The sequence below is a fragment of the Notamacropus eugenii genome, chromosome 3 (assembly GCF_028372415.1).
Source record: "Notamacropus eugenii isolate mMacEug1 chromosome 3, mMacEug1.pri_v2, whole genome shotgun sequence".
NCBI lineage: Eukaryota > Metazoa > Chordata > Mammalia > Diprotodontia > Macropodidae > Notamacropus > Notamacropus eugenii.
The window spans coordinates 228,265,320-228,387,377 of NC_092874.1; the positions used below are offsets into that span (position 1 = coordinate 228,265,320).

Here is a 122,058-nt window from a genome sequence, read left to right on the forward strand (position 1 = left end):
GAAAATGCAGAGGGCAGTCTGAGAAAATAAAAGGGGGATAGTCTTGGGAAAATATAGGGAGTAGTCTGGGGAAGTACAGAATATGTTGAAACATTTCTTCTACAAGGTCAACCTGCTGCAAATGTTTCAACCAGAGAAGAAACAATTAACCCCTTGAAGAGGCTTCACTGCTGAGAGAGATCCTCTCTCACTAAAGGATAACATTAGCCTTTTTGGTTGCCGTGTCATATTACTGACTTTTATTGCTTTTTTTGGTTCACTGAAACCATCACATTTCCCCAAGAACAGATGATGAACTATTTCTCATTCCATCCTGAAATAATGAAGATGATTTCTAGAATCTCCATGTAGAATTATTAAATGTCATTATTTTCAGTTCGGACCATTGTTCAAGCTTGTCAAGATAATTTAATATCTGGACTCTCAACCCACCTTTTAGCTATCTCTCCAAGCTTCAAGACATCTGACAATTTGCTAAACATGCCATCTCTATCTTTATTTAAGTCACTAATAAAAAAATATTGAGTAGAGTTAAGGAGAGATACCTGAGTCTCTCTACTATAAAGATCCCTTCAAGTTGATATAGATCTATTAATGAGTACTGTTTGAATCTCAACATTCAACTAATTCTAAATCTCCCTAACTATACTGTCATAGGTCAGCTAGGTGACACAGTGGATAGAGTGCTAGGCCCTAAGTCAGGAAGACTCATCTTGCATTCAAATCTGGCCCCAGACCCTTACTAGATACGTGACCCTGGGCAAGTCACCTAACCCTGTTTGTCTCAGTTCTTCATCTATAAAATGAGCTGGATAAGGAAATGGAAAACCATTCCAGTATTTCTGCCAAGAAAACCCCCAATGGGGTCATAAGGAGTCTAATACAACTAAACAATAACAACAATGCTGCATAAAGGGTTTCCACAACAACATCCTATCATCAAACACAAGTTTCTCCATACAACTACAAGGGTAACATCAAAGAGCTGGTCAAATACAATGCTGAAATGAAAGATGCTATTTTTACAAAAACTCATTCGTTCACTTATTTTTAATGGACTAACTTGAATTTATAACTGAGAAAGAAGAATGATTCAACATTCACAGTTTGTAAGCTACCTCAGCCCTTAGCACAGTACCTGACACATAAGTACTATGTATTACACTATGTGATAGTTAGTGACTGAATTTTTAAAGTAATTAATGTAACTAATCATGTTAAAAACAAAAGTATCTCATGACTTATGGTTATGTCAATAGTTACCAAAAAAACCCCAAAACAAACCTTTTGGCAAATCTAGCACTCAATCATGCTAAAAACCTTACAAAGAAGCTTGAAATTGCACTAAAACTTTTTGGATACTTGGTTTAGGCATAGAAGAATATTTTTAATATAATCAAAATATCTATTGAAAACCAAAAGCTAGCATTATATTAAATGGGAGAAAAGAGAAGTTCCACAACAAATATAATTATAAAACGAAGATGCCTCATTTCCTCCACTATATTTGACACAAATTTAGATGTGCTAGCCATGGTAATATGATAAAAAAAAGAAATTATCATCATAAAGATTGGTTAAAAGAAAATAAAATTATCTGTATTTGCTGATGACATACTGCTTTACTTAGAAAATCCTGGGGAATCAGCAAACAGATTACATGAGATAATTAATAGCTCTCCTTAAGTTGTAGGCTACAAAATAAAAAAAATTCTATATAGTAAAACAAAATTAAGAAGATAGTAATAGAAAGGAAAGTGCCATTCAAAACTATTGCTGTTCCACAGTGTATAAATTACCTGAGAGTCTGTCTGCCAAAATACATGAAATTCCTGTAGAGATACAATAACAAAACTGGTCTTTAGAGATATAAAGAATAACAAATAATTCATAGGATATCCAGTGCTCATGACTTGCCTATGGAGTGCGATAAAAATGACAACCCCACTGACATTAATTCACAAATTTAGTGCTGTACCAAGACAAAAAAAATAAAATTCATTTGGAGAAAAAAAGATCTAGAATATCAAGGGAAATAATGGGAAAGGTAGTAAAGAAAAGGGAATAGCACTTCCAGATGTCAAACTGTATTATAAATTCATAATCATCAAAAATAATATTGAGTAAAAATAAAAAATAGATCAATGGAACATATCAGACAAGGAGTCATAAGAAATAATTCAATTCAATAACCCAATATTCAACAAAATTGAAGACCTGTTACCTAGGAAAGAAATTCTTTATTTGACAAGAGTTATTGGGGAAACTGGATAGTAGTACTGAAGAAATTAAGTTTAGACCAATAGCTTTCATCATATACTACAATAAATTTAAAATGGATACATGACCTGAATATTTAAGATAATACCATAAAAAATTAGAAGAGAGGCACATCATATAACTTTCACAGTTACAGTTGGAGAAGAATTCTTACCTAAATGAAGGAAAGAGGAAATTACATTAGGAAAAACTCATCATTTTCATTTTGTGAAATTAATATCATTTTATATAAGCAAAGTGAATTCAGCATAAGAAGAGAAGCAGGATATTGAGAATATTTTAACATCAAACATTTCTTATATGAAGTTACTGCCTTAGATATATAGACAACTAACAAATGTATAAGACCAAATGCCATTCTGAGGTCGATAAGAGTGCAAAGGCTATGAAGAAATTATCCTAAAAAGAAGAATTATAAATTATTGACAGGAATATGAAAAAAACCATTCCAAATTACTCATAGTAAGAGAAAATAGAAACATATCTAGAAATTCAGCAAAAATGAGAAAAATTGAGATAGTTAATGTTGGAAGGGTCATAGAAAATCATGACTACATTATGGCCAGAGCTGTGAACTGGTCCAACCATTCTGGAAACCATTTGGAATTGTGCAAAGAGACTAAAATGTCTATACTCTTCGACCCAGAGATTCGATAACTAGAAATATAGCCCAAGAAGTTTAATAATAAGAGGAAAGTCCAGATGACACCAAAATATTTACAACAATACTTTCTGTAGTAGCAAAGAATTGGTAATATAGTAAATGCCCATAGATGAAGGAATGACTAAACAAATTGTGGTACATAAATGTAATAGTATAGTATTCTACTGTAAGACAAGATGGATATTAATGAATATAAAAAGCTAAAGGAAGACACATAAACTCATACAAAGTGAAGTAAGCAAAACCAGGTAAACAACGTATACAATGACTACAGGAACGTAAATTGAAGCAATAACAAAAACAAAAAGAACAAGAATACCAGTGACACAGTTGAAATTAAACACTGCAAAACTGTATTCATTAAAGAAGAGATATCAGAAGACACTTCCCCCAATTTCTGTACCTAGGTGGGGGATCACAGGTATGGAATATTGCATGTAACATGAAAGTTTTTCAATATTTTCTTTACTTTTCCTGGACATTTTTCTTCTCCCTTTAAAAATTTTTTGTTATAAACGATGACTCTTTGGGAGAGGATTAAAGGAGGGAATCCAGTGGGAAATTTTGGTGATGTAAAAAATGAATAAAATTTATTTTAAATGAAATATTAAAACAGTTGAGAATCTTCCCCAAAGCATTAATGAGCTCATTGACTTTTCAAAGGGGGCACAGATCACTGTGAAATGAAGACGCATGATAAAAGATGGCAGAATAAGAAAGTTCTAAATACTTACAGATTTCATAATTTGAATCGAGTATGTCAGACATTTAGTATTAAAATTGCAGCAAGAGTAAAAAAGAAGATGAGAAATATTTTATATCTGAGAAGGCTATAGGGTATGAGGTAATAGCAGAGACCTCCGAGATGAACTCATACCCCCTGACATATCCAAGTACACCCTCCTCTCTGAGTGTCTGAGAGCAGAAGTCTTTTTTTTAAACTATACCTGAGTTGGCTTTTATTATTCTCTTTTCAGCGGTGATGAACTCTCCACTCCCAACATTTTAAAGGAAGAGAGTAGAATGTTACACTCACCAAATTACTATTTCCTTTCTTCCTTTCTCTTTGTCTCTCCTACAGAAAGATCCTGAAAGGATCCTTTTTTCTTCCAAACATACTCTTTCAGGTGTCTCTTCCATCTGATCAACTTCTGGCCAAATTAGGAATTCAGAAACTCCTAATCTATGTGTGGTAAAGGTCAGAAAAATCCATTTCTTAGAATTGTTATTTGCTAGCTTGTGCTTAGATTAAAAATAAACCCAAAAAGGAAGAAGCAATACTCAGACTTGAAGTCCTGTCTCCAGCTTGCCAAGGCATGTGAAGGCCATATGCATCTCAACCAAGTTGCCATTGCCTAGGGCAGGGAGGAGAGAGATGCTCTACCTTCCCTTGCTATAAGTCCAAGAGAGAGAAAGTACACACAAAGGAAGAGGGATCCAAAATATAAATTGGGTAGCCATTTCCACAGATGTTCTTATAAATTAAAGAGGAGGAAGATTCTTTGACAATAGACAGTTCCTCCTAATTCTCAGCTTAATGTACCCCTCCTCCCCAGTCACAGGGGGCCAATCAGAGACTTACTGTGCCCTACCATCAAGATGTATCTTCCATCCTATAAGGGACTATGGTCCATATTTAGCTCCATGGGAAGTGGAAGTTCCACAAATCAGACTTTCCCACTCTTGCTGCAGTAGAAATGGGGGCTGGTGGGGTGTGGGTGGGGGAGATAGAGGTTGAGAATAATTTATGTATATCCATGATGAGCAGGATTGTTCACCAACTCCTATTTGCCCCTTCTCATAATAACATTTAATTTTTCTGCTTTGAGAAATTATATAAGACCTTTAATTCTTATTATCTATCTCTTATTGTCTCTCTCTGCCTCTTTCAATCTCTCTGTCTCTCTCTGTCTCCATCTCTCTGTCTCTTTCTGTCTCTCTGTCTCTGTCTCTGTCTCTCTCTCTCTTTTTCTCTCCAAGACACAAAGCATTAGAAAAAACACCTTAGTGTTAAATCTAACATTCTTTTCAAATGATGTTCTTCCCTCAGTTGCCTCTTCCCAAATGAATTTTCAAGTACACAGACTAGCTTGTGGTGAACACAAACAAAATGTTTTAAAACAGAAACGTAAGCAGAGTTTCCCAGAAGGAAAGATTTTGGAGCCCTAAAGGTAGAAAGGAGACAGAGAATAACTGCTTTGGCGTCTGTAGAGCAAAGGGGTTTCAGCAACACACCTTCTGACTCAACCAGGCCTTGAGGCCTGGTCTAACCAAGCACATTTGCAGCCAGAGTCCTAGACATCTTTTTTTCCCTAACAGTTGCCTCTGCCTGGGCTTCTGTTCAGGAACCAGCCTCACTTGGCTGCTAATGGCCTCCTCTTCCCAATTCCAAGCAATTTTTTCCTAAATTTTCTGGTAATGGGGTTTTACTTCAAGACTCTCTCCTCGATTTCCTGAACTAGTAAAGGTAATCAGGAATCAGGACCCAACTTTTACTACGTTATGTTGCTTCCTTTATCTCAAGAGATTTATTCACACTTCATAAGGGGACCACCTAGCATGGTTGCAATTTTTCCAGATGTTGAACATCACCCAATATAGCCACTGTTATTGTTTAGGTCTTTTAATGACAATTCACCTGCATGAATAAACTTAAGGGTCTTAGAATAACCCAAAGAAACAGAAGAGAGGGAAGGAGGGTCTGTAGGAGTAGAGATCTGATCAAAGTAGGTTAGGCAAAGCCAATCACACTGACCAAGTGATGAATTAGAGAAGTTTGGGGTTTGGGGAGGGGTGGCAGGGATGGAAGCCAGTATAAAGATTTAAATGTAGGAAAGCACAGACCTAACAACTATAACCTTAAAAAGTGAGTGTATTGTACTCCTCCTTAAGGGGGAATGGAATCATGGAATCGATAAAACAATCCAAATACCAACAACTTGCTGCATATCAAAACATAAAGATACATAAAGAATGAGTATGAGGCAGTAGAACAAAATTTATTTTTGAATTAGGCTATTTCAAAAGGACAGGAATCATGTTCACTATTTTATGCCAGACAACAATAAAAATTTATTTACACTGTCAAGGAAGATAAATAGAAAATTTATCCTAGACTATGTCCTCTATTATCCTACATTATACTTAAAGGCACCACAATAAAACAATATCAATATTAGATTTATATGCATTAAAAGGCATAGCCTCTAAATTAACAAAAAAAAAAACCCAAGTGCGTGAAGACACAAGGAGAAAACAGTATTGAGATATTGTAAGTTCTTCTTTGAGATCCTGACAAATCCATCAAGAAAATAAACAAAAAGGAAATTGTGGAACTGAATAGATACTTGAAAAAATAGATCTGAAAAATGTATGGAAGTTTATGGATGGGAATATTTTAAAATGCCCATATATCTCAGGATCAAGGGTACCTTTATAAAAATGCATCATGTGCCAGGGCAAAAATATAAAAAATAAATGTAAAAGGTAGAAATATTAAAGACATCCTTTTTGGGTCATCCTGCAATAAAAACAGGAACTAATATAGGGAACACAAACATAAGATATAGCTCCAAAGGAAAATGAAGTGATGACATTTTGAAGGAGAGAAAACAAGATGCACAACTAGACATTTTCTTTAATATTTACAAGTTCTCAGAACTCTCCAAAATAAGAATTATGTGCAAAAGGTAAAAAAGAATTACAAATCTTTGGTAGCACATTTGCTGCTCTGTGTCTGGGCTCAGCCAGAGAACAAAAGTATATATATATATATATATATATATATATATATATGTAAAATAGGTACAGTATAACAGCACGTGTGTGGAGCTCTACCAGGCCTATATATATATATATATATATATATATATATATATATATATATATATATATATATATATATATATATATATATATATATATATATATATACATCCAACAGGAACCAGTTCAGTCTGTCCAGAAATCACTTAGGTCAAGGACTGAGGATAGTGAAAACAGAGAGGAGGCTGAAATCACTTTGAGGTCCAGTCTTCAGGGGATCTTCCAGCAAAGGTGGAATCAGAAAGTTAGAGATAAGGCAATACAATGAAAAAAGACTGCAATTACCAAAGACGTCAGGAGAGAGAAAACTTAATTTAAAACCTTGAGCACAAGCAGATGGGAAAATGGATAATAAAAGGACCTTTTATGTCCCTTTAGGACATTGGTTCAAACATCTCTGATAAATATTTCTAGTCAAAGGAAAATGAATCAACACCTGATGAGGCTCTTCTAAGAGAGCATGGAACCATAATGGATATTCTCAAATGGGTGAAGAAACAAGAATCATGAAAACAGAAATTTTCACCTGCACAATCAAAACTATCAAATTAAAAAAAAACAAACCTTAAATCCATTGTTGGCAAGACTGTCCAAAGAAAGCCAAAGTAGAACAACTGATTGGGAATATAAGTACATAGAAGTGAAGGATAATCCAGAAAAAGACAAAGAAAAAATGATAACATTAGAAGAACACCTTATATCTATATCTATATCTTGTATATATCTATACAAGCAAAACATTGCTTGAAGACAAAATTCATAAATTAAAGACCATAGGTCTTTCAGAAGAACATGCTGTCAAGAACCAGAACACCACAACGAAAAAAAAATGAAAAATATATAATAAAATAATAGAAGAAAATTGCCCAGAACTTCTAGTCACAGAAAACAAAGTACTAATTCAAAGAATACACAGAACATCTTCAGGAAAAAAAGAAACAAGAAAAAAAATTTATACTACAAACCCCAAGACAATGACCTGAAAACATTTCTCAAGTAAAGCCTGAAAAAAAATGAAATTAGTCACAAGTCCAATAAGAATTCCTAGAAGAGTGAAGAGTTTATTTCTACATAGTTTAAGTTCTGATATTTTTGATTTATCAAACAGAACTGTATTTTATTTTTCAGTTAAATAAGAATGTATTTTCTCTGTTTTCTATTCCTTGTCTCAATTTAAAAGAAACAAAACAAAAATCCTTTTAACTAACATGCACAGCAAAGCAAACCAGATTCTACACTATGTCTGTACAAAAATGTGTTTCTCATTTTGCATCTTATCCATCATCTGTCTACCAGCTGGATAGCATAGTCACCAGTCCTCCAAAATCATAGTTGGCCATTGGATTAATCAGAGTTCTGGAGTCTTTTTCTGTATGATTTACTTATTTTTCAGTTTTCAACAGTCACTTACACAAGAATTTGAATTCCAAATTTTTTTCCCCATCTCTCCCAACCTCCCGCCCAAGGAAAGCATGCATCCCACTCACTCTTTCCCCCAGTCAATCCTCCCTTCTATCACACTCCCCCTTCTTACATTCCCTTCCCCTCTATTATCCTGTAGGGCAAAATAGATTTCTATACACCACTGCCTATACATTTTATTTCCCAGTTGCATCTGAAAACAATTTTTAACATTCATTTCTAAAGCTTTGAGTTCCATATTCTCTCCCTTCCTCCCTCCCCACCCAACCTCATTGAGTAAGCAAGGAATTCAATATAGGTCATACATGTGTAGCCAAACAAAACGCTTCCATAACAGTCATGTTGGGAAAGACTACCCACATTTCCCTCTTTCCTGTCCTGCCCTCCATTTATTCCATTCTCTCCCTTGACCTGTCCCCCCACAATAGTGTTTTCTTCTGATTATCCCTTTCTCTAATTTGTTGCACTTTCTATTATCTTCCCTCTCCTGTCCCTCTCCCCACTGCCTTCCTGCAGGGTAAAATAAATTTTCATATCCAAGCAACTGTGTGTTATGCCCTCCTTAAGCCAAATCCCATGAGGGTAAGGCTCACTTATTCCCTTTCATCTCCTCCTCTTTCTCTCCATTGTAAAAGCTTTTTCTTGCCTCTTTTATGTGATATGATTTGCTACATTCTACCTCTCCCTTTCTCTTTTTTGTAGTTCATTTCACTCAATAGTAAATTTTATTTTTTATGTATTCTCCCTTCATATTCAGCTCTCCCTGGGCCTTCTGCCTATGTGTACACACACACACACACACATGCACACACACACACACACTCACATACATACAGACCCATGTACATACATACATACATACACATATATAATATACATGCATGTACACACATATATTTATATATACCCTGCAAATATATATATAGATATATACATATATGTGTATGTGTGTGTGTGTGTGTAAGTATGTATGTATTCCCTCTAACTATCCTAAAGTTGAAAAAGTTATCATAAGTTACAAATACCATCTTCGCTTGTAGGAATGTAAATAGTTCAACTATAATGAGTTCCTTAGGGCTTCTCTTTCTTGTTTATATTTTCATGTTTCCCTTGACTCTTGCATTTGAAAGTCAAATTTTGTATTCAGCTCTGGTTTTTTCAACAAGAATCCTTAGAAGTCCTCTATTTCATTGAAATTCCACTTTTTCCCCTGAAGTATTATACTCAGTTTTGTTGGGCAGGTGATTCTTGGTTTTAATCCTACCTCCTTTGACCTCTGGAATATCATATTCCAAGCCCTTCAGTCCTTCAGTGTAGAAGCTGCTAAAACCATGTTATCCTGATTGTATTTCCACAATACTTGAATTGTTTCATTGTGGCTGCTTGTAATATTTTCTCCTTGACCTAGGAACTCTGAAATTTGGCTGTGATATACCTATGAGTTTTCCTTTTGGGTTTTTTTTTCAGGAAGTGATCAATAAATTCTTGCCATTTCTATTTTACCCTCTGGTTCTACAATATCAGGGCAGTTTTCTTTTACAATTTCTTGGAAGATGATGGCTAGGCCCTCTTTTTTATCATGATTTTCAGGTAGACCAATAATTTTTAAATTATCTCTCGTAGATTTATTTTCCAGGTCAGTGGTTTTTCCAATGAGATCTTTCACGTTGTCTTCTATTTTTTCATTCTTTTGGTTTTGTTTTATAATTTCTTGATTTCTCATAAAATCATTAGCTTCCATCTGCTCCATTCTAATTTTTAAAGAACTATTTTATTCGATGAGCTTTTGGACCTCCTTTTCAACTTGGCCAGTTCTTTTTAAGACATTCGTCTCCTCACTGACTTTTTGAACTTCTTTTGCCATTTGGGTTAGTCTATTTTTAAAAGTGTTCTTTTCTTCAGCATTTTTTGGTTCTCCTTTAGCAGGCTATTGACTCATTTTTCATGATGTTTTTGCATTGCTCTCATTTATCTTCCCAATTTTTCCTTCACCTTTCTTACTTGATTTTCAAAATCCTTTTTGAGTTCTTCCATGGCCTGAGACCATTTCATATATTTTGGAGGATTTGTATGTAAGAACCTTGACCTTGCTGTCTTTCTCTCATTGTATGCTTTGGTCTTCCTATCTGAAAAGATTGAAGAAAACACCTTTTTGCCAAGAAAGTAATCTTTTATAGTCTTATTTTCCCCCTTTCTGGACATTTTCCCAGCCAATTACTTGATTTTTGAGTCCTTTGTCAAGTGAAGGGTATACTACCCCAGGCTTCAGAGGTTTTGTGCAGCTCTTCTCTGAGTTATCTCAAGGGAAAGTGGAATAATCAAGGGAGAGGTGTTTATTCCTCTCCTGACCTGCACTCTTGTATGTGAGCAACTACATGCACTCTTTTCTGCATTGGAACTGCAAATAGGATTCCCTCTCAACAGCCTCCACCAGCTCCAACTCATTAGCACTCCTCCTCATCCCAGGACCACTACTGAGAATCAAGACTCAGACCAGCTGCTTGATTCTGTCTGAGGGCAAGAGCTTCAGAAGCAGCCACTGCTGTGTCAATGGCTGCTGCTGTCCTGGGTCTGGGGCCAGACCACGTTCCTCTCTTACTCAGGTAAGAGAGCATTCTTACTGACCTTTGAAGCTGTCTTTGGTATTTGTGAGTTGAGAAATCTGGAAACCACAGCAGCTGCCTGTGATTTAGAGCTCTGAAGCCTGCTCCAGTTCTCTCTGTGCCAGCACAACCCATGCTGGACTGTACTTCGCTCCCAGCCCAGTGCAATATACCCTTCCTGTCAGCCTTCCAGATTTTCTTGGGCTAGAAATCTGTTTCTTGCTGTCATTTTGAAGCTTGTGCTGCTCTAGAATTTGTTTAGAGTCATTTTTACAGGTATTTTAACACCTTTGGGGGGAAAGTTCAAGCTGGTCCATACTTCTACTCTGCCATCTTGGCTCTGCCAAAGAAAGATATTTTTAAAAGAGTCAAAAAATGATTTTAAAAATTAAATAAGAGTGGTGGAAGGAAAATTGGAAAATTAAATGAGAGCAATGCAAGAAGATTATAAAAAGAGAATTAACACCATGGTAAAAGAAGTTAAAAATGAAGAAAAGTAGCTTCTTAAAAATTAGAATTGATTAAGTGAAAGCTAATGACTTCATGAGACAGAAAGAAACAATAAAACAGAATAAAAAATTTTAAAAAGTAGAAGAAAATGGGAATTATCTTATAGGAAAAGCAACTGACATAGAAAATATATCAAGGAAAGATAATTTAAGAATTATTAGAGTACCTTAAAATTATTTTTAAAATTTATTTATTTATATTTCATTTTCAACATTCATTTCCACATTATTTGAGTTCCAAATTTTCTCCCCATCTCTCCCTTCCCCATACCTCAAGACACTGTGCATTCTGATTACCCCTTCCCCCAATCTGCCTTCCCTTCTGTCACACCCCTCCATTCCCTTATCCCCATCTTCTCTCTTTTCTTGTAGGGTGAGATAGATTTCTAGACTCCATTACCTGTATTTCTTATTTCCCAGTTGCAACAAAAAGCATTCTAAACATTCATTCCCAAAACTTTGAATTCCAACTTCTCTCCCTTCCTCCCTTCCCACTCATCCCTACTGAGAAGGCAAGCAGTTCAGTGTAGACTATACATGTGTAGTTATGCAAAAGACTTCCATAATAGTCATGTTGTGAAAGACTATATTTCTCTTCATGCTATCCTGTCCCCCCATTTATTCTGTTCTCTTTTTTGACCTTGTCCCTCTTCAAAAATGTTTACTTCTAATAACTCTCTCCTCCCATTTGCCCTCTCTTCTATCATCTCCCCACACCCAACTTATCCCCTTCTTCCCCACTTTCCTGTAGCGTAAGATAGATTTTCGTACCAAATTGAGTGTGCATGTTATTCCCTCCTTAAGCCAAATGTGATAAGAGTAAGATTCACTTTTTCCCTCTCACTTCAACCCTTTTCCCCTTCATTGGAAAAGTTTTTTCTTGCCTCTTTGATGAGAGACAATTTGCCCCATTCCATTTCTCCCTTTCTCCTCCCAATACATTCCTCTCTCATCCCTTAATTTTATTTTTTTAGATATCATCCCTTCCTATTTACCTCACCCTGTGCCCTCTGTATATATATGTATGTATGTATATGTATATGTATATAATTCCTCCAACTGCCCAAATACTGAGAAAAGTATCAACAGTTACAAATATTATTTTTCCATGCAAGAATGTAAACAGTTCAACTTTAGTAAGTCTCTTATAATTTCTTTTTTCTGTTTACTTCTTCATATTTCTCTTGATTCTTGTGTTTGAAAGTCAGATTTTCTATTCAGCTCTGGTCTTTTCATCAAGAATGCTTGAAAGTCTTCTATTTCATTGAATAATCATTTCCCCCTGAAATACTATACTCAGTTTTGCTGGGTAGGTGATTCTTGGTTTCAGTCCTAGTTTCTTTGACTTTTGGAATATCATACTCCAAGTCCTTCAATCCCTTTTGAGTAGGGGGCAGGGTAAAAAAGGAAAAAGGATACAGTTAGCAATCAAAACTGTGAATATGAACAGGTTGAACTCCCCCGCAGTATGGAAGAGGATAGCATAATGGATTAGAAAATGGATCTAACCATGTTATTTACAATACACAAACTTGAAACAGAAAGGTAAACACAAAGTTAAAATAAGGAAATGCAACAGAATCTCTTATGCTTTAGCTGAAGTAAAAAAGAAAAGAGTAATAATCACTATCTCAGATAAAGCAAAGACAAAATGGATTTAATTAAAAGAGATGAGGGAAACTAGAAAAGAAATCATAAATAATGAATTAATATCAATATTAAACATACATGAACCAAATGACAGTATCTAAATTCTTGAAAAAAAGTTAAATGAATTATAGGAGAAAATAGAAAATAAAACTGTTTAAGTGGGGAATGTTAATTTACCTTTCTCAGACATAAAGTCTAACCATTAAGCAAATAAGAAAGAATATAAGGAGATGAGTAGAATTTTAGAAAAGTTGGATATGGCTGACCTCTGAGGACTATTAAATAGGAATAGAAAGGAGTATACTTTTTTCTCAGTGCACTTTCACAAAAATTGACTATATATCAGGGCATAAAACCTCACAAACAGATACAGAGGTGTTAAATTCACCCTTTTGGGATCATAATTCAATAAAAAATTTCAATGTGTTCATTGATTAAAAATTAATCCTAAACAATATGTTGGTTAAAGAACAAATCAAAGAAACATATTTCATTAAAGAGAATAAAAATAATGAGACAAAATACCAAAATTTGTGAGATGCAGTCAGAGCAGTTCTTAAGGGAAATTTCTGTCTCTAAATACTTAAATTAATAAAAACCTAAAGAGAAAATTAGAACTTCCAAATTGAGTATCAAAATGGAAATCTTGAAAATCAAAGGAATGATTTATAAAAATGAACTAATAAAACTGGGAGCTGTTTTTGGGGGGTTGCTGATTAAATAGGTAAATGATTGATTAATTTGATTTAAAAATTTGATTTAAAAAAAAGAAAGAAAAAAACTCAATTACCAGTAAGATGAAAATGGTATATATGCAACCATTGAAGGTGAAATTAATTATTAGGAGATATTTTTCTCACTTATACTCCAATAAAACTAGCATTCTAAATGAAACGAATAAATACTTCAGAGATATAAATTGCCCAGATTAACAGAAGAGGAAATAGATTACTTAAAAAAACTCTATCTTAGAAAATGAATTTGAACAAGTCATAAATGAATTCCCTAAAAAACAAACAAAAATCCAGCATCAGATGGATTCACAAGTGAATTCTACCAGTTAAAGAGCAATTAATTCTAATACTATAGAAACTATTTGAAAAAAATAACTAAAGAAGTTCTGTCAAATTTCTTCAATGATGCAAATATAATTTTGATACCTAAGGCCAGGATGAGCAAAAATGGAGAAAGAAAACTATAGACCAATTTTCCTAATGAACATTGATGCAAAAAATTAAATAAATAGTAGTGATGAGATTTCTATAATATATCACAAAAATCATGCACTATTACTAGGTGGGATTTATACCAATGATTTAGGGTGTATCAGCAAGCACCCTGACACATCCAGGATGATCTGCTAGCACAGGTTCTTTGATCTGCTTTTCTAAGAGGAAAGCAACTTTTTAGGGGTCAACAATCTACTTTAATCACATATACCAAAAGAGAAAATACAAGCAGAGAAATAAAGACCAACATACAGGGTGTCTAACTCTCTAACCATAAGCAATATATACATCACAGATCAACAGACAGATCCAACTGTCTTATCATTACATACATACATAGTTAACACAGAGAGAAGCACCAACATCTGGGTTTTCAAAGCCCAGGAGGCTCCTTAAGGGCTACCCAGAGTCTCATCTGGTGCATAAACATTCTTTCAGAGACCAAGCACCAAAGCAAAAACCTCACCTCAGGGTATATTTACACTTTTCAGAGCCAGAGGGCATCATGACCCTGGTGACCCAGTGCTTCATTAGAAATTAACAAAAAGTATAGGCCTTCCTACAAAACAAGCCTTTCCTAACCAAGCTTCCCTTATTGGGCTCCACCTGAAGCCTATTAATGGGTGGGGAAGATGTTTAAGTCTCATTAACATTACATAGGGCTGGTTCAATACTAGGAAACCTACTAGCATAATTGATCATATCAACAGAAACAACAAAAATCGTATGATTGTAACAATGGATACAAGAAAACCTTGACAAAATTCAGTACCTATGCTTATTATAAACACTAGGCAGCACAGGAATAAATGGAAGCTTTCTAAAAATGATTAGTAGTATCTGTCTAAAATCAAGAATATGCATTTTCTGTAATAAGGATAACCTAGAAACCTTTCCAATATGATGAAAAATCATGCAAGCATATCCATTATCACCATCACTATTCAATATCGTACTAGAAATACAAGTTATAGTAATGAAAAGAAAAGAAAAAGAAATGGAAAGCATAAGAATAGGCAACAAGGAAACAAACCTTTTTTGTGGATGACATGATGTTATACTTAGAGAATATACTAGAGAATACATGTATATATAGAGAATATATGTGTATATGTTTATAGAGAATATATGTAAAGAATGAACTAAGAAAACTAGTTGAAATAATTTAACAGCTCTAGCAATGTAGCAGGGTATAAAATAACTATAGACTATATGAGATACTTAGGAGTCTATCTATCAAGACACACAAAGGAATTATATGAACACAATTAAAAATACTTTTGCCAAAAATGATGACAGATCTAAATCATTAGAGTATTATTAATTGTTCATCAGTAGGCTGAGCCAATAAAAAATTGATAATACTATCTACATGATTTTATTTATTCAATGTCATACCAACAAAACTTCCACAGAATTATTTTATAGAGCAAATTTAATAACCTAAATACATAAAATCCATCTGGAGGGACAAAAGGACAAGAATATAAGGAGAATCAAAAAAAAAAAAAACAAACAAACAACAGTAAAAGAAGGCAGCCCAGCAGTACCAGATCTTAAACTGTATTGCAAAACAGTAATCATCAAAACAATCTGGTACTGTATAAGAAATAGAATGGTTAATTAATGGAATAGATTAGGTGCACAGTGTATAGAAGCAAATGAATATAGTAAGCTAGGGTTTGAAAAACTCAAAGATTCAGGCTTTTAGGGCAAAAACTCACTATTCAAAATAACTGCTGGAAAAATGGGAAAGCAGTATTACAGAAATTAGGAATAGATCAACATCTCACACTATATAAGAGATAAGCTCAAAGTGAGTATGCAATTTAGATATAAGGGGTGATATCTTAAACAAATTAGGGAAGTACAGAAAAAATTGCCTGTTATTTCCATGGATAAGAGAAGAACTCATGAGGAAACAAAAGATAGAGAAGATCATGGAAAGTATAATGAATAATTTTGATTGCATAAATTCAAAAATATTTTGCACAAACAAAACCAACTCAGTCAAAATCAGAAGGAAAGTGAGAAACTGAAAAAAAATATACAGCAAGTTTCTCTGAGAGAGGTCCTATTTCTCAAATATATAGGGAACTGAGCCAAATTTATAAAATAATAGCCAATCCCCAATTGATAAATGGTTAAGGTACACAAGCAGGAAGTTTTCAGAAGTCAAAGCTATCAATAGCTAAATCACTACTATTTAAAAAAATGCAAACCAAAACAGCTCTGAGGTACCACCTCACATTTATAAGACTGACTAACATAACAGAAAAAGATAATGACAAATGCTGGAGAGCACGCAGAAAAATTGGCATACTAATGCATTGTTTGTGGACATGTGAAAAGGTCCAACCATAACAATTTGGAACTATGTTCAAAGGGCTATAAAATTGTGTACACCTTTGACCTAGCAATACTGCTAATGATCTGTACCTCAAAGAGATCAGTGAAAAAGATCAAGGACCCATATGTGCAAAAACATTTATAGCAGCTCTTTTTAAGGACGGCAAAGAACTGGAAACTGACAGGAAGTCCATCAATTGGGGAATGCTGGACAAGTTGTGATATATGATCATGATGGAATATTATCATGATATATAAAATGATAAATAGGATGGTTTCAGTAAAACCTGGAAAGAACTATATGTATTCATGTAGAGTGAAGTGAGCAGAACTAGGAGAACATTGTACACTGCAAAAGCAAAATTGTAACGATAATCAATTGTGAAAAACTTAGCTACTCTTACCAGTACAATGATCCATGATGATTCTAAAGGACTCATGCTGAAAAATGCTATCCATCTCCAGAGAGAAAACTGATAAACTCTGAATTGAAGCATTCTTCCCACTTTCTTCAATTTTCTTTTTTTTAAAAATTTGCAATATAGTTAATGTGGAAATAGGTTTTGCATGACTTCATATTTATAATGGGTATTATATTCCTTCCTTCTCAATAGGTGGGGGAGGGGTGAAGGAAGGGAGAGAAATAATGAAAAGAAATGCTACAGAAGGTGGCCTAGCTCTACCAGATCTCAAATTATATTATAAAGCAGCAATTATCAAAACCACTTGGTACTGGTTAAGAAAGAGAAGGGTAGATCAGTGGAATAGGTTTATTACTCAAGACACAGTAGTCAATGAACATAGCAATCTACTGTTTGATAAACCCAAGGATCCCAGGTTCTGGGATAAGAACTCACTGTTTGACAAAAATTGCTGGAAAAACTGGATAACAGGCATAAACCAATGCCTGACACTGTACACAAGAATAAAGTCCAAAAGAGTACATGATCTAGGTATAAAGACTGATACTATAAAAAAATTAGGGGAGCAAGGAATAGTGTATTTATCAGATTTATGGAGAAGGGAAGAATTTTTGAGTAAACAAGAGATAGAAAATATTATGAAGTGCAAAATGGATAATTTTGATTACATTAAATTGAAAAGTTTTTGCACAAACAAACCCAATGCAATTAAAATTAGGAGGGAAACAGAAAACTGAGAAAGAATTTTTGCAACTAGTATCTGTGATAAAGGCCTCATTTCTAAAATAAATAGAGAACTGAGTCAAATGTACAAGAATACAAGTCATTCCCTAATTGATAAATGGTCAAAAGATATGAACAGGCAGTTTTCAGAGGAAGAAATCAAAGCTCCTATAGTCATATGAAAAAATGCTCTAAATCGCTATTGATTAGAGAGATGCAAATCAAAACAACTCTGAGATACCACATAACACCTATCAGATAAACTAATATGGAAAAACAGGAAGATGATAAATGTTGGAGAAGATGTGGGAGAGTTGGAACACTAATTCATTGTTGGTGAACAAATTGCTCTCATTCTGGAGAGCAATTTGGAACTATTCGCAAAGGGCTACAAAAATGTGCATACTCTTTGACTCAACAATACTGCTTCTAGGACTATCCCCAAAACATCATTAAAATGGGAAAGGGTCCCACATGTACAAAAATATTTATAGCAGCTCTCCTTGTGGTGGCCCAAAACTGGAAATCAAGGGGATACCCATCAATTCAGGAATGGCTGAATAAATTGTAGTATATGAATGTAATGGAATACTATTGTGCCATAAGAAATGATGAACAAGAAGACTTCAGAGAGGCTTGGAAAGACTTATATGATCTGATGCTGAGTTAAAGGAGCAGAACCAGGAGAACTTTGTATGCAGCAATAATCACAGTATGCAAGGATTTTTTGTTGGTAGACTTAGAACTTCACTGCAAGGACTTAAAAAATTCACAATGATCTCTTAAGGCAAAATGCCTTCCACATCCAGAGAAAGAACTATAGAATTCAATAGCACAATGTAATAGATCATTTTCTTTTCTACTATGTTTTGGTTTGTTTTACGATTTCTCTCATTCATTTTAATTCTTCTATACAACATGACTAAGGTGAAAATGTATTTAATAAGAATGTATGTGTAGAACCTATATAAAACTGTATGCCATCTCAGGGAGAGAGGGGGGAGGAAGGGGGGAAAGAGGCGGTGGTATGGGAAAAATCTGTGTTATATGGAAGTGACTGTAGAACACTGAAAACACATAAAATAAATTTAAAAAAAGAAAAAAATTTGCAATATAGCTAATGTGGAAATAGGTTTTGCATGACTTCATATTTATAATGGATATTATAGTCTTTCCTTCTCAATAGGTGGGGAGGAAGAGAGAGAATTTGGAACCAAAAATAAAAAAAAACTAAAAACATGAAGCATGGGATAGTATGGAATTGAGGAAGCTATTTCATGGTAAAAGGGGAAAAGGAGGACAAGGAGTAAAGACAAACTATGCAATCAGGGACACAGGAAAATTTCTACCATGAGGAAATACTTGTATCCTCTCTATTTCCTGTAGGAATGGATACTTTTGAGCTTGAATCATAATAGAAAAGGTGGATAGAGTTCCTATAAGACAATCACATGGAAATTTTTTAGAACAGGGAACTCAAAATAGGGACTCTGGACAACACATAGCCCATGGCCCATATGCAGTTCACAGTACTAAATGTAATTGGGAAATTTTAATGATAAACAAAAATACAATGGCATCTTGATAACATAACTTAGGTCAGTATCAGCATGTGACCCAGAGGGATTCTTATATATAGTTAGTGTCTTCTATTCCTGTTTGAGTTTGACAGCACTACTTTAGACTATTTCCATGAGGAATACAGAAATTAAATAGGGAATAAATAGTATAATGGTTGTGAATCAAAGAATAAAAGCCTAAAACAGAGGAAAAGGCAAAAGAATTAATGAAGAAGGGATAAAAAGAAATCCCTTTTAGAAAAAAGTGAAGAAAAATACTAACAAAGGAAATTGAAGGGAAGAGGAGAAAGGCAGGGGGGAGAATTAAGTAGCTAGATAAAAGGAAGAAAAAAATAATGTTAAGGAAAACTACAAAACCAGGGAAAGAGGGTAGCAAATACAGGAAGGCTTGAATGTGAAGCAAAGAGAGCTAGTGGGAATAAGATTGCCTTAAAGTAGCTTAAGTAAAAAGAAATAAACAAAGTATTATATTTAAAGAGAAGAGAAACCAAAAAATATCCTAATTCAGAAAAAAAATAGTTACTAGAGACAAATGGAGGGAAAAATATCTTCAAATATAGATGTATTAGACATACAATAAAATGAAAAAGAGGGATAGATTAGATTAGAAAAGAAAACCCAATACCATATTTCACTAAATAATCATCACAAATTCTATGCCAACTATTTTTGCAAAAAAAATGCGGGGGTGCAACCATTATGTAAAGTTTTTAAAAAATTTGTGCCAGTATCCTTAAAAATCATTAATTTCTGAGCTGTCTTTAGTGCAAAATTAGGATGCATGAAATATATGTTAAAATTGGGTAGATGCAAATATTACCATATCACATGACTTACTCATGGCAGCATTCCTTGCCCACCTGTTCCCTGTGCACCTATAGATTTTCATTGGTTTAAATGACAATACACTTAGTACTGCAGGGTTCTACACAAACCACACAAGTCCGCTTTCGGAAATACACTGACAACGTATGTTTGCTGAGAATTCTAGGATCATGGCTCAAAATGTGCAAGAGATAAATGTGTATCCACATGCCACTGGTGAATACATTGCTGCTCTATTTAGTGGAGTGATAAACTGAATTATACCATGCAACAATCACGTGATAAAAGGTCACAAACCAATTTTTGAACTGAAAAAACAGGGTGTGATGATTATGTGGCGGCAACAATTATGTAGTGATTTCAAGAAATACACCTAACCTTAACCTTAGAGGTTACAGTTTCCAAAAGCTTTGTGCTCCTTCTCTAGGTTCTTCAACTAAAATACATTTTGCTCTCTCTTCTACAAAACCTTGGTCTTCCTCTCCTTTTCTATCTGCTTGAAAATTCACCTGGGCTAGGCAATTTGCCTTGATTAAGCCCCTGTGGATGTTCACTCTGTTACTCTTAGAATTCCAGCTTTGATTGATTTGTTTAAATACTATCCTGTAAGTAGCTGATGCTTCCCCCCCCCCCCCCCCCCGACCAGGTGACCTGGGTGTTCTGGGAGAGAAGTAGTCATGACTTCATGGCCTCTGGGTCTTCCATCTCAGATCTCTATAATGGTGCTGAATGACTCCCAGTGCATATAGAGAAGGGATAGTCTTGGGCCTGGGTTTAGTGAGATTGGAGTCAGTAAAGGAGGCCTGAGTATCCAACTCAGGGGATTGTTGTGGAAAGGAGGCAGGGCCTGAATTTTGTACTTGACATTCAGGTCCTATAAAGCTAAAGGGCTTTGGAAATGTGTGTTGAATATTTAAAAATTGTTTTTATTATAAACTTGAGTGTTTGAATAGATATCTTTAAGAATATAATATATATGCATTATGTATCTATATGTCTATTGAAGAGAGGGAAAAAAGAAAACAAAAAGAGACACAGTGAAAGGCAGAGGCCAAGTTATGCCACCGTCAATCTTTTCCACCTCTACTAAAATGAAAGAAATGAACACAGAAAATGACTTTATCCAAATTTTCTTCTTTGGGAAATCAAAGTGTCTAGGACCTGTGAGGTCTTAAACCTTGAGTAAACCATGGGAAGTAAGGACAAGAGTGGATCAGTGGACACAGAACATGTCCACTTTCTCACTCTGAGCATGCCTAAATGGCACCTCATATGGAACCAGGACCAGGGTGGATGGTAACCACAATCTCAATGTAGAAGATATTTCCCAGTGGTTCCTTTTATCTCATCAGTCCTTCCTCTTGACCTGAGGTTAAAAAATCTTATTCCTTCCTGTTTAAAATGGGGCAAGAGGAGGGGAAGGGGCAGGCTAGGTATTCTTTAAAGTCCCTTCCATTGGTGGGACATCTCCCACTCTCAGATAAATCTCTTCCTGATTTTTGAAACTTCTTTTAGGAGGGGGCCCCTGGGGTTAGATGAGTCCCTGGAAATTCTACCCTCAGGTTTGTCATCATCGGAATGCACCCAATTGTCTTTGGGCAGGCCCATTTCTTACCCAATTACAACCTTAAATGGACAGAGACACCATTGTTCTCTTCCTCAAGTCTCTTGGCCTCCCAGAACAGGGCCTGAAGACACATCTGTCTTTGTTCCTGAACAGGAACAAAGTGTCTAGGTTGCTAAGCCCCATTCTTGGAATCCATGCCCCTCTCTCCTTCCCATTACTTCCCACTGGATATAGCCATATTTAAAAGGACCTGCCTTCTCCTCAAGTTGGGCATTACCTGCATTTCTTAGGCTGTCATCCACGACACTAAGACCATGAAGTTCTTCACCATCCTGTTCTTGGTCGGTGTGGCCTGTGCTGTGGGCTCCAGCTGTAAGTCCCCTTACTTCTTCACTCTTATCCACCCCTACTTTCCCATCCAGGACAGGATATAGGTAAGAGAGAATCACCCCTTCCCAATTCAGACAGGCTGCATCCAGAGGCTTCCGTAATAAAAAAGAGATTGCAGTGACCTTTATGGGGTGGCTGGATGGGAGGACTGGCCAGAGACAGGCAGCTGGACAAGATGACCCTTCCAAGTCCCTACCAAACTTTGGAAGCTAGAAATCAATCTTGGTTTTGTCCCTAAGGGGTTGGAGTTGGGGCCAGGAATATTAGAGTACCAAACCCAATTATTGAACCAGTCTACACTCATGGAGCCTTCAGGAGGATCAAATAAGACTATATAGCAACTCTTATTTTTTTTTCTAGTGAATAACTGGTAAAAAGGAAATTCTTGTTGATGGGAGAATGACTAAGTGAGTTGTGATTCATAAATGGAATATCACTGTGCTCCCAAAAGCTAATATAATGAATTCAGAGAAGGATGTGAAGACACATATGAAAGGAGTGAAATAGGCAGGACCAAAGTTCAGAAGGGAGGTCAAAGCTACCAATGATTTATAAATCACTTCAAATAAGCTCCAGTGGAAGTTTTGAGAATGATTAAGATTGCCAAGGGATAGAGCATAGAGAGGGAAGAGAAGAGGTCAAGGCCATACTCTTGGAGCACACTGATGTAAATGGTTCAAGGCGAGATGACAGAATCAGCAAAGGATAAGAATTTGACTTTAAGAGGTAGGAGGAAAGCCAGAAGAGTATTGTGTTTCTGAAGTTGAGGGAAAAAGAGTGAGAAAGAATAGTGGTCAGGGATATTAAAAGACTCACAGATGTCTTAGAAGCTGAGAACCAACATTAAATGATTGCATTTAGCAATAGAAGGTATACAAATTCATATGTCTTCCTGTGCTTTCCTGAATTCCTCATATTCCTCATTTCTTACAAAACAGCAACATTCCATAACATTCCATGACATTCCTATGCCACAATTTGTTCAGCTTTTTTCTAATCATAGAGCACTGACTTTTCCAGTTTTGTTCTTCTGTTTGTTACTCATAGTGCTATGGATATGTGGGTGTCTCTAGGATCTTTTTATGGGAAAGGGTAGCATAGGCAGACAATATGGGGCTCCAGAGAGAAAAGATTACTGTGAAATGATGACAGATGGATAGAGTGCCACCCAAAGTCAAGCTTCCACAAAGTCTCACTCTGAAGACATCCTCTGTGTATCTGTGCTGGAAATGGGGGTTTTTAGATCCAAGAGAGAAGAGTCACAATGGGCAGCCAATTCTACGTAAAGCCTCCAGAAAGTTTCATTTGTGCCCTTGCAAACTGTTTAAATGTGGCATTTGTGATTATTTCTATAAAAATTTGGGCATCATGTCTTTGGTTAGAAATGTAACTCCCTCTTGGACTATTTATTGTCCCTGTGGGAAAGTCATATATACCTTAAGACATTTTTAAAACTATTGAGGGTAGCTAGGTGATGCAGTAGATAGAGCACCAGTGCAGGAGTCAGGAGGACCTGCATTCAAATCTCACCTCAAACACTTGACACTCACTGGCTGTGTGACTGGGCAAGTCAATTAACCCCAATTGCCTCATCCTGGGTCATCTCCAGTCATCGTGATGAATTTCTGGTCACTGGATTCAGATGGCTCTGGAGGAGAAGTGAAGCTGGTGACCTGCACAGCCCTCCTTCACTAAAAACAAAGTCAAGTGCAAGTCATGTCATTATTTCTTTGATGGCATGGTCTTCTTTGTCAGTGAAGGACAAATACACACACACACACACACACACACACACACACACACGAGATAAGGAACTGAAGAGAAGTTGAGTGACTTGCCCAGGGTCACAAAATGGTAGCAAGCATTTGAGGTGGGATTTGAACCCAGCTCTTCTGGACTCCAAGTCCACCATTCTATCTACTAGGTAAAGGGCCACTAATCCAAGTGTCAGGAAACATAGTTCTGGTTCTGGCTCTGCTATTTATTTATTGTATATCCATGAGCAAGTCACTAGGCCCAATTTGAATTCAATAAGTTGAGTTTTGCAGTATAGGAGTTCACATAAGATAGGGAGAGATTTCTTCTGATTGTAAGTCATTGGTTCACCAGGCTTGGAGTCAGGAGAAGCCGAGTTCAAATCTGACCTCAAGTACTTACTAGCTGTGTTATCCTGTTTGACTTAGTTTTCTCATCTGTAAAATGATCTGGAGAAGGAAATGGCGAACTACTCCAGTATCTTTGCCAAGAAAACCCCATATGGGGTCACAGAGAGTCAGACATGTCTGAAATGACCGAACAACAACAACAAAAATGGGGAAGGTGAGGTCAGAAAAGTCTAAGAGCAGTGTGGTGTGGTGGACAGCCATGCTGGGTCAATGGGTATGAATCTTGGCTTAGAGTCAATTTTATCATCTCTAAAATGTTACTAAAATGCTTTTTGTTATCTGCTTCATGGAGTTGTAAGGAAACCTTAAATTGCTAGGTAAGTCTGAATTGCTATTATTGTAGCTATTAAAAGTGAAAGATTTAAAAGGTAGGTTAGACCTAGATGAAGGTGGGCTTGAATGCCAGGCTAAGGAGTTTGAACTTTAGACACCAGGGAGCCACTGGAAAGTATTGAGTAGGAGAATGGTGTGATTAGAGATGTCCAGTGGAGAGAAGAATATGGCAGTAGTATGAAAGTGATACTGTAGAGGAGAAGAGAAGTGGTCAGTCTCAAGTTCATTGCAATAACTCAGGGGAAAGATTGCTATTTGTCCTTTGTTCTTGAAGAGGGCCATGGCATCATCATGAGATGTCACTGTGACATGCATGTGTATTGGGTTTAAGCGAGGGAGGGTTGTGCAAAGCCACTAGCCTCACTTTCTCCTCTGGAACCATCTTGGGGAAAGATGATAAGAGCTAGAAGCGTGACTGTGTTTTAATGACAGCAACCACAATAATTCATATTTATATGGCATTTTAAGATTTGAGAGCTCTTTCCTCACAAGAACTCTGAAAAGAGGGCTCAAATATGACCAATGTTATGGGGAATCAACAAAAGTTAGTCATCGATGGCTTTAGAAAGTGAGGGAAGAGGAAGTTAGATGATTCATATTTAATGCCTAAACTCTGTCAAGAGAGTGCTATGAACAGAAAGAGGGAAGTCAGGAGAAGAGAAGGTTTGGGGAGAATATTTTGAATACGTTCAATTCAAGGTGTTGGCTTTCAGGTGGAGACATTCTTGGAAATGACATTCCAGATATTGGAAAAAGTATCAGAGCTGGGGTTAGATTTGGGAGTCACCCGGAGAGATGATGTTTGAATCTGTGGGAGGGGCCCAGACTGCCAAGGGAGATATTATATGGAGAGATGGATATAGAGCTAAGGATGGAACTTTGTGAATGTTCACATTAAGGGGAGAGGAAGTGAAGGAAACATAAAAGAAGCAGTTAGAAAGGTAGGAGAACCAAATAGGTTTAATGTGACAGAAGTCAAGGGATTAAAAAAAAATAACAAGAAAAAGAGGGGTATGGGGCAGTTAGGTGGTGCTGTGGATAGAGCACCAGCCCTGGAATTAGGAGGACTTGAATTCAAATTCTGCCTCAGATACTTGACACTTACTAGCTCTGTGACCTTGGGCAAGTCATTTAACTACAATTGCCTCGCAAAAAAAGAGAAAAAGAAAAAGAGGGTGGCCAATAATGTCTTCTCAGCTGGGTTATTGTAACAGTCTCCTAACTGGTCCTCTAGTTTCGAAGCTCATCCTCTACACTGTTATACTTCCTAAAGAACTACTCTAATTGCTTCATTCCTGTGCTGAAAACTCTTAGGTAGCTCTGCCCTACTCATGTCTAATTCATCTATGTGGTATCATTGGTCTTCTTCAAGAAGGAGCATCAGTAGCAACAAGTAGATCTCCATTGCCTAATGAAGTATAAACTCAGTACTCCAATGTACTTCTCATGAGCCTTATCTCATACTAATCCCCTTTGGTTACTACTCTACAGTCAAGTCAAAATGTCTGACTCACCTTTCCCATCTTGCCATGCCTATCTCCGGCTGATGAATCATGCCTGGAATCCCTAATCCTTCCCCTTACTAAAAATTTATATCTATTAAAAATCCTTCTCTTTCCTCAAGGCCCAGTTCAGGTACCATTTCCTCCATGAAGCATCCTTAATTCCCCCAGCTAAAAGATCTGTCCTTCCTTGAGTCTCTCGCCACATCTTATGTAGATTTCTTCTTTGTGTGTTCAATTCTTTTCTCCCCCAGTATATCCTAAACTCTTAAGGTAAGGAATTATATCTGCAGAGATCAGATTTAGAGTAGTGGGAATAGAAGCCATATTGTGAGGGATAAAAGAAAAAATGAAGGGTGAGGAAAGTGAGTGATGATTACTATTCTTTCGAGAATTTTTTCCATGAAAGGAAAGAGAAATAGAAGTTCACAAGATCAGGTGATTTGCTAGGTTATCATGGCAATGGATAGAATTCTGAGACTGGAATCCAGAAGTTCTGAGTTAAAATCCTTTCTCAGACATATATTAGCTGTGTGACCCCCAGCTAAAAACCTCAGTTTCTTTAACTGTAAAATTGGCATAATAATAGCACCTACCTCACATGGTTGTTGTGAGGATCAACTGAGATGATATTTGCAAATCATTTGGCACAGTGTCTAGCATATAGTACTTGCTTTAAAAAAAATACTTATCTTCCCTTTCCTTTTATACATCTTGGTTTTCTCATGTGTAAAATGAGGAGGTTGGACTAGATCAGGAATTTAAAAATTTCTGTGTTATAGATCCCTTTGGAAGTCTGGTGAAGCCTATGGACCCTTTCTCAAAAGAATATTTTTAGATGTATAAAATAAAATACATGGAACTACAAAGGAAAACAATTATATTGAATATAATTATCAAAATATTAAAAAAAAAAAGTTTGAGGACCCTGGGCTAGAAACTCCTGGATCTGATCTCTAATGTCTTTTGGAGCAGAGTTTGTACATTTTTGGGGGAAGGTTATTAGATAGAAGGTATTGACAAGATATTCTCCATGGTTATTGACAAGGAGTCGAAATGGATTGCAGTTGCAAAGGTTTAGTTTTTCTGATAGTGGGGATAATTAAAGACTGAACAAGCTGTCAAGGGTTTCTCATTCCTGGACATTGATCTTTAGGAAAAGATAAAGTCTTCTATTAATTGCATTGAGCATCATTTATGAAAGCTTAACAAATGTTTACTGAATTGACTTAAATTTGCTTTGCATACATGGTTAGGATTATAAGACCTAAAGCTAGAAATGACCTTAGAATAATTGAATCTGACCCTTTCATTTTGCAGACAGGAACTGAGGCCTAGAGATGAAATCACATAAGAGTACACAGATAACAAGTATAAGAGCCAGTTTTTAAAGCCAGATCTGTTGGCCCCAAATTTAAGGATCTTTTCATTACGTCTCTCGGCTCAGAGTAATACTAAATACTGAAATTCATAGTAAGCACAGAAAAAAAAGCTGCTAGTTCTGGGTAGGTGTGTGTTTGTGTGTGTGTGTGTGTGTGTGTGTGTGTGTGTGTGGTGGAGGGGAGGTTGGTGGGGGGAAGGGATAGAAGAAAGATTGAGGACAAAAGATGAGTACATCTAATTACAATCCAGGACATCCACTCTAATAGAATGAACCTCCAAAAGCTTCTGTCTTCAGGAAGGAAAGGGATGTGGGGTTCTGATCCTCGTTTTGGACCCAGATTAAGCACTGGAATAATTTTTATATTCTAGAGTGTTTTATGCAAAGGTTATTGTGTGTCAATACTAAACAGTCTGACAATGGCATAAGAAATGAGATAAGGTCAATTTCAGAATAAAGGACAAGGCAGGGCAAGGAAGAGAGAAGACAAATTTTTTTTGGAGGTGAGAAAAGGCAAAGGTATGATTCCCCTCTCAGTAGACTCAACTGAAGAGTGCCTCATTGCCTTTCTGAATCTTTCATTTCTTCAAGACAAGGTTGCTGCATGTCACTAATGGGTCTGTATCTCAAAGAGATTTAAAAAAAAGGAAAAAGACTCACATGTACAAAAATATTTGTAGCAGCTCTTTTTGTGGTGGCAAGGAATTGAAAATTGAGGTGATTCCCATCATGTGGGGAATGGCTAAACAAATTGTGGTATGTGATTATGATGGAATACTGTTGTGCTATAAGAAATGATGATCACGATGCTCTCAGAAAAACCTGGAAAGACTTACATGAATTACTGCAAAGTGAAGTGAGCAGAACTAGGAGAACATTGCACACAGCAACAGCGGTATTGTACAATGATCAACTATGAATGACTTGCTATTCTCAGCAATAGAGTGATCTAAGACGAATCTGAAGGGCTTATGATTAAAAATGCTATCCACCTCCAGAGAAAGAACTGATGAAGTCTGAATGCAGACAGACACATCTATAACTATATATTCTACTTTTCTTCATATTTTTAATTGGGAGGGGGATCTCTATTTTCTTTCATAAGAAAACCAATATGGAAATATGTTTTGCAAGACTATGCGTGTATAATCTATATCAAATTCTCAAAGAGCGCGGAATGGAGGGAAGGGGGAAAATATTTGGAACTCCAAATTTAAAAAAAACAATGTTAAAAATGTTTTTATATGTGATTGTAAAAAAAAAAAAAAAGAATTTAAAAAGCAAGACTACGCTGCTGCCTTTGGGCGATGGGTTGATCCAGAGCTCTTTTGTCTCATGTGCAGTCCCTGCAGAGACAACAGTGGACAGCAGTCTCAGGGAGGAAGAGACCATAGTCAGAGACTCTGCCAGGATCAGTATCACAGCCAGTGACGCCACCATTGCTCCTGACACCACGCGAAAGACTTCATCGTACAGTATGTTTTTATCTGTCTACTCCTACTTAATGGACTTACTATATTAATTCCTCAGTTTCTCAGAGTTCAGCACTGGTTCCTACTAAAGTAAGGTATACTAAACCTCCCAGGGAACTCAGCTTGGAACTGTCTATACTTCCTTCTTCCTCTGCTTCTCCTTGTTCTGAGACCTAGCTTAGGACAGTGAGTCCCAAGGCTCCCTACTTGTGACTGATCTAAGAAAAATGTGACATGGATGAGTGTTTAAGGGAGTGACTAAAGGATCCCTTCTTCCTCAGTTCAGGACTCCCTCAGGATGGGGAAGGGAAGCACTGCAGAAGCCTATCTAATTTTACCCTCCTCACTTTGAAGAAGGGAGGGAGAGAAAGGCTGGTTGATCCATCCTTTATCTCCACCTCCTACCCACCAAAGTATTGACAAGAGTCAAGCGCTTCTTCTCTATCTCCAGGCATCTGTTCTCCTGCTATCTAGTGATATCTTGTTCTGGAGGGGGGTGGAGCATCCTGGCCCTTTTGTGGGAAGGAATTTCACAATAAAGAAGGTGATAATGGTGGTAAAGATTCAGGTTTCTACTCATGTTTTCTTTCCAGACTTTGTGAAGATACTAAAAAAGTATATTGAAGAAGCCATTCGCTATCTGGATGATTTAATGAAGTTTAATTGGAGGAAAACCCAGGAGAGACAGCAGAGACCATAGGCATGATGTCCCATTCTTGCCTCCTTCGTCTGCCTCCTTTTTACCCCTCCCATCACTCTCTGATCATCTATGGAGCTGGGGACAGAGTCTACAACATTTAATAAAACTTATCTGGTGATGGAAAGGAAAAAAGTCTCAGTCTGTTTGTAATATCCCTTAGATACCCGTATCTTCATTAGGAGTCACCCTCTAAGGTGCTCTAGCATAGAGATGGGACTGGAAATACTGGGGTTGTGCCCACACAGGGAAGAAAGGAAAAGGGCAGAGAGAAAGAAGGACTGTGGATGGACATTGAGACCTGGGCCTCTATGTTACTCCTCTAGAGTCAGATTTCCAAATACTTGGAAGAATTTTGTCAGCTGAGCAGATCATAGTTCCACACAGGTTTTATGAGATGTAAGGTCTTTCATATGTATTCAAGGCAATTCCTTCCAATTCGTTGGGGTCTCTAGTCAGGGTTGGATCTAGGGGTTTGAAACTTACTATTCCTAACCCTCTTTCTCTCTGTTTCCACTTAAGCAAATCACATGAAACTCCTTTCCTCTTCCTACCTCCCCCTCCCGCCCATACGTACCTCATGTACAGTTTAGTCTAATGGAGACGTATCACCTCAACATCATGATATCCTACCAGTAGCCACTTGGCAACCATTATTTTGGGGCCCTCCAGGCCTCCCAACCACTCCCCTCCACCATCTGGGAAATAGAATCTGAGAATCTAGAACTGGGTCTTCAGAGACCATTTAGTCCCAAAAGACTTGGAGAACAAATGTCCTCTTCACATTAGTCTCAGAAGTGGCCATCTAGCTTTGACTCATAGACCTCGGGTGAGGGGAAACTTTTCCTTCCCAGGATGCCCCATTTTGCTTTTGTCTAATAAGAAGTTGTTCCGTCCTAAATCTGATAATTACTCGGCAGCTTCCATGCCTTGCTCCTACCCTGTGAAGTCAAACAGAAAATTCTAGTCTATATTCCACATGACATTCCTTCAAATACTTAAAGACAGTTATTATATCTACCTTGTGTTAAAGCTTCTTCAGGGTAGACATCTCCATTTCTTCAACTGGTCCTCATATGATGTGAACTTAAGGCTCTTCCATAGGTTAGCATTAGGTACTCTCCAGCTTATCAGTATCTTTCTAAACTTACAAAGATTCCCTTCGAGTCCCACTGATATATAGTAAGAGCACTGGTTCTAGACTCAAAGGTGTTGGGTTCAAATTTTACCTATGGCCCTTACTACCTTAAACAAGTCACATAATCTCTCTGGGCTTCAGTCTCCTTCTCTATAAAGTGAAGGGGTCTGACTGGATATCCTCTGAGTTTTCTTCCAACTCTAAGTCTATGATCCCATGATCATTCAGCATTCATGTTCAGTATGAAATGATTTGGATGGCCATTTCTGGAAGTCACAGCTTGAGTGCCCACTAGTACAGAGTGTCCCAAAAAGTCCTAATGTAGTTATAAGCTTTGATAGTTTAAAACTGGTCAGCAGCTAAGTAGTGTAGTAGATAGAATGCTGGACATGACGTCAGGAAGACTCATCTTCTTGAGTTCAAATCTGGCCTCAGATACTAACTGTGTGATTCTGGGCAAGTCACTTAACCATGTTTGCCTAAATTTCCTCATCTGACAAATGAGTTGGAGAAGAAAATGGAAAACCAATCCAGTATCTTTGCCAACAAAACCCAAAATGTTGTCATGAAGAATCAGACATGACTGAAATGACTGAAAGCTTAAAACTGTACTGAGACTTCCCTGCTATACAGGGAACCCTTTTGTAACACTCCATCCACGGATCATCCTAGAGACATAAGTCAAATGGTAAAGAATTTAAATAATATAGTTAAGCTCAAACAGGAAAATAAATGGGCAACAAAGTTTAACTGCCTTGCTGGGACAACTCATGTGATTAGCATTTGAAACCAGCATTTCAGTATCCGTGTGTAGGCCTCTGTTGCCTTTTCTAGCCATACTTACCTCTGTCTATGGGCTGCCATCTCCTTGCATATGGAGTTGACCTTATAAAGTTCCACCATCTATGGTTTAAGAATCACAGACACAATAAATGCAAGAGGAAAGCTTGCCATCTCATATTTTTCAGTTTCTTTTAAATTAGAGTGTGAAATATACTTCTTCCAAGAAGTTCTTCATGATTAGTGACAGCATAATGAATGAAATAAAAAGCATTTATTAAGCATGTATTACGTGTCAGGCACTGTACTAAGCAGTGAGAATACAGAAAACAAGCTAGTAAGATTGCTTTCTGAACTCAGAGAAGTTACTCTTTTAATAGGACAAGGCAATATGTAAAGGGGAGTTGAAATTGGAGATGAAGGAGGAGGGAGGTTTGTTGATGGTCAGGAAGTGGAATGGTGGTTTGGTTCTGGGCCAGAGAAGAAGAGTCCATGGTCCCAGGAATGCAGTTCTAGTTCCATTGTACACAGCAGGAGAAATGGCATGAATTGAACATTATTTCAAAGTACCTTAGTGCCCTGGCTTTGGGCAAGATAAAGTGAAACTCACTTGTTGAAGTTCTGGTTCTCAGGGCCAGATTCCAGGCTCTAGAGGTAGGGGTAGGAAGAGGAGATCCAGAGCAGGAAGCATGGTTTCGAAATGACTGGAAAATGTCATTAATAGTGTGACCTTGAGAAAGTCACTTCTCTCAGTTTTTTTCCCAATTTTCTTATCTCAGATAAGTGACTCCAGACAATATATAACTCCAACAATATAAGAAAGAAGGATAAAATGATAATTTGAATGTATGGCAGAGTTAATAAAGGTTATTTAAAGATGGAAGAGACTTGGGTACATTTTTAAATGATGATGAAAGAGTCAGTAGATAAGAAGAGATTAAAGATGAGAGAAAGAAAAATGATGGGAGAAATAGCAGAAAGTAAACTTCCAGATAAGACTGGTGATGAGATCAACAGCACCCGTAAAATGATTGGCTCCTTAAGGGAAAAGGACTAGAAACATACACTAGAGCGCTGTGAGGAAAGAAAGAAAGAAAGAAAGAAAGAAAGAAAGAAAGAAAGAAAGAAAGAAAGAAAGAAAGAAAGTAGGAAGGAAGGAAGGAAGGAAGGAAGGAAGGAAGGAAGGAAGGAAGGAAGGAAGGAAGGAAGGAAAGAAGGAAGGAAGGAAGGAAGGAAGGAAGGAAGGAAGGAAGGAAGGAAAGAAGGAAGGAAGGAAGGAAGGAAAGAGAAGGAAAGAAAGAAAAGAAGGAAAGAAAGGAGGAGGCAAAGAAAGGAGGAGGCAAAGAAGAAAGAAAGAAAGAAAAGAAAGAATGGAAAATAGGTTTTGAAGTATAGACTATGGTAGAAGTGGGGTGGCTTCTATTTTCTCAGTGATATAAGAGGCAAAGTCTTCTTCTAAAGGGATGGGGAGGTGGTATCATTGTAGGCTTGAAGGGAAAGAAATTTGAAATAGTCTCTGTGGAGAGCATAATGAAAGAGAGGCAGCATGGATAGAATGGATATAGCACTGGATTTCAACTTAGGACGATTTGGGTTCAAATCCTACCATATACACTTACTAGCTGTGTAACACTGGGCAATCTACTTAACTAGGCTTAAATGTACCCCAACGTGCCTCAGTTTTCTTACCTGTAAAATGAGTGGTTGGATACAAAGGACTCTAGTTCCCCATTAGCTCTAGTTCTATGGTGCTTTGAACCAGGGAGTAATAGAAAATCTAGTTGAGATGTGTTGTTGCTGTTGTTATTTTGTTGATTAGCCATATCCACCTCTTCCTGACTTCATTTGGGGTTTTCTTGGCAAAGATACTGGAGTGATTTGCCATTTCCTTCTCCCCATCATTTTATAGAGGAGGAAACTAAGGCAAATAGGGTTAAATGACTTGCCTAGGTCACACAGCTAGGAAGTGGGTGAGGTCAGATTTGAACTCAGATCCTCTTGATTCCAGGGCTGGCACTCTATGCATTGTACCACCTAGCTGCCCTAGTCAAAATTAGATGTCATAAATTTTTTATGAATCCAGTTGTATGTCATTCTTTAGCAATGTTCAGCCACATGTAAATATAAGTACTCTGGGCATTTTCCCTGACTGTCCCTATGCCAGGAATGCTTTTCTTCCTCATCACTACCAACTGGTTTTCTTGGCTCCTTTAAGTCCCAACTAAAATCCCATCTTCTATAGAAAGGCTTCTTAATTATAGTGCCTTCCTTCTTTGAATTATTTCCTGTTTATCCTACAGAAAGCTTGTTTGTAAATATTTGCTTTTTATCTCTCCCATTAAACTGAGGGACCATCTTTGCCTTTCTTTGCAACCCCAGGGTGTAGCACATTGCTTGGCACATAGATGTTTAATAAATGCTTATTGACTGACAAGCTTTAGACCTTTAGTTCACAGAACTCATTCAGCTTCTGTCATGTCACTTACATGGACAACCCTAGTATCTCTGACTGTAATTTCTTCACTTCAGATTTCTGGTAAGCAAGACATATGTCTCATCCCTTTGTCCTTTCTTTTTGGTTTTGTGGGAGGGATTGGTCTAGAGCCCAGGGCTATGGATAGCAGAGACACATGGATATTTTAATCTCACTAATTCATAAACAACAAGAACAACATGGAAGCAGAGGCTCCAGAAGGCACAATGGACTATGAAGATAGAACATGACATGGGTTGTGAAGGAGAGGGATGAGACTATTAGGAAGAGGAGAAGGGGCAGATAATTTTCACCTCCACAAATGTTGACTTTGGATCATTGGGATAGGGAAAGTAGGAGTTGGAATTTTTTTATAATGTAGCAGAGGAATGACTAGCTGATTAAGGCTATCACCCTCAAGACTAGACCCTGTAACTATGCTTTATTTCCCAGTAGCCCAGAATGTCTTATAGTTCTGAGACTTTATAGCAGAGAAGGAATATTAATATGGTGATTAGATCCTTAAGACCTGGAATGATCTCATAATTCTCAACCACCAAGAATCCTTGTCCCAAGATAGTGGAGGAAGGGATGCACTCTGACAATACCCTGAAGGAAGGCCAGACATTCAGCTACCACTGCCTGAATCCCAAGAAGCAAATCTCCGCTGTTCATTCCTCACTCACCTATGTCTTTGCTGTATTGAGTTTCTGGATCTATATTTAGAACCCCTTCAGATTGTAAAGCATGTGCACCTTGAGGCCCAGACCTGAAATGGTCCTGTTGATTGAGTTCCTGGGAACCTCCCTGATCATACATGGATCATACATGGTATCACACATGAAACATGAACTTAGCTGCTATACCACTGGTGGATTTGAATCCCAGTGGCACCATGCTTCCATTACTCCTGACTTCCATGCATACTGGTAGTGTTTTCAAATGTTAGTGGTATAGGTCCTCTTTGGGCTCACATAGCAAAAATATGATCTCCTTTCTACTTGGTGGCTCATTAAATATTTGAAGATAGTTATCATATCCTTCATATGCTTTCTTTTCCGTAGGCTAAACACTCCCAGTTTATGATGCTTTCTAGGCAATTTAACATTCTGGTCACCCTCCTCCAGATACTCCAGTATGTCAATATCAACCACTCTTAAAACTGCAGGCAGTGGGCATTAAGTCAAACATTAATACCCTAGTGATAAGGGTGGTAAGACACCAACTTGATTCAAGGTTACTGTGGTATTTCCTGCTTGGGAAATCTTTAAGAAATGGATGAGCATCCGTTAAGTACCTTTCAGTACTGTCTGAAGAGATAGAGATGATTTATTTAGATCAGAGGAGTCAAGCACATGGCACATAAGTTGCATACAGCACACAGCACTCCCAACTGCAGCTCAAGCCAGATTAAAGTCTAACTGGAAAAATTTCAACAAAATAAATTAAAATACAATAAAACATACATTTTTAAACTAAGTCAAGTTGTGGCCTACAGGGATCCCTATGTATGAATCAGTGACCTCAGTTTCTCTTTGGGTGATACCACTGCTCTAGATGACCCCTAAGAGTCTCTCCTACATTAAAAACAGCAGCAGTGATTCAAAATGAGAGATAAAATGGTATCTTGATCACCATTTTCCGCATCTCTTTCCAAAGAAATATGATTTACTCTGTATGAGTATTCTGTCTCTGCCATCTTAATTCTTGGAACAAATGTGTTTACCTTTTATGGCCTTTTCCAGGAAAGGAAACATACACAGAACACAGGCTTGTCAAAAGATTTATAGACTATTTGGGCTGTAAAGACTTTTTTGAAGTGATTCAAGGCACCTCCCTCTGGGCTACTTCAGTTAATTTTTCATTCACTTTGGCTCACTGGGGAAGCCTATTGCATCATTTTCATGGCAAACTGTCCCTAGGGTCTGATATTCTGGCAGCCTGAGAATCCCTATTGGTGTCTAACCTGAACCCTTCCTATTGTACCTCTTTATCACCTGATTAATCTTGAGAAGAGATGAAGAATGGCAGGGAATCTGTGTGCTAAGTCTTCAGTTAGGCAAGCAATGCTTAAATGTATTGATTCTAGGAGAGATCACTACCTCATGATTACTATAATATCACAGGAGGCAGTTTAAGATTTCTCAGGATGTACAACTGACCAATATGGTATATTGGATGGAAGGCACTGCCCCTTTCTTATCTGCACATGTTTGTTATTAAAAAGAGCAAGGAAAGGACATTTGTATTAGAAACACATAGAAAACAGCTTGAAAAAAGCATGGTCATGAGAGAAATTGAGAGAGCAAATGAACTCCTCAGATGAAAGTGCTTGAGGAGAAACCAAAAAGGTTCTGAGACACCAGGCTGAAACTTCTTTTTCAGAGGGGAAAGGTACTAACTGGTGGTAGTGATAACTGTGTGCCATTGTTTCCAAGGAGCAAATTTTATATGACTCTTTTCAGGACTTTGAGATCTATGGGATAATTTTGTGTAGCTTGTTTGTGTCACATTTGACACAAACTTTCTCAGCCTGGATCACTCCATGAGGAAGTCCCAATTTCAAACACATGAGCCACTTGAGGGACATCTGTGAAGACAAACTGAAGCTAATGAGAGAAGCTACTTCCAGAAGACAGAAAACAAAAACCAACAGGGCTTAGAAGCCTAGAGCAGAGAACTAAGAAAAGATGCTTGAGACTAATGGAGCTGAGAAATTGACAGGAGCTAAGTACAGTCTATTAGTCAGGCAGGCTCTAAAGTTGATGCTGGGACCTGATCTGATTGGAAGACAGCTTTGATACTGGGAGATGATTTGAGAAAAGAATACCCTTGTACTGTGTGAAGAGCTGGTTAGGTAAAGGCTATCTTCCTCTTTAGTAGGATCTATAGTTTGAGAGAGAAGAAAACCCGTTAAGTCTTGCCTGTCTCGTCCTTTACTGCTCTCTGGCTCAAGAAGGGAAATTCCCTTAAAGCCTATATAGAGTTGACCTAAATAGTGTTCAGATCCCAGGATTAAAGGGAATTACTTTTCATTAAGAGAGTGTGTTACTATCTTAGCACCTAGCCAAGGTGTCAGACTTGTAAAGCTCTGCAGATACCAGGCTCAGGGATATTATTAGCTAAAAGAGCTTAATGCTGCTGCAATGATCTAACAGATACTTCAGTAGCAGTGAAAGTTGAGAGAAGATCAGAACAGGAGCAAATGACTTGTGGTACTGGCTGTTTCCCAAAAAGTCAGCTAAACCTGTCACCAACTTGTGAGTAGCCCATGAACATGATTTCCTTACTCATGTGCCTTACTGCTAGGTTTCTGTAAGTGTGTACCAACTTCGTAGAGCCACTGGTGGGAGCTGGGTGAATCAGGTGACATCAAAAGTGGATGAGCAGCCCTGAACACTTGATATTTGAAAGTAATAAGATACCAAAAGAACTAGACAAAGATCCTGTAACACCAATGAGATATTCACAGTGCCTATGGTAGCCATGAATATGTCAGTGCAATTCTGAATCACGAAATACCACAGACTCTCCATGTGGAAAACTGAACCAAAATATTCATTCAGACACCAGAAAACCAAATTCATCATAGTGACAAAGACATCTATACACAATAACAATGCAGAGGCCAGCACCATCCCCAAGCCTTCCTTCTGTTAGGTTTCCCACAATGATTTAAACAAGTCACAAGTAAGCTCTCTTACTCACACTAGCCAGCTGCCTATTTTCTCTTTCTCCCTCAGTTCTGATTGCTCTGACTTTGGCTCTCAGCTCTGCTCCAGCTCTGCCCCTTCCTGTTCCACCTGTTCAGCAAGCTCCTCCCACCATAGGCCCATGTGACTCAGGCTTCCATGTGACCTGAGAGGTCACGCCTATTAAGGAATGGGAAAGATATTCCCATTTAAATTACCATTACAGGTCCCCAGCACATTGGGCCAATCCTTTGTGGGGGATTGGCAGGAATACATGAGCAAGAATTGCTTTAGATGGGTGGATATGGATGGGTTTCAATCCTCATCACTTTAAGTACCAATATCAAAAGATCACAGATCTACTGAAAGGATATGTGAGGAATGATTGATTCGGTAAACAGAAGGCAAGTTTACTATTTATTATTCTGAATCATTTAATGAGCTTCTTATAATAATTCCTTGGCCCAGAGGAAGGCAACCCTTCCATTATAGTCATGAAATTCTATGATTCATGACCTTTGGGATTTTCCCCCAGGGTTAATCTGATATCACCAAATAGAAGAAAGTCAACCTTCTCTGGATTTATCAGAATCTAATATTTAGAAGTAGAAGTGATTGTAAAGACCATATTTTTCATTATTTATTTTACATTTTATTTATTTTATTTTACTCTTTACTGTTCTACTGTTTTATTTAATATTGCATATTATTTATTTATTATTTTACAGATGAAGAACCTAGGGCCCCAAGTAGTTAAATCACTTGTTTAAGATCACCCAGGTAGCAGAACTGGAGTTTAAACTAAGGTCTTTTGATTATGGATCTCATTCCACTGTGCCAGACTCATCTGTGCCCTAGTGTCTGATTGAGTGACCAGATCAAGAGTAATAATCTACCAGAGGCACACTCTCAAAGTGAAGAAAGGTGTGTGTCTGTAGGTGACTGTAGTCCACACTTCTTATTGCATCTTCTGCTTTGGTTTCAGAACCTTTTAATTCTAATTTTTAAAGGCTCAAATGACAGCTCAAACACAGGCTGTCATGAAAGATTTTCTTTTTTCTTAATCTAGTAAGAGGTGTCAAGCATAAATAGTCAATAGTGCCGTGGATAGAGTGCCTGGAGTCAGGAAGACTCATCTTCTTGAATTCAAATTCATCCTCAAACCCTTATTAGCTATGTAACCCTGGGCATGTCATTTAGCCCTGTTTGCCTCAGTTTCCTTCTCTATAATATGAACTGGAGAAGGAAGTGGCAAAACACTCCAGTATCTTTGCCAAGAAAACCCCAAATGAGGTCACAAAGAGTTGAATGAGTCTGAAAGGACTGAATGACAACAACAATCCAGCATCAAAGAAAGGACAGATCAGGTGCACATAAGGGGAAGAGGATCAGGGATAGCACAGTCCATTTGGAAATAGCCTGTCCAGGGCTAAACTTCTGACTGTGAGTGCAGGAAATGGATTTCCTGCTTAGATATCAGAAGGAGGGTAGCTAATACAATGGCTTCCTTGCTTCTCTGGGTTTTAGGGGAAGGGGAAAATGTTTCTGAGGGGGCAGCGTCACTCAGTGACCAAAGTTGGCATCCCAGAGCTCCATGATCCTTGCTACACTATATTATCACAGTCTTGGTAAATAAAAGTGCTTGGAGGAACCAATCTGGGAAATAGGACCTCCTCACATGCCTAAGATGAAGACATATCCTGAACTGGAAATGTTTTTCTTCCTTCTCCTTGAAGCAGTTTTCTTTCAGAATTCTTCTCAAACAATCCTAGAAGCTTTCATATATAGTTCTGGGAAAGTATCTACACCTCCATTGCCACACAGGTATAGACCAGATTCCCACCCAGGGTTACACAGGGAATGCATTTCCTCCTAACCTCCATCTCTGAGAATATCTTTCTTCCTTTAAGTCTTAGCTCAAGCTCCGCCTCTTACCTCAGGCCTTTCCTGATCCCCTCAACTGCTTGTCCCTCTTAACCCTCCATACCAAAATTATGCTGAATTCATTGTATGTTTACTTTGGACATATTTTTAATCTGGTTGTATGTGCTCATGATATTTCCTTGAATTAGGACTATTCGTGGGCTATTTCTGTGAGTTCGAGGAATTTTACAAAGAGAAGGAGGTTTACTCAGTTTCCTCTACTCATTCCTATTCCTGTCTTTGATCACAAAGCCTTCTTTCTAAATGAGTGGTTGGAAGGCCCAGCAGGAGCTGGAGCTATGGAGAGCTTTTCCCTACCTCAAACCTTCCTGCCAATATCCCTATCCATTTTCCTTTTCCCATCTGGATTCTGACCCACTCCCACCCCTTCACATACATTAATTCACTCTGCTCCTCAGGTGCAATCCCCCCTTCTTAATCATTGTAGATCAGCCTTTTTTAACCTCTTCCATTCCCTTCCTTTTTCATTCTTTCCTATCTACCCTATCCCTCTTTGGACACAGTTACCAAAATCCATTTGGACAAGTAGGAAGTTACCAAAAACAGTCCTTCTGGTAAGATGGAAAACCACTGGGCCTTTCCAACTGCCCTGTCATTACACCCTCCAGATCCCTAGGTCTGCCCTACCATGGAAGACCCCTGGGTTTTTCCATTTAGTCATCACCTAATTTATATTTAATCTGTATAATTCAGCATCTAATTATAGCATTATTTTTGTGTTGTCTCCTCATTTAGAATGAGAGCTTCTTGAGATCAAGTATTATCTCATTTTTCTATTTTTATCCCCAGTGTTTAGCATAGTGTTTGGAACACAGATGCTTTTTCATTCAATAATTAAATTTCCACATTAGGGAGGGGAAAAAGAGAAAACTCATCTATAAGACTTATATGATCAAGTGAGATTTATTAAATGATATTCTGTACAGCTGATGTAGACCTCAGGAGAGCTGGAATCACAGAAGCATAGAATCTGAGAAGTGGAAGAACTCTTAGCAGGCTTACAGTTCAAACTGTATGTGAAGTAGTAGAACCTTAATTAGTTCTTTCTTCTTTCCTCCTTCCTTCCTTATTTCCTTCTTTCCTTCCCTTCCTCCCTTCCTGGATGGGGGAAGAGACAATAGCAATGTTTATTCTTGCCTCTCTACAAGTCACAGTTAGATTGACCTATGTGAAGACACAACCTATATGGGCAATCTAGCAACACACACACATGCACATACCCTACATAAATGTTAACTCTCATTATTTGAGTTATAACCCCTGATCTAAAGCCCACTGGTATAGGCCTTTCTCTTTACTGGTGGAGATGAATGGGCTGTCCTATGTGAGGGGCAGGGTGAAATTGGTGAGAGACAAGAGAACTCCAGCCTTGTCTGGACCTCTTTGGAATCCTTCAAGCTTTGAGCACTTTGGGTGCTTCTAGGTTCCAGCTTCAAGATGGAAAGTGGAAGTGGCCAACCCCACTTCAGGTTATTGAAAGAAAAGACTCTTGGAAGAAATGAGTGGAGCTGATATATGTATATACACACACACACATACACACACACACGCACACATATATGTACATACACATTCTCCTATGTATACCTTCTTTGATTTCTGTTTTGCTATGATTTGGATAAATGATTTTCTTTGCTATTTCCTTTGTGTGTTCATGGTAGAATTGGTATTTGGTAGGAAAGGGGTGAAACCTTAGATATAGAGCTTGGGGTCTCTTTTCTCCCCACTAATGATAAAGCAATCAAAAGCTAGCTTGATCCTAATCATATCCCCTAGACTAACAATATTTAAAAGAGCAGATAGGTATCATTTTAGCCCAGTAAACTCTTTCTTTGAGGAGAGTAGAGTGTATTCCAGGCCCAACTTCTTGATCCGTCATCCTCTCTCAGCAGGTATTAGTCTCCCTTGAAGAAGGTTTGGGGAGAAGAGGCTACAGATGTCTATCTGCCTCCCTTCACTCAGTCCCACCTGCCTCCTCCATTCTGTAGACACCGGGGACAGCCCTGTCTACACATAGGGCCTCTTTATATGTAAGGCCCCTCATTACAGTCATTTAATGTCTCTGACCCTCAGCTGCCTTATCTGTAAGACTAAATGCCATCTATGATCCCTTTCAATTTAATGTGACTCTATGACTTTCTACCTCACAAACCCCTTTGTTTTTCACCATTGATATATTTAGTGGCTCCCCATCACTTCCAGGATCAAATAGAGCCAAGAAGACCTGGATTCATATGGCAGAATGACCCTGGGCAGGTCAACTATAAATTGCAGAGAAGGTGCAATTGGTAGAGAGATTTTTTTCATCTGGGAGTTCCCTATACCGATGAACTCATAGGTCCATCCCTATCTTGCTTATGAATATTACTAAAGGTCTTTTTGTTCTCACTCAACTATTACCATTAATAATTAATAACAATTAATTGTATTAATATGAATAATTTGTGTGAGAGCAATGTAATCCAATATATTTGACCATTTTTGAAAATCTTCAACATTTTGCATGTAGTATTTGAAAGATCTGGTTCTAAATTCTAATACTTGGCTTTAGTGGATAAGCACTTGGGTGTGCTTACTAAATCAGAAGATTAATTTTTTAAAATACTGCCCACCAATTAAAATCTCACCATGGAGAGAGCTGATTGCGCTAAAGAACCTTTGTTCTGATGCTCTCCCATGAGCTAAACCCACAGCTTTGGGTCTAATCTATCATCTGCAAGCATGGGTGAAGAGGCCTCCCAAGCCCACCTGCTGGGAGTACCAGAGGGTGGACTCTGGGGATGCTGCTGGTCTCCACAGGGAGCTCTCATGCACGTGCATTCAGAGCTTCTCTCGCAGCTCCTCAACTCAGCTTGGGGGCTGAGACAACTCTGTCTGCACAAGAGGGAGGGGGAGAAAGCCTTGGGGAAATGAGGGGGAGGAGACGAAAAGAGAAGGGAGAGGGAGGGGGAGGAAACTTTGGGGTGGGGGCAAAGTGGGAAGGGGAGAGGAAGGAGGAAAGGGGTGGAAAGAACTTAGTGAAGAGGAGGAAAGAGAGGGAGGGAGGAGGGAGAGGAAAGGGAGGAGGAGAAAAAGGGAAAGAAAGAGGGAGGAGGGGGAAACATAGGGAGTGAAAGGGGAGAGGAAGAAGGAAAGGGAGGAGGAGGAGGGAACAGAAGGAGGAGGGGAAAACCTTAGTAGAGTTAAGGGAGAAGGGGAGAGGGGGAGGGGGAGAAAAAGAAGAGAGGGAAGCCTTTGTTCCTGAGCTAAGAATAGAACCATGAGCATCCCTGTCCCTGCAGCAAATGATTCTAATTGGAACTCATTTTTCTCTGCGCTTCCTCTGCATTTCGAGGAGGGAAGTGGATGTATAAGAAGAGAGGCTGTGGGAGCTAGGAATTGCTAGATGACCTACATTTCGCCATTTTATCCTCCTCAGCTTGGGGAACAAACCAGGAGAGGTCATTTTGTCATGTTGTCTCCAGGCAGGAACACACCCAACTCAGTCAAGTGAGAAAAAGGAAACCAAAAGAGCAAAGCACACCTTCCTAAGGTTTAGGGACTCACAGAGCTGCTTCTGGTCAGCCCAGGCCACATCCAGCAAAGCCTTCCCTTTGGGGGGGTGGGAGAGGGTAGGTAGTTCTCTCTTCTGACTAGCTCTACTTCCTCCTGCTACAGCTCTGGATGATTTAGCTCTGTTGTGCTCTCAGCAAAAATGAGGAGCAACATGAACCAGGGTTCCTGTTATGTGAGGTATGGGGACAGATCAGCCTCCAATCTTTCCAAACCTCAGTTTCCTCGTCTTTAAAATAGGAATCATGATAATAGCTGCACTATTTATTATAATAAACAAGTGATGTCATTATGTAAAATGTAAAGAAATATATAAAAATGCAGGCTATTAATGCTAATGATAAACATTAGTTTCCTTATCTTTAAAATGGGAATAATAGCTGTACTTTTTTTGTTATGAAAAACAAGTGAGATCATCCATGTAAAATGGGAAGAAATATATAACTGCGTGCTATTAATAACTAATTCAACATCAGAATAGGAACTACCAGAACTTACACTTAGCTTTTTAAATGCCAAGGTTACCTCCATACCACAATGAGGCACCAGAGGAGGATTTTTGTGGTGGGAACTAGCTCAAGGTCTGGATGTTTTCTATACCTAAAAAGATCTAGAACTAACTCTCACCATCCATTCTTGTAGAGACAGTTCCCAGCTTTGCTCACATCTGGCTAGTCCTTTGTACAACTACACTATAGACGTCTTTCCTCCAGTGCATGGGAGTATGGATAGTCTCTACTAGTGAACTGGTCCTTGTAGGATTGAAAGAAAGGAAGGGGAAGACTGACTGTCTCTCAGAACCCTCCGTCAATCCGTGGAGATTAGAAGAGCAGGAGGGCTCAATTCACTGACTTGTTTATTTACGCACTTGCACATAAAGGTGCAAGGACAAGTAGGATCACTCCTCAAGCAGTCATTGCAATTTCATCCTCAGCCCAGAAAGCAAACCAGGAGAAGTCATCTTGTTCATTTTGCCTCTAAGCATGAACATATTCAACCCAGACAAGTGAGAACTTCTCTTATTTTAAGGGAGGGACTAGTGTTTTCTCCCAGGTCACTTAGCAAAGATTCTATCAGATCTCCAGACTTTTTCCTATCCTTTTCTGGCTATGGAAACCTGATTTGTTCTTTACTTTTGAGTTTAAAGTCCATCTCCTCCAGGAAGCCTTACTTGCCTATAATAAATGTGCTTACTCTCTGTCGGTCTCCCTGTCTTCCCTTTTCCTCTCCTCCCTTCTCCTCTCCTCCTCTCTTCTCCTCTCCCCTCCTTGCCCTTCTTGCCTCTCTTCTCCTCTCTCTCTTCCTCTATCCTCTCCCTCTCCTCACCCTGTCTCCTTTCTCTCTCTGCCTCTTTATCTCTCTGTCTCTGTCCCTCTCTCTGTCTCTCTGTGTGTGTGTCTCTCTCTTTCTGAATCATTAATTTGACCGTAAACTCCTTGAGGGGAGAGGTCATATCTTCTGTAGAATCAATGCTTCACATATAATTGGAGTTTAATAAGCATTTGTGGATGATGAGGACCAGTAGCAAGCATTTATGATTTCTTCACTGTACCAGACACTGGAGATATTAAGCAAAAATACAATAAGATAAAACAATCCTTCACCTCAAAGAGTTCACATTGTCCTCATATCATGGATCCATTAAATTGCAGTTGACAGATGTCTTAAAGGTCACCTAGTTCATCCTCTGACCCAATGCCCAAATCTCTTCTGCAATGACCATGACAGTTAGCCATTGAGTCAGAGCCTTTGCTCAGCTACTTTCATTTGACATTACCTCCTGAGTCTCTTCCATTTTCTGACAGCTCTGATGATTATAGGGAGCTTTTATATGTTGAGCTGAAATTTTCTGTTCTGTAACTTCCACTCTCTGTGCTGCAGAGAGACATGAAATAAGCCTAATTCCTATTCTAGATGACAGTACTTCACAAATGGAATGACAGTGATCATGGCCCACATAAGGGTTCTATTATAAAAAAAAAAAATTTTCCCTCCAGAGATAAGACATTCCAGTTAATTCCCTAGAAAATACATCAAAGCTTTTGAGTTTTTTTCTTTTCTGTTTTCAGAAAATTCCTTTCAATTTTACAAGGACCAGTAGGTGGGAATCACCCAGAGGAAGGTCACCTTTTCTTAAGCAGACACAGAATCTGAGGTTGCAGAAAGGCTGGATATTAGGGATCACCGTGGAAGATTTATTAAACATTGAATGAGGCAGTTCAAGTCCAGTTCTAGTCCTTCATAGTTTACCGTTCTTACCTGACAGGAAAAAATGGAGAATAATAACATTTTTATAGTCTCCATTATATGCTGGGATTCATTGCACCTTGGATGAAAACAAAGAAAGAAGGGAGAGGATCACCCAGAGTAGCTGATCTCATTGAGAAGTCCTGATCCAACCTGTGCCATTGGGTTTTTGGGCCACAGAGCTCCAGACAGGATGCCTCCAGAGATGATGGGCCTTTTTGTGGGAGGGTGGGTCAAGACACAGTTGTGACAATAAGTGAGCAGCACATGCAGGCAGTAGCTCTGAAGACAGCATTTCCTGCCCCCCTTCCCCCAGGCCCTTTCCTCTGTGGCCAATTGCAGCCAGCAGATAGGAGCAGGGCTTCTGGACTACCATTTATAAAATACTGTGATTAGAGGCAATTCCTTTAGAATGAGAAGAGAGAAAAAAAAAAGCAAAACCAAAACCTAGGTGAAACCTCCTCTGGCATAACAGGTCCAGAGTTCTATTGTTTCTGCATGACTTGTATGTGAAAGTTCCTCTTCCCTGTTCACCTCCCCCTCTTCCCCCTTCCCTTTTCTGTTTAAATCTCTCTTGGTCTGATTACTAGTCTCTGTGGTTTTATACATGATATTTTATATGTATATATGTATATATGTATACACATATATACATATACCTATATACACATACATGTGTGTGCATGTATAGTTGTTGAATTCTTGCAGTCATGTCTGACTCTTCATGACCCTATTTCATGGCAAAGATACTGGAGTGGTTTGCCATTTACCTCTCCAGCTCATTTTCCAGATGATGAGCCTGAGGCAAATAGGGTCAAGTGACATGTCCAGGATCACGCAGCTAGTAGGTGTCTGAGGTTAGATTTGAATTCATGGAGATGGGTCTTCCTGATTACAAGCAATATGCATGTATGCATATATACACATATATGTGTATATATATGCATATGCACATATAAATTTATGTTATATATACACACATGCTTATATACATACACACATTTACACACGTGTTATATACACTTTTTTTTTAGATATACATCATCTCTGAGTGGCTTTTCCTGTATGTTCCCAAGTTCTTGGATGTTCTCAGTATGTCTGGGAAACCTTGAGTGCCTGGCCATGTTGTGAGCTGTCCAAGGTCTTGGCACAGAGACTGTGGAAGGATTTGGTGGAGGTGATGAATTTTTGTCATGATATCAGTTACAGCTTCATCTTTGGACAATACCCTCTTCCATATTCTCCCATGCATGATTGTGTTAGTTATCGTAGATGTCTGGCATAAACAACTACATTCAGGAACTGTTTCATTCTCTTCCCACCTGAGATCATTTCTATGCACAAAATGTCCACATAATATGACAGAAGGGGATACTATTTGAACATCTTCATGAGTAGAGACAAATGGAGCTTGTGTCTGGGAGATGGCTTCATGAATTGGTCTCCTTCCTCTTGGGCATACTTTCTTTGCAGATAGTTGTAGACAGGTTGATGACTGAAACTATAAGGTTCCTTTAGCCCCTCTTTTCCCACCCCTTAATGATTTCCTTAGTACTAAATTTAGGGTTCAAGCATGCTGCTCCCCAGGTACAGCTTTCACCAGCCCTTCCACCTTTCCCTTTTGTATTAGGCAAGGAGCAGGAGCTGAGAAATGAACCTCTGTCCCAAAACCTTCTCCCCACCCTGGGGCCTTGCTATGTTCATATCAGGGGGCCTGAGGCCCCTGAAGCTAGGGACTAGATCCCTTGAAGAACCTTCTCAGTTGAGTGATGGGGGGGGTAGGAGAGGCTGTTCTTCTATGAAGCCACTGCTGTCTGAGTGGGTGCTGCTGGTGTGAAGGAGAAAGCCTGTAGTGGAGACAAATGAGAGACAGTGAGCCCTTGGGATTATTTTTGAGGAGAGGTGGGGAGGGGAAGAATTTAGACACCTCCATAAAGAATTCTCTTCTGACTGTAGGGTCACAGAAGTATAGAAAGTCAGAATACTAGAACCTGAAAGACAAATTTCATCTTCATTTTACATATGAGGACACTGAGGTGATATGATATGGTATGATATGATCCATACTATTTATTATTAATAATACTCAAGGTCACACAGGAATTTCACAGATCTAAGCTACTCTGGAATTCAACAGCTTTTGTTCTTAAACATCAGTAATGTCCCACTTCAAAAATCTTTTCTATTCTTTTCCTACTCAGTCTTCCTTTCTTGCCTCAGGGTTCACATAGGAAATTTCCCAAAAGTCAGAGTGGCCTTTCACTCTCAAAGCTGGTATCTGTACATGGATGTAGGAGAGCCCTTTAACAGGGAAGCCAACAATGGGAAGCCAGAGGGGTCTGCCAAGAAGGAAAGCACAAGCTAAGCCAAGTATCCTGTCTAGCTCAGGGCAAGTAGGAGAGACAGAGGTCAAGAGTTTGATCCCAATATGGACCAGTCTGCTTTTGTCTCTTTCACTAGCTTACATAGCATAGTAGGAATACTGCTGGGCTTGGATTTAGAAGAATAAGGTTCAGGTCATAGTATTATGAATGACCTTAATGATCACTTTGTCCAATTTCTTCACTTTACAGATTAGGGAAATGCCCTGAGAGCATAGAATGATCCTGGCTCCTCCATTTTTCAACTCTATGTGCTGGATGAGTCACATAACCTCTACAGGATGGCAGAATTTCAGAATTTTAAGAGGACGTCTTGTCCAAACCTCACCTGAAAAGAAATCTCTTCCTTATAGCATTCCTGAAAAGTGGTTGTTCAGTCTTTGCATCTAGTGAAGAGTAACCCATCATCATCTAAGGGAGAACGTTCCACTTTCGAAGAGCTACAATTATAAGGAAGTTCTCCCTACATAAATCCTAAATAATACCCTTCTATCACTCCCAGTTCTGCCTGCTGGGGCAAAACAGAAAAAAATTCTATGCTTGGTTTCCCATGATAGCCTTTGGGACACGGGATGACAGTTATCATGTGTCTCATTCTTCCTACCCCAAGTCTTTTGTTCTCCAGGCTAACCAAGCACAATTCCTTCAACCTGTCCTCATATAGGATGAACTTGAAGGCCTTCCCTTTTCTGGCTGATGTCCTCTGGCTATGCTCCAGTTTCAGAATGCCTTTCCTAAAATGTGACACCAGGAATGGAATATAATATGGCCAGGTGGCAATGAGTACAAATAATGAATGTGGTACAGTAGTTTCATGTATTAAAGTTTGCACCTTTCAAAGGTAACAAATATATTAATTTTAATTGTTATTTAATTAATTATTATCAATTAATAATATATAATAAATAAATAAAGATAATGATGTAAAATGTGCTAATTAGTCCTAGTCCAAAAGTACGTTCTAGATGTGGTCTACCTGGCCCAGGCTATAAAGGTGTGCTTTGCATGATTTGATACAAATTAAGATCTCACCCTGAGTTTTCTCATCTGTAAAATGGGGCTAATCACCCTTCTCTTACAGGATAATAAGTGTCAAATGGAGTAATGATAATAGTAGTAATATTTAATATCTACATAGAAGTTTTAAACACTTTATATGTAATATATCATTTGAGTAATATATGTGAATGTGATTTTTTTCTTAATGCAAATTTTAAACTATTGCTATTGTTACATGATGGAGAATGGATAGAGCCTGACAAATTTGCCCCAGCTCAAATGTGTTGGATGAGGAGCATCCCCTTTGCATATAAAGGACACCACACACACATGGCCTGAAGAGAAGGGAGCTCATACTGATACAACAGAGGCAGATGGGCCATGGTACAGACCATATACTTGATAAATATTGGAAGATAAGAGAGTACAGACCAACCAATAAAGCATCCCAAGGGTATGCTAGCCAAGCCAAGTTGGATGGAACTTAAAGATCACCTATTCCAACCCCATGGACTTCATAGATAAAAAGACAGAATTCTATATAGAGGAAGTGAATTGGTCGATCTTTTATCCCATGATTCTCCAGCTGTGGCTCTGCCAGGGCAAAAATTTCATCTTGGGATGGCTTTCCTGTTCTCTCCAAGACCTGCTTATCTTCAGTCTGTGTTTAGAAATGAATTTCAGTCTTAACACAGTCAAATTATTGAAGCTGTCTGGTAACAGTTACTATGATATATCTCAGAGTTCCATAGAAATACTTTTAGGTCATCTAGTCTTGGGATGGTTAGCATGCCCTGCTCCTCCTCTCCTAGCATAGAACATCAAAAATTGACTTTAGGGGTTGGATGAGTCTCAAACATGCTTCCTCCAAGTACCTTAAAGGCTGTCATAACAAAGAGGGATTAATGTTGTTTTGCTTGGCCCAGGTGGACAGAACCGATAGTGATCAGTGGAAACAGCAGAGAGGTAAATGTCCACTTGAAATAAAAACTTCCCAAGAATTATACCAGTCCAGAATTGAATAGACTCACTGGATTATTCATTTCCCATTACTAGAAGTTCTCTCATGGGGGCTGGATGATTATTTGTTAGGATGTTGTTAGAGGGATTAACATTTAAATGTAGGTTGAGTTAAATGTCTCTAGATGCTCCTCCCCATTTGAGTTTTGGGGGCTTTGAGGCCTTCAGGATGATACAGAATCTGGCTCTGTCTTGGCTCTTCTGAAGGCAGGGGCTGTACAAAGAATGGAAATTGTCTCAGGTAGAGGGGGTGTGAAGTGTGAAGGAGCTCTAGAGTAGGCAATCAATCAATAAACATTTAGTAATCACTTTCTGTGTGCCAGGCACTTTACTAAAAAGGTGATTGGAAGAGGCCCTTCTCAGAGAAGGGAATAGGGTGGAGGGAGGACCTCAACTTTCAGGAAGAGAAGGTATCCTGGGAGATGGGTCATCTGAGCTTGGAGCAATTGGAATGGATGAGATGATCCTGAAAGTAGTTGTTAGAACCTCCCCTCTCACCTCTTCCTCCCACATGCACATGCCATGGAGCTAGAAGTATGTGCACAGCTGTGCAGTGACATCATGAATCCAGGGGAGGTAATTGCAGGCTGGGGGAGGCAGAGATGGGATTGTTTTTCATCGATTAGAGACCCCACTTTACTTATCTCTGCCTTAGATGACACAGAATGAATAATACTCTTGAACATTTTTAATAGGACCTCTATCCCTAGCAATACAGAACTGTCTTTATTACTGTTTGCCTTCCTACAGTCCCTTAGCCTGGGAAGGTCAAGGGTATCAGGGGAAGAGAAGAGAATTCACAGTTTCTGGGAAAAGAGGCTTGGTGCAACCATAGTCTGGAGTATAAGAGTGGTTGAGTTAAAGGTCTAAAGCCATTATCCTGTCTCTCCCCTTCCCTCAGAGTAGGACTATGCCAGAGGAATCACAGGGTCATGTGTAGAATGTTGGAATTGGAAGAGTCCTTAAAGATCATGCCTCCCAAGTCTCCCATTTTGCAGACAAGGAAATTGAAGCTCAGAGATGGAAAGGTGCTGGTAAAGTCCACACAGGTACTTAATAGTGGAGCTGGCACTAGAACTGGGATCTTCTGACTTCAGGAGAGGGGTGTGTGTGTGTGTGTGTGTGTGTGTGTGTGTGTGTGTGTGTGTGTGTGTGTGTGTGTGTGTGTGTGTGTGCGCGCATGCACATGTGTGTGTGTTTTCCCCCAGGAGGGATCCTTTATTAACATAGTTTCACACATTTGGAACAAGAAGACACTTCAGAAGTCATTGAGTCCGATTGATTCATTCTACAGGTGAGGCACAGAGGCACAGAGAAGGCAGTTGACTTGCTCAGGATCACACAGCCAGCAAGGTTTTGAGTTAGGATCTGAATCCATGTCTTCCTGAATCAGACCCATTGCCCTATCGATTGGGTCACATTACCTCCTATTCTTCCAGGATCTCCAATGGGAAAATACTCCATCACGACCCTTTGTCGCTCCTTTTGGAACTTCACTATTTTGCTTTAGGATTTTTCAGCTGCAAACACCCATGTTCTAACTGAAGCCTAACTCCCTCTGTGGTTAGCCAAAGTTATGACTCCTTTTCTTTCTTTGGGTATGATCTTCCCAATTTCTCTTCCCAATCTTCTACATACTAGGGTAATAGTAGGGAAAAAATGGCAATGGGGGGACATTTCCCTTGGAAGTGACTGGTACCCTCAGTTCCCCACAGGAGATTAGGAAAGACTCTTGTCACTCATCAGACCAGTTCATAGCTCCTGCATCTGGGAGCTCAAGAAAAAAAACTATTTTAGCATTTACTATTGCAAGTCTGACACCTGGTGGGGAAATAGCTATTGAACACTTTGGAATATGATACGATATGATATGATACGGGATGTGATGTTTGCCAGTCATTTCAAAATTATTTTCCTTGTTATGGAGCATCAGAGATTCATAGAGCATAGGAGTTAAAAGTCACTTAGTCTACCCCCCTCATTTTACAAATAAGGAAACTGAGGCTCATAAAGATGAATTTAATTTCCCAGTGGGAGAGTAGGAACTAGAATACCCAACCCTTGACTCCACACATGCAGCCTCTTTCCACTAGGTAGTTAAAGGAATGTGAAAGAAGAATTATAGTGATGTCAGATGTTCCAAATAATTCCCAGACTATTTCCACTTCTCTTTAGAATGCTTTCTAAAAATATTAAAAACCAGACTTATGCCTTCTCCTATGTGCCTCCATCCAAAAGATCTTTTCTATAACTTTTATGCGGTCTGAGAGAGTTGTCTGGGATGCTGAGAGTGTAATTTGCCTAAGATTGTACAATCTGTATTTATTACAGGCAAGACAACTTCAAAGCTGGCCCTCTATCTATTATGCCAAGCTATCTCTCAGTAATACCTTATTTGATGTCTTTTTGGCCAAAATCTTGATACACTCCTGTCTGTCAATGCTCCTTGGGACACCAAAATGGACATGAAACTCCAGCTGTGGTGTGTCTCTGGTTGAATATACCCTTTTCAGTCTGGCCCCCATTAATTCAGTTTAAGGTCACCTTAACTTTTGGGGTTTGTATGCCAAATGGTTGATATATATCTTTTTAGCGGTCTACAAGTGCCCCTTTGTGTTCTCTCTCCCATTTGAATGACTGTAAACTTGTCCTTTTTAGGGTGATTTTTTTTGACTCAAGTTCAGTATTGACATTTGTCCATCTGACAATTTCATCTTGAGTCTTCAGGTTGTAGACCTCTCCTTCGTCATTATCTTTGATAGTATTCCCTGAGCTCTCTCTTTTCCTTCCATTGCTGTTCTCTGCCTTCTATCTGAGTCCCTTGACTCCCTTCAGTCCAATTTACCCACTCACTACATATTGACACCTATCTCTAATCACATTGGCAATTAATTCTTCATTGATTTACACACAAGTTGTTCAAAATATCCTGTAATGAATTCCAGAGAGGCAGGTTGAAGGTAGTGCATGGAAGACCAGGCTTGGCTATCAGAAAGATAGCCAAGTTCAAGCCCTGTCTCTGATACATACTGTCTATGTGACCATGGACATGTCTAAGTGCCTCTAGGGAATTTTCTGTGACTTAAAATTACAGAGAAGATCTCCAAGGAAGGAGCTTCCATCTAGGATTAGCCTACACTAAATAAATCACAGGTCCATCCTATCTATCATCTATCTATCTATCTATCTATCTATCTATCTATCTATCTATCTATCTATCTATCTATCTATCTATCTATCTACTTATCTACCTAATCTATCATCCATCTATCTGTCTATTTCTACATAATATATATATATGGACCTGTGATTTATATTAATATAAATAGCCCCAAACAGCAAATTATCTTTACCTTTTTATGCCTGTCTGTAGATAGATAGATAGATCTAATGATCTGGATGGACCTGCAAATTATATAGATAGCCCAAAACAGCAAATTATTTTCTTCTTCCTCCTTTCCTTCCTTCCTTCTTTCCTATCTGTCCCAAAGTAACACAGGAAGGTGAGGCTAATTTGCTGTTTTGGAATGCTACCACTGAAGACACCCTATTTTCACACCTTTAACCTATAGTATAAGAGTTGGCAAAAAGTGGGTTACTTGAGAGAAAATCTTCCATAGTAGGTAATAATTTGGATTTCTCCAGTGCAGACTTTTACCTTCCATGTAAATGAACAACTGATTATTAATGATGACTAGAGAGAATTGATGGGTAAGGGGTAAGAGCAAGGAACTGGAGAGGCTAGATTGAAGGGGTTTGTGGTCCTAGATAAAAGAAAGATGGAAAGAACTCAGAGGTGGGAGGCAAAGGAAAATGAGTGAAAGAAGAGAGAATTGAGAGTTGAAGCCCATGACTAAGAAAGATCTATTACTTAGAGAGTCATGATGAACTTCTCATAAGGACAAATCTAAATCCTGAAGTTGGGTTCAAAAAACTCACTCCGTGAATACAGGATGAAGAAGGCCAACCCTGGCTTGGTGATAATTAGGGCAAAACCCCCCACAAAACTTCCAGGTCATCTAAGTAAACTCCAGTTCAACATGAGTCATCAGTCTGACCTAGCACCCCAAAAATCTAATGCACATCAAAATGCATTAACAGAGGTCTGGTATCCAGAGTGAGAGGGACATATTTTTTTTTTTGCCTTAGAACGTATCTGACCCAGCTCAGGACCCTTTGTTTTAGAAGAAATAGTGACAAATTTAAGTACATTTAGAGATGGTAGCTAAGTTGGTCAATGGTCTCAAAACCATGGCATAGGAAGATAGTTTAAAGTAATTGAAAGATGTTTAGCTTGAAGGAAAGACTTGAAGGGGACATAATCATAGGATCTAGATTTAGAATTAGAAGGAAGAACAAACATCTAATCCATTTCTCTTACTTCTCAGGGGAAGAAACTGAGGCACGGAGAGGCTAATATTTTTTTTTAAATGCTTGGGAGGTTGTCACATAGAAGAGAGAGTAGATAATCTATTTTCAGAGTAGACTATGGAACAGTGAGTAGAAGTTGGACGGAGGCAAATTTTGGCATGATTTGAAGAAAGACTTCTTGTATTGGAGTGATTTACAAGTGGAGTGAGACTTACGAGACAGTAGGTTCCCCATCCTTGGCTCATTATCTTCAAATGGATTCTGGATGATGACTTGTTAGTATGCTCTAGCTAGCAGTATTGCCTGGGTTGAACTGAAGTAACGTTCCCTGAGGTCCCTTCCAATTCCTAGATTCTATGATTATATAGCATGGCTTGGGAAACATGTCTGCCTAAGTTGGGGAAGAAATTGGGAAAGCAGACTATTGCTCCCTTGGTAGCCAGAACGGGAACATTCATGGGGCATTTCAGCCTGGGCTATGAGTAGCAGGTGGGGACAACTGGGTAGGGAATACAGACTTCATAGGGAAGTATAGAGAGAAGAAACTAGATTGAAAGTAGACAGAGACATCCAGATCAAAGACAGCTCATTGGACACCCAACTTCTAAACTAGACCAAGCTGGTCTCAGTTCCCTCCTTTCTATATGTCTTCTATTGTTGCCTATAAGAAATGTATGTCCTGGTCAATTCTCATGCCTGGGATAAGGTAGCTTTCATTGTTCTAAAGACACTCAATCTGAGGAGCTTGTTCAGGATGGAGGACTTATGAGAGAGGAGAACAGGGATGTTCTCAAGGCAATAACCCCAAGAAAGAAGTCTAAGCCTTGAGTGATGGTATCAGAAGATATCAAAGGCATGATTCCTAAGTGTGGAATTTTCCTCTGGGTCATCAAGAGAGCCTGGAAGCAGGTTTTGAGGGGGTTAGTCCCCAGGGCTCTCTCAATCTAGGGACTCCCAGGAATCAGAATATTTCTCCTGAGGAATACTTACCCCTGGGCTTCCATCCAGAGGTGCCAAGGGGTAATGAGCAGGGACACACAGGTTCACTGGAGCAGTTGTTGCCTTCTTCATCACTGTTGCTAGGTACCTGTTGCCAGAAAACATGAAAAGCTGTATTAGGAGCTGAGGTGAATAAGGTTGACCCTGGGGTACAGTGACAAAGAGAGGCTAAGAACTTTTACCTGGCCCATGCAGAAAGTCTGAGTTTACTTGCTATCAGCCAGGGAACTATGATAATGGGATGCAGGTTCATGGCCTCTATATTTTTTGAAATGTGAAGTACACATAAACCATATGCACATAGCATGGCTGACTTTAGAGTCAACAGATTGAGTGTTTTGGTTTTTTTTGTATACAGAATGCTAGGACTGATAGCTCTCTATAGAGACAGAAATGAGGTTAGAAATTCCACAATGTGTCTAAAGCTTCTTATAGGACAAACCACGGATTTCTCCCAACTAGATCTGTCCCAAGGGGTTCAGGACACAACTCTACATAGGCTGCTTGTGGAAATTAGGATTCTCAGAGAGAGGACAATCTGATTTCTTTTGCCTTTTACAGTGAGGGCCCCTTTCTGTCATCTTACTCAACAACCTGACCCCTCAACACTAGGGCAAGGACCCACGTCCCTTTCATTCCAGAATTCTCTGCTCACCTCCTCCAAATCCATGGAGTCCTGCTGCTCTTCAGTGAACCTCTGGGGGGTGTTGTGGGGCTGAACTGATCCTACTGACCTCTTCCCCAACTCTTCTTCAGTGCTGGCTTGTTCTAAGGAACTGATTCTCCTCCCTTTGATACCTTGGTAGTTCCTTTGGAACAGTCGTCTTCTTGCTTGTCCTTTTGTCCCTCCATGATACCTCTGCCCCCTGCAAGGCTCCAGGGAACTGTTGACATCCTGATACTTGCTTAAATGTGTCTCCTCTTTGGATTGCTGGCCCCATAGTTCTCTTTCTCTATTCCAAGTCTTCTGTTCCTTTGCCTCTGTTTTCCACTCCAGATCCCCTCTGGTCTGTGACTTTGCCATCTCAGTGTCTGTGCAATGGAAGGGCTGTGGAGTAGATGCCTTCCAAATGTGTGGAGTGAACACTGTAGGAGGCTGGATGGCAATGTGGGTGTTACCCCATTTAGTGTCTCTCTCTTCTTCCAGATCTCCCTTGTCCACAGGTTCTTTCTTCCCTGTATCTCTGCAGTAGGAGGACTTAGGGATAAGTTCTTCAGTTTGGAGAGGTGATGGAATCCCCCACTGAGCCTCTGCTCTGGAGCAGAGGTCTGAGGTAGCCTTTCCTCCTGATTCCACCTGGAGAGCAAGCCTATCTTCTCTCACCTTGTCCATCACCTCCCATACCACTTGATCTAGACTATTTCTTGTAGTTGAAGCACAAGGTGGAGATGGTACATCTCGAGGAGTTGTATACAGGCACATCTTGGATACTGCTCTCCGAAGGCGCTCCACAGGGGATCGGGCCTCAGGTTCTGGGGGAAGGACCCGGATGAGAGGTGCATCGGCAGCACTGGGCCAGAACAATTGGGATGGCATGAACTTCTGGACAGGAGTCTTGGACACATAGGAGTAGAGGCAGAAAAAGGCATCAGCGGTGGTGGCCAGTGTTTGCACCTGCTTAAACCGACCTGTGGGCACAGTGAGGGAAGGATGTGAACATGGTGATGAACCATCAGTGACTTCTGGGATTCCCTTGGAAACCTTCCAGGAATGATCAGAAACAAAGAAAGGGTCTCCTGATCAGCTTTAGGGACTGGATTGGGAATTCAGAGAATCTCAGAGTTGTCAGGGTTCCCAGAGGTCATCAGGTTTAGTCTGCTTCTGAACAAGAACAATCTCTTCCACAAAGACCCCACCAAGCAGTTGTTAAACCTCCTGCTTGAAGGTTTCCATTAATGGGATACTCATCCCTTCCTGAGGGAACCCATTACACTTTTAAACAGCTTTGAGTATTAGAGAAATTTTCTTTTTTGAGGTGATATTTACTTCTCTGTAACTTCTATTAGCTGCTCCAAATTCTATCCTCTGAGGCTAAGCCCAGTGCTCTATGTACTGTGCCATTCAGCTATCTCCAAACACTGCAACCCCCTCAAACTATAACAGCCGATCTATCTTTCCTGACCCTAGTTCAGAGATAAAGGACCTAAATGATATCCAGAAAGGCTGCCATGGTATAATGGAGCAATACATAGTATTGACAGTAAGAGCTAGGTTCAAATCCCTGCTACTTACTATCTGTATGATGTTAGCCAAGTCACATTACCTCATCCCCTTCACTTTCCTTATCTGTACATTAAGAATTTGAATTCAGTCCTAGATTATAAACAGACCTTAAAGAGTCCAGTTTAGAGGCAAGGGAATGTATGGCCAAGAGAAGACTACCTGAAGCTTAGAGCATTCAGCCCTGGGGGTTGCAGGGGAGAGTGGGATAGACTGACCTTCAATGACACTTACTGGCCAGCATCAAGCAGGGGTCCTCCATCTCTATCCTTCGCACCTGAGCCTTCAGGAAGACCTGAAAGTCAATGCCCTTTGCCTGTGAGGGGGTGGTGAAGAAGCGGGCAGGAATCCGAGCTGTGTCTCTATGATTGTCTTGAGCAAAGCCCAGACTGAAGAGGACATCCTCTGCATCCTCCCGGACTTTGTCCAGAATCTCTGAGATGCTGTGGAGAGAGAAAGATGGGGCCAGTGAAGGCAGTCTGCACCAATGAGTTCAATCACAAGGTGTAGAGAAAGAGAGAAAGAAAGAAAGAAAGAAAGAAAGAAAGAAAGAAAGAAAGAAAGAAAGAAAGAAAGAAAGGAAGAAAGAAGAAGAAGGAAGGAAGGAAGGAAGGAAGGAAGGAAGGAAGGAAGGAAGGAAGGAAGGAAGGAAGGAAGGAAGGAAGGAAGGAAGGAAGGAAGGAAGGAAAGAAAACATCCCTGGACTCAAAATCAGATATGTCACCCTGATCCCCTTTTCATCTCAGCTCCTATAATTCCCAGATGGGAAAATCATCTCACCTCTCAGAATTTAAGTTTCCTTACTGGTGAAAGCGGTTATACTACCTAATTCACAAGGCTGTTGTGAAGAAAGTACTTTCTAAATTTCACATGACTTAGAAACCTAAGCTCATGTTCTTTCTCTGCCTACCCTTGCCACTGAATTGCTTGTGGGTAGGAATTAGGAATTTGGTTGTCCAACGATTTTATCAGTAAAATAATTCCTTATTCTCAGGATGTGAGTTTGTATCTGAGCCTTTCAGATATCATTATCCCCATTTTTCAGACAAGGAAACTGGGGCTCAGCAATGTTAAATGATTGGTTTGGGGTCACACAAATGTTAAGGTGTGAATGCTCTTTAAAAATCAAATGTCTTTCTATAAATTTTTATTTTGACTTGTTTAATTTTTACTGGTATCTTTAAGACTATTTATTAACTAGTCAACTCTCAGTTATCCACAAGAAAGTCCTGCAATGTTGAAATCTTAGAGCTGCCTTCTCAAGACTAACACTCAAGAGGTGTCTATTTTTGAAATTGAAATCAAAAAGTTGGGCAGTATCTTCTTTAGACACATAGTATAGGGCAGGAAATGAGTTCTGATCATTCTTTCTTTGTTAATTTCTATTTGTCAGTTGATGGATGATTATTTGAGCCTCAGGAAACAGACTCTAAAAGGAGACTGAAAAAAGGAGAAGGGAGGCTCAAAGTGGCCTGAAGATTTTGTACCCATTCCCCTGCCTGCTATGCATTTCCTACCTTGAACTAGTCTTATTGGTCCCACTGGTCATGTTGCTAGATGCCATACTGCAGCCAAGGTTGAGTATATGTTCTGGCCTGGTTGTCTCCAGGAAACTCCTGCAAGGATTAGAGCTACTGTCATCAACCTCTCTCCCAAGAAGTACCACCTCTGATAACTGCTCCCCAGGATATTCTCAGAAAGATGGATGGCAGTGGTGATGGTGGTGGGAGTATTAATCTAATTGCCACCTGAATCCCCTTCTGAGTATTCTCAACTCCCACTGGGCCTTCCAACTCCATATCTGGGCATCAACTCAATTCCATCTTAATATCCTTCTTCTCTCCATCTGGCTAACTCAGGGTCCACATAGATCCCTTTCATCCTCCATTAATTATTTTCATTCCCTTTTAAACAAACCCATTCCTTCTGCTGGATATTTCTCATTTCTAGACTATTCACCCTATTAGCATGAGTTTCTACTGGCCAGATGACTCATGGGACCTCACTTGGTATTTTTGAGTTCCATGGAGAAAGGTGAGGAAGCTATTTGGAAAGGTGGTATTTTGGAGGTGGGATGGTAAAGGTCTATGTCAACAGGCTAGGGTAACATGAAGAATGTATATTTGGGGTGTTCTCCAGGAGAGATGGAAGTATTCTGGGCCCACATGTTTGGTTTTCCAGGCAAGGCACCCAGTTTCCCTGAGATGGCCTTCATCACTCACCTGGAAAGGAGTTTACCATTGGATGCTAACAGAATTGCTGAAGGTTGGAGAAGAAAGGAAAGGAAAACAAAAAAACGGTGAAAAGAGTGATCAGAACTTTCCATATTGTCTCAATTTGATTGGCTAGCCTTTCTTCTCGGTTCCTTTACCTTTACCTGGACCACCTTTCATATTCCCATTGTTTGTCCCTGGGAGTCTCTACTCTCTCCCTATATCAGCTTAATGAGAACATCTAGGACTTTCCCAGAATATCTATGAGGGAAGGTGTTGCTTGACCAATGTATACCTCTCTAGAGGCAGGAATTATAGAATCTAAGAATGTTGGAGCTGAAAAGACCCTAGAGATCAGCCAGACCAAACTATTCATTTTACAGATGAGTGAGGCCACAAGAGATGAAATAATCTCTGTGAGGTCACACACTGAGAAAGTGGAAGAGATGAGCTTCAAATCCAGGTCCTCTGACCTTAGGGCCAGATATTTTCCCATCTGGTCTCACCAGAGCCCTTGGAAGTAGATGAGCTGAGTTCAAGCCTGGCTATGTGTCCATGGGCAGGTATGATGAGAATGATTATGGCCCACATTTATTTAATATTTTACAAAGTAGTGCAAGTATTATTATCCATACTTGACAGATAAAGAGACTGAGGCTGAGAAAGGACTAGTGATTAGCTTTCAGTTATATGTCTAATAGAAACTAGACACAGGTCACTCTCATGGCTCTAACAGCTGAGAATTGAACTCATGTCCATTGATTTGAATCCAGGGTTTTCTTCATAGTGTCAGGCTTTCTCCAGGACTGAGATTGGATGTTCTATCATAGCTTCAATAGCATGGGACCAGGCCTGCTCTGGGATACTTGAGCTTGGGCCTATCTAGAGATAATAAGTTTCTAGGGTCCAGATTGCGGACAATGCTCAGCTTAGATACACTCTTGGTCTTGACCTATCATAATGATGATCAGAGAAAGTCCAAGGGAAAATGGTGAAACAGGAAATTGATCAACCCCTCATCTTCTCAGGGCTAGTGTCCCTTTCCCTCCCTGCTAAGGTTCCCAAGCTATTCCATCTCTCCAAGAAAGTATCTGGTAAGTCACTTTGCCTCTCTAGGTCTCAGTTTCCTCATCTTTAAAACTGAGGTGTTAGAGGAATGAATCCTAAAATCCCTTCCAGGTCTGGCAATCTGTGGTTCTGTTGTAAGATTAAGTCCCCAGAAGGTGACTTGTATTAATGTATCACTCCTTCAAGAACAATTTCTTTTTTTAATTTTTAGAGACAGACATAGGGATCCAAAGGACTGTATTTCTAATAGCAGAATTTCAAAAAGGTGTGTGTGTGTGTGTGTGTGTGTGTGTGTATTTGTGTGAACTGAAGGCTTTTCTTCATCCTTCAAATTTCACAGTGTTGGTAGTAGCCTCTATTAATCTAAAGCAGAGAGATGCCCCAACACCTCTCCAGAACCCATGTCTAAGCCTCTGCTCTTGATAAACCCCTTACACCCCACCCTGGGCCCTTTGCTTCTTACCCTCTGCTCCCAAGGTGAGGTCATCCTCGAAACTGGCTTCATGACTGGGACATCCTTAGATATAACCAAGAAACCAAGAGGATCTCAGTCAAAGGAAGCTTGTTTTCCCAAGACACCAGTAAGCAGAAGGGATTATATATGTACATACATGCACACAAGATCATGATACACAAAACTGCACATAAACTCAAAAATATGTATGCACACTTATACACACAAATGAAACACATTCATATTTAAATATACACAACTGCACACACAGTCATATGTAACTAAAATTTCCTTTCCTCTACTCACTCTCCTACCTCCATACAATCTGTCACATAATTACATATACTGCTCCTTGAGAACAGGGATTATCTTTTGCCTTTCTTTGTGTCTCCAGTGCTTAGCACAGTACCTAGCACCTGCTTAATAAATATGTATTGACTGAGTAGTGATATGAACAAGAATATGTTATGCTTTCATTTAGAAAATGAGCTATTTGTACGTGGAGAAGATCCAGCTCATTCATGCTGTGAACGATCAGTAATCCCTTCCCTGAGCTTCCAGGGATCATTGGCATATATTTGCAAGAAAAATTATTGTTAAAAAAAAATAGATACAATACACAGTCCGGGAAAGAGAACAAGGGAGGAAAGAGATTTGATGCTCACCACTATGGATGGACAGGCCAGGCTCTTCAGGAAACCCTTCCTCTGAGGATCTGAAATACAGAAAGCTGGGGTTTGTGCCACTTTACCACAGAGATCACAGAATTTTCTGGGAAACTAGACTGCTGTTCATGCTTCTCCCAGGTTAATTAGCATTTCTATGTAATGATCCCCAGCCCAACATTTCTAGCTCTAGTCTCTCTCCTGAGAATCCACATCACCTACTACCTTCTGGAGATCTCCAAGTGGATGTCCAACAGATATCTAAAAAGCAAACTCATCTTTCCCAGCAAGCTCTCCCCTCTCACCAGTTTCCCTGTTGTTTTCCACAATACCACCATCTTCTCAATTACCCAGGCTCACAGGCTCAGAATTATCTCTGACTTCTCCCTTGCCCCAAGCATGTAGTCTGTTGCTGTATCTTGTCATTTCCTTTCACAATATCTCTCATTATATGTCCCCTTTCCTTCACTTACACAGCCACCTCTCTTGTTCAGACTTTTATCACCTGGACTATTGTAATAGTTTTCTGCATTCCTTAAGTTCTTTCCAATTCATTCTCCATTCATCTGCCAAAGTTTGGTCAGTTTGACCACATCATACCCTACCCCTACTAAAAAAATAAAATCACTTCCTATTATTTCCTAAGTCTTTCCTGCGTTTCTTTTTGTTTTTTATTTTACTCATATGAAATCTAGGTTCTAGTTTCACTGGCCTTCTTGCTGTTCCTAGCATATGACACTCAATTTCCCATCTCCATGCCTTTACACCGATCATCAACCATGCCTGTAATACTCTCCTTTCTCACTTTCACCTCTTTGTTTCATTGGCTTCCCTTCTGAATCAGTTCATATCCCATCTTCTACAAGATTACCTCCTCTCTACTCTATTTATATTTGGTATGTTCTCCCCTATTAGAATGTAAACCTCTTGAGGATGTGGCCTGTTTTTGCCTTTCTTGCACTTAGCACACTTGTTGACACAGAGAGAACTTAATAATACTTCTTGATTGACTGCCAGGCTTCCCATGTTGTGCAAGGAATGTCCAGGAGTATTTGCTTCATATTTCTACTGAGTTGACTCTTGCCCAGACTAATATACATATATATGTATATATATTTACAGGTGCATACTTATATACATATGTGTGTATATGTATATACATATATGTTATATATACTATGCATATACTTTTATAATATACTACATATTATAATATACTACCATCATCTTCTGTTATCTGTTTTCCTTACTTCTATGTTCTTTCTTCATCATGGAACAATATGAATGTACAACATTATCTCCATCCTATAGCCAGACAGAGCTTCTTTATGTGGGGCATTGCTAAGCATTGTGTAAAACAGCACAGCTGCTACCCTATGTTACTTATAATTTCATATTGTTTAATACATGTGAGTTAGTTTTTTTTTTTAGTGAAAAGATAATTTCCCCTATGGAAGGAACCTCACTTATATACTTTATTTTAATATATACCCATATTTGTTGTTTTACACATTTTGCACATAGTAGGTCCTGAATGAGCATTTGTTGAATTGGCTTTGTTGAATGATGCTTCTTTATATCTTCCATCACATCTAGTAAATTTCTGAATACACAGTACACAGGATCATAGGATTTTCAATTGGAAAGGATTGTAGACATCATCTTTTCCATTCCTTTTGTTTTACAGATGAAGAAGCCAAGATTCATAGAATTTAAATGACTTGCCTAACATCACATGGATACTAAGGAATGGGAGTAGAATCTTGACTGATCATCGGGAAAAAATCAGAAAATAACATTAAAGGTATGGTTGTGAAGCAGACCAGAAAATTTAGAGGTAGTGACCTAAATGACCTAGCATGGCTTCATGATCACACAGAACCAACTTCATTTCCATTTGCATCAGGTTTACTGGACTAGAAGATTAAGGGGAAGCTAGTGATATAGATGAACCAAATTTAAATGAAGCATTTGACATCTCAGGCTTCCTCGAGGACTAGATGGGGAACTATGGGTTAGATGATCATATAATTAAGTGGTTTCAAAACTAGTTCAATGATTGGCTCCATATGGAAAAAAAATTTCAGATCTATAGATAAGGGAAGAGTTTATGACCAAGCAGGAAGTAAAATGGATAATTTTGATTACATGAAATTTAAAAACTTTTACACAAACAAAACCAATATAGTCAAAATTAGAAAGCAGGAAACTGAAAAAAACATTTACAATAAGTTTCTCTGATAAAGGTCTTATTTCTCAAATATACAGGGAACTGAGCCAAATTTACAAAAATAAGAAACATTCTCCACTCGGTAAATGATCAAAAGATATGAACAGGCAGTTTTCAGAAGAAGGAAGAAAAGCTGACAATAGTCATGTGAAAAAAACTTTCTAAACTCACTAACAGAGAAATGAAAATTAAAACAAAGCCTGAGGCACCACCTCACATATATCAGCTTGGCTAACATGACAGAAATGTAAAATGACTAATGTAGGAGGAGATATGGGAAAGTAGGTATGCTAATGCACTATTGGTGGAATTGTAAATTGGTCTAACCACTCCGGAGAAAAATTTGAAACTATGCCCAGGGCTTATCAAAATGTGCATATCCTTTGAGTCATTAATACTGCTGTTAGGTGTGAATCCCAAAGAGGTCAAAGAAAATGGAAAAGGACCCATATATTCAAAAATATTCCTAGCATTTATTTTGTGGTGGCAAAGAAATGGAAATTAAAAGGATGCCCATTAATTGGGAAATGACTGAGCAAGCTGATTGTGCTGGAATACTACTGTGTTTGTAAGAAATAATGAAAAGAAGGGTATCAAAAATTGGGAAGACTTATGTGAACTGAGGCCAAATAAAGTTAGTAGAACCAGGAGAACACTGTATAGAATAAGAGCAATATTGTAATGACTCACAACAATTCCAAAGGATTCAATGCAAAATGCCATTCACCCTCAGAGAGGGGAACTCTGAGTGCAGTTTCAAGCATTTCCCTCCACTTTCTTCATTTTTATTGCTTTAATTTTTTGCCTCTTGGCTAATCTGGAAATGTGTTTTGCATGACTTCACATGTTTCATGGGGATTAGATTGCTTGCCTTCTCAACAGGTGGGGAAGGGGTTGGAGGGAGGGAGAGAATTTGGAGCTCAAAATTTTTAAAATGAATTTAAAAAAAGAATGACTGACTCCAAAAAATCATCACTAATGATGTGAAATCATGAGAGGTGAAAGTCTCTCAGAGAGTAGCCTGGGGATTTGTTATTGGTTATTTTCCCATATAGCATTTTTTACTATAGATCAAGGCCTAAATGGCATGCTTATAAAATTTGCCAGTGATAACTATTGGAAAAGGCAGCCATCATATCAAATCACAGACATGGTGGGAGAAAATATAGGCTAGAATTCTGAGCTGAATCTAATGAGATTAAATGTAATAGAATAAATAAAAATAATCAACAGAATATGGGGGAAGTATGATTAGATAACAATTCACCTAAAAGATAACTGAGACTTTTAGTATACTAAAACCTCAAAATGAGTCAATACTAAGTGAGATATAGCAGGTCAAAAAAATGTCCTCAGAACTCCCAAAGGCCCAAGGCCCCAAACTTAACCTAATCTAATCTTTGGCTACATTAAGGACAGCAAATTATTCAGAATGAGGGAAGTAGCACTCCTACTACATTCTGCCCTGGTCAGTTCAATTCTTATGCCATATGTTAGAAAGCACATTGATATGTTGGAGAGATTCCACGGGAGAAGAATGAGGAGTACAAGTGGCTTCAAAATCTTAATGTCTGTGGAAAAAAACCAGGAATGTTTAGCCTGGAGAAGGCATGATAGCTATCTTCAAACATTTGAAGATCTGTCATTTGGAATCAGGCTTGTTCTGCTCAGGGTCAGAGGGCAAAAGTAAGAGAAGATGGGAAATGCAAAAGAACAGATATAGGAGGAACTTTCTAATTGTTAGAGCTACTTAAAAGTGGAACAGACGACATCGAGATATTATCAGATCCCTCTCATCAGAAATCTTCAAACAAAAACTGGATAAGCTTTTTATGTTGTTGTTGGTTTTCTTGTAGAGGGGCTTGTCAGTCAGGTAGGGGTTAGAATGGATGGCCTCAGAGATCTCCTTGAATTCAAAGACTGATTCCATGAAGTAACACAGTCATCATTCAAACCCAGGCCTACTGACTCCACATCCAGTAGGACTTCAATATTCTTATGTTGACATAAAAAAAATTGTCTCTTCTGTGCTTTCTAAAAATTTTTCATTTGTATATTTTATTGATCCTTTTGTCTTTTCCATCACAATCATTTCATGATATATCCTGCCCATCACAGAAACTTTCTTTTCAACAAAGGAAAACATGAAGCACAACCCAATCTACAGCTATTTAAGGTCATGAGATTTAGAGTTAAAAGTGAGCTTATACAGCATATCATCTAGGTCAACCTACTCATTATTCAGAAGAAGAAACTAAAACTCAGAAAGCCAAAATGCTCAAGGTAGAGCAGAAGCCAGATTATCTGCTTCCAAATCCAATTTTTTTCTACTATACCATGGAAGAAGGAAATGCCAAAGATATCTTCCAGCTCTATGGCTATGACTATATCCATGTTTATGTCCAATGATTCATCTGTTTGTCTATGTCCATTGTCACATCTATGTCTATGTCAATATTTATTTCTATGTCTACATCTACTATTATGTCTGAGATTTCAAAAATTTATCTTGAACACCTGACCTAGTTCTACTCCTAACTTCCCCATCACTACTATTTCTAGAAAAAATTCTTCTCTGATATGTAATTCTTAGTGTCTCATTCAGTACTCTTGTCTATTCTCAGCTGAATTATCCTTCAGGCAAAAGTACTCAGGTCTCTGTCTCAACTTTCTTTATTTCAGCCTACAAGGCCACAGAACAAATAAAAATGACACCTGTGAATTCCAAATCAGGGTCACTCAGTCATAGCTCTTCACTTCAGCTCATAGTTGTAATTCTAATCCCTGTTCCCAAACTCATCCCAATCCCAAACTCAAATCCTTACTTATATCTTAACCTATAAAATTCTAGGCCCATACCCCATCCATTAGTCCCAACCCTAAGCTCTAGTAATAAAAGTAGGATAGACCTTCACAATCTTAAGCACTTTCTTATAGTCTTTTCCCAAATTCAGAAAGTGAAAATTTAGGCTAAAAGTCAAAGAACTTGTCTTTCTCCCACTTTGGATTGCTTCTCACAGGTCTTAGTTCTGTACTTACCCACAGTCCTGAAGCCAATCTTCAATCTTATTTGTGGGACTCTCTAAAGAAGTCAGAAATTAAGTCAGCAAGAGAATCAAAGGAAACTTGAATCTGTGTCATCTTTTTCCTTTACCCCTTTCCTACATTCCTCTACCTGCCTCATTACCAATAGTCACTCAATTGAGTCTCAGTGACATGGAACTTTTACTACTTAGATTTATCTTTTCTTCCTAAGATTGAGTGAAATAAAAGTATGACCTCCCTTGCTTAGGTTGGATGACCTCCCCAAGGTAAGCTAAGTGACTACCTTGGAAAGTAGGGCAGTGTTTATTCCCAAAGAAATGGACATAGAAAGACTTGCCCAAGGTCACACAGAAATTCTGTCATTGAAACAAAACAAGAATCCCTAATCCCCTGACTCCCCATACAATACTCTTTCCATGATATGTTACAATAAATCAGATTAGTTCCAGCTCAATAGTTCTGAGGGTTGAACTCTCATATTTTGGTATCTTACTAATGCCTCCCCATTGTCAGATTCCTTAAGACTTATTCCTTGCTTCTCCTTCTGATCTGTTCCCATTCATTCATTCACTCGTTCATTCATTTACCAAGCACGTCTTTCACCATCTTCTATAGGCAAAGTATTGTGAAACTTCTGCCCGATGCCTCAGCTCTTCTTAACCTTCTGAAGTGGTCAAAATGAGGCTCTCACAAGTCTACACTCTGCCCAGCTATGTCTAGCATTATTTCCCCAGAGGAGCCTATTCTGATGGCCTCAAGTCCTTTTGGATGCCTAACTTCTCCTCACCTTCCAAGAAGACATCATCCAGGTTGGGGGGCTCAGGGTCTGGAACATCTTGCAAGACAGCTGCTGCCTCCTCCTCTAGAATCTGTGTCTGCCAGTTGTGGGTCTTCTGCAGCCATGCCCGTCGCTTTTCCCAGGATGTGGGGCTGAGAACGGAACCCTCCATGGCTTACAGTGGGACTTCAGAGCATTCCACAGCTATAGCAAGGTTGACCTGCAAAAGGAGCCACAGTGATACCCATCTGACCAGCCAAGAAGCCTCTACTTCCTAGTGACTCACCCCATTCACCCCCACACCCCAGGCCACTGAGATCCAATCCTCCTCCAGAAGGAGTAAGGGAATTGGGGGAATAAAGGAGACTAATTCCTCTTTCTACAATGTCTTCCAACATGAATTTTCCCTAAGTATCTCCCTTATTACAAACCATTTGCTTAACAATTGCTTCTTATATGGGTAATGATGACAAAATAAAAATGGTGAAGAAACTGATGGTGGCTAAGAGAACTATGACATAACTTGACCTTATATTTCCATCAAACCTTGCGGTTTGCAAAATAAGTAGTGTATTGTGCAATGTTTCACTGAATTTTTATAACTCTCTGAGGTAAAGGAGGTGGTTATTATCACTGTTTTTTAAAAGTTAAGAAAAGATTGTTAAGAGAGACTCAGTGACTTCAGCTATAAAATGAAGAGACTGGACTAGGGAGTCTCCAAGGGCCCTTTTAGCTCTCATATTCCAAGAGTTCTAGACTCTATGGCTTGCCCCATAGTCACGCAGCTACTTAATGGCAGAGTTGGGACTATAAACTAAGTCATCTGACTCCCACTCTAAGATGCATTCTTCTTTTAAAAGTGGCAATGTGGAAACTGTGGATACAGGGGCAGCCTTGGGGGTCAGGAAGATGGTGGTTCAAACTTTAACTTTGAAAGACACTTGCTATGAGGCCTTGGGGTGGTCAAAGCCTCCTAGTATTCCAGGAGATTTTAAGGAGTGGACAGATAATTGATTTATGTCAATGGAGGGAATTTCCTGTTCCTGTTGATCAAATTACAAATCTGAACACTACTCTTTCCAATTTCCCTCCCTACTCTCACCTTCAAAAGAAAAATATAAACCTAAGAGTCAACGTTTTGAATTAGTGATGACTTACATGCTATAATATGAAGGGCCCTGAAAGGGTGTTCTTTGAATTATAGAATTTCTTTTCATAAAACTTGAAATCCCCCTACTAAAATTCATTATTTTGAGTCTTTTTTATGTCTTTCAACATAGTACAGATGTAGTAAAGAAAGCATTAGACTAAAAATCAAAAGACCTGGGTTTTAGTCCTGGTTCCCACCACTTGGACTCTCTATGCCTTGATTCTCTACTCTGAAGAATGGGGAAAATGATGATTCTGATTTCTACCTCACAGTGTTATTGTGAGGACCAAATGAGATAATGTAAGTATCAGGGCAACAATCAAGTACCCTCCAGGCATGAAAGGAAAAGACTCTCAGAAAAATAATGCCTTATCTAGCTGTCAGACAGTGGAATAGAATCATAAAAATCTTATAATTGGAAGTTCGAAGTTTCAGATTTTCCCTAGATTTTTCATGGTGCTTAGAACAAAAGAAGTATCTAACAGTTGTATTTATTAAGTAGTTAGATGAGAACTTTCAAATTTAAAATATCCCTCAGTGCCCCTTGAGTTCACATGGTTTAGGAACTATGACTCTAGTCACCAAATTATCAATTTAGCAATGGAAAAGATATTTGAGATTACCCAGTCCAACATACGCATTTTATTGATGAAGAAACTGAAACATAGTTTGTGATTTTCCCAAGTTTACACAGCTTAAAAATGACAGACATAGGATTTGAAACTAGAGCTTCTGCCTCTAAGTACAGCATTTTTCCCACTGTATAATGATGTCTCCCCTTAGTCCATCTAGTCTGAACACCTAAAAACATCCTATACATATCCTGACAAAGGGCCTTCAAACCACTGCTGGAAGACTTTCCATGGGCAGGTCTGTTGCTCTGAGAAAGAATATTTGTGGCAGAGAGAGGTAGTTGCAAAGGTGCAAAATGCAGAATACAGAGACAGCTGTGCTGAGAGATAGCTAAGAAATAAACTGAGAGATAACTCTTATCTCCATCAGGTCTTCGAGTAGGAGCCATAACTATGTGGGGGATTACTGCTCTACCTCATAATGGGGGTTGGCTAAAGATCATGAGGCCAGGCATGGGCGTGGATGTCATTTTGTGTTTCTGTGTGTATGTGTGTATGTGTGTGTGTGTGTGTGTGTGTGTGTGTGTGAGAGAGAGAGAGAGAGAGAGAGAGAAGAAAAAGAGGAGAGAAGGGGGAGAAGAGGGGGGAAGAAGACAGAGAGGGGAGAGAGAGAGATGAGGGAGAGAGAGAAATAACAGAGGAAAGAGAGAAAAGGGAAAGAAAGAGAGGGGGAGAGAGAGGGAGAAAAGAGAAGAGAGAGAAAAAATGGAGAGGAGGAAGGGAAAGGGGGAAGAAAGAGAAGGGAAAAGGGGGAGAAAGGAAGGGAGGGAGAGAGAGATAAAGAAAAGGAAGAGATGTCTGTGTCTCAGGGCCTACATCCCTGATCTTCTGACTGCTCCATTCTCATCATTGCTCTGTCATAACCTGGTGATGGTGAACCAACTATCCCTTGGGACAGCTCATTCTACTTGTGGACAGCTCTAATTGTTCAGAATATTTTTATGAAATTGAGCTAAACATTCCTCTTGGCAAATTTGACCCATTGGTTCCAGTTTTGTTGCCAAGTAGAACAAATCCATTCTTTCTTTCACATGACAGACCTTCAAATATAAAATATCTCATGCCTCTAGGTCTCTTTTCCAGGTTAAACATTTTCAGTTTCTTTAACAGATCTTTGTATAGCAAGACTTTGAACTCTTCCATCATCCTGAGTCACTTCAGCAACTCACTTGCTTTTGGACACAGCTTCATAAATGCCAAAAACTGGATGGAAATTCTAAGTTTATAGGATCCTACATTTAGAGCTACAAGAGACATTAAAAGCTATCAAGTCCAACCTTCTCATTTTATAAATGAGGAGACAGAAGCTTTGAGAGGTTAAGTTTCTGTCATATAGACAGTAATTGTCCAAGGTAGATTATGAACTCAAATCTTTCTAACTCCAAGTCTATCACTCCATCCACCACTTCTGATCATCTAGTCCAATTTCATTTTTTTTTAACCTAAGAGATGAAGAAATGGAGATATAGGGATGTTTTGCATCTTGTCCAAGGCCATCATACACTGTCTAGCAGAAGAACAGGGGCTCAAATTTAACCCTCCTGAATCTTAGTCCAATGTCCTCTACCATTCTTGTACAAAGCTACTCCTCTCACATGCTGGATCCAGCTTGTCAGCATTCTTCCTTAGCTATGATATATTCAGAACTTTATCCAATATTCCAGATAATGAAGCTTAAGAGTGAATGGGTACTTTTGGCTATAGTATCACACTAATGACCCATCTTGAGTGGGTAGTTCATGGAATTCCCCAGGATCTCCCTGCATGAACAATCATATGATGCAGTCATGTTTCCCCCATCCTGTATTTGAACCTATCTGTGAGATCTTCCATTTCTCTATATTAAGTTTCATCTTATTAGGTTCCGCCCATGGTTTCTGTCTGTCAGCATACTTTTGAATACTGATTCTATCACTGAATGTGTTAACAATCTCCTGTAGCTTCATGTCCTCCACAAATGTGATAAGCATGGTCTTTATGCCTTCATCTAAGTCCTTGATAAAAAAATTGAACAGCTCAGATATAGCTTTTCTTTATCAAATATTTCATAATAGCAGCTGAAAGACCATGTGAGAGTAGAAAGAAGCCAGACTTGGGTTAAAGAGAGGAGGTGGTGGTAGCAAGCTGCCTGGATCTCGGGGCAGAGGTATCAGTGGTGCTAGCACCAAGCTGCCTAGTTAAATTGAAGACCATTCCCATCAAACCTTTCAAAACTAATACTTAAACCTTGTTTTTCTTTATTATTAGAGGAAATGAAGATTTCCATTGCAGATTCCAAAGATCTCAGCCCTTTCTCTTCTCTTTTGTGTTGGTTTTCTAGGGGAAGAAGGAGCTGGGTGCTAGAAGCCTGGGGAATCTAGAGTGGATCACTTAATTCATGGCAACATTCTGGAATCATCTATTCATGGAATTTCAGGGAAGACCACACTGCAATCATCAAACCTAAGTAGAAATGGCGCCATTCCTGTTGTTCAGTTGTGTCCGGCTTTTTGTGACCCCATTTGGGGTTTTCTTGGTAAAAATACTGGCGTGGTTATCCCTTTCCCTCTCCAGCTCATTTTATGAGGAAACTGAGGCAAACTGTTGCTTAGGGTCAAAAGGATTCCTACTAGCCATTTATTGACTAAGGAAACCACATATTAGCAATATCTACATTCTATTCTATTTTTATTTCTTTTGTCAAATATTTCCCAATTGCATTTTAATGTGGTTTAGACTTCCAAGTGTTTGAAATCTCTTCACCACAAGTTTTGATTTAAGTATCTGGGTGTGAACTCTGCAAAAACTGTCTGGCTGCATGTTTGCATGCCATAAACCATCCCCAAGAAGACCTTCATATCCACCTTTTGGGGTTGCAGGAGAGATTTTTGGGGGAGAAGCATCTGATAGAACAATTCTCTGGCGTGAGAGACGACGTAGAGGATGCTAGAGTTTTTCAGCCCACTATAGTAAGGGTTCTTAACCATCTTGCCAATTATAATTGGTTTCTTTCGTAATCGTATATATTTTATTTTAAGCATTTAAAAGCCAAATTCCAAAAAGGAGTTCATAGTCTTCACCAGACTGCTGAAGGACTCTGTTGCACAAAGAGATTAAGAGCCTCTTTTATAGGGAGGAGGTTGACAGGAGGGGGTTTTCTACAGCTAATACTTAATTTCTTTTCAGCCTCCACTCCTCCCATTCTCCAGCCCACTCCTTCACCCTCAGTATAGGTATAGAAATTCTGAGGCTTCCCTCCTTGGAATATCAGCCTCTGAATTCATACATAAGAAAGAAACATGGTTTAGCTTAACGTGTACTAAATTTTGAATCTGAAGGTCTGGGTTTGAATCTTGTCTCTGGCACCTACTAGTTGTGTGACCTTGGGCAAATCCCTTCAAATCTCTGATCCTTGTTTTTCTCATCTATAAAATGGGAGGGAAGAAAAGGGTTCTTTCCAACTTTAGATTCTAAAATTCATTAAGACAAACCAGATACCAAAAAAACAAAAACAAAAAATACAGTAATCCTCTAATACATTTTCCAAACAAGTAGAGATAATTTCTGGATTATATATTTTGACCTGCAGCTTTATTTGCATCCTTTATTTAGTCTGAGCCATCAGATCTCTTCCGTCCTTCTGTTACCATACTTAGAATAGCCCCCCTCTCCCTGTTTGGCACTTTCCCCCTCATTGCTCTTAAGTGCCAATCAAGATTACTTCAGGAAGTCTTCCCAGATTTATCACCATAATCTCTCTTCCCATAGTCTCATCTTTCTCCCCTCTGCTCATGCAGTACTGCCCAGTAAACACTTACAGTTCCCTTTTTGCTGTCTTTGATCATTCATTTCATGGTTTCAGCTTCTGGCCCTTTGTTGCCGGTCCTTGGCAGTGAGATACCTGGAGAGGGAGGAGGAGCTCTAGCAAGCCATGCTAAGCACAGCCAGAGACTCCGGTACATACAATCAGTGCATTGTTCTGTAAGTCCTCCTCCCTGCCAGGACCAAGGGAAAGGAAAAGGACTGTCTGGTTCTCCTTCAATATTACCTCCCTCGAGACTGCCATTTAAAAGCAACTTTTCCCTCTATGGTTGCCCTCATTATTGGTAGACTGTGGGAAAAGAGTGCTATTGGAAGAATGGTGGAGTGGAGGAGAGGGAAAAGAGGGAAAGAAAAGTTGACCAAGAGAACCAAGACCTAGAATTAGTGCACTTACAGATGCTTCATAAATGTTTGGATTAAATTAACCATATTCCAGAGACACTCCCTATCCAAACTCTCAGCATTAAAGTCCTTAGTGTGGTTTCTATTTTTGAAAAGAAGGATCTCAACTTTCACTGTAGCTATAGGTCAATGGATTCATGTTTAATCCCCCAGCTGGCTACTGGGACATTTACTGAGAGACAAAGAAGACTGCAGTTTGATCTTCACTAGGATAGTTTTTGTAAAAGATCCAAGCTAGACAAGTGGTCACTCCCAAAGTCTTTCTAATTTCTAAGAAGCAAAACGAACTTACCATTAACTGAATGTTTAAGCTCCTCTAGTAGAGTGAGCAGATTAATTTTAGGTCAAATTGAACTAAGCTTCAGCTAAGTGGTCCAAAGGATAGAGTATGGGTCTGGAATCAGGAAAGACTTGAATTCAGATCCAGCCTCAGATATATACTAGCTGTGTCCCTGCCTACCTGAGTTTCCTCATCTATAAAATGTGGATAGTAATATCACCTGCCTCTCAGGATTATTGTGAGGATAAAATGAGATAATATTTGTAAACTGCTTTGCCAACTTTAAAATGTTATATAAATATTAGCTATTACTATTTATAAACAGCTAAGTGGCACAGTGAATGTACTTAGCCTGAAGTCAGGAAGACTCATCTTCCTAGGTTCAAATCTGGCCTCAGATATTGACTTACTATGTGACCCTGGGAAGTCGCTTAATCCTGTTTGCCTCAGTTTCTTCATCTGTAAAATGAGCTGGAGAAGAAAATGGCAACCCATTCTAGTATCTTTGCCAAGAAAACCCCAAACACGATCATGAAGAGTCAGACATGACTAAAATGACTGAACAACAAAAATTATTATTATATTAGAGAATTTTATAATCACATTCATCTATTAACTACATCTCCCTTGTTAACTCTCCTGGTAGATAGTTAGCTTTCTGAGCATCAGGGATATGTTTTAATCCTTTATTCTGCAACCTGAGTAATAGAATTTTGCTTTATACCCCACAGGTTCCATAAACACAGGAGGAGCCAGCAGGACCACAACTCATATCTCAAAGACTTATTCAGTAAGTGTAAATATCTCCATTTTGTGCTGATAAAGTCAGACAGGATATCATTGGCCTTTGAGACAGGGGAGCACTTTGTCCCCAGCATTAGCCTCATAAAGTAGAGTTTTTGTTTTCATTGAACTTCTTGGAGCAAGACGTCAAATCCATTCATACCATAGTGAGGTGGGAGTGGGGTATTTAGCTTAGAGAATTAGTTAGATTCCTAACTGTTTTTCTCGTACTATGGACCTCTTTGGCCATGATCTGTTGAAGCCTATGGATCCTTCTCAGAATCATAGTTTTTAATGCATAAAATAAAATTCAAAGGACTGCAAAGGAAACTGGGGTAGCTAGGTGGCATAGCCCTAGGCTTGTAATCAAATCTGACTTCAGACAGCTTACTACTCTCTGACCTTGTTTGCCTCAGTTTCTTCCTCTGTAAAATGAACTGGAGAAGGAAATAGCAAACCACTCCAGTATTTTTGCCAAGAAAATCCCAGATGTGGCCATAAAGAGTCAGAAAAAACTGCAATGATTGAACAACAACAAAAGAAATCAATATCAATATTGACATTGATACAGTTATCAAAATGCTTAAAAAGTTAAAAATGCTTAAAAAACCAAATTCTCATGCCCTCCAACTGAAGAACTCCGGACTTAGAGATGTGAGCATAGTCTTCAAATATTTGAGCACATCTAGAAGAAACAGTGGGCTTGGTCTGCTTTGTCTCAGTGGATGGAATGGGGAACAGTGAATGAACATTATAGAAAGATTTCAGCTCCAAGAAAAGAAAAACTTTTAAATAATTAGAACTTTCCACAAGTGGAATGAGATGCTTGAGGAGTTTCTTTATCACCTGAGGTCTTCAAGAAGAGGACGAACATTCATTCTGGGGATATTGTAGGGGGAAGTCCTGCTCAGGTAGGGATTGCCTCTTTTCACACTCTGAGACTCTGTGATTCTTAATTCCTCTGTACTGCAAGACTCCACAGAATGACTAAATTGGAGATTGGAAGAGACCTCAGTAACCTTCTATTCCAAATTGTACAAGAAAGGAATCTCTATTATAATATACGCGAGTGGTCATCTAATCTCTGCCTGAACATTTCCAAGAAAGGACAAGCCACCCCTTCCTACCCAGATACAATCCATTTTGGACAGCTAAGATTGTTATGAAGCTTTTCTTGATATCACATTTAAATTGAGCACTTTGAGACTCTTCATACATTTCTCTCATTTGTTACTCTAGGGGTAGGCCTAGATGTGATTTCAGCAATAGTCCATAAATGTGCCTGAGAGAATCCTACAGGGACTGGGAAGGTGGTTTGCACAGATAACTTGTTCTTTTGGAGCTGTTCAAGGCAATAAAGATGGGAAAGAAGGGTCAGGGAGCATTGTTTGACTGGAAACTCCTGGGGCTAGCATGCCTAATTCACACACACACACACACACAACACACACATACACACTTTCTCTCTCTCTTCCTCCCTCCCACTCCCTTTCCTTCTCCTTCTTCCTCTCTCTCTCCCTCTCCCTCCCCCATCTCTGTCTCTGTCATTTTTTGTCTCTGTCTCTCTCTTTCTCTTTCTCCTTTTAATTCTCATATTCCTTCACTTCTAGTAAATTGGGATGGCTAGACTGGAGGAGGAAGGGCTATGTGATGACTTGCCAATAGGCTTCAAGTCCATTTTGGAGTTTTTTTATGTTCTTTAAACCCACGAAAGATCAAAGAGACAATGCTTGCTTTCCTTCTGTGTTCAACTTTAGCTTTAAGAGGTTCTAAAATTCCAAGCAGTTGGTTAGGAGGGGAGGGTTCTTCAAGAATCTTTGAGGCATGAGGATTGTGGATGGGAAAAGTGATGGGAAGTAACCAGGGCTGCAGTAGGGGTCACAGGAGGGCTTAAAGTCAGAGCTGGGGTAGTGTGGGAGAAATAGACATCATTTTGATCAATATGGATTCTTCTTGTTGACATGAATTAAAACTGTCTTGATGTGCCAGGAAGGGTGATGCCCATCTGACTGTGGGGGGTGTCGATTTGTCAAAAAATAGTGCTTTATGATAGAAAAAAGATCTAGATTTGGAGTTACAAGACCTCTGTTTCCTCATCTCTAAAATGGGACAAGGCGTCAATGAGATTATTTATTCTAGATCCATATTACATGATGCTAAATGGGAATGAACTTACACTAGAATGTTCTTCTAGTCCTAGTTCTATCATCTTTGCGACTTTAGACAAGTCACTTAACTGTTCTGATGCTCAGTTTCCTCATCTATGAAATGGGGACAATAATACATTACTTACTTCAGAATAATGTTGTGAGACTTATATATGGTAATGGAATAAAGTACTCTGTGAACTCTAACAGAACTCTGTGTTATTTGGAACTCTAGTTGTTGAGAAGGAAGAATTATTAGGGAAAACATTGGAATGAAATTCTTCCAGTGGAAAAAACAGTAGGCTAGAATTCAGAAGACCTGGATTTGAATTACACCTCTACTATTAACTCACTGCGTTGGCCTTGGACAAGTCAATAAATTGAATTAGTTTCTTATTAAATTCAGGATCAAATATAAACTTCTCTGACATGTAGAGCCATTTGAAACCTGCCCCCTTCATGCCTTTCCAATCTTCTCTGGTCTGCTTGCTTTTTTCTAGATTTCTTGCTTTTGTACTAACAAAGGTTAATATCCTTTGGCTGGTTGTCCCCCATTCCTGGAATGCTCTCTCCTCTCCTCTGCCTCCTAGTTTCCCTTCTTCCACTGGAAATAGTATGGATAGTGTGCCCCAGAACCAGGTGTGAGAAAATTTGTAAATAGGAGTCAGATGTTGACCAGGTTACTAGTGGCCCCCATGTAATGATACCTACAGGCAGTGAATGACAAAACCATGGTGGTAAGATCAAATTATATCTTGTACCACATGGATTATGAAATTAGAGTTCTCCTTGGTTTCAGTTTTGCAAAGAGATATTCCAGAGTGGTGAGTAAAAGGGTGATCTGGGTAGGTGGGTTAACTGTATTGTGACAGCAGCAAGATGTTGTAGACATAGTAAATTCTTGGATGTGTTAAATAGAATGCAGTCTGCCACTGAATAGAAAACCTTTATGGATAATCTGCAGAACTATTTCTTTCTGGATGTTTTGACACAACACATAATGAACACTTAATAAATATTTATTGAATAGTTGGAGGTATGAATGAATTTTTTTGGCTTAAATGGGCACTTTCAGCTTTTTCCAAGGAAGTGAGATGGATTGGGTCCCTGAATTTTTATCATATAGCGAACAACACAATCCCAAACACAATGACATGTTTAGCAAGAATTTTTCAATTTAGTTCAATAAGTATTTGTCAAGTTTTCTATTATACTCAAGAGGCTCTGTTGGGCACTCAGCATGATAGTACCTAGCTTCTGATATCCCATTCTAATAGGAGGGACAAGATATGATCATAAATCAATATTCTACAAAATAGAACATGAAGGCATAAGACAAGTACAAAGTACTATTCAAGGACTGAGGAAGAGAAGCTAATTTTCAAAGGAGGCTGGAGTCACAGGATCATAGCGGGATGGGACTTTGCAGTTCATCCTTTGATATTTGAGGAAAGGTGACTGATGTAAGTAAGTGACAGAACCGGGGCTCTCTCTCAGGTTTTATGATGCTAAATCTGGAAAGCATTTCATTCATTCCTTCACATGGCAATTTGTAGACATCCTTTAAGCAATGAAGAGTTTAGACTTTATTCAGTAGGTCATCACAGGACAAGCACTAAAAGGTTTTGATGGGTGAAGGAGAAACATGACCAGAACCATGCTTCAGCATTATATTACTTGTGTAAAGGATAGATTGGAATTGGGAAGAGCCTGGAGGCAGAGAGACCAGCAAGGAGTCTGTTGTGATCATCTAGATGAGACCTTGATGAGCAGCTCTATAATTTGGATTGGAATGGAAGGCCTAATGGCAGAGATATTTTGGAGGTAGAATGAATGGGATTTGGAAATTAGCATGGGAGTAATGGTGAGAGAAATGGAAAATTTAAAGAACATTCTGAGATTTCAAATCAGAGTGAGGGGGGAAATGGTGATGCCATTGACAAAAGTGTGTAGGTTGGAGAAAGGAATCTGTTGGGAGAAATTATGTTTGTGTTTTGATGAAGATAAGGGAAACCAAGTATAACTTATATAACAATGATGATGATGATGACAGTTACCATTTACATAGTGCTTACTTTGTGCCAGGCATAGTATTGCACATTTTGCAATTATTATCTCATTTGTCCCAACAACCTTGGGAGATAGGTGCTATTATTATTCCCATTTTACAGATGAATAAACTGAGCCAAATGGAGGTGAAGTGACTTGCATAGGGTAACATGGCTATGAAGCGTCTGAGGTTGGATTTGAACCCATGTCTTCCTAACTCTAGGCTTGATGCTCTTATACACTGCACCACTTAACTTCCCACTAAATGGCGGCCAATATTTGGGTAAGTCAGATGGAAGTAGAAATTAATAACTTCCTATGTGACCTTAGGCAAGATAACTAATTTCTCTGTGCCTTCATTTCCTCGTCTGTAAAACAAAGGGGTTACACTAGATGATCAGTAAGGTTCTTTCCATCACTAGCAACCTTAAATCTATAATTCAGTTTTTGCTTGAAAAAATTGCAATGGACTAGAATGGTCCACCTGTACAGTGTGGAAAAAATACCCAGCCAATTTGGAGTCAGGATGTTGTTGGTCAGTTGTTTCAGCTGTGTCCAACTCTCCATGACACCATTTGGGATTTTCTTGGCAAAGATGCTGGAATGGTTTGCCATTTTCTTCTCCAGCTCATTTTACAGATGGGGAAACTGAGGCAAGTTGGGTTAAATGACTTGTCCAGGGTCACACATGTCTGAGGCCAGATTTGAATTCAGGTCTTCCTGATTTCAGGTCGGGATACTCTATCTACTATACCACCTAGCTGCCCTTGGAATCAGGATATTGGGATCTTAATATTAACTCTGTTGCTTATTAACTATGTACTTGTGAGAAATGCAGTTAAATCTCTCTAAGGCTCGCTTTTCTCACCTCTAAAATGAGTATAATCACAGTCATCAGGAGGAACATGTTCTGTGAATCCACAGTATGAATTTATGTAGATAAATCACTCTAGAAATGTGAGTTTTTATTTTTGTCATTGTAGCAATCATCAAAGATTTTTCAGCTATGAAGGCTATTGAACCGTAGATATGTGGTTTTAGAGACTGGAATTAGATAGGTAATTGCCTCCATTCTCTAATATACTTTGTGAAGATCTAGCTATGGGAACATACTGGGATATTCTTGGTTCACATAGGCCTGGAGGCAGGGGGAGGTTGGCAGGATAATTTTGGGAGGAATATCACATGTAAAGATGGTGGCAGTGGTGGCTGTGCTTTAGGGAGATAAGATACTAGATGTCTTTTCTAGGGGAAGCGGTAAATAGTTATCAGATCAAAAAATTGGGGACAGGAACTGTCAGGGGAGGAAAAACTCTTAGTGAGATGGACTTGAAAATTAAAAATGAAACCTATTAAAAACCCAGTGGCCTCTGGTGTCTCCAAATAGACCTGGAAATTCACTATGATGCATAGGATTAGAAATCAAAACCTTTGGTTTTTAAGCCTTGGTTTTGCCATTACCATTAATCTTTAAGAAAGTCATTTTCTCTCTCTGGGCCTCTGTTCCCTTATCCATAAAATGAGAACAAATTAGATGGTCTCTAATGTCTTTTTCTACCCTGACATTCTGTGGCACTAAGCCAGGTAGGCCACCACTAAGCATTTTTAATGACCCCATGATAAGTATTCTCTTTCCCTACCTGGACCTTTTAAAAGATCCAGATGCCCTACCTCTACTCATCACAACAAACCATGAAGAAATGTCCCATTTTCCTTTGAGGCCAGTGATGTGTCCTTTCAATTTTCTATTGGTTCTGAAGACTTTCCCTTTGAGATATACCCACTGGGGTCACCAGGAGTTGTGAAACTGAGGAGGGTAAAGAGATAGAAAGAAAAAAAAGAGATGAAAGAGATCTCTTCCCCAGCCAATCCCAACTATATATCTTGAGCTTTCTGAGCTCAGCCTTTATTCATGTTATTCTATCCACCTGGGATGTTCCACCCCACCATCTCTGCCTAACCAATTCCTTTTCCTCCTTCAAGATTCAACTTAGGTCCTATTTCCTCCTTGAATTCTACCCTTACTACCTCTGGCTACAGAGTTATCCTCTGAATTCTTATAGGAAAGAAGGAATGAAATAATAATTTATTAAGTATCTATTATGTGCCACACATTTTACACATTTAGATACTCACAATAACCCTGCAAGTGGGTGATATTCTTATCCCCATTTTATAGTTAAGAAAACCATTTCCCTCTATCCATTTTTCAGGTATGTTGTAGAGGGGATGTTATTTCAGATTAGGCGGCCTGAGGCCCTTTCCAATTCTGGCATTCAGTCATTTTAAAAGCTTAGTTTCTGGGAGCATTGGAATTTTAAACTGAACTTTAAAATCTTGAAGCTATGCCTCCTCTGGCTCGGAATGATTTGACCCAGTGTTCTAACCTGTAAAGATGTTTTTGTAATTATCCATCCAATCAATATTTGTGTTTCTTTTACAAATTTTGTAAGCATACCAATTATTTTTTTACCGAAGTTACTAATAAAAATGGTAAGCACCTTGGGACCAAACACCAATCTCTGGTGGAATACTTCTAACAATATATTATTAACAGTAATATATTATCATACTGTTTGGTAAAAACATGCATATAGATATCAAAATGAATGGTCCTGGAACGTCTCAGCGTGGGCTAAGGCTACCCAATTCCTCCTAACTTTCCTTGGCATGACATGCTTATCATACTGTGAAGAATATGTTCCTTTCTACCCTTCATGTCATAAAACAAAGTAAAGGGTGTAGCATTTTATGTGCTGTTTTCTGGGTAGTCTATCCCTATGCCAAAGCATAGGTTGGTTCAAGTCTCTCCTCACTCCAGTCCTTCCTCCACTCATCTGTCAGTTTTCTTTTATTTTTAATTTAAAAAATATTTATTTTAATTTACGGAATAAAACAAACATTTTCATAACATAGTATAATAAAAATATGATTATACACAAAACTGCAAATCTGCTATGTACAACCTGGTACTCCTTTTAAACATATAATAAAGTTATAATGTAAATTTCTTTTGTTCCCCTTTTTCCTCTTTTTTCTTCCCTCCTCCCCCCCCCCCCACTTTAGAGATAGCTACCATTAGAAACAAATAGCACAGGTCTGATATGGTCATCTCTTCTTCCCCCTTACACAATAAACTCCAGTGGCTCCCTATTACCTCCAGGATCAATTATAAAATTCCCTATTTGACATTCAAAGTCCTTCATATATTGCCCCCTCTCCTGTACTTTCTGGTCTTCTTATGTGTTACAACCTTTGCCCCAAACCTCAGGTATTCTGTGATCCAGTGGTACTGGCCTTCTTACTGTTCCTCAAACAAGATGCACCATTTCTCAGCTTCTGGCATTTTCAATGACTGCCCCCTTTGCTTCAAGTGTTCCCCCTCCCAGTCACTGTCTCTTGGATTCTCCAGGTCCCTGCAGGTCCCAGCTAAAACCCTATTATCTGAATCACCTTCATTTGAATTGTTTTACGAAGATTCTGAAGATCACCTGGCAGGATAAGGTACCAGACACTGAGGTCCTTTCTAGAACTAAGTTACCAAGAATTCAAACTCTGCTTCAGAGAGCACAACTCTAATAGGATGGCCACATTATTTGAATGTAAAACATAACTCTTGCCCAAAAGACTATTTTATGGAGAACTCATACAGGGCAAGTGTTCATATGGTGATCAGAAGAGGCAATAGATACAAGGACACTCTAAGTTTCTTTTAAGAACTTTGGAATTGGTTGTGTGACATGTGAGACACTGGCACAGGACCGTTCAGCATGGTATACCCACATCAGAGAAGGTGCTGTGCTCTATGAGCAAATCAGAATTGAAACAGCTCAAAGGAAACGTTATCATGTGCAGATTTAGAGAATCCACCCCAAATATTCACACCGACTATTTGTGCCTGACTTGTGGTAGAACATTCCAAGCTCATATTGGTCTGATCAGCCACAGTTGGATACACTAAAACTTGACTCTAGCACAGTAATGCCATTTTCATCCCCTTCAAGAACAGAGGACAAAAACCAACCAACCAAAACCCTAATTTCCACTGGAAGTCTTTCCTTGTTCCCCTTGATTCTTGCGCCTTCTCTCTCTCTTGATCTTATCCAGTTTATTCTATATGTGGTTTGTTTGTACACAATTGTTTGCATGATATCTCTCCATTAGACTATAAGCTCCTTGAATACTTCTACAGCCTTTTGCTGTGTTGTTCATCCTTCATTCTTGAAGGGACCAATGATATCACAAGAATGATGTCTTCACTTGCTTATGAATTGGATTAAGTGAGGCAGAGCTGCACAAAGTCTTTTGCCTTATTTTGTATCCCAAGTACTTGGCATTGTTCCTGGCCCATAATGCATACATAATTAATATTTACTGATACAGTGAGCTAAGGCTGAAATCGAATCTTCTGACTCCAATTCCAGGTATTTCCCCCCTTAATCTGGAGAGCATCTGAAGAGTCCAGACCTTACTTGAGCAGGAATCCCTGAACAATCTTCCCAAGTAGCTATCTCAGTCTCCAGTAGAAGACTCTAGCCATGGGTAGTTCAATACTTCTTAAAGCAGCCAATTTCACTTTGGAGTATGTCAAATGGTTGACCAAATTTTCCTTATGTTCAGGTCTAATCCATCTCTCTAGATCTTCTGTCCCTTAACTTTTGGAATGAAGAGGGGGTGAATCTAATTCCTCTTCTGTAAGACATTCCTTCAAATACTTGAAGGCCACTTTCATGGTGCCCTCTCTCATCTTTAGCTCACTGACCAATTTTTTTTTTTTTTTTTGGCTTCTCACAGGTCTCACAGAATGAGATCTCCTCATGGAAAGGTCTCATATTTCTGCCTTCAACAACCTTCATGGAGATCATCAAACTTCCTAAATGGTGATTCTCAGAACTAAGAATATTATATTTGTGTGCAGGGTGCTGGTCTAGATGCTGCACCCAGTACCTCTGGGAACTTCCTGTCTAAGACAGATACACTGACATGAAGAATCAGATAGAGGATAATATAAAACCATCAATAATAAACATAAACATTTTTAAATCAATGCAAAATCAGAGAAGAACTAATTTCAACTTTGCATCAGAGAGAAACAAAATCTGGGTTGAGGGGAAAAGAGAAATGGTTACTACCATCTCAGCTCCCACACTAGTGAAAGAGAAGGGACTGCACAGATAATACAGATTAGAAGGAAATACAAAAACCATTCTTATCATTAATATTATAATTAAAATGATCTTTATTACATTTGCATTTTGCTTTAATTGAAGCCAAAAGCAGCCTTGGTGTACTACTGAACTTGGTATCTGAAGATTCAGGTTCTCTTATTTATTAAATGTGTGATAAAATCACTTAACTCTCCGGGGCTTCAGTTTCCTTATCTATAAAAATGGACTGGATGTTCTGTAAGGCATTTTTCAGCTTAAACTAGATTGTGTCTAGACTTGGGATTCTTAATTTAGGATCCTTTTTTGTTTATTTAAATATTTTGATAAGTTGCTTTTCAGTATAATTGACTTTCTTTGTAATCTTCAGCATTTTATCTTCTGCATTCAAAAACATGATTTTGTGAAGGGGTCCAGAGGCTTCTCTAGACTGTCATGAACTCCTGTTCATGACACACACACAAATTCAGGAACCCTGGATCCAGCCTCACGTAAACAGGAGATAATTTTTTGTCATTGTTGAATGTTAAAATCAGTTTATATTCCCTGAGTTTACAATCCAATTCAACAAACGCGTTAATTACCTACTATGCATAAAATACTGTGCTAGACATACAGTGAGTGATTTGGGTGAAAAGGTGCCCAGGTGCATGATGGATGGAAGGAAAGAAGTCATCTTGGAATTAAGGACTGGCCACAGATAATATACAAAGAGGACTATCAGTCATCAACCATTGAGTGTGACCTTCCCCTGCCCCTACCCCATTGGCAGGCCTAGGGCCAACAGCAGTTAAAATGTTATCATTGAAAGGAGAGTTAATTATCTCCCATTTCCTGTAAGAAGGAAAAGAAGAGAAAAAAGAAGTTAAGGCCCTGCTAGAGTGTGGAGTAGGTGGAAATTAGATGGCAGGGTACTGGTGGGAGGAGTTGTGGACGAGGGAGGGAAGGTGTTGGCAGATGGATGCCAATGACTAATAAAACAGAGTATATAGGTCACACAGACTTCTAGGCAAAAGAGTGTGCTCTCTCTCTCTCTCTCTCTCTCTCTCTCTCTCTCTCTCTCGCTCTGTCTCTTCCTCCCTGTCTCTTTGTCTCTGTCTCTGTTTCTATCTCTGTCTATTCCTCTGTTCCATTCTATTTCTGTGTCTGTCTGTCTATCTGTTTGCTTGTTTGACATAGCCCTTGGTCTACCTGTTGCTCTTTGGGCTTTTTTCAGGCACAGGCTCTGAAAGGGGCAGAGGTAGCTACTATAACCATATCACCAGAGCTCTCAAACTGGGGTAAGAATGAGAACAGGGGTGAAAAAGTGTGGGAGTATAACAACAGGAAACCAGGTTTCCATGATGGGTTGGCTACCAGGGCCTGAACCACACCCTTCTTTCTCCTCATCCACTTCACAGTGCCATTGACGCCTGACAAATGCTCAATATATTTCCAAATTCCTGTTCCTTCCCCTGCCTCAAGGCTGGTAGGCCCCTTACCCTGGGCCACGCTGACCACTCAACCTCTGTTCTCAAAAGTCTTTAGCAATGAAGATCTCATAGTCTCCTTTAGTCACCAACATGGCAGGGTCCTCACACTTCTTAGAAATAAGGCAATTCTTCCTAATGTCTAATAATCTACCATGCTGTCAGTTGAATAGTATTAAGGATAATAATAACCAGAACTTACATGTCACCTACTAAGTGTCAGGCATAGCTAAATGCTTTGCAAAAATTACCCTATTTGATCCTCATAATTACCCTGAAATATAGGTGCTATTGTTACCCCCATTTTAGGAAACTGAGGCACATAGTTTAAATGATTTGACCAAGGAGTTGAAGACTAATTATAAATGGGCAGTGACAAGAGAGCTCTTCAAGTAGATTCCTCCAGGATTTTGTGAGGTCTTTGTGGCTTGAGAGGATAACTGAGACCCAGGGACTAAGGAACAAACCCCCAACCCAAATATCCAACTCCTTCATACATTCACTAAGCCAAGCTATGTCCTGCACTTACTGAAATGGTGACCATTTTAAACTTCTTCTCTCAGTTTTCATTTCTTTCTCTTTTCATTTTCCTTTTTCCCTCTCCCTTTCCCTTTCTTTCTAATTATCCTTAGCTCTTGCCTTTCCCTGGTTCAGGCTTGCTGAATGGAAGCCCCCAATGTCTCCAGGGCCATTTTGCTCTACCTGGATGGGTGCAAAGCAGAGATGAGGAGGGCTGGAAATCTCACTGTGGGGCCCCTATTTCCTGAATGGAAAGCAGGACAAATGTCAGGTGCCTGAAATAAATAAGTCCTCCTCCTTCCCCCTCCACCCCAGGAGTAGCTCATTTTCCTCTTCATTTCCACCATACTGGTTAGAAGCTAATTCAATTGACCTTGAAGGTGCTCTGAGAATTAGATACTACTCCTGGGCAAGATTTTGCTTCTACTATTCCAGGGAGAAGAAAGGATATAGTCTATAGTTACTACCTTTGGAAAAGGAGATTCCTTATGTCAAAATGGGGAGGGGAAGGAAGAGTAAATGAACTCTAAAATCCCTTCCAATTTTAAATCTTATGATTCCTCAAGCAGCTTTGGTTGCCTGTACTTCACAACACTGGGGGTGAGGAAGCTTTGCTCATGCCTTACCTCTATCACTCTTGCTATAGTCTCAAAATTTATCAGTGGTCATGGATGACGACATGGATGCTCTTTCCCCTCCTTGAATAATCCTTCTTGACTGTTGGAGATCCTCAAGTAGTCTGTCATGGGGGCACAAAGCATGTGCCATCAGGACAGAAGCCAACAGACTTTCATCTCAGGCATTCTTTTGTAGAGGGGTACCCTCTCTGGCCAAATGGGGCAACCCCTTTTCTCCACTATGAGGAGCTACATTTGTTAGGCAGAAGCAGTAGGGCTTCCTGGGGTCTCCCCTCTGTGCCCACAAACTCTTCAAGCCGCCCCTAGGAATCTCCCTGGTCCTTTATCTTCCCTTTATTCACTCCTAGAGCTTTCATTTTCCTCCACTCCCCAGAGTCACAGCTGGGGCTCTGGGAAACTCCAGTGGGCAGATCTTTCCACCTCCCCCAATCTCTCCCCCTGACCTCCACTTTTAAGTTAAAGTGCTCACAACCTAGGTCAGACAGGTGCAGATCATCTTAGACCTCTCTGCAATCCATTCAGCATTTTGGTCTTTTCGACACCCTCCCTAACATAAAACTCTAACATCTCTTGTTCTGTTTTAATCTTATGTCCAAACACTCTCAGATCTGAGGCTCACTAGCTGTGTGACGACAACCAGTCACGTTACCTCTCTAAGGCCCTGTTCTCTCACCTGTGAAATATAGAAATGTAGACAACAATGCGTACACTACTGAACTCCCCAAGTCTTTGCAAGCAGAACATTTCATAAACCTTATAGTGACAGTTGGAATAGGGACTTATTATTCTCAAAATCTCTCTGAAATCATTTCAGAGTGAATAGTCTTGATGACTTTAAAACAAAAGAAATCTCATTTTACTTTTTCCAACAGTTTTGAGGTCAAATTTGGGAATCTGTACCCCTTAGAGGCCTTTCATTATGGATAATGACCATAAGTGGCCAAATTCAAAGAAACAACCAGCCGAGAGAAGCGCTAAATGCCAGTGAGTCCATGGGATCTCTCATGGCACAGCAGACAAAGAATCTGGAGTCAGGAAAACCTAAGTTTAAATCCAGCCTCAGTCATTCACTATCTCTGTGACTCTAGGCAAGTCACCTAACTTCTGTTTGCCTCAGTTTCTTCAGCTATAAAACTGTGATTATAAATAGCACCCACATAACGAGGTTGTTTAAGAGTCAAATGAGAAGATATTTGTTTAAAGAAAAAAAGCATTTAGCACGGTGCCTGACACAGAGAAGGCACCAAGTTTACTCCTTCTTTACTTCTTCCTTCCTTGAAGATCTTGAAGAGTCAGAGAAATCATTTTCTACTGGTGATAGTCCTTTTTAGAAAAAAAGGAATAAATAAAATGGCGTCTCAAGATTCCAATCAATTCTAAGGACCATGATCATGATGATAATAGCTAGCATTTCTGTAGTACTTTAAGCTTTGTAAAGTACTTTACAATATTATCTTATTATTTCCTCACAACAGCCCTGGAAGGTAGGTGCTATTATTATCCCCATTTTATAGACAAGGGAACAGAGGTTAAAGTGACGTGTCCAGGATCACACAGCTACTAAGTATCTGAGATCAGGTTTGAATTCAGGTCTTTGTGGTTTTAGGTCCAGTGCTCTATCCACTCACTGAGCCACCTAACTGCCTAGATAATTCAGGAGATAGAACTGGGAATAGGGTTCTTGATCTTGATCCTCTCCCTTTTCATCAAGAATGCCTTAAAATTCAGGTCCCTTCTTCCTCCAAAATCAATCTTACCCAGTTCAACATGGATAGAACCACAAATTGCCTTTCATAAAGACTGCACTCACCTGTCCTCTGCAAGGGAACTTGATCAAAGAGAAGGGGATGTGGGGAGGAGGGTCCCACACCTTCCCCAGGGTAGGCACCGAGTTCAAGACAGCAGCTGAAGGTCATGTTACGTATAGTGCCTGTGTGTCTGTCCTCATTCAGCAGCTGTCACCAGTGCCACTGAGAAGGGGAAGCGGAAATGAGAGTCATACACATATGCGCTCACAGACCCCACCTCCCCCACCTCTGCCACATCCTTTGCCCTAGTGCAGGAGACCAGAGAGGTAAAAAAAGCAGCTACTTGAGTCCCTGTGCTAAGAGCCACTGCATGTCTCTGGCCGCTGGGGCTTCATCTTGGTCAGCTCAGACAGATGGTAGGTCCCTCCTATGGGGAGGCGGATTATCTAAGGAGCAGTTTCCTAGGCTCATAGGATTCAAGAACTGAAAGGAAACTTAGAGATCATTTGGGACCATCTTTTTGTTTTATGGATAAAGAAACTGAGAACCAGAGAAAGAAAAATACTTCTGCCAAGGTCACCCAGAAAAGACTTATTTTTTTTACGTTAATCATGGGTTTGAATAATGGAATAAAAAGACAAGAGATAGAGAGGAGGTTTCAACCGAACATAAACCTCTCAAAGGCGGGAACTGTTTTGGTTTTCATCTTTGTAACTCTGACTTCTACACAGGGACTTGCAGCCAGTAGACACTTAATAAATGTTTATGGAATGTCATGAAATGGAATACTGGCAGTGCACAGATTAGAATCCAGGTCTCCTGACTTCAAATTTAGGACTCTTTTCTGCTGTACAGCACTGTCTTGCCTATACTAATCCTGCCCCATAGGAATACCTCCCTAGTGTCTAACCTGAATTTCTCCTACTGCAAATGAAGTTGTTGGCATCCCACCCTCAGCTGGGACAGAGAAAAACTTGCTCACTGAGTCTGTAGTTATTAAGTTGAATTAAGTATAGCATCTCTCTGGGGCTGCCTTCTAGCTCCCAATCAAATGTTTGGTTACCAGGGGAGCAATTACATTAGGTTTAAAGGACTCTCTGGTTCCGCATAGCTAAAAACTATGTCTCATGATACCCCACAAGTGCATTTACTTTTAATTGTCAGTCAGCAGGCACAATTAACTCAAAGCAAAGGCATTTATTGGAGTGATAACAATAAGAACAACTAGCTGTACCCTATGTGGAAGGCAAACCAAGCAAGTCAAGCTACCCTCATTATGGTAACCACCACCCTCCCTTAGACCCTAATGGAAATAGCCTATGGTTATGAATAGAGGAGCCTTGGGAAGAGCAATGCCCTCCAGACTACCAGCCTTACTTATAGCCTACAGGTAACATGGAGGGGATTAATCACCATGGAACATGGACCTATGTTTCTTCCTATTTTGATGTTGGTAACATCAAAGCCATTAAACCAATGGGCAACTGAATCAAAGAACTCTGGAAATAGCAGCCAATCCACCCTACCAACTGCCAATTGTGTCCTCTGGAGAAGATAAGACAATTTAGTCATGATATCTTAGGGAGATATCTTAAAGGAGAGGTGGGAGGTAACTGGCTAGATTTCTTCCTTAAAGACCATGCCTTAAAGCTAATTCACTCTGTCTCTCATTAATTGGAAAATAGATCCCTGCCCAAGCACCCCTTAATGGTTATTTTTGGGGTCCATGGCTCATAGTGACAGTAAATAGAAATTGTTTCTCTTTTGGCCAGAAACCCTGAGGGTCTTCCCCTCCCAGTTTGGTTTTTCTTTTAATTAAAAGGATCATCTCTTGGTTCACTTCTTAATCAGCCCTAGTCACTGAATGGGTGTTGCCTCAGACAAAGTGAGAACTTGGAAAGACCTTAGCTTAAAAAGGCCAAGGTCTCCCACTGCATTCTGGGCCATCTCTAGTCTTCCTGATCTGTATCTGGCCACTGGATTCAGATGGCTCTAGAGGAGAAAGTGAGGTTAGTAACTCTGCACAGTCCTTCCTGACTTAAAAGCAATTCATTTGCAAGTCATAGCATCATCTTCCTGATACCATAGTCTTCTTCAAATGAAGGACAAACCACAACACAAGCAAGTGCCAGGCTCATCAAACCATGACCATCACTTCTACTACTGCTTCCTCTCATATTTCCATAAAGATATTTCAGGACCTTAGATAATAATACCCCTCAAACTATCCATCTTCCTTCCAGTCCAGGTCCTGTAGACATCAGTGAAGGGATCAATTATTGTGGAGAAGACCCTAACTTCCTTGTGGCCACTACAACCTACTGTCAATAAACTTCCACTGCTGAGTATCTAAGCCTAAGAGCTCCAAGAGTGGCAACATTCTATACACCATGGGACCTACTTCCCTCATAGCCCCTTTAGCTATTATCCTGGGGAGTACGTGATCTGCTAAAGGCCTCTGTGGGTACTTCGTCTTATCACTAGCCACAATGATGTAAATACCCAGAATAGAATGCTCTTGGCACTGTCGAATGGTTCAACATCAGAAACAGATATGATTTTATCATTAGAAATGAAATTAAAGTAGATATATTGCTATCTTTTCTGTAGATTATATATTATGTTAGAATAATGTGACATCATAAACAATTTAATATACATATATATGTGCTATTTATGCCACTGGAACTGATTGTGGTATATGTTGTGAGTTGTTGGTCTAAACTTAATTTATGCCAAACTATTTTCCAATTTTTCTGGTGGTTTTTGCCAAGTAATTACGACTTGTTTGAATAGCTGTGTTCTTTGTGTTCATCAAACATAATGTTACTGCATTCATTTGTTTCTGGATCTTACATTCCTAATGTAGCCCATTGATTACTTTCCCATTTCTTAAAACCAGTAGCAAAATAGCTCTAATAATTACTACTTCAGAAATGGCCCTGTTAAGCCACTTTCTCCCTCCTCCCTCCTTTTCATTATTTCTCTTGAGATTCTTGATCCTCCAGATTCATTTTGTTATTATTTTTTCAAGCTCTGTAAAATAAATCTTTGGTGGTTTGATTGATATGGTACTAAATTAAGTAAATTCATTTAGATAATACTGTTTTATAATTACTTTAGCACAACTAAGCCACGAGTAATTAATATCTCCAATTATGTAGGCCTGTCTTCATTTTCATAAAAAGGTTGTATTTGTGTAATTCCTATGTGTATCATGGTAAGTAGACTCACACATATTTCCTGCATTTTAGAGTTATTGTGAATGGAATTTCTCTTTCTATCTCTTCCTTTTGGGTTTTGCTGGTAATACATAGAAAGGCTGATTATTCTTGTAGGTTTATTTTGTATTCTAATACTCTGCTGAGGTTATTACCTGTTTCAATGAATTTTAGTTGAATCTCTAGGGTTCTCTATGTATACCATCATATCATATGAAAAAAATGATAATTTTGTTTCTTCTTAACCCATCTCTCAAATTTCTTTTTCTTGTCTTAACACTATATCTAACATTACTAGAATTATATGAATTAATTGTGGTGAGAATGGGTATCTTAGCTTTAATTTTTCTTAATGGAAAGGCCTTTAGCATTTTTCTATTATATCTAAAGCTTTCTTTTTCAAGGAGGAATAGGTTTAGGGATTGATTTTATTGGTATAGGGAACTCCCAAATGATAACATTTCTTTACCAAGCTATAGGCGGTCACTTCTTTGCAATTTTGTGCTTTAGAAAGGAAGCAGCTAGCTTTTGGATACCCATTTTGCCCTCTGTGGTAGATGGTACATATCACAAGTGAGATGAACATTTTTCTGACAGCACCCACATTATTATTACTCTTTGAATGGTACTAGGCAATGGTCACAGCACCAGAGCTCCCCCTTCCTGTCTCAGGGTCACTTTTGAAAATAAATTTATTATTCCTGAGCACACACATGAGAGGTATGAGGGAAAAAAAAATCACTGATCATCCATGCAACACTGGAATCATTCAGTCTATATACCAGAAACTCATAGCACCTAGAGAATCCTCAGAGGTAAGTTTTATCCTGACCCCCTTCCTGAAGTCATGTCTTCATTGGGAAGCATACCTGTTATATACAGTGACATAAAAGTATAAGGTTCCGAGGTGGAAGGGACCCTAGAAGTCATATATTTTTGCCTCATTTTACAGATGAAGACACTGAAATTAAGAGTTGTGGTGTTCAAAACATTTGAGAGATATGGTTTCTGATAATTAAGCATTTTATTAATAATGCTAACATATTATTAATAAAAGGATGGTCATTTGGCCATCTTTTTTAGACCAAAGACCCTTCATGGGACTCTTTTACCACTTACGTGACCCTTGAAGAATGGGTGTTCCTGAGGGTGGAAATCAACTCTCATTTGTTAATAAGTAATGACAAGAAAGACTATTATAATGAGAGGTGGGCTTATTCTAATGAGGGCTTGGGAGCTAAGACTGGGATCACTCAGTTTTGTATCCATGTTACTTGGGAGACAAAAGGGAGAATCCACATTTTTCCCAGACCTGTCTGAGTAAAACACAATGGGTCAGAATCCGTCAATTCACCTAACTTCATCTTTTGAACAAATCTGAGTTCTTCTGCCCCTTATCCCCCCTGCATTTCAAAGTCTGCCTGAATGACCTACTTTGATTTCTGAATGAGGAAGTAGGAAAGGGAAAAAAACCTTGGTCCAAATTCAATAACTAGGTACTAAATACAAGAGAGAAATAATCATTTTTCTCCCAGTGACTAAGTGACAGATATGATTTGAACCCCAAATTTCTCACTTCAGATATAGTTCTCTTTCAAACAGCATCTTATTAAGACATCTTTGGGAAACTATCTATTGTAGAAACAAACATCAAGCATGTTTTAAGTTCTGGAGCGTATAAGAAATAGACTTTGTATGACACCTTACTTTGCAATTAGGTGGTATAATGGATATAGCACTGGAGCTGCAGTCAGGAAGACACCTGAGTTCCAATTCTGCCTTAGACACTAGAAGTGTGACCCTAGAAAGCTCAATTAGCTTCTCATTTTCCTCATGTGTAACATGGGGATAATAATAACACTTACAACTCTTTTAAGGATCAAATGAGATAACATAAGTAAAACACCTGGCAGATGTTAAAGAACTAACATTTAAATACTAGCTATTGCTCTCCCGTTCTTACCTTTACTCTGAGGGTAGAAAGTCGCCCAGATAATTGAGACTATTCGCTGTGGGGTGTGGCTTAGTCCAACAGCCAAGTAACAAAGACTCTTCTGGCAACTTTCCAAAGGGTTAGGGCAGTGCCAATGCAGCTGCCCACCAAAGCTGCCAAGAGATAGAAAGGCGGATGCTGGCAACCCTCTGCCCCAAGTCTAACAGCTGGGTCCTTATGCTTTGGAACAGGGACAGGTTAATCATTGCAATATCTATTTCCAACCACTTTTCAGGGAACTCAAAGGTACTATAAAAATGTGAGTTGCTATTTGCCATGCGCACATAGTGGGGGCTCCAGTCTTTAAACAATCAATACATATTTAGGAATGCTGGGTTTTCTCCAGCTGTATGATGACAGCTCAAGATCCTCTACCCTTTCCCCTACCTCCATTCTGAGCTCCTCTGAAACCATCTCAGACTTATTCTGAACTTAAAGAATTCTGACAGGCGTTCTACAGCTCTTCAAGTCTTCTCTTCCATTATCTCATTATTCCCACTTTTGAAGAAGTTGCTTTTTTTGTCTGACCTCAAGTCTTCTTGCCACATCTGAAAAATAAATTTATTTTATTTCTTTCACCATTGAGAACGTAGACAATCTCTAGAGTTCCACTGAGCAAGAACCTCAGCTTCAAGCACACAGGCAACACTTTTGTGTTTGAGAGACCAAGAAGGATGGGATAAAAGAGACAGAGACAGAGAGCAAAAGGGAGGGCAAGGTAGAACTAGATATACGAGGCAGGAGGAAGAGAGGGAGGGAGAAAGAGGGCATAGACAGAGACAGATAAAGAGAGACAGCAAAAGCAGATAGATACAAAGACAGAGAGAACTATAGGCAGAATAAGAAAGAGACAGAGAGATAGAGACAGAGAGAAAGCAAACAAAAAAGAAACTAGAGATGGAAAGAGGAGACAGAGAGACAGGAAGACAGAGAGAAGAGATAGAGGAGAGGAGAGGAGAGAGGGGTAAGGAGGGAGGGAAAAGGAGGGGAGGGGAGAGAGAGAGAGAGAGAGAGAGAGAGAGAGAGAGAGAGAGAGAGAGAGAGACAGAGAGAGAGAGAGAGACAGAGAGAGAGACAGAGAGACAGAGAGAGAGAGAGACAGAGACAGAGACAGAGAGAGACAGAGAGACACAGAGAGACAGAGAGAGACAGAGACAGAGAGACACAGAGAGACAGAGACAGAGAGACAGAGAGAGGCAGAGATGCACAGTTGCAGGGAGGGAGAGGGAGAGAAACACAAAGAAAGATTAACAGAAACAAAGGAGAAAGACCAAGCAGGAGAAAGTGAAACTGGATTGTGGTTGACAATTGCCTTGCTCCACTCCCACTCATGGGAGAGAGGATTTCTTCCTGAAATGTCTATCATGAGTTTCATCCAGTGAGCTCCCACCCACACAGCTTGTCCTCAAAGCACCCTTCCTTCTAAAGCCTCAGCGTCCAGATAGGATGTAACCATCCCCTCAGCCAGCGGAGACCAGCCAGCCCTGCTCCACTCCTCTTCCTATCTCTCTCCTTCTCTCACCTGCCCCCTTTCCCCTCTAAAAACCATCTCCTTGCTGGCATCCAGGCATCAGCATATCTCTATTTCCGCTTGACCAAGAGAGTCTCTGCTTTCTGCCAGTCTACTTTTGCCCCTCCTTACTTTTGAAAGGCAAGTGCAAACCACGCCTACCTCCCCCACCCCAACCTTCAGGACCTCCTCCCTAATCATGTTTAAGCAGCCGGAACAATATCCCTGCAACCATGAATAAATATCTTCCCCTCTCGCAGTCTCAGTTTCTTCACCAGTAAAACAGGAATAATAATTCCTGGTCCACCCCATCCCTCCCCCCTACCTCGTAGAGCTGTGAAAGGCAAATGAGATGTGGATGTGAACGGTGTTTGATAAGTAACCAGAGCTATACGCGAGTATAACATTATTTTTTTAAATGCTGCTTTATTCTTGTTCTGCAGTAGTTCGTTTGGCTCAAGGATCTGGCTGGGTGGTTGTCTCAGAAATGATCGAAGAAAAGAGGGGGTACTACAGAGGAATAGGCGGCTCCAGAGAGTTCAGCGGGGAGCCCTGCTCTGAACTTAAACTCCCTCCGACAGCACTTGGCTCTTGGCCCCTGAAGTGGAAACTACAATACTTCAAGAAAACCGTAAATCAAAAGCTGATGTGGGATTGGGCGAAGGAAGTTCAGAAATCGTTCAGCAAAGGAGTAACGGTGATTATTTTTGGTCCGGGACAAGCTTTCCATTGAGGTGTGAGAATCTGATTTTATCTTATGCCCATGGTCCCTCCAAAATGCGTCAGCAAAGAGTTACTTGGCTCTAAGCCGCTACCCTGTGTGATCATGATTAAGCCACATAAACAGGTTGTCTGTGATGACTGACTGCCTGTGGAAAGTCAAGTCTCTTCCTGTCCCCCCATTTAGGGTGGTGGTGGAATGCTGTCCGGACCTGCAAAGTTCTGAATTCGTGCCACTCCCAAGTCACTAAGCCCACATCTTTGCAAAAGATGGTGATACACACAATTATCTGATCCATTGTGCCTCTGAGGGCAATGGGTGGCCTTCCTCATCACCAGCATTCTCAGAATCTTTTCTATGACAGTTCAAAAAAAAATTTTACAAAACTTTGGCAATGACATGGCTATTGAGGGTCTGTAAGGAGCACTAGATGTTATTTGGGAGTGAGGAGAAAGAATCTACTGGTTTTCATAAGATGCATACTCATTATAAGTCAATAATGTTTTTGTGTGTGCGCGTGTGAGAGAGAGAGAGAGAATTGAAAACACCATACAATTCCCCAATCACACTTGCTCACTTGTTAAACTCTAGATCTAGTTCATTGTCCATTTTCTGTGCCTATTAAAGAGATAGACCCTGATGGATCAATTCATCATGTGCTGTTTATCCCAGTAATTGTTATAACTTAATTAATATTCATTTTTCATCCACTTGTTTTGTAGATTTCTAGGCCAATCTGTTTTAAATAGACATATAACTCACTGAAGTTCTGAATTAATTGAACTATCATTGTTAAACCCACATTTCTCCATCTTGTCTATCAGGCAGATATGAGGGATTTTGTCTAAAGCCTTGTTGAAATCAAGATATACTATGTCTGTGGTAATGCCCTGAACTACTAGCGTAGCAATGTTAACAGAAAAGAAAATGATGTTAGATTCCCTGATTTGCTCTTCCCCCCCAATTAAAAACTTAAAAAAACTCTTTAAAATTTTGAACTTGACAAATGATAACAAACATGAACATTTCCACATATAAAGAAGTTGATTGGTTGATTGATTGTTGTCCTTCATTCTTGAAGAAGACCAAAATGATATTCACTATATTGGAGACAAATATAATGCTTCCAATGCTGATCAGACCAGCATAAGTTTGGAAGGCTGTACCACAGGTAGGGCACAAATAATCCATATGAACATTTAGAGTGGAGATGACTAAATTTGCACATCTCACATTTCTTTTGAGCTACTATGATTCTGCTTTACTTGTAGAGCACAGTCTTTTTTGATGTGGGCACACTATACTGGGTGGTTCTTTGCCAGTGTCTACCATGTCACACAACCAATTGCAAAGTTCTTCAGGGAGACCTTGAGAGTGTTCTTGTATGGCTTCTTCTGATCTCCATGTGAGCACCAGTCTTGCATGTACTCTCTGTCTTGTCTTTTAGGCATGTGCTCTCCCTCTCTTATCTTTTAGGCAAATGTACATTTTTGTTCTTGTTAAAGCTGTCTGACAACATTACTAAAAACATCATGGTAAAAAAATATGGGAGCAAGCATATAGCCTTGCTTCATTTCATTGGTGACAGAGAAAATGTGAGAGCATTGTCCATTATTTAAAACCCAGGCAAACATACCATCATGAAACTGATGCACAATATTGATATATTTCTCCAGGCAACCAAATTTTGCCATAATTCTCCACAAGCCCTCATGACTGACAGTATCAAAGGCCTTGGCCAGATAGATAACTGTTGTGTACAGACTTCTGTTCAGCTCTTGGCACTTCTCCTGGAGTTGTCAGGCAGCAAACACCATACTGACCATTCCTCAGCTGGCTCTTGAGTAGATAATCATCTTCCAGGTGAAAGATTAGCCTAATAAAAAGGACTCTGGCAAGAGTCTTGCCAGCAATGACTAAGAGACATTCTCCCCCCCCCATACACCCCCCTCTGTGATTGTTGCAGGACAATCTATTTCCCCTTACCTTTAAAAAGATAGACAATGGAGATATCTTTGTCATATAACTCAGAAAATTTTATTCACCTTTTGTATGGGCAGTGGACTCTGCCTTGTAAACCTCAACAGGAATAGTATCAGCTTTGCCACATGGTAGGAACCTAATGGCATTCAACCTCTTTAGTTGAAGTTAAGCTAGAGAGAGATTGATTTCAACCTGAGGTACGTGTATAGTCAATGACTTCCATATTGACTAATGATGATCTGTTGAGGACCCTATGGAAGTGTTCAGACCATCTTTCCAGGATCATGCCCTCATCACAAATCAATATGGCTCTATCAGCACTGAGTCGTTGAGATGCACTATGTCTTTGACCCATATATAGTGGTTCGGGCATCATAAAAATAATTTGGATTGCTACTATCAGCATAAAACTGAATTTCATCTGCCTTCTTACTGCTCCTGACTCTCTCTGAGCTCTGTGTGCATTTTACTTTTGATTGAGTTAAATACTGCCTTTGTAGAGCCAGATGAACTATCTGGATGGTAAACCCCATAGAGTTCTCATTTTTCTTTTAGTAGTTTCTAAATTTTCCCATTATTTTCGTTAAACCAATCTTGAAGTTTGTGAGTGTTCTGACCCAGATGAACAAATGCAGTGCTGTACACCAAATCTCTGAAAGCTTCCCACTATTTTTCTGCTCCATTGTTGCCAACTCTGTATTGGCTCAGCTTACCCTTCAAGTTAGCAACCAATCTTCCCTTTCAGAGAAGGACTGTAATCTGTTGACATAAAATCTTCCAGTTGTTGTCTTTCCTTGGGACTGCACTTTTTGCTGAATGTGGATATTTAGCTTGGAGAGGATGCCTATGATCAGTACAGCACTCTGCCTTTTTCACTCTCACATCCTATCTGTCTCTTCTCCTTACAATGACATATTCTATTAAATGCCAATATTTACCCATGAAGTTTTATTGTGTTTAGGTAAAAGGAAGACAGTGTTGTTGATGAGAAGGGCATGAGACACACAAGTCTTCACTAGTAAGTGACCATTGCTGTTGCTGTTTCCGACTCCATTCCTCTCAAGGACTCTCTGCTGTACCCAGTGGTCTGTACCTACATTAAAGTCATCCAGTATTATAAGCATGTCCTCTTTTGGCATATTGATGATAAAGGTCTTCCAGTCTTCATAATTTTTTTCTTTGACCTCATCAGGGTTCATCATGGTAGGAGCATACACACTGACGATGGTAGTGTGATACTTTCCTGCAAGTGACACTCACATTGTCTTGAGCCTGTCATTCACTCCTTTTACTCTTTTTAGTAAGCATACAAGCTTGTTGATTAGAGAATTTGTGGTGGAAAAATCTATACCAGCTTCACAGGGCTTCCCTTTGCTGCAGCGACTCCAGAAAAATGTGTCTCCAGCTCCAGCTTCCGTAAACTGGCTTTCATTTGCCAGCGTTTCACTCAGGGATGCTCTTTGGATGCAATACTTACTGAGTTCTCTCACAACAAAAGTTATTTGTCTTTTGGATCTACTGGACTTCATGTTGTCTGTAATGTTCATGTTGACACACTGATGGAGAATGGAATCATCTTTGCAAAAGTTTTTGTACATTTTTTTGTGTTTTGACTATAAGATGGGATTCTCCCCCGTAATGGCGAGCAGGCCAGCATTGACTGAAGAAGACAATTTTTAGGGAACTTTTTCAGCCCCTTCCTCAACACTATGAGGTGAGCAGTGCAGTCCTTCAGCAAGGCTGCTCAGACACCCAGGGAGCTGCTAAACCTCAGTGTTATTTTCAGTGACAAGATGAACCTATGGCCTAGATTGCCTGTGTGCAGGGGTGTGACTTAAAGCTCCCAGGGTGTCCACCTGCTGCTTCATCACTTGTCTGCCACCATAGGACTTTGAGATAGGTAAAAATGGTATAATATATGTGTGTGTGTGTGACCTTTGACTTGTACATAAATTGGGTTTAAATGAGGCAGAGTTGTGTAAAGTAAATGGCCTCACTCTCTCAGTCACTGAAGTCTAGTGGCAAGACAAAGTCAGGATGGCAATGGCTTGGGATCCAGTGGATGGCATTGGCATCTTCGATGTCTAACCAAGCCCTCAGTTGTCCACAGCACCTGCTTTAACTGCTTCCATGGGCATTGGAACAAGTAGTTCTCATTCGCCCATTCCATCAGGTAAAGTCTCCACATGTTTGAGGTAGACACCCCCCTAACTCACCAATTAGTTTGAGGCCCTTCAGTTACCCTCAACCTGGTTTAGCCCATCTTCTGAGATGGTGTACCATCTACTGTGCATGTTGGAGCTTCTTGGAGCCATAGGTGAGAGTTGGGGGAGTCAGTTGAACACCAAAGGTGGATGAACAGCCCTCATACCAGAGGCATTAGTCTTTTCTGAACACACCCTACACCATATAAAGAAGCACAGAAAAAGAGGATTATACACAAATGGAGATTCTATCTTATATACAGCTCATTTTTTTTAAAGTATATAATAAATTCAACATGTTACTTCCAATGCTGCCCTACTTGTCAGTTCTCCCCCCTACCCCGAACTCTTCTCAGCATTTAAAACAATGTTTTATGGACACTTTTCTTCCCTTTTTTTCTTTTTTAGCACTACTATCACTATCCTCCTATGACTTCCACCCTCCTACCACCCCTTCATCCCATCCAGTAAGGCTTTCTTCAGAACAAATAAGGTAATCTTGTACAGTCCATTTATCATGACTGGAAATGGATGTTTCCTTTCTACATCTCTAGTCCATCACTTTTCTATCAAGAACAGGGAAACATGTATCATCATGTCTTCTGAAGTCCTGCTTGGTCACTGCAAATTGATCAGTATTCCTAAGCTTTTCAAGGTTATTTTTCTTTATAATGTCATGGATATTGTACCAGTTCATTCACCCTGCCTCTATCCCTCCTCCCAGGTCTCTCTGAAAACATCCCTTTCACCATTTCTTAGGCAACAATAATATTCTATCATGTTTATAGATCACGTTTTCTTCAGCCATCCCCTAACTTATGGGAAACCCCTTAATTTCCAATTCTTTGTTACAACCAAAAACATTGCTGAGAATATTATTGTACTTGTAGGGAGAGTGCTGTGACTCTCTTCCATCTACCCCTCAAGGTTTTAGGGTACCCTGAGGGGTCAGGGTGCTGTTGCCATCAGTCTGAGCCCCAACCAGATGTTTCCCCCCTGTTTTGAGGAGCTATTGAGCAACCTTCAGTTACATTTAACCACTTAACATTAATTAGCTTTTACAAAGAGACTTTTGCTTTGAACACACAGGCAAGAACAATGTACAAACATTTACTCCAATACATTGAGAACATACTCTCCTCCATGCTGCCAGGTCTCTAGGGGATAAGGCTCATTTCATTTCTCATAGTTCCTACATAATGTTAGTTCCACCAAGTTCCTATCCAGATGTGGCCTGACTGCCAGATGAATCCTTGTCTCAACTACCACTGACCTAGGATCCCTAAGGTCATTCCCAAAAGTCACTCCCTGGTCCTTGAGGCGCTAATTCTGAGCTGGTTGCCAAGCCTGGATATTGGGAATGCCAGGGCACCAAAATGCCTTCTGACCTTTCAAAACTTGGAAAGATGGAGACTCTTTCATCTAAAAAGGAAAGGAACAAACAAAGAAGCCAAGACCCATGGCGCATGTCACAAGGCCCCATGTGTCAGAGGGAGAAGGCCTCAAGGCCTCTCACCTTAAAGAGTTGCCTCTCATTGTACGCTGTCATTGAAGGAGTCCAGCAGATTCCCTAAGAGCATGGCTAAAGAGGGTGTTACTAAGGCTCACAGGTATTTTTGGACACCTCCGCACCCTACTCAAGGTGCCTCTTCTTCACTACATGATTGGTAATTACAGAATTATCTACGCTGCAACGTCTTTCCATTGCATTTCCATTACTTGCCATCATGACTCACCTGTAAGTGGACATTCCTCTGAGAATCACTGGAGTGGCTCCAGGGAACACAGCCCATAACACACCACAGCTGAACTGATGCTGATTGAAGATCTAGGATCTCCCAACCTTGTGAACTCATGAGTTTGCCTCTCCAGCTAGAAATGTCCACTTCAAGATCTCTGTCTGGTCACTTCTGTTTAAGGGAAGAAACACAAAGAAAAAGAGGCATCCCAGGTGTTAAGATCCCAGTTTGGCTTCATCTACATATGAATCCACCTTTGAACCAACATTTGAGAGCAGTCGTCGTAGTTGAAGTCCCTCTTTATGGGGGGTGTGGGGATGGGAGGGAAGAATGGAAAGGGAGAGAGGGAAAGGGAAAGGGGAAAGAGGGAGGGAGAAAGGGAGAGACAGAGGGAGAGGGAAGGAAGAGAGAGAGAGAGAGAGAGAGAGAGAGAGAGAGAGAGAGAGAGAGAGAGAGAGAGAGAGAGAAGAGGGAGGGAGGGAGGGAGGGAGAGAGTTCTACGTTACACATTCCAAATGTAAGAAGAAGAGAAACCACCAGAGGGCAGAATCACTCTTTTCCAGGCTCCACTGAATGGTCTGGTCTTTCTGTCTCAGTTACCCACACTCTTTGATATAGCATCCCCTCATGGGACAAGGGAAGACACATGGGAGCAGAAAATTTATTATTCCAGAGAACAGATCCTTCAGTACTGAGCACATGTCCCCATAAGTGGTTGGGGGCTTAGCATATCTCTAGGCAGTGATCTCCCAAAGGCCTATCCCTATGCTTGCTCCAATGCAGTATATTCTAGCTCTAACAGATCATGCATAGCAAAGAGATGGTTAGTGACTCCATCCATTGCATGAAAAAATGGAAATAATAGAGGGAAAAAAAATCTTGTGGAAGAGACCTCAGATCAGAAACTGCTTTGAAGCACAGAGGGCAGATGATAAATGTCGGAGAAGATGTGGGAAAGTTGGGACACGAATTCATTGTTGGTGGAGTTGTGAGCTGACCCAACCATCCTGAAGAGCAATTTGGAACTATGCCCAAAGGGCTACAAAAAATGTGCATACCCTTTGACTCAACAATATCATTTCTAGGACTATATCCCAAAGAGATCATAAAAATGGGAAAAGGTCCCACATGTACAAAAATATTTATAGCAGCTCTCTTTGCGATGACTAAGAACTGGAAATCAAGGGGATACCCATCAACTGGAGAATGACTGAACAAGTTATGGTATATGAATGTCATGGAATACTATTGTGCTATAAGAAATGATGAGGACTTTGGAAAAACCTGGAAAGATATATAACTGATGCTGAGTGAAATGAGCAGAACCAGGAGAACATTGTCCACAGTAACAGCCACAGTGTGTGAGGACTGTTTCTGATAGACTTAGCCCTTCACAGCAATGCAGGACCTAAAACATGCCCAAAGGTCTCTTGAGGCAAAATGTCATCCACATCCAGAGAAAAAACTATGGAATCGAAATGTAGAGTGAAGCAGACTATTTTCCCTTATCTTATGTTTTGTTTTATTTTGGTTTTTCTCATGGTTTCTCCCATTCATTTTAATTCCTCTATTCAACATGACTAATGTGAAAATGTGTTTAATAAAAATTTATTATAGAACACATATAAGATAGCATGATGTTTCAGGGAGGGAGAGGAAGAAAATTTAAGACATATGAAAGTGATTGTTGAAAACTGAAAACAAATAAATTAATTTAATAAAAAAAAGAAAGAAACTTAGGGGGCAATGAGAAGTCACATTGCCAGTACATTTCAGGACTTGAACCCAGGTTTACCTGATTCAGAGGTCAGCTTGCTATTCACTCCACCATTCTACTTCAGTTGCCAATTGTTGCATCTCATTATCCAGAGGTATTACTGTTACATGAAGGCTTGCAATTCACAAGGATTTGGGATACACAGGAAGGCAGGAAAGTAACTCATGAACTCATTCAATAAATATTCATTTATTTAATAAATGTTTAATAAACATCTAGAATACTGTGCTAACTTGTTGCAGTAGGTATCAAGTTTAGCTAAGACAGTACCTCAATAATCTCCTTACCCTCAATGATCTCAAATTCTAGTAGGGAGATAAGATGCAAACACCAATAACTATTTTTTTTTAAATAAAAAGAAGTGGGTAACCCTGGCCTTGGAGTCAGCCACCATGGGTTTGAGTGCCAGCTTTGAAATTTATTACCTGTATGACCAATGGCTCTGAGCCTCAATATTCCCTCCAAAATAAGGTCTCAAGGACCTATCTCCAGGCATTGTCATGAAGGATACATTGAAGTTTTATTACAAAGTGACTTATTTATTATCCTGCTTCTCTTCTGAAGATGTGTTCTTAAAGTCAATGAAGGGTTTGATGGAATAATGCAATCTCTTTTGGCCTTCCTCTCTTGATTTATCATGGGCTGAAGATGGTCTATTCCCTTCCTCCCAAGTTTCCCATCATTTCTAATGCCAGGAGATGGCTGGACTTGAAATCAAGAAGACCTGGGTTTGAATCTTGCCCCAGACACTGATTTAGTTGTGTTACTATTCTTCAGTCCTGTCTGACTCTTGGTGACTCCAATGAGGGTTTTCTTGGTAAAGATACTGGAGTGGTTTGACATTTCCTTCTCCAGCTGATTTTACAGATGAGGAAACTGAGGCAAACAGGGTTAAGTGCCTGGGGTCACACAGCTAGTAAGTATCTGAGGTTGGATTTGAACATCTACTTCCTCTGGGTAAATCATTTTATCCTTCATAACCTCAACCTCTTCATCTGGGAAATGGGGATAATCGTGCCTACCTTCACAAGGCTTTTTTGAAGGTCAAATGAAATAACATATGTAGTTGTGCTTTGCAAATCCCGGAATCCCATATAAATGCTAGTTACCGTTATTATTATTTTAGCAGTCCCAGTTCTAGAGTAATTGACAAGTCACTTCTCCACCTTAATCCTCAGTTTCTTTCATCTAGAAATGAAGGAGTCACGCTAGATAATCCCTAGGGTCCCTTGGACCTCTTGAATAATAATAACCTCCATTTTTATAGCACCTTGTGCTTGGCATCGGGCTAAGCCTTTTGCAAATATTATCTCATTTGATCCTGACTACAAACCTGACTGGTAGATGACATTATTACCCCTGTTTTAGTGATAGGGAAACTGGGTGAAACAAAGTTTATGTGACTTGCCCAGGGTCACCCAGCTAGTAAGCATCTGAGATCAGATTTGAACTTGGGTCTTCTTGACTTCAGGCCCAATGCTCTAACCTTGAGGCCACCTTTTGAATTCCATGTTGCCTCCATCTTTATTTTACTTGTCATCTTGTAAATCTTATTGTCCTGAATGCAGGGGCAATGACTTCACCAATGACCAGAAAAAAGCTCAGGAGAGAGGACAATGGTTTGCATTGGCATCTATACCTTCAGGGTAGAGAAGGTGAGCTGCCACCAGGGGGTAGCATACATCAATATTTCTGGCCATGGCTCAAGTCCAACACTGGGCAAACTCCCAAAACATCATTTCATCCTCACTGCCCGCCATGGCAGTGCTGAACTGAAACAGATGCTCAGACACTGTTTCGGAAAATCAGAGGCAACTCAAGGGACTTTGTTTGCAGACCAGTGGTGTTTAGGTGAGAGAGAATATGGTGTAGTGAAGGGAGCACTGGTCTTGGAATACAAAATCTTGGATTCAAGTCTGGGATCTACAAATTTATAAGCTGGGCAAGAAACAATTTCTCCACCTGTCTGAGCCTCAGTTTCCTCACTTCTAAGATGTAGGCAAGAAAAGTTTCAAGACCTTCCTCATAGGGTTTTTGGAAACTGAATAAATTGTATACATCTTACATTAAAACATCAAGTGCTTGCCAGCATGGTTCCATAGAAAGATTCTTGTGTTTGTCCTTTGTTTTTGAGGAGGACCATGACATCAGAGAAATGGTGAAATGACTTGCACTTGACTTTGTTTTGAGTGAGGAAGGGCTGTGCAGATCACCAGCCTCACTTCTCCTCCAGAGCCATCTGGATCCAGTGACCAGATATTCATCAGGATGACTGGAGATGGCCCAGGATGCAATGGGAGACCTTGGCCTTTTAGGCTAAGGCCTTTTAAGCTACTCACTTAAAGTGAAGTAATGCCCATTCAGGGTACAGTACTCTTTAAAAGGTAGTCAAGGGGATGGCCCCTTTAATAGAAAAGGGAAAATAAATAGATAAATCACTCTGGGAGGGGCAGGAGCCTCAGGGTTGTTGGTTTGAAGAGAAACTGTTACTACTGACATTCACTCTAAGCCAAGAGGGTCCAAAATCAACCACTGAGTGGAGGTTGGGCAGGGATTCTTTGCTGTTCAATCCATGGGCTTCAGAGTGCACAAGGTCTAAGACTTTAGGGGAGACAAAAAAGAAGACTGCATTTGGAGTTGGAAGAGCCTGGTTCAGTTTTTGGTGTTGCCATTTTCTATCTGGGTGATCTTGGGGAAGTCACAACTTTTGGAGACTTCAGTTTCCTTATCTTTAAATGAGGAAGTTGAACTATATGATCTTTACTATTTTCCAACTCTTAATTCCATGATTCTATGACTCTATGACTATAAACTCTTAATTGATTTCCCTGCCTTAAGTGTCTCCCCTCTTTGATCTAGCCTCCATGAAGCTACTGAATTAATATTATCCCTAATATTATATTCCTAATAATATCAGGTCTGACTACATCACTCCCTAAGCTCAAGAAAGTCTAGTGACTCCCTATTGCCTTTAGGGGATAACAACAAAACAAACACGTAAACAAGTGTAACAAACTCTTCTGCTTGGCACTTAAAGGCCTTTACAATTAGCTTGCCTTAACAGCTTGTTACATGTTGACCTCCATCACACACTCTTGTAGCTTGCTAGTTGTTCCTCATCCAGGATATGCTTTCATCTTCCTCCTTGCCTTTGCATAGACTGTCTCTCATGCCTGGAATTCACTCTCTCCACATACTTTTAAGAAATTAGTTTCTATCAGTGCTCAAAATACTTGCCACTCCCTACATAAGGCTTTTTCTGAACACCCCACCTCTCAGGTACTCACAAAATTACTTGGTATTTATTTATATGTGTACATGTTGATCATCCCCAGTTCCCTCCAAATCCCTGTTCTTCGGGGACTTGGGTTATTGGATTTTTGTCTCCAAATCCTCAGCATCTAGCAGAGTCTGATACGTAGCGGGCACTTCACAAATGTGCTGAACTGATTTCTTCTTCTTTTGAGTAAGGCTGAAGTCACCTTCATCCCCTCACCAAAAGCCATGGGATCTTTCCTAGGGAGGAGAATAGATCAAATCAGGGATCAGATCAGTTCCTAAGGCAGTCAGAGTAAGGGGAGGGAAGGATCATATGTCCTCAGCTGAATCCTGAACACCAAAGTCTTGCTATGGGTATGCCTATGGATCATGTATGTGGAAGCATGAGTGTGTCAGGAGCATTGTCCAGAATAAGGGAGCTAACAGTCTCGTTGGATTCTTCCCTGGACAGATAATATTTGGATAATTATATTCTAGTCATCATGTTGTAGGAAGGGTATTGAGAAACTTCAGAGTACTCAGAGAAAGGGCTGGAAACCAAATCATATGACTCAATACTGTCAAACTCAAATGAAAATAGGGGCCACTTAACCATACATAAGGATTTCTGCCACTGCATATTGACTTAGAAAACCACAAATTAACATTATCTATATTTTATTACATTTTTGTTGATTTTGTCAAATATTTTCCAATTACATTTTAGTCTGATCCTCCCCTAGGATCCCCCAATTTGGGAGTGTTGAGGATGCATATGATCCACAGGTAGTATGTTTGACATCTCTGATATTGTCGTTTGTTCTTCATTTTTGCAGAGGACCAACGGTGTCACAGAGTGATGTCTTGACTCATGCATGAATTGGATTTAATCTAGACAAAGTTTCACAAAGTGTTCACCCTCACTTTCTCTTCTGAAGTCATCAAAATCCAGTGGCAAGACAAAAGTCAAGGTGACTGGTGATGGTCCAAGGTGTCGTCAATGACCTTAGCATCTTTAATATATCACATGCTTGAGGCAGACACTCTCCGATCTCACTGATGGGTCTGAGGCTCTTTGGTTGCCCTTAATCTGGCTTAGCCTGTCTGCTGAGATAAAGTTTGGTCATTGAACATACTACTGCTTCTTGAAGCCACAGGTGAGAGCTGAGTGATAGTGGACACCAAAGGCAGATGAGCAGCCCTGAAAAGAACTTGGCAAGCCATCACACCAGAGGTGCTAGTCCTCCCTGAACCCCCACACACTCCACCTCTGATATAAAGGATAATTGAAGAAATCTGAAATACTTAGCCTGGAAAAGAGAAGACTTATGGGAAGCATAACTGTTCTGAAGCTTTTGAAGGTTTGTCATATAGAAAAGAGAAGATAGACCTGTTATGTTTGTTTTCAAGTTATTTTTCTCCTTCCTTTTCTCAGCTTGAAAAACCTGTGTCTAATTGTTACTTACACTTCATCTTCTCTCAATCACTCCTCAGGCCTCTGGCTTCTGACCTCATCAGATTTCTTAATTGCCAGATCTGATGATCTTAATTCAGTCTTCATCCTTCTTGACATCTTGGTTGCATCTGACACTGGTGGCCATCCACTCTTCTTGTATATTCTTCTGGGGTTTTTGTGACACTACGCTCTCAAGGCTCTCATCCTATCTTCCTGATTGCTTCTTCTCAATCTCCTTTGCCTGGTCTTTAACCAAATCTCATCTCCCAACTCTGTTGATGTTCCTCAAGGCCTCATAGGCCCTCTTCTCTCTCTTTCTTCTGGTGATCTTATTAACTCCCATGGAATTAATTATTATCTGTATGCGGATGATACATGGATCTATAGATATAAACAGTCTTTCTTGAGTTTCAATCTCATATCACTAATTGCCTATTGGACATTTCAAGCTGTATATCCCAGAGACATTTCAAACTCAGCCTGTCCAAAATTGATTCATTATCTTTCCCCTCAAAACCACCACCCTTCCGAGCTTACCCTATTTCTACCAACGGTACCATCATTCAACCAATCTCCTAGGTTTATAATATCCATGTTATCCAAAACCCCTCCCTATCTCTCCTCCTACATATCCATCTAGTTCCCATAGCTTCCCATTTCTACTTCCACAACATCTCAAGTCCTGTCCCTTCCCTCTATTTACAGTCACCACTTTTGTCCTTACTCTCATCATCTCTTGCCTAAATTAGTGGTTCTCAAACTTCCTTGGTCTTTAAAAAAGTTACACTTAAAATTTTTTAAGGATCCCAAGAAGGTTTTGCTTATGTGTACTCCAAATGTGGGTATTCACCCTATTAGAAATGAAATGATCTTAGCCTTATTATGAAAATAGTTTTGACCTCATGAAAGTATGGGAGCCCTCAATTGTTCCTGGGCCATAGTGCAAGAACCATTTGCTTAGACTACAAAATAGCCTCCTAATTGTTTTCCATGCCTTTGTGCTGTCTCTACTCCAGGACATATTTCATACTCCTGCCAAAGGGATTTTCCTTCATTAAATGCAGATCTCACTATGTCACACTTCTACTCAATAAATTCCAGTATCTTTCTAATGCTTCTGGAATAAAGAAGCATGATATTCTGGCTAGAGAACTAGTCTTAAAGTCAGGAATACCTTGTCTGAGTCCTGCCTCTTGCACATGCTGGCTATGTGACCCTGGGTAAGTCACTTACTAACTTCTCAGTGCTCTAGTTATGTCTAGTAAATTCCCTAACACTAAATTTCAGGGGGCAGCTACATGGTACAGTGGATAGAACACCAGACCTGGAGTCAGGAAGACTCATGTTTTGCAGTTCAAACCCTGCCTCAGACACTTACTAGGTGCGTGATCCTGAGCAAGTCACTTAACACTGTTTGCCTCAGTTTCCTCATCTGTCAAATGAGTTGGAGAAGGAATGGCAAACCACTTCAGTATCTTTGCCAAGAAAACCACCAATGGGGTCATAAGGAGTCAGAAATGACTGAAAACAAGCAAACAACAAAACAAATAAATTGCAGAGAAATTTAGGGAGCTTATGAGATTGTCTCTATACCGGTGAAATCTCAGGTCCGGTCCGTGTCCCTATCCTTCGCATCATTTTCAAAGCCTGTCCCCAACCTATTTTTCTATTCTCATTGGACATTACTCTCTCTCCTTCATCCTTGGACCCAGACAAACTGGCCTTTCTTTGTTACCCCCATACAAAACTCCATTTCCTCTCTGTTTCATTGACTTTGTACTGAGTATCTACTAGGCCCTCTGTCCTCACCTCTGCCTCATAGAATCCCTCCCCTATTTCAAGAAGCAAGAGAGAGATTTACCTTCTACTGGAAGCCTTTCCATAGTCACCAGTGCCTTCTCTCCCAACCTGCTTTCTATGTTCTGTACACACACACACACACACACACACACACACACACACACACACACACACACACACCACTTATCATCTTCTTGTTTAAATGTAGGTTTCTTGGGAGCAAGGATTCCTTCATTCTTTATCTTCTTATCCCCAGAGCCTGACTAGCATAATCCCTGGCACACAGTAGGCACTCAACCAATGCTTATTGATGAATTGATTGGCCTCAGAGGGCCAAACTAGGAATGGTGAGTGGAAATTGTAGAGGCAGAGGCAGATTTTAGTTTTATGTAAGGAAAAGCTTTTAAAACTACAGCTATGACTCCACATGTATAATAGTTTGCCTCTGCAAGAGGGGTGTGGAGAGGCTCTGGGGGAAGGGAAAAAGTTTGAAACTGAAAATAAACATTAAAAAATAAAATGAAAATGAGAAATAGCCCCAAGTGGAATGAGATTTCCTGGCAAGGCAATTGCTTCTCTGTTGCTAAATGTCTTCAAGGAGAAGCCTGATGCATTCTTGTTGGGGATACATCATGGGAAGGATTCCTTTTCAGGTGTGGGTGAACTTTAAGTTCCCTTCCAACTGAGATGTTGTGATTCTATGATGGAGCCCTGTGAAAAACTGGAAGCAGAGTGAGGAAAGATAGACAGCAACGTGTATCACAGTGGGGGCCGGGGGAGAGGGGAACAATACTTTTTTTATGTAACATTTATAAATACACATATTTTTGGATGCCACAAGATATCATTTTGCAGGACAGGTAGGTATTTGTGCCTCAAAGCACTTCATGGAAGTTTCTGAGGAGAGTAACACACAGGAAGATATCCAATTCAAATCAATTAAACAAACTGAGTAAGAGCTTACTGTATATAGATACAGCACTATGCTAGGTCTTGTGGGAAATATTAAAGTAATATGACAGGGACTTTGATCTCCCAGGGCTCGCTGTTTAGTAGAGGGTTATACTCTAAACACAGATAACTAAGATGCAAATAGTTCATGCTGAATGCAGCCGAGTGGTAGAAGTAAAGGGCTGTTTTAGGTGTGAGAGGAATGATGCGCAGACTTATCCTAGGGAACAGTAATGCTTTTTCCTGACTCTCCCTGAGGGTAAAACAAAGCAACCAGGACGCAGAAGGCTCTTCTTAAAATTCATGAGAAGAGCCCTGGGTTTCAGGGTCAAAAGGTTCAAATCCAAGGTTCAAATCCAAACTTTGGCAGTTCTTAGCAGGGTGACTTAGGATGAATCAATTCCTTTCTCTGGGTTTTGATTTCCTCATCTCTAAAATGAAGAGGCTAGATTGGATAATCTCTTAAGTCTTTTCCAGATTTAAATATTAGGCTTTTATGGGATGAGTTTAAGGCTTAGAAGGAAGAGTTCGTGGGAGAGGAATTTCAGAGGGTAGGTTGTGGGGCAAAGGGATAGGGAGTGAATCAGCTTGGCTAGAAAAAAAGGGGAGTAGTTGGGAGTAAAAGTTAATTGATGAGATGTCCTGTTTGGAGTATTAAGCTAAGCATCCAGAAGACTCAACTCCCTGAGTTCAAATCTACCCTCATATACTTACTAGCTATGTGACCCTGGGCAAGTCACTTAATCCTGTTTGCCTCAGTTTCCTCATGTGTAAAAAGAGCTGGAGAAGGAAATGGCAAACCACTCCAGTATCTCTGCCAAGAAAATACCAAATGGGATCACAAAAAGTTGGACATGACTGAAACAATTGAACTACAACATCTGATGTAGTGACCTAATCAGCTCGGATTCAATTATAAATCTTTATGCTCATGATTCTCAGCTCTACTTATCCAGTCCTAACCTCCAGGCTAATATCTCCAATTGCCTATTAGACACTTAGAGTTGGATATCCTATAGACATCTAAAATAAACATGTCTAAAGCTAAACTCATTGCCTTTTCCCCCATCTTCCTCCACCCTGCCTAATTTCCCTATCATGTCATGATTTCTCTGATGTCATGATCTTCTTCAAAAACTAAGGATGAACACAGATTATTGTCAGTATCTTCTCCAGTGACCCAGTCGCACAACTAGGTGTCACCTCCAAATAATCATCACCCTCTCTTACTCTGTCGCATGTCATCTGTTGCCAAGTTCTGTTGACCCCATCCTTTCTAACATTTCTTTTGCACACCTCCTTTGACATTGTTCTGACACGAAACAACTTTGGGGCAAGCCCTGTTGAGTTTCACCTATTAATGGAACACTTGGGTGAAAAAGCTCTCCTGAAGGTAGTGGGAGAAATGAACCTACAGCTCAGATGTGTCAAGACAGCAGATGTTGACAGATTTGAGAATTATCTGCATGTATGTAATAGTCGATATGGGAATGAAGGAAATTGTTGAGTGAAGCAGAAGGACAACCTAAAAGAAAGATATAATGAATATGCAAACAAGATTAAGTGGCTTGCCCAGGGTCACATAAATAGGAAGTATCTAAGGTTGGATTTGAACTCAGAACTATGTGCCAGGCGCTCTGCTAAGTGATTTTTGCAAAGTTGATCTCATCTGATGCTTGCAACAGCCCTGTGAAGTAGATATTATTATTAGCCTTATTTTACATTTGAGGAAACTGAGGCAAAAAGAGGTTAAGTGACTTATCCAGGATCACACACTTATTAAGTATCTGATGCCACATTTGAACTCAGGTGTACCAACTCTCTATCCACTGAGATGCCAACTGACAGGGGATAATGACTTAGAGTAGTGACTGTAAAACAAAAAAAGTAGAATATTCCTGAGTCCAAAAGAAAAGGGAATATCTAGGAAGAGAGAATGGTCAATAGCTGAAGAGAGAAAAAGCAGAGTGAGAACTTTCTTTACAAAAGGATTTTGGATTTGATGCTTAGGAATTTATTTGTCACTCAGTTTGGTTCTTTTTTCCTTCCTTCTCAAAGAGGACCAATGTCATTGAGAGGGTGATGTCTTGACTTGCAAGCAAATTGGATTTAAGGGAGGCAGAGCTATGCAAAATCATCACAAAAGTCAAGATGACTGACAATGGCCCATGGTCTTTCTAAATGAAGGTCTTTCCCATGCCTCAGTTTGTCTGAGAAAATGCCCATTCAATATCTAGGGGCTAGGTACGAATTGAAGCAAAAGAGGGTCTAATTTGCCATCACAAAAATATTGATCTGGGAGGGGAAGACTCACTGGCCAGTACAGAAAATAATTGCTATTTACAATCATTCTAAGCCATCAAAAACTAAAAAAATAAGCCATGGAGACCTGGATTGGGGGTTGAAAGTAAGTTCATTTGAACAGTGGGATTGAAAGCTAGATTTCTAGGACAGCACAGGTATAGGTGAAGTGCATGTGTCAAGCAAGAGATTTTTTCCCCAAAAAGTTTAGTAGTGAAAGTAAGGAAAGTGATAGGACAGTGTTTGTAAGTGTTAAAAGTTTAGTAGTGAAACCAAGGAAAGTGATAGGACAGTATTTGTAAGTGTGAAAAGGGTGAAGGGATGCTTGCTTTGCTTTTTTTTTTTTTTTTTAAAGAATTGTGGAGACCTAAGGATCACTGTGGGAAGAAAAGAAGGAGCCAGTGGTTGAAAGAGATTTAAAGATGCATGAGAGAGAGGGCTGACTCCTAAAATAATATTCTAGAGCAAGCAGGAGGTAATAGACTTATAGTTTAGGTCACAGTTTTAAAAAACATTATTACAAACTATAAAAAAAAAGTGTTTCTTCCTCTCTGTCCTTTCCTCCACTATCCTTTTATCTTATTTCGTATCTTGTTGCTCAGTTTTCAATTCTGGACCTCAGAATTTCTAAGTGGTCTGAGATGAGATATTAAGGTTTGCAGTATTGTTTGGATTGGGAAAGAATCTGGACCTGGGGATTCTGAATCTAATCCAAATTTTGCACTGAGTGCATGATGTTGGAAAAAATCACTTCAATTCTGTGGACATCATTGTTCTCTTATTATTCTCAAATATTTGTTAAATATGAATCTGTAAATTAGGAAGTAGAACACCTTCCATAAGTATTTCAAGTAATTATTTGGAGGCATTTTAGGAGACAACCTCTGACTAAGTGCCCAGTGAATGAGATAATGGATATGAAAATGTTTTCCAAACTTTGAAAATTTAAGTCATCATCGTGAGTCCTTTCAGTGTAGATGAGCCGTGGGGCTCTTAAAAAAGGTCGTAAAGAAAGGGTCCCTCCCAATCCCCAAACCCCTTTTTCTCCCCCTTCAGCTTCAGACTGGTCAGATCCATGGGGACCCATCCATCAATGCTCACCTTTGTCATGCAGAGTGGCCCAACTCGCCCCAATCCCTGCTTCCTCCCACCCCAAATGAGACATACAATTGTCCAACTGCCAAATCTGAGGCATTGCGCACTGCTAGAGACCCCATCGCTGCCTCCCTCTCCCAACTCTGATCCCCTATTCTCTGGGGTACCCTCCACCCCCCACTTGCCAGCACTTCCTACTCCACCCCCACCAAATTCCTGATTGCCCAGTAATTGCATTCTCCACCCCCCAGTGTCATGCTAATGGACCTGCTCCTGGCACAGCTGCCCAGATTAAATTAGGGCCCAGGAAGGCCAGCCTCCTAATTGTATTTTCTAGGCTAGGATTGTCTCCCCCTTTAGGGGTGCTAGTCTAGGGGAGGCCCAGAGAGGGGATAAATTAGCCCTGCCAATATTTACCAAAGACATTTGACTCTGTTGGTCTGGGACGGTTTTGTCTTCTCCTCCCAAACCGGGCCCCTGAAACCTGATTAACTTGGTTAGAGTGAGAGAGAAGTTTGGGGGAATCATCCATGACCTCCAGAGGCCTTGTGCCTTCCCTTCATATTGAGATAGATGGGAATTATGAAAATCTCTTAAGGAAGAGTTTCTAACACCTGCTTCTGGGTTTCTGTTGGTTCTTCCTGCTGGGAAATCTTCCTGCCACATCTATATTTTGTCTGTTCTAGAGGCTAAAGTTTTGCCTTGTATCCCCTTGTTCTGTCTTCTGTGTGGAGGGAAATCAGAGAATCGGGAAACCATCCACAGATCCAGTCCTAGTTTCTCTTGCAAGTTCTCGTTTTACATTACACAATGCCCTTTGGATATTTTGAACTGGATGTCCTCATTATCGTCCTCTGCCCCCAAATCTCTCCACTCCTCCAAGCTTCCCTATGCCTGTTAAGGACACTGCCATCATCCCAATCTCTCCCCTCTAACTTCCCTATCACAGTTGGTGCTGCCATCTTCCCAGTTCCTCAGGTTCACAACATGGGTGTCACCCTGGATTCCTCATTCTCTTTAACCCCCATATCCAATCTGTTGCCAAGGCCTGTCAATTTTATCTTTGCAGAATCTCTTTCATACACTCCCCTTTCTCTTCTGACTCTCAGACCACCCTGCTGTAGGCCTTCATTACCACAAGTCAGACTATTTTGAAAGGCTGCTGGTTGGTCTCAAGCCTCTTCCCATTGTAATCTACCCTGCTTTTAGTTGTCAAAGTGATTTTCCTAAAGCACAGATCTGATCATGCCATGTCACCCTCATTCTCTGGATAAACTCCAGTGGCTCCCTATCACCTCTAGGGTCAAATAGAAAATCTACTGGCATTCAAATCCTGGAATTCATAAAACTTCCTGACCCCCTCCTCCCTCCCAGTCTTCTTATACCTTAGTCATACCTATTCTGTGCTCTAATGATACTGGCTTCCTTGCTGTTTCTCAAAAGGGACATTTTTTCTCCAGACTCCAGGCATTTTCAATGACTGTCCTTCATGCTGGAAATTCTTTCACTCTTCATCCCTGCCTCTTGGCTTTCCTAATTTTCTTCAAGTTCCAGAAAAAATTCCATCTTCTATAGAAAGCCTTTCCTGACCTCTCTTAATTCTCGTGCCTTCTTAGTGTCTTTTGCCGTCCTTTGTATCCCCAGTGTTTAGCTCAGTGCCTACTATTTTGTAAGTGCTTAACAAATGTTTACTGACTGACTGCTTTCAGTTTCTCAATTCTACCTTCCAAGTAGCTGCCATAGTGGTATTCATATAGTACAAATTTGATTACGTCTCCCAATAAATGCCAGTAGCTCCTTAGGACCTCTGAAAAAATACAGACTCCTCTGCTTGGTGTTTAAAAGCCTATGTAACTTGGATCCTACCTATCTCTTCAAGCATTACCCCAATTCACACAATTCATTTCTGTAATCCAACCCAGTTGGTCTTCATTTTGACCTTCTCATGTCACCCTCTATACTTCATTTCTGTGCCTTTAGATAGCTCCCAAATAGCACCTCCCACATGAAGCCTCTCCTGATTCCCTCCCAGATATTGGTGCTCCACCCACAATTATTGTGCCCCCATGCACAATAATTGCAATCAATTTGTAATTAATTTTGCGTGTGATTTGTATTTCCTTATGTAAGTGTGTCTCATTCAGTAGGACACAAAATTGTTGAGGATAGGGACTGTTTTATTTTTTGTTTTGTATCTTTGGATCTTGCAAATAATAAATACATGTTTTGATTGATTGATAGATTCGTATGTAGCACCTGGGGGCACTCAGGTAGTTATTGGACTAGTCCTGTAAGGGAATGTTTCCATTTAATTTAATTTAATTAATTAAATTAAATTAATTCATTTACCTTCAAGGTACTATATGAGTCCACATCTCTATATTCTTATCTCTTATGTCCCTGCTGGTGTGCTTATCTTTAATAGTGAGCCAAAGGACATAATTAGTTCAAAATAATGGCATTTAAAGAAATGACACACCAAGGAAAAAAGCAGCAAAATATTTTTCTCACAAATCTGGGGAAGTTTCTCACACAAACACCTATAATCAAGATATGCATGTAGAGGGATACACATTGTTCTGATGCTGTAAGGTCACTGATGTCTTTGAAAGATGACCTGAGAGAAGACTTGTTCAGTATACTGCCCAGTGGTTTCATACTCTGCATTTCCTGGCCATATAATCTCCATTCATGTGTCCAACATAATGGCTGTAGCTTTTGGCTAGACACTGCCCTGTCAAGTGATGCTTTGTTGCATTCTGTTTGACTACATATATCCTCTCCCAGATTTATCTTCTCAAGCTTCTGGACCATCTGAATCCTTGATTATCTTTCTTAAGAAAAGAAAAAGCAGGTGCCACTATATCAGCTACAGGTTACGTATTTTTTCTAGCTCATTCAGAAAAGGCAGAAATCTTTACCTGGGACTTGGCCAAAAAGCTTCCCCTTTGGTTCTTGTTCCCTCAGAGCTCTTGCTACTGAAGCACCTCATTTCCCTTGCAGGAGATTCTTAGGGGCTGGTACCAAGCTCTTTAGAACAAAGGATAAATTTCTTCAGATAACTAAGTCTTTTATTTGGATTCTAGATGTAGGAGCTGGGCTCCCTCTGTCAGAGACCTCAGCCTACCTTATGGCAACCATTTCGTTGACATCCCAGTTTTCAGTATCTGAAGGCTAGACTATAAACCAGGTAAGGATCATTTGTCCAATAACTTCCTAACAATTTTGGGATTTGGGGGTCCCCAGTCTCCAAATTTGAGGCTTCTGCCTTTCTCCCATATAGATGAGTACTTGGAAATACTCACAGATGGGCTAAATTCAGGGATAAGGTCTTTGCTCCCTTTATAAGCACACTCCTTACTTTTTCATATGCATATGTAGCCAGAAAAGACTGAAAAAGTGTTGCCTCACTCTTACACTCAATCATAAATTGCAGAGGGAAGGGAGTAGTTTCCAGTGAGACTAGAAAGAAAGATTGTATAGGGTCTTAAAATGTAAAAGGAGAAGTTTATACTTTATTAAAGAACAAACAGGAACTATGGTGCCTTCCATGGCTCTGTCATGGGCCTTCTTTTCTCTCTCTATGCTTTTTAACCTTGTGATCCCACCAACTCTTACAGAGTCAATGATCATCTTTTTGTAGATGATCTTCTGAGCTATTTATCTATTCATAACTTCTCTCCTGATCTTCAGTCTCATTTTCAACTGCTTATTGGATATTTCAAATTGGTTGTCCTGTTGACATCTTAAACTCATATCCAAAACTGAGCTAATTAACTTCTCCCCTAAAAAAGAAACTCCTTTCTTCCAAGCTTTCCTTTGATTGACAAGGGTACCATCATCCTCCCAGTCACCCAGGTTCAAAATCTAGCTGTTATCCTCAACTCCTCAGTCTTTCTCACTCCATCATATTCAATCAGTTGCCAAGTGCTAACAATTCTAACAAGCAGCTTCTCTCATATATGCTCCCTTTTCTTGTCTTATGTTGCTACTACCCTTGTGCAGATTTTCATTTCCTCATACTTGATTTTTTCTTCTACTTGATCTCCCTGCCTCAAATCTCTCCCTAATTCAGTCCATCCTCCACTAATTTATTAAAATGATCTTCCTAAACCACAGATCTGACCATGTTACCTAGTCAGTAAGCTCCAATGGCTCCCTATTACCTCTAGGATGAAATATAAAATCTTCTTTGGCTTTTTGAATCCTTCATAACCTGGAGACCAGGACATATCTTTCCACTCTCCTTATACTTTACTTCCCTCCATGTACTCTGTGATCTATCAATACTGGCTTCCTTGCTCTTCCTTGTACATGATACTCCATTTCCTAGCTTCAGGCATTTCTATTGACTATCCACCATCCTTAGATTTCTCTCTCTCTTCATCTCTGTCTCCTAGTTTCTCTGGTTTTCTTCAAATCCCAGTTAAAATTCCATCTTCTACAAGAAGTCTTTCCTGATCCCCCTTAATGCTAGTGCCTTCCCTCTGCAATTTTCTCCAATTTTGCGTATGTGTGTGTGAGTATGTGTACATATATATGTATTTCTCTATATATGTATATGTACACATATGTGTGTGTATGTATGTATGCATATACACATATATACATACACATATGCTGTACACAGTATTTTGCATATTTTTTCTCCCATCAGATTGTGATCTCCATGATAGCAGGGTCCTTTTTTGGTTCTCTTTGTATCCTCAGCACTTGGCACATTGTCTGGCACACAGTAATATGTCCTTAAAGGCTTATTGACTTGTTGACTTATAGGGGTGTGATATAGTCATATTGGTGCTTAAAGAAAACTATTTTTGCTGCAGTGTTTTAGGATAGAGTGCAGCAGGGAGAGACTTGAGGCAAAGAGATTAATTAGGAGGCTTTGAAATGATCTAGGCAAGATGCGATGAGGGCTTGATGTGAATGAAGAGAAGGCATTAGATGTGTTGCTGTTTTTCCTGCTTTCTCATTCTCCAAGAGGACCATGATATCAGGACATCAGGAAGCTGATGCCATGACTTGCAAGTGAATTGAATTTAAGTGAGGGAGGGCTATGGAAGGTAACCAGCCTCACTTTCTTCTCCAGAGGCAAAATAGATCAGAATGACTGGAGATGGCCCCTGGTCAGAGGTGACAGATGTTGTGAATGTAGAAATGGCAAGATTTGCTAATTGATTACACATGTGAAATAAATGAGAGTAAGAAGTAGAAGATAATGCCAAAGTTATGAAATTGAGAGACTGAAAGGATGGTGGTACCTTTGATAGTAACAGGGGAGTCTGAAAGAAGGGAGGGCTAAGGAACTAGTATAGCGAGGTTGGTTTTTGGACATGTTGAATTTAAGATGTCTCTAGGATATCAGATTTTGTAATTGGTGATACAGGACTAAAGTTCAGAGGAGAAACCAAGGAGTGGATATATAGATCTGGGAGTAAAAATATAATTAAACCTACATGTTCTGATGAGGTTACCAAGAAAGAATATGAGGAGGGAGAAGAGAACAGTGCCTCAGAAATACCTAAATTTAGAGAACATGATATGGATAGAGCCAGAAAATAAAACTCAGAGACAGTGTTCACATAGGTAGAAAGTAGGGTCACAAACCTCCAGTATCCAGGTGGAGAGAGTGATCAACAGCACCAATTATGACAGATAAATTGAGATGGATTATTCTGAGAAAGTACCATTAAGTGTGGAATGAACAGGTCATGTGTAATTTTTCAGAGAGCAGTTCTTTCCAAATGATGACAAAGTCAGACCATATTGCAAAGGATTGAAGATAGATCAGAGGAGAGGAAGTAGTAGCGTAGACAATAAGTATAGACAGCTTTTTCAAGGAGTTTAAGAAAGTGAGAAGAGATATTGGATGAGAACTTGAGGCAATACTATAATCTAGTGAAAGTTTTTTTTTAGAATGAGACAGACCTGGGTATGCATAAAGGAAGTAGAGAAAAAAAAATTGAGATTGAAGGTTCAAGAGGCGATGATGGTGATTTCAATTTTCTGGAGAAGACAAGAGGGGTTAGGATCAAGTTCACATGTAGAATAGGTTGACTTTGGAAAGGATAAGAATTATTTCATCAGCAAATGGGACAGAAAGAGAGTGGGAGACAATGTCAAAGAGTTTTGAGATGAAGACAACAGGAAAAGAAATTTATATTAAATGGTCCCAATATTGTCTGGATACCCCTCGCTATCTCTATTCTGCAGCATTTGAGCCCTGTGAATATGCATGAGGGGGCATGAAAGCTTCCCCTGTTAGATACTGGGGCATCTCTGCCCACAGGCCTTTCTATTGTCAGCCTACCATGCCTTAGGCCTCCTCTTTTAGTCTAATCATGATGAAGAAAGTTCCTAGGGCTTAGTTATTGCTTTTTGTTGTTTTAAATATATTTTTATTGCTATCTTTTGTTGTTTTTACATCACCAAAATTTCAATACTCCTTTGGGATGGTAATGGGGAGCTCTTTTCTCCCAGAGAGTCATGGGATGTAATTATAATATTTTTAAAGAAAAGAAACAATAATTAATATACTGAAAAAAATTTGAAAATACATACAATGTCCTATACTTGTGGAACTCCCACCTCCACAAAAGGAGTAGACCAAAGCTTGTTCTTCATAATTTTGTAAAAGGTGAGGGCTGGTCAAGTTGATCTGAGAATGACTCACTTGGAGATGATAATTAAATCCATGGGAATTGATAAGTTTGCTAAATAAAACAGTATAGAAGGAGAAGAGGAGGGGATTGAGGACAAAGCTTTGGGGGACACCTATGGTTACTTGGCCTGACTTAGATGATGAGATAGCAAAGGAGACTGAGGAGTAGTGAGATAGGAAGGAGGAGAACGGAGAGAAAGCAATATCAAAAACTGAAAGAGAAAAGAGTTTTCATAGATGATCAACATTGACAAGGGTGCAGAGAGGTAAAGAGGAATACATATTGAGAAAAGACCCTTGAATTTGGCAATTAAGAGATCACAGGTGATGTTGAGTAAGAGCAGTTTAGGTGGAATGATGAGGGTGGAAACTAGACCACAGACAGTGAAGAAGAGAGGGAGAGAAAGGAAAATGGAGGCAGCAATTGTAGAGGGCTTTCTCAATGGGTTTAGTCATTTCTACTTTCTAAACATCTCAGCATTCACAGTCATTGACCTAATTCAGACCCGTGTCCAGACTACTGCACTGGTCTCCTTAGCTCAAACGTCTCCCCAATTCAAGTCATTGTTCAGTTGTGGAAAAGTGATTTTTCTAAAGTGTAGTTCTGATCACATTCCTTCCCCGCCCCTGCCAAAGAGCCCAGGGGTTCCCCATTGCCTTTATGATTAAATATAAAATCTTCTCAGACTGTACAAAATTGATTCCTTATCTTTCTCTTTAAGCCTTACTATTCCTCCCCCCTCTCCC

The 122,058-nt window shown here is 39.6% G+C and overlaps 1 protein-coding gene and 1 long non-coding RNA gene across 2 annotated transcripts; one reads left to right on the top strand and one right to left on the bottom strand.

Moving 5' to 3' along the window:
* Nucleotides 1–21,777: 21,777 nt before the first annotated feature.
* LOC140534192 (uncharacterized) lies at nt 21,778–29,723 on the top strand. Its single transcript, XR_011977209.1, has 3 exons — nt 21,778–22,020; nt 28,763–28,894; nt 29,485–29,723. It is a non-coding gene; the product is annotated as an uncharacterized lncRNA (long non-coding RNA).
* A 16,688-nt stretch (nt 29,724–46,411) lies between these two features.
* Nucleotides 46,412–88,862, bottom strand: TESPA1 (thymocyte expressed, positive selection associated 1). The gene is made up of 11 exons (XM_072654939.1): nt 88,704–88,862; nt 67,868–68,078; nt 67,075–67,117; nt 61,806–61,855; nt 61,150–61,203; nt 59,628–59,664; nt 58,923–59,021; nt 57,640–57,848; nt 55,840–56,813; nt 55,176–55,272; nt 46,412–47,261 (listed from the first exon to the last, which is right to left on the bottom strand). The coding sequence occupies exons 2-11, from the start codon at nt 68,028–68,030 to the stop codon at nt 47,173–47,175; spliced, it is 1,815 nt and encodes a 604-aa protein (XP_072511040.1). The 5' UTR covers nt 68,031–68,078; nt 88,704–88,862; the 3' UTR covers nt 46,412–47,172.
* Nucleotides 88,863–122,058: the final 33,196 nt, after the last annotated feature.

Bases quoted from the DNA above. Each gene is read 5' to 3' on its own strand.
- TESPA1 (XM_072654939.1), bottom strand. From the start codon at position 68,030: ATGGAGGGTTCCGTTCTCAGCCCCACATCCTGGGAAAAGCGACGGGCA. The intron at 61,204-61,805 runs GTGAGCATCAAA...GTTATATCTAAG, and splicing joins TGGCCTGTCCATCCATAGTG to GATGTCCCAGTCATGAAGCC. The intron at 47,262-55,175 runs GTAAGTATTCCT...TCTCCACTACAG, and splicing joins CTCTGGATGGAAGCCCAGGG to GCTTTCTCCTTCACACCAGC.